Source organism: Gobio gobio, assembly GCF_949357685.1.
Source record: "Gobio gobio genome assembly, chromosome: 1".
NCBI lineage: Eukaryota > Metazoa > Chordata > Actinopteri > Cypriniformes > Gobionidae > Gobio > Gobio gobio.
The window spans coordinates 65,811,803-65,950,898 of record NC_137097.1 but is presented as its reverse complement, the minus strand read 5'-3'; the positions used below and the strand labels follow the sequence as shown (position 1 = coordinate 65,950,898).

The 139,096-nt window shown below is 36.7% G+C and overlaps 12 protein-coding genes across 16 annotated transcripts; 5 read left to right on the top strand and 7 right to left on the bottom strand.

The window, feature by feature from the left end:
- Nucleotides 1–573: 573 nt before the first annotated feature.
- pglyrp6 (peptidoglycan recognition protein 6) lies at nt 574–2,858 on the bottom strand (the record flags this gene model as incomplete). Its single annotated transcript, XM_079811075.1, is given in 3 exon segments — nt 574–614; nt 617–1,390; nt 2,795–2,858. Coding segments are annotated over 3 exon segments (879 nt in total).
- Nucleotides 2,859–8,570: 5,712 nt separating this feature from the next.
- On the bottom strand, nt 8,571–17,532 carry hspbp1 (HSPA (heat shock 70kDa) binding protein, cytoplasmic cochaperone 1). Its single transcript, XM_079818869.1, has 8 exons — nt 17,342–17,532; nt 15,426–15,545; nt 15,067–15,265; nt 14,469–14,693; nt 11,262–11,417; nt 11,083–11,179; nt 10,878–10,989; nt 8,571–9,055 (listed from the first exon to the last, which is right to left on the bottom strand). The coding sequence occupies exons 2-8, from the start codon at nt 15,543–15,545 to the stop codon at nt 8,975–8,977; spliced, it is 990 nt and encodes a 329-aa protein (XP_079674995.1). The 5' UTR covers nt 17,342–17,532; the 3' UTR covers nt 8,571–8,974.
- A 1,752-nt stretch (nt 17,533–19,284) lies between these two features.
- Nucleotides 19,285–29,285, top strand: tufm (Tu translation elongation factor, mitochondrial). The gene is made up of 10 exons (XM_079828538.1): nt 19,285–19,354; nt 19,866–19,912; nt 20,235–20,373; nt 20,454–20,620; nt 23,386–23,655; nt 23,990–24,122; nt 24,299–24,403; nt 27,602–27,753; nt 27,835–27,954; nt 28,043–29,285. Exons 1-10 carry the CDS (start codon nt 19,318–19,320, stop codon nt 28,211–28,213), a joined length of 1,341 nt encoding a protein of 446 aa, XP_079684664.1. The 5' UTR covers nt 19,285–19,317; the 3' UTR covers nt 28,214–29,285.
- A 439-nt stretch (nt 29,286–29,724) lies between these two features.
- On the bottom strand, nt 29,725–37,426 carry LOC307130954 (uncharacterized protein). The gene is made up of 11 exons (XM_079824294.1): nt 37,303–37,426; nt 36,196–36,282; nt 36,017–36,118; nt 35,317–35,374; nt 33,192–33,247; nt 33,013–33,096; nt 32,850–32,945; nt 30,882–30,971; nt 30,526–30,585; nt 30,374–30,451; nt 29,725–30,296 (listed from the first exon to the last, which is right to left on the bottom strand). Exons 1-11 carry the CDS (start codon nt 37,334–37,336, stop codon nt 30,223–30,225), a joined length of 819 nt encoding a protein of 272 aa, XP_079680420.1. The 5' UTR covers nt 37,337–37,426; the 3' UTR covers nt 29,725–30,222.
- Nucleotides 37,427–37,854: 428 nt separating this feature from the next.
- nog5 (noggin 5) lies at nt 37,855–38,489 on the bottom strand (the record flags this gene model as incomplete). The annotated part of the gene is made up of 1 exon (XM_079825800.1): nt 37,855–38,489. The coding sequence occupies one exon, from the start codon at nt 38,487–38,489 to the stop codon at nt 37,857–37,859; it is 633 nt and encodes a 210-aa protein (XP_079681926.1). The 3' UTR covers nt 37,855–37,856.
- A 10,147-nt stretch (nt 38,490–48,636) lies between these two features.
- Nucleotides 48,637–64,329, top strand: amdhd2 (amidohydrolase domain containing 2). Of its 2 annotated transcripts, none has more exons than XM_079825756.1 (12): nt 48,637–48,758; nt 49,548–49,665; nt 49,964–50,100; nt 53,303–53,442; nt 54,039–54,093; nt 59,272–59,484; nt 59,576–59,664; nt 61,024–61,168; nt 61,312–61,419; nt 63,179–63,247; nt 63,349–63,450; nt 63,797–64,329. In XM_079825756.1, the coding sequence occupies exons 2-12, from the start codon at nt 49,583–49,585 to the stop codon at nt 63,868–63,870; spliced, it is 1,215 nt and encodes a 404-aa protein (XP_079681882.1). In that variant the 5' UTR covers nt 48,637–48,758; nt 49,548–49,582; the 3' UTR covers nt 63,871–64,329. The 2 variants fall into 2 exon arrangements, with proteins under 2 accessions (XP_079681882.1, XP_079681883.1); XM_079825757.1 differs by having other exon boundaries at nt 48,667–48,743.
- On the bottom strand, nt 64,250–71,483 carry jmjd8 (jumonji domain containing 8). Of its 2 annotated transcripts, XM_079825778.1 has the most exons (9): nt 71,265–71,483; nt 71,092–71,181; nt 70,720–70,768; nt 70,539–70,635; nt 69,205–69,273; nt 68,994–69,113; nt 68,844–68,911; nt 68,594–68,728; nt 64,250–64,680 (listed from the first exon to the last, which is right to left on the bottom strand). In XM_079825778.1, the coding sequence occupies exons 1-9, from the start codon at nt 71,360–71,362 to the stop codon at nt 64,600–64,602; spliced, it is 807 nt and encodes a 268-aa protein (XP_079681904.1). In that variant the 5' UTR covers nt 71,363–71,483; the 3' UTR covers nt 64,250–64,599. The 2 variants fall into 2 exon arrangements, with proteins under 2 accessions (XP_079681904.1, XP_079681903.1); XM_079825777.1 differs by having other exon boundaries at nt 64,518–64,680; nt 70,539–70,768; nt 71,265–71,430.
- A 499-nt stretch (nt 71,484–71,982) lies between these two features.
- Nucleotides 71,983–82,554, top strand: slc25a19 (solute carrier family 25 member 19). Its single transcript, XM_079836129.1, has 7 exons — nt 71,983–72,145; nt 73,548–73,715; nt 74,178–74,333; nt 77,186–77,356; nt 78,679–78,853; nt 79,078–79,208; nt 81,716–82,554. Exons 2-7 carry the CDS (start codon nt 73,584–73,586, stop codon nt 81,890–81,892), a joined length of 942 nt encoding a protein of 313 aa, XP_079692255.1. The 5' UTR covers nt 71,983–72,145; nt 73,548–73,583; the 3' UTR covers nt 81,893–82,554.
- Nucleotides 82,555–82,774: 220 nt separating this feature from the next.
- LOC307122827 (uncharacterized protein) lies at nt 82,775–92,977 on the bottom strand (the record flags this gene model as incomplete). Its single annotated transcript, XM_079811067.1, has 2 exons — nt 82,775–85,840; nt 92,147–92,977. The coding sequence occupies 2 exons, from the start codon at nt 92,975–92,977 to the stop codon at nt 84,848–84,850; spliced, it is 1,824 nt and encodes a 607-aa protein (XP_079667193.1). The 3' UTR covers nt 82,775–84,847.
- Nucleotides 92,978–95,433: 2,456 nt separating this feature from the next.
- On the top strand, nt 95,434–107,627 carry fbxw9 (F-box and WD repeat domain containing 9). 2 transcript variants are annotated; one of them, XM_079831662.1, is made up of 8 exons: nt 95,434–95,720; nt 96,103–96,197; nt 98,451–98,598; nt 99,826–100,588; nt 104,098–104,246; nt 104,322–104,522; nt 104,605–104,670; nt 106,860–107,627. In XM_079831662.1, the coding sequence occupies exons 2-8, from the start codon at nt 96,103–96,105 to the stop codon at nt 106,932–106,934; spliced, it is 1,497 nt and encodes a 498-aa protein (XP_079687788.1). In that variant the 5' UTR covers nt 95,434–95,720; the 3' UTR covers nt 106,935–107,627. The 2 variants fall into 2 exon arrangements, with proteins under 2 accessions (XP_079687788.1, XP_079687787.1); XM_079831661.1 differs by having other exon boundaries at nt 95,444–95,720; nt 96,100–96,197.
- gng14 (G protein subunit gamma 14) lies at nt 106,964–110,004 on the bottom strand. Its single transcript, XM_079831682.1, has 2 exons — nt 109,895–110,004; nt 106,964–107,744 (listed from the first exon to the last, which is right to left on the bottom strand). The coding sequence occupies exons 1-2, from the start codon at nt 109,979–109,981 to the stop codon at nt 107,619–107,621; spliced, it is 213 nt and encodes a 70-aa protein (XP_079687808.1). The 5' UTR covers nt 109,982–110,004; the 3' UTR covers nt 106,964–107,618.
- Nucleotides 110,005–111,066: 1,062 nt separating this feature from the next.
- On the top strand, nt 111,067–119,124 carry dhps (deoxyhypusine synthase). Of its 2 annotated transcripts, none has more exons than XM_079820908.1 (10): nt 111,067–111,175; nt 111,416–111,620; nt 114,935–115,090; nt 115,178–115,299; nt 115,379–115,475; nt 116,629–116,715; nt 116,800–116,905; nt 117,007–117,110; nt 117,190–117,315; nt 117,420–119,124. In XM_079820908.1, the coding sequence occupies exons 2-10, from the start codon at nt 111,426–111,428 to the stop codon at nt 117,513–117,515; spliced, it is 1,089 nt and encodes a 362-aa protein (XP_079677034.1). In that variant the 5' UTR covers nt 111,067–111,175; nt 111,416–111,425; the 3' UTR covers nt 117,516–119,124. The 2 variants fall into 2 exon arrangements, with proteins under 2 accessions (XP_079677034.1, XP_079677035.1); XM_079820909.1 differs by having other exon boundaries at nt 111,080–111,114; nt 117,420–119,120.
- Nucleotides 119,125–139,096: the final 19,972 nt, after the last annotated feature.

Here is a 139,096-nt window from a genome sequence, read left to right as displayed (position 1 = left end):
AATGTGAGAACACAAAATTGCTATTGACAGATTGAAATTTTGTCAATTAAAGTGGTTTACTTTGTAGTACATAAATTATATTATTGAAAAAATATTTCTAATTTAACAGTATAAATAGCATAACAGTTAAAATAGTTAAATACTTAAGTTAGCTTTAAATTGACAATTTAAAAAAAGTATTACATTTAGTAGGAAAATATAATGATATAAATATATTTAAAATATTAAGTAAATAAAACAGTCTGTATGATAACATCAGTAATAAATCGATTTACTTGGTATTAAATTTAAATTAAAAATGTTCTACAGTTATAGCAAAAAAAGTAAAATGCCAGTTTACAATGTTAAATAAATAATTGAGTCTGCTTAAGTTACAATAAAAGAAAGTTATATTTATTAAAAACAATTTTTATAAATATATATTTAAAATATTTTAACAGTAAAAGAATGTAAAATACAGTAATCTTAAAAATGCCAGTAAAAATATTAATTAATAAATTATAAAATGTTTCTTTTTAAAACTAGTCAGTATAAAATGGTTAACATCAATGATAAAAAAAAAAAAAAATTGGTTTAATTACCTGCATACACATGGACAAATTCCTCAAACCCTTGTTCACGACATCATCCAGCCTCTTCCTCTCAGACTCATCTAAGTTACGACGAACTGTTAGAGCCTGAACCACTTGGCTTTTCAGCAAAGAGAAGCTGGCAAGCTTTTTAAAGTTCATCCTTCGATTTTGACTAATCAGACGGGGCGCTGCATCCAACCCTGCGGCGTCCAGCTGGTGGCTGTAGTAACTCTTCAGCAAGTCACTCAGTGAAAGCTCACGAAGGTCAGACGTGGCAACTTCCAATCCAAGAATGAACCCGTCCATACCTCCGGTTATTAGGGCGTCTGTTGCCAAGGAGGGCAAACCAGATAGAGTGTACACCTTTGGGGATTGAATACTATCCCAAAAACCTTTAGTGCCCAGAGGAGCACTTGTTTGCTCATTGTGGGCATGATGTACCAAAGAGGCAACCAGGTTCTCGGTCAAGGTTAAAGGGTACAGGCCTTGGATGGTCGACTGCAGCCCAGCCTCAAGTCCGAGGAGCATTGGGGCCAACGCCACATTTGAACCATCTAAAGTCAGAACTACACCTTCCTCCTCCCCCAACTGTGATACGCTGTGGATAATGACCTTGCTTAAGTATGAAACGACTGATGGATCTCTCCCAAGGTCGCGTGCATCACTGAGGTCCCCGAGGTGACGCTTGATGAGGTCGGTTTCAAAGCCAGCAGCCTTACGTAAACCTTTGACCACATCGAGCATCTGAAGCCCCGCATTCTCAGCTTCAATTCTCTCCACAGCACTGATGAAGTCGTCCATGCGCCTTGAGGTGGTGGCTAATGAAAAAATAAAGAAAACATGGGCATTTTAAATAGTAATATTTATTCAACCACCGCTATTAAAGGAGTCCTACACTAACTAACCCATGGACTAACCCAGCAATTGTGAAAAATATTTGCTTAAAACAACCCAATCGCTGGGTTAGTCCATTTTCAACCCAACTTGGGTTATTTTTAACCCAGCTTTTTTTTAGAGTGTATCATGAGGAATCAAAGATCTAGAATTCATGTGCGTTTCAGACCCCAAAACCCCTGAAAAAAAAAATACCATAAACATTTAGCAAAACACTTTTGTCAAGGGTGGTTGCAGGCAAACAGGACGAAGATGAAGAATAGAGTTCCAACACAAAGTTTTAATAACAATAATTCAAAGAAAAGGCAAACAGGCTGTGCAACACACAGTAAAACGTAGGCGTGACTGGACACTGAATGACTTCCGCAACACGGAAGTTGTGGGATTTCATGCTATTTGTACTCGTTGTGAATACGCAGGCCACAAGAAGTAATTAGGTGGGGTTTTTTTTTTTTGGGTCACTCTTACTCGGGACATGCTACCTGGCAACATAGGATTCCATTCATTATGCTAAGCTAAGCTAGCGGCGACCCTGCCAGACTAAAACAATGCATGCACTGAGACAAAACTGCATTTGCACACATATCTAAATGTAGGAAAGAAGTTGAATAAGCCCTATTTCTAAAAACGGTGGAGTGTTCCTTTAACATGTTAACTATACACTAGTAAACATGGATGAACAATGAACAAAACTTCTTAATGCTAATTTAACCATTTACTAACAATTTTTTTTAAATCTAAAGTTGTATGTTAAGCTAGTGCACTGTGAATGAACATTAACAACTAAGAATTGTATTTTTATCAACTAATATATATATATATATATATATAGTTAATTATCTCACGTTAACAAATGAGACCATATCGTAAAGTGTTACCATAAAATTTACTCTTTGACTTTTGATTTTGACATTGCAAAACTAGGTTCTTACGTTTTGTCACTGATGTGAAACATGGGATTATGCAGGGCAATATTTTAAGAAAATAGCAAATACCCTTCAGTCTGTTCCTCAAACAAAGTTATCGTACAGCTTCAGCAGACGTAAAAAAATAACTCAAGTCACATAAATTACTTTTACAGTACTTTTATGGTGCTTTTTAAAAATCATTTTTGGCTTACGAAAGAAAAGTGCACTCATCAAAGTGGAAACTCATGTCGTGTCGTTCATGACAAAAGGACGTCATCTGTGCTTGGAATGACAAGAAGGATAATACATTTTATTTTTGAGTGAACAAACCCTTTAAAAAACAGCCTGTACACACAGATGAAGAGTAAACGGGCAGTAATTATTCAGCATAGTGACCAGAAGATTGAATATATGACTTACCTTCAGTGAAGACGCTGGCAAACACCACAAGCAAAGAAACAAGCAACCCCAAGTGCCAAGCCATGAGGACAGATCTTACAGCGCCAAAGATTCTCTGTTCAGGCAGAATAAATGTGTGTCTACCTGCACCTCATACGCATTATAAATACATGCTAATGCTTATGTAAGCACATACTGATAAACTGGGTTCCATAACAAGGGTCGATTTAGGTCTGAGAAAGTGACAGCTGCTTTCAGTATGCCCCAGATAAACTGGCCAAAAACAAAACAAACAAAAAAACATGATAAAGAAAGAAATATGTCAAGAATCTTAATTTCTTAATGGATGCCACAAAAAAGGTGTATTATGCACTCTTAAAAAAAAATATTCCAAAAGGGTTTTAACAGTGATTCCATAGAAAAACCATTTATATCCCAGAAAGAATAGTTCAGTGAATAGTTCTTAAATGAGCCCTTTTTAGCTAAGTAACACAATTTTTTTTACATTTTGTAACCACTTAATTTGTGTGTTCAATCCACCTAATATTTTACTTTTATATTTATATTCTACTTAATTAATTAGTGTTAAAGAAATAAACAAATCACTTTTGTTGACAACTAACAGGGCAGTGGATCTCTAGATCCCAGCATGCTTTGCAAGGGAGTGCATTAGGAGAGTACATTTGGGCATAAAGTGTTATTTTATGCGTTACATTTTAGTTTTATGTTCAGTTATGATGGAGGAGTTTTTATAATATTTTTGAATCTTTATCATTGTGCTGAAGAGTGGCGCTTGTGCTCAGGCTGTGGTAACCCGGTCCTACCAGACTCTTGTACATTTCATTTGTACAGAGTCTGGCCACTCTCCATTGACAAGCGTTAACTTCCTTGAAGGCGGGTTCAAATTTGACCGGAGAAAACCAGAGAATATACCGCAATCCCAGACGAAGTACTGAAGGAAAATGAAAATTGAGCAAAAGTACGTAGGAGGGCGGAGACAGGCTAAGGCTGTGGGGCACTAATACCGTAAATACTAATTTACCTAATACACTAAAATATGATGACCCAACTAAATTCACTTAATTTGAATGAACGAAGTTAAATTGTGCGAGAAAAAAAAACTAAGTTAAGAAAGGGTAAGGAACTTGTTTTGAGTTCTTCATGGAACCGTCAATGGCAGTAAAAAAAACAAAAACCTTTATGTAGTGTAGTATGAGATAAAATTATACTTCATCTGAATTATGTTATTCAAAGAGACTTAAAAATGGAGAAATGCTAAAACACATTTCTACAGTATGTAAGCAATAATGTACGAGAGGCTGTGCTGTATTGTGAATAAGTCACAATACACCAAGGCTGAAGGGCGTTGTTAGGCATGACGTAAAGCAGATTCACAATACAGCATGGCCTCTCATACCCTTCTCATTTACCTTTTATAAAAAGGTTACCACACAATAGAAGTATTAAAACAAAAAATGTATTGTGGCGGACTACAATCGTCCCGACATCAGTTGCCATCTCGCATTCATCACTGGGGCCATATAAATAGAGCAGTTGAGCGCGATTTCCCCAAGCCCTGCAACAGTATATATTAATGTTACTTTTTTGAAGTAAATTTGTGGGATTTGGAATTTTATCTCTTAAGGACTGTTGGATAGGAAACCCTGGTGAGCCGGTCAGAACCCAGGAACTCAGCCAACCACAGTTATTTCCTTTGATGACTTCACTGAAGCATGGAATATGTGTGTGTGGTTTTATAGGATGCATGCACACACTTAACACTTCAACTTGGATTGGCTTGCATTTCTTCACACAACACTTTGCTGCATCATAATGAAAGGGCAACAAGTCTTAAAGTGCACGCAAGCAGTTTATACAGCCGCCCCCAAATTGTGCGTTCAATTTGACATTTGAGAAGGTTGTGTGCGAGTTAATGATGCTGCAACAGGGGTGTTGCGCTCCTCCCTATCATATTATGGGATGGGGAGTAGGGACACAAGTCGAGCTACAAGAGCAAACCTTGGACCTCCACTGATCTCACTTGTGAGTCTTGACACGGGTGCACTTGCACAGCTCTTCCAATAGGCCAATGTGCTCTGGGCTGTTGGGGATCATGCCTACCGTGCCTGTGGTAATATTGGGGAATGTACATTTCTGTCTGACCTGCAGGGTTTGGAAGGTAATGGCGGATAAAGGAGTATCAGAAGTGGTCAGCTTGCACCTGGGAGTGTCTCCGCTGACGACGACTCAGGCCTTCTTATTTAGAGTATATGACTGCAGGAAGGGAGTTATCTAGCTACCCCATGAGTAGTTTGTCCCGAATGGCAGAACGCGCCTTTCAAAGACATCAGGGGCCAGTTGCATAAACTAAGCCATTATGTTAAGACAGTGTCTTAAGATCTAGTATGAGCCACTAGCAGTTAGGCAAGTGGCATTCAGTCTTACTTTTCGTATCAAATTAGGCCAGTCTATGTTTTTATGTAACTGATTTTAAAAAGTTATGAACAGTCTTAAAGAAAAAAATTGTATGTCTAACTTGTAGGACTAGTCTTAAAGGTTTATGCAACTGGCCCCAGGGCGACCCTTCTCTTTGAGTCACGCCAAATAAACTGAAGTAGTGGTCTAGATTCTGTAAGAAGGTGGACATGATGAAATATGCCCCAGATTTCAGCACTGATTGCCACTGCATGCTCGTGGAATCTGAGTAAGACCCCAAGCAGTGATGAACCTAAGGTGGGGCCAGCGAGGAGTGAATCATTTAGACTGAGGCCATTTAAATGAAAGGAGCAATCAAGAACCACATGATTCTTTTCATTGTGGCGCACCATGTGGTGTGGAATGAACGAGGATTCACCATCTCATTCCCTTTCTTTTAGAATGAGCTTTCTGATAGCTCAGGACTGAACCAATTTCTGGATTTCTGAGGAATAAGTTTCAGCTTGTTGCGGGTCTCTGGCAAGTTTTCTCTCAGTACTTCGTAAAGTGGGGCATGACAGCTTTCATGATGCCAGAAGATAGGGCATGTCACACTTACGTGACAAGGGTGTTGCATAGTGGCATATAGCATCCACCTCTATCTCTCGTAATGGTGTTGGGACAGACTTGGGAAGGAGAAATAAGCCAAGAACAAAAGTATTGGGACACCCCTCCAGGCCTAGGTAATGCAGCATAAAACAATCATTTAACTGATTTGAATAATATAAATTGATAATGTTCTATGTGTATGTCATAGTAAAGAGATGTGTTTTTAGTCTAGATTTAAACTGACTGAGTGTGTCTGCTTCCTGAACAATGCTAGGTAGACTGTTCCAGAGTTTAGGTGCTAAATAGGAAAAGGATTCTCTGTATTATCAACTGGCCAGAATTTTGAGACCGCAACAGACGTGATGGACTATAATGTGTTAAGAGCTCGCTCAAGTACTGGGGAGCTAAACTATTTAGTGCTTTGTAGGTAGCAAGATTTTAAAATTTATAGTATGTTTAATAGGGAGCCGATGCAGTGTTGACAGAACTGGGTTAATATGGTCATAGTTCCTTGGAACCATTGATGTCAGTAAAAAAAACTTTATTTTTGAGAGTGTGGTATGAGATCAAATTTTACTTCATTATGTTCATTATATTAGTCAAAGAGACTGGTTTATTGCACGTTGCACCCAAAACACACCCATTACTCATTAAGAGAATAAGGACAACCCTTTTAGACCATGCGCCTGTCAGGCCGACTATTTTTCCCGTCGTTAAACTAGCAAAAGTGGATTTGTGCTAAGTGCACTTGCACCGTGCACTTTAGACCATGCGCTTAGACGTTAAAATAGGGTCCTGTATGTTAAAACATAAGAAAACGAATTAAACCTCAGTAAGTTGACAAGAAAAAATGTAGTTGGACCAACATAAGAAAACTTAGTTTGACAAATGTAATGAAGTTTCGTTAAACATAGTAAATTAATTTGACTTGACCCAACTAAACTGATTTAGTTTGAATGAAACAAATTAATTGTGTGTAAAAACTTTCTTCAATTAAGTTGTGAAAGGGTAAGGAACTCGTTTCGAGTTGGAACCATTGATGGCAGTAAAAAAAACTTTACTTTTAAGAGTGTGGTATGAGATAAAATTCTACTTCATCTGTTTTATGTTTACATGTATATTAGAGTCAAAGAGACTTAAAAATTGAGAAATGCACAATTTTTAACATTTCCTTATGTAGAAAAGTGTTTCTTTATTGCTAATAATATTTCATAGCCTGACGTCGTCATACTCAATTCTAGTTAGAATATGAGTCTGATCTGCTCCGTTGGGCTGTGATTATGGGGCGTGTTTCAACCGAACCAGGAAAGACCTCAATTGGATAGACCTACAACCAATCAGAGCAACGGAGCGACGCATAACGTTAGTTGTCAAATGTCAACAGAACTCAACTGCACTGTGTTGCCATGTCCGCGGGTTGAAGCGACCCCAATTATGTGATATACAGACCCAGGAATGCGATTTTTAGCTGCCAGCCCTGCCAAAATATCACATATTTTACCCCCCAATAAAAATGCCCTTTTTTCCCGGAGAACCCCCCTGGAAAGCTATTGGGTTTGTTTTTGGCTAGTTTTGAGGAACGTTAGGGTTGCCAAGTTTTTACAGCAAAACCCGCCCAATTGCTGTGTGTAAACGATCTTTCCCGGTGTTGTAAAAAAAGAATTTAAGGATACACAGAGTACTTACCAACACGATCATCATTTCTGAGAGAAATAGTAAAGGTGAATGCATATACTAACAAGTTCTCCGTTTAGGATTAGAACAAATTCAACCCAAGTGGCTTTTGATGACGTGGATGATTACGTTAATGTTTATCATCTGTCCATCATCGTCTAAAGCCCGCCCTGACAATTTCATTGGTCCGAACAGTTTCTGTTCGGGCATAATTACTTCTCTACAGATCAAGTCCAGACCGAACTGCCCGAGTAAAAATGTTGTGGGCGGGGCTAAGTTCGGCTGGCATCCAGGCTAAATATTTCAGATCATTCTAGCAAAAAAACTAAAACATACCTATTTTAGTTGTTTAATGGAATAAATGGAAACTGTAGATAGATAAAGCTTCCATTTTAGTCTTCCTCGGTATCAAAGCTTCCTTTGATACGGTTTGTCACAAGGTCCTTATTCACCGAATAGGAAACAGGGTTAGGTTTTCCAAGGACATTTATTAAAGTTTAAACCAGGGATGTTCAAACTCGGTCCTGCAGAGTGTGGCTCCAACTCTAGCCTCAACACGCCTGCCTTGAAGTTTCTAGCAAGCCTAGTAAGACCTTGATTATCTGGTTGAGGCGTGTTTAGCTGGGGTTGGAGCTGAACTCTGCAGGACAGTGGCCCTCCAGGAGCGGGACTGGACACCCCTGGTTAAATCATATTTGATATATAGACGTTTTTATCGCTTTTGAAATCAATCATTAAAGTGTCCTGTTTCTTGTCCTAAAACAGGGCTCGATTTAAAGACAACAATCCTTTTCATTCTAAGTTATAATGGGATTAAAAACTATGTCTCTATTTTATATTAACATAAATATCTTAATCAGCTGTGCTGTGTTTAACATTGCAATGGATTCCTCAAAAATTACAGATTGATTAATTAAGACAATGCTAATATAGCAGGTGCCAAACATTTCATTATTATTATTCAATAAATATTAAATTCAATGTACAGGATCATGGTTATTACCGATTATGTAATGGTGTAAATGCTGCAGATGATTTTAAGTTCACTACACTCACTACAATGTATTTTAAGGTCAGAATTAAACTTGAACAGAGGTTTGAATCAGAACACTCTTTATTTTACATCTACAAATTATTCGTTATATAGATATGTAGTTCTACATTATGGCTTTGTATGTGTGTAAAGAGGAAGAATGAACATTTAGAAAGTTGAGCCTAAACAACACATAATTTATAATAACAAACTGACATATACAAAAATGTACATATTCAAATTAACACAAGAGCGTTTGTGTACAGTTCAAGGTATATGAGTTTGCACATGCACAGATAGCTGGTCAAATTAAACTCTGAATAGTCAGAGTTAAAGTCTCTTTCAAGTTTATCTCTTGATCAATTCTGTTTCTAGTTTTTATTTCTCTCTTAAACAGAGAGGGAATACAAACTCTGCGTGCTTCTTTTGTGTTGGCCTATCACTGCGCAGCAGGAATCACCAGTAAGACCTCAGCGATCCATTCCACTGTCCTCCGGGGGTTGCCCTTGGAAACAAGCCACTCGTAAACGCTCACAAAATTCCAGCTCCTCCTACAGGAAAAGAAAATCCAGACATTTAAGTCATTATGAAGCATTGTTTGCAACTATATTTTCCTGAATATTTAATGGGGAAAGGGGGAAATGCTTAAATCCATCGGTAACTGATTGGCTCTAGTGTTACTTTAGTATTATTAATATTCTATTATATATTATTCATTAATATTTTGAATTTGCTTTACATTTTTCATATTTTGCAGTATAAATTGTAATAATTTTGTGATTTGTCTTTTTTTTTATTCTGTTTAGCTTTCATTTATTTTCATTAAGTTTTTAAAAAGACAAAGTTTTAATTTGTTATTTTAGTACTTCAACCTGTTTTATTTCATAGTTACCAAGTCAACATTTCTAATTTCCAATTAAGTTTTTAGTTATCTAAAATGTATATTTCATTTCATTTCAATTATTTTTGAATACCAAACACTGACTGGCTCATAATATTTGGCAAATGTAATATTATTTGTTATTATTATTATAAAAACATACTTTTTTTTCATTCATGCTTCAACAAATCTCACAAAAGACTGGGAAAAAGAAAATAGGGTCCATTTTTATTTAATGTTGACTTTAAAATATTTGACATGAAAGCAGGGTTCCCACTCTTTCATGAACACCAGATTCAAGGACTTTCAAGGACTTTTTAAAGCACCTTTTATTTTAAGCCATGCACCATAAAAACGATAAAGGTGGGTGTGTTACTGCCAATATTTCAAATACCTACAGTACCTGTGTCTACCATTAATGCAGTAACGCTAAGGCATATACTGACAACTAAATACAATTTCCAATGAGGAAAAATTTCCAATTTTACAAAATCCAATGAGGAAAGAGGCGGGTGTACAAGAGCGAGCGAGTTTTAACGAGAGATGCAGTTTGCAGCTCTTATTCCTGCTTTTAACATTTATTTCACACAAGTTTTAGTTTTCTTTTTTATAAATCATTACTTAATTAAAACATCAAAATATAGAGATAATATTGTTTTCCAATTAAATTAAAAGATATGGACAAGTTAATTGTTAGGCATTAAAAATATGCTAAATTATTTTTTTAATCACCTGTACATGTACCTTTTAATAACGGCCCATTTCATATGTTTACGTACTTTTCTTCTTTTTATTTTTTGAACGGTGATGAAATATATTACTCTTGTAAATACTTGCCAGCATTTCAGTAATGAAAGTCTAGATCTTTAAAGTGCATCCAAATTACAGCTCAAAAAGGGTCAAAAAGGATATCAACAGTGAATTTTGAAGTGATCTCATTTTGAAAACTCAGAGATGTGGACTTCGGATGGCAATTAAATTACCACACATCCTTGGTGTTTGTCTATAAACAGCAGGTAATTCGGCCGGGGATTTTAACGCGGGTGGTGGGAGAAAAACACTGACATTCTGGATTCGGGCGGCAATAAAATCACTGACTAGCCCGTCAATGAAAATACCTTACGACCCCACAAGAAACAACTATCCGTACGAATAGGGCTTTTGACAGTAGATGGCGCTTATGGAACAGCAGAAATATATTGAAATAGCTTCCTCCCGTAATGCAGTTTTGTTCTGGCTTTGGCAGCGCATGAAGGCCAATTTTTGTAATAGCACCATGCTACTCTAACAAAATATAGTTCACACTTAATTCAAGCACTTTCAAGGACCTATGTTTGTTTTCAAGTACTTTCCAGGCCTTGAATCCATGTGTCTGAAATTCAAGAAGTTTCAAGTACTTTCAAGAAGCGTGGGAACCTTGTGAAAGTGAAGGACAAAGTACTGGAGAGATAAACAGATCAAACAACAGTTAAGAGATGAGTGAATGAATTTACCAGGCTCTCCTCTCGCCCCTTCAGGTCCTGCACTCGCTGGTTGAGCATCTCCTCCAAGCCCAGCGATGGATCTCTGCAATCACTCACACCACGGGGAGAGTCTTCAACCAGACTACACACATACATGTTGCAAAAATCAGTCAGAAACCAAGCTTTTCATCAGCACACTGAAGTTTGGTTTTCATCATTCAATAAAGTTACCAACCAGCAGAGGGCACCAAGTACATGTTCATGTACAGAGGAATGAGGGGACCGAAGAACTGACACCAGCTGCTGAACCATCCCCATAGACAACACTGTATCTGAGAACGAATGGACACATAAAACACTCGTACAAACTGGAGTCCATATGTTCTAACAGTCTGCATTCAGATTCAGTGCTACCTTTGTTTTCTGGGTGACTGGTCAGAAGGTTGAGGAGAAGAAAGGCTGATTTAGTTCTCAGTTTCTCACTCTCTGACTGCATCCCCCTCATCAGCACTGAAAAACCATCATGTGACAGGAAGTCCCGCAGACCTACATCCTGTTCCCGGACTAAACCTGGGAAAGACAAGAATTGAAGATGCTTGATTCCAGAGACGGTAAAGAGGACACTTGCCACTGACTAATTGGGAGACTTTCAGTTATAAAGATGTTGGGGCAACAACATTATATTGACTAACTAGAATAAAATAAACAAGCTTATTAGGGCTGCACAATTTGGGAATAAAACGTAAATTTGCGATTTAAAAAAAAGCTCCAGGTTTGCAGTGCTCGTTTGCTAAATAACTAAATAAAAAAAGACCTAAATATATTACTATTATAAACGAAATAAGAAATAGTACTATTGTAATACTTTACTGTATATGGAAAAAAAGCAGTACTTAATAAAAATAAAATAAAAATAATCATTTTCTTTTGCAATGGTAAAATTGCAATACTTCGTAATGTCTTAATTTTCTTAAATTTAAACTATCAAGCATTTATTTTTAACGTTTTTTCTTGACAACAGTCGGTTCATAAGCCCTTCTCATCAAAACATTGGGAAGATGAGTTGCAAGTTTTTTTCCTTTAAATTAATTATTTAAACAACTCTTTTTTTATATTTCTATGCACAGGAGAACTTCTCAAGAAAGTGATTTTTTGCGTATGTGTGGTTTTAGTTGTTCCAACATTTTTCCGTAAATTTAGAATAAATTATAGTCGAAAGTTATTGGTGAATAATTTCACACACTGCGATATTGAAGAAAAATGCGATATGCAATACCTTGTTAAATAATGCTATAATCGATATGCGATACGATATTGCTTTAAGTGTGTAAAATCTATTTAAATTATATTTAAAAAAATATTTAAAAACTGAGAATGATACCATTTATGTGCTTCACATTCTTTCTGGGAAAAGAAAGCATCGCTACAACTTCTGAAAGTGACCAGCAGGGTTTTAGCAAAAATGAATGTCACAAATCTGACAATATAATTTTAACATCAATGTAAACAAACAAAAAATGTAATTCCAATATTTAAATACCAAAATCTCTTTGCTTGACTTGGTAACATATAGTTATATCAACCTAAAAATTTATATCAAGAACATCCAGGTAAACAAAGACTCCTGAACGAGGGGTGGACGATTTTTTGTGTTATTTTAAATTATCTTTGTTATTAAAAATAAGAACTAAAAATGGTAGTCTTCACATTAATTAAATATACACTGATACATAATAAAGCTACAAAGGTTATTCAGCCACTTAAAGTTCACTTAAAGCATAACCGACTGTGTTTACATGAATACTCATCAAGAAAGCCATTTTGACATAACTGTGTGTGTATTTGACAGTTTGAGTGTGTAACAAGACACGAAACAGAACTGAAGGGATCACACACTTTCAGAGAGGCTGGTGCGCACGTTTCGGTGTGTGTGTCAGACAGAGCAAGACTGAAAGGAGTTGTTTTTCGCAAGTTATTGCATTCAATAACTCTTTTTAGCATCAAGCAAGTCACATAAGTAACAGTCGTGTGCCCAGTCTATTCTCCACTATATGCGTTGTAGGGGTGTGCCATATCATACCGTCCACGATTATATGATAAAAAAAAGTGTTATATCGCGATATCAATGATATAGTGACGCGATGGCATATGGCGCATTTACGTTCCATAGCACGCACAACAACACCTGTCAGAGTATACACGAAGAGCAGCATGTCAGCCTCCGATAACGACTTAGTACCTAAAAAGGGAGCTGCTTGGTTACAAGAGGTCAGCCCTCTTGACAACTGACTAAACATTGACAACTTAAAGCTGCTATTGATGTTTGCAGCGCAATATTTGACCGGAAGGGTAACATTGACAGTTATTTTCGTCAGTTGTGGCTCATTAGATCTAGCATTCTGCCTTCTTTGAATCAGACACAGAGAAGTGCGTAAGATTACATTTATTTGAATGAATTTGAATTTGAATTAATTATCAAGAGAGAGAGAGAGAGAGAGAGAGAGAGATTCGTACCTGTGTGACTGCGTCTGTTCAGCGTCTCTCTTAAAGAAGATGTGGGTTTATTACTGAAAAATAGCAATGTAACCCCATCGTTGCTGAGAAATATAATGTAGTAATCCAGTAACTTAGCTATTTTATTGCTAAAAGTCACAGGGCGGCGTTAATAACAAGTTTCTGTGCTCATGAATGTGCAGCGCGATCTCTGCTCTCTGAATGCGAGTGACGCGTGTGTGTGTGTGCGCTTCAATAGCCCCGTTTACATGCACACTTTTATGTCATTCCGATTAAAATCATTCCGATTGAACGATTCTGTGGACAGTTTACACGAGACGTTATCTAAACCGATCTGGTGTTGCTGTAAGAAACTGTCAGGCGCAGTTGAATTAGAAAGTGCCTGGGACAAACGCTGTAGCCAGGCTATGTCTGTGTCATTATTCCAACATTTATCTTCATAACAAGTTACAAAATAAAAAGATTTACACTTCAGAAATATTTGTGTATCCTTATGAAAGCAGTGTTTATATGCAGCATTTTCAGTCGGACTTTCAGACTTTTAAACCGATTACAGTGCTCCGTCTAAACACACCTAAAAATGAAAACAGTGCATTAATATAAAACGAGGATTCATCTACCCGTGCATTAAATGGTTTTATTGCACACCTTCCAGTCAATCAGAATCAAATATTCAGACAGACCATGGCATAAATTACATTATTGTTAAACTAAAATGTTATGTTATGGTTTTGTTTGCACTAATAAATGCTGCTGCCTACCAGCTGCAATTACCAATAAAACTTTGTTCCATAATTTTTTTTCTATATCGTCATAAATATCGTTATCGCAAATATTCTGGAAATATCATGATATAGTTTTGAGGCTATATCGCCCACCCCTGATGCGTTGACCTAAAACATACACTTTTCACAATGTTGAAATAGCCTATTAAAATCATTCAGATATTGCATGCCATTGCGATATGTACATTTGCAATATATTGTGCAGCCCTACATAAATGTGTGAGTATGCACACTTAGTGAACGAGACCCAATATCCAATATAAAATCTTGGACAATATCAATAAAGAGCAGGACATTTACTTTTATGCTCATTTATACTCACAGGACACGGCGTACAGTGCTTTAACTCTAACTGTGCTGTTTGCGTCATGATCTGTGAGTTTCAGGAGTGTCTGTAGCGCCCCCTGGTTGAGCAGGTAGAACTGCACCTCAGGCATATTCTGGGCACAGGTGCCAACAAGCTGAGCCGCTCGCCAGCGAATGCCCGCCTTGGAGTGACAGAGACACCGTGACATACACAAATCCAGACCGCCCAGCTTCATCAGGTCTGCAAAACACACAGAGGAGTGATGCACATGTTAGGTGTTACAAGAAGACAACAAGGAAGTTCAAAGGGATAGTTCACCCAAAAATGAAAATTCTGTCATTTACTCACCCTCAAATTGTTCCAAACCTGTATGAGTTTCTTTGTTCTGCTGAACAATGAATAACTTATAGTGAAGATGGGGAACTAAGCAGTTAATACTTGCATAGCAGGGGAAAAAATACTATGGAAGTCAATGGAGCCCATCAACTGTTTGGTTAGCAACATTCTTCCAAATATCTTCTTTTGTGTTCAGCAGAAGAAAGAAATTCAGACAGGTTTGGAACAACATGAGGGTGAGTAAATGATGACAGAATTTGGGTGATAAAACACACACCTCTCGCATTGTCCAGGTTCTCACAGAGCTCCGAAAGCACCTCCATTGCTTCCTCTCGCTCATCCTCCTCTTCCTCCTCCTCGTCTCCCTCCCTGCATTCATCTCTACACAGCACTTCCAAACACCGTTTCATCTGCTCGACCTCATCCATCTGTCCTTTACACACTTCCGCTAGAGCTCCTCTGAGAAACTCCAACCTCTGGAAAAAGAGAAAGAAAGTGGCTTACTTAAAGTGGACTCTCTATATTGAATTTGGATTAGAGAAAGTATTTTAACATACAACAAAAGAATAAACATCAGCCTAACAGACCTCACATATTAATAACTGTCAGGACAGATTTCAGAGATTGCTTGCTCACCTCTTGTGTCATGGGTTCTGGTGGAGCCGGACCGTCCGAAGCAGAACCAGCCTCCACGGCCAACTGAAGCACCCCTCGCAAATTATGGGGGTGTTGCCTGTTACCCCTGCCTTCTGCCATCTAAAGATAAAGACACATCATATGATATTCTGTATTAAACGTTTTTCAGACAATCCATACAAGCTTTTTAATCAGACATAAGTAAATTCAACATTCAGGCAACATTACTAAAACTTGTCAAAAACTATATAGAAACAAATGAGACGCACATAAACCACATTTCTGCTATTTACAGTATAATTATTTCACTTAATATTTTAGATTTTTTATTTCACTTAGAGATATCTTCAGATAATATATTTTTGGTGACATTTTTATTCTTATATTTCACTTACTTATAACACAGATAATACGTTTTGTGAGACATATTATATTTCACTTAGAGATATATTATTACATAATATACTTATTGTGACATTCTTATATTTCACTTACTAATAACACAGATAATACGTTTTCTTGTGTGACATATTCTTATATTTCACTTACAGATATTATCATATAATATACTTAATTGTGACATATTCTTATATCTCACTTACAGATATTATTATATAATATACTTAATTGTGACATTCTTATATTTCACTTACAGATATATTGTCATATAATATACTTAATTGTGACATATTCTTATATTTCACTTACAGATATTATCATATAATATACTTAATTGTGACATATTCTTATATCTCACTTACAGATATTATTATATAATATACTTAATTGTGACATTCTTATATTTCACTTACAGATATATTATCATATAATATACTTAATTGTGACATATTCTTATATTTCACTTACAGATATTATTACATAATATACTTAATTGTGACATATTCTTATATTTCACTTACAGATATTATTACATAATATACTTAATTGTGACATATTCTTATATCTCACTTACAGATATTATTATATAATATACTTAATTGTGACATTCTTATATTTCACTTACAGATATATTGTCATATAATATACTTAATTGTGACATATTCTTATATTTCACTTACAGATATTATCATATAATATACTTAATTGTGACATATTCTTATATCTCACTTACAGATATTATTATATAATATACTTAATTGTGACATTCTTATATTTCACTTACAGATATATTGTCATATAATATACTTAATTGTGACATATTCTTATATTTCACTTACAGATATTATTACAGAATATACTTAATTGTGACATATTCTTATATTTCACTTACAGATATTGTCATATAATATACTTAATTTTGACATTCTTATATTTCACTTACAGATATTATCACCGATAATACATTTTTTGTTACATTTATTCAACTTGCATATATTTGATCATATAATATATTGTGTGATATTTGACATTTACTTCTTATATTTCACTTACTAATAACACAGATAATACGTTTTCTTGTGTGACATATTATATTTCACTTACAGATATATTGTCATATAATATACTTAATTGTGACATATTCTTATATTTCACTTACAGATATTGTCATATAATATACTTAATTGTGACATTTATTTCACTTGCATATTATCATATAATATATTGTGTGACATTTGACATTTATTTCTTATATTTCACTCACAGATAATACATTTTTGTGACATTTATTTCACTCACAGATATATTATCATATGACATTTTACCACAGATAATATTACATGAAATTTTTTTCTTTTATATTTCACTTACAGTTACAGATATGTTATCACAAATAATATATTTGGACATATTAAGCTATATATTGTCAGACTCAAAGACATAGAGCAGACCAATACAACGAAATCGAATAAGGTAACGTTACAAATTGTAAACACTGGTAACCCAAACGGCCTTACCTTTGGAAATGCTGTGTGCCAAAGTTTAGCGGTTGAAGTTGAAGATATATGGATGTGTGTCAATACGTTTCGCAGTAGTATTAATAATAACGTGCATGAGCTTAGCGACGCTACTATAAAGACACCATCGCGGATCCAGAAGCTTCCAGATGCTGCACCACGGCGTGCTGCTGAAACCGTCGACGCGCGATGACGTCATGACCTTTACTGTATATAATGCTTTTGATCATCCTTGTAAATACATTTTTTTTTTTTAATCATCCTTATAAATCAAATATAATACATAATAAGTTGCATAATGAAACCCTTGTAAACCCTAAAATTACATTAGCATCATATTAGCAATTCAAATTATATTATAATATTACTATGCATATAATTATTACATAGATATATAATAGCTAATAATAATTTGCTATGTATATTTTCCATCAAAATACCATGGTTACTACAGGTGTTACTAGCGTTAAGTCATACAACATGTGAACGATCCGTCAGACAGTGTAGTACAATTTGTCTGTTGTTTATCGTATGTTTAATAACTGTGGTTGGTAACCGTTTTATTGTAATATATTAATTGAGTAACTTTAGTTTTCTGACGAAACTATGGTTACCATGGCAATTTTAGTAAGAGAATATGCATAAAGAACAAAATCACATTAAAAAAAAAATGAATTGCCACAAAAACATAGTCAAGCACAGAGAAAAAAGAAACACGCTTTCAGCGCTTTTTGGTTTTTAGTTTATAGCATATTGTTTTACTTTTTGACATTGTTTCCAAATATACTTTAACATCAATTTTTAAAAAAAAATGGCATTTAAAAAAAAAATCCATTTGACTTTATATATAGTAACGGGAAATTATAATCATTAAATCAAATATAAACATAAGATTTGTATCACCATGAAATAAAAACATTTTAACATTACTTAAACTTCTACAACGTTAACAGAAATCATAGCTTTTCTAAGTACTTATAGAGTTCTTACATTTTTTGTTACATTTATTCCACTTGCATATATTTGATCATATAATATATTGTGTGATATTTGACATTTACTTCTTATATTTCACTTACTAATAACACAGATAATACGTTTTCTTGTGTGACATTATATTTCACTTACAGATATTATTATATAATATTCTTAATTGTGACATATTATTGTATTTCACAGACAGTGTAGCACAATTTGTCTGTTGTTTATCGTATAATAACCTGTGGTTGGTAACCGTTTTATTGTAATATAATAATTGAGTAACTTTAGTATTCTGACGAAACTATGGTTACCATGGCAATTTTAATAAGAGAATATGCATAAAGAACAAAATCACATAAAAAAATGAATTGCCACAAAAACATAGTCAAGCACACATAATTTACAATGTTAGTAGCCAGAGGAAAAAAACACACACTTTCAGCGCTTTTTGTTTTTAGTTTATAGCATATTGCTTTACTTTTTGACAGTTTCCAAATATATTTTAACATCAATTTTAAATTGTTAAAAAAAATGGCATTTAAAAAAAATTCATTTGACTTTATGAATGTAGTAACGGGAAATTATAATCATTAAATCAAATATAAACATAAGATTTGTATCACCATGAAATAAAAACATTTTAACATTACGTAAACTTCTACAACGTTAACAGAAATCATAGCTTTTCTTTGTAAGTACTTAATGAGTTATTTTCAAAACATATGTGTCCCAAAATAAATGAGAAATTTGACAAAAAAATCTTCCATGTTCACTTTAAAACGCTGTACCACAAGTGATTTAACTGGGTAGACACGATGGAAAATTGTATATGAAATCTCTTTCCATTTATTTGATGAAATTATGAGGCGTCATACAAATTTTACTCCAATCTAGATGTCCATTGTTTACAATTGTTACGGTACAGTACAAACGCGTCCAGTGTTGATGGCGTATCTGTACTTCTCCGCGCACGCGCATTTGTCAGTGTCCGCAAAATGGCTGCGCTCGTGAGCGTCCGCGCGTGCCTCTCCGGTAAGTTACGAAATCTTTTTATTTTTATTTTCTCGTGGCTTTGACATTGTGTTTATGCTACGAGTGTTTTGCGTGCGGGAACTACCATATACATGTGTATATATATGAGTGCGTAAATGACAGTGATTGTGAACCGAGGAAGGATGCTCGTGCGTTCCGTAAGCAAGGTCATGTTCCTCAGCCGGTGCCTTGTATATCACCGAGAGAGAGCAACATTAATGACATGAATGCATAAGATTGTTCATGCATATGTAATTGAAGATCTGTCCTGTGTAAAGATTAGATCACTGGTAAATGGATTAGGGCTTGTTTCAGTCTCGTGCTATTTTTGACAGCTATACATAGACTTTGATGCATTTCACTTTTTAAGTAGTTGCTCTGTTGAGTGTTTATTATGAGACATGCTTTTAATTTTTAAAGTAATGCAGACACATCTAAACCATGAGCCACTATAAAGCATGTATATGAATGAATGAATAACATTTTAAGCATTTCCTCTCCTGTCTTCCAGCTCTTCAGTTGACCTCCCCGAGTTTACTGCACAGCTCCTATAAACTGGTAAGTTTTTGTGTTCAAATATCTGTAACTTTATGCAATATCGGCCTGTTTTTACAGACAGGGCTTAGATTAAGCCAGGGTTACGCATTAGTCAAATACATTTAAGTAGTGTTTTATAAACATGCCTTTCAAAAAACATTACTAGTGTGCATCTTGAGACAAAACAATACCACTGACATTTTTAAAGATATATTTGTTCATGTTGCATTCAGTTAAAACAGCTCAAACATGCCTTTTAGTCTGAGACTTGTCTGTGAAAATGGGGGGTAATATTTTATTGAAGTGCATTAGAAACCAAAATAATAATTTTATGTTCTCTTAGCTTGCAGTTCCTCTAAGTCGGAGGAATTTCGCAGCAGACGCAAAGAAGGTTTTTTCTCGTGATAAACCCCATTTGAACATCGGGACTATCGGTCATGTAGACCACGGCAAAACCACGCTGACCGCAGCCATTACCAAAGGTATATTGACCACTTGGTTTTTTATTTCTTACTAATCAAAAAGCAGTGTGCTGACTGTTTTGTTCATGTGTTTGTTTCAGTCCTTGCCGAGGCCGGTGGTGCACGCTATAAGACGTACGAGGATATTGATAACGCTCCTGAGGAGAAGGCTAGAGGAATCACCATAAACGCCTCGCATGTGGAATACACCACCGCCAACAGACACTACGCTCACACAGACTGCCCCGGGCATGCCGACTACGTCAAGGTATTGCACACGGATAGCATAGCATCTATCTACTACTCAACCACCCTCAAATTGTTTTTTTTTTTTTCGGAAAATAATTAATACTCTTATTCAACAAGGAGGCATTAAAGCGATCAAAAGTAAAGACATTTATAATGTTACATAAGATTTATATTTGAAATAAATACTATTCTTTTGAACTTTTTATTCATAAAAAAATCCTGAGAAAAAAATGTGTCATGGGTTCCTCAAAAATAAGAAGCAGTTTTCATCATTGATGAGAAATGTTTCTTGAGCATCAAATCATCATATTAGTATGTTTTCTGAAGGATCATGTGACACTGAAGACTGGAGTAATGATGCTGAAAATTCAGCTTTACATCATAGAAATAAATAACATTTTACAATATATTACAATAGATTTCTGTTATTTTAAAATGTAGTAATATTTCACAAGATTACTGTATTTTTGGTCAAATAAATGCAGCCTTTGTGAACATTTATAAAACAAAACAAAAATCTGACTGACCCAACAATAGTGTATGAATGTTATTAGGGATGCACTGATATACCATTTTTTTTAAGGACTGAGTACGAGTACCGATATTTTTTTCCTGGTACTCGCCAATACCGATACCTATACGTTTATACTTTTTTTTTTCCCCAAGGACAACACCGTGAGACTAATAAATGTAGGACAGCTTTATTATTACTAGGGATGTGACGGTGAGGAAATTTCCCCACCGGTTAATTGATGTGTGACAACACCGGTAATACTGGTATCACCAGCGGAGGCTTTTAAATCACTAATTCTATCTAACCGAAAGTAACATGCACACGACCGCTCTGAACTGAAAACGCGCCAGTGCGCACACACCGTGAATGACAGCTCGTCTGTTAATGCGCGCTCTGTGAGGCAATGGGTGCGTCTCAATCAGTTCCCTAGTTCAGTAGTCAGGGCACTGATCAAGCATTGATCAGTCTATGATTGAGATGCACGCCATGAATGAATAACAGTTCGTCTGTAAAGCCTCGTTTATACTCGGTGCGCGCGGCAAAAATGAATGCGCGCAGTCAGCGTAGCGCGGAGGCTTGCACTGCGGAGCCAGGCGAAAGTAAACAATGCGCGCTCTGTGCGGCCGTGCACATTTTACTTTTGGTTTTGAATTAGCGCCAATTCGGCTGCGGGTTGCTTGAATTGTGGGTTCATTAGCCTATTATTTTTAATGAAAAACACAACAACAAAACAAATGACAAACTGACAAATGCCAAACTCCCTTAAATAGGCGCTTTGAAACCAAATCTTCCGCGATCATCTCAGTCAGCTCCTCACTCTTAAATATGATGAATGACTCCTGCCGCTGCCGAGACTCACGGTCGGATCCTGCTTTATTAAGCAGACACGTTCAGTTTTTATTTGTATTGTCTGTTCTCTAACTGAACTAAATTATTTTATTACTATAAAAAAAATCAAAAAGACGGTGGGCGGTGCCACGGTGGGCAAGTGATGTAACCGGTGTTGAGTCTGGACACCGGTAACACCGGCAACACCGACTATTGTAACAAGCCTAATTATTACGAATGAAAAAAGTATTATTTTTATTTGCTTATCACAAACTTAAAGCACCAATTTCAGTGTCCTATAACCTTCAAAGGGCATAATTACCAATATCATGATATTTTTTTTTTTAGGGCTGTCAAAAGATTAATCGCGATTAATCGCATCCAAAATAAAAGTTTGTGTTTACATAATATATGTGTGTGTACTCTGTTAATTATTATTTATATATAAATACACACACAAGCATCTATATATTTAAGAAAAAATATTATTTTTTATATATAAAACATTTATATTTATATATATTATAGATTATATAAATGTACATACAGTATATGCATGCAAATATTTCCTAAATATATACATGAATGTGTGTGTATTTATATATAAATAATAATTAACAGAGTACACACACATATATTATGTAAACACAAACTTTTATTTTGGATGCGATTAATCGCGATTAATCTTTTGACAGCCCTAATTTTTTTTTTAAAGTTCGCAATGTGTAGGTTGTTGTCATTAAAGGGATAGTTACCCAAAAATTTAAATTGTCATCATTTCCTCACCCTCAAGTTGTTCCAGACCTGTATGAGTTTCTTTGTTCTGCTGAACACAAAAGAAGATATTTTGAAGAATGTTTGTAACAAAGCAGAGAGAGCAACCATTGACTACCATAGTAGGGAAAAAAATACCCGCCCCATGCCCGCCCACGCACTTGCGTCCGACAGCCCATCATTAACACAGAGACGCAGAACATGCAGGAGTAATATTTAAATAGTATTTTGCAGTTTAATATTCACAGACAGTGTTATATATTCGGGAGTCTGTATTACCGGTACTACAGAAATGCTGGTATCGTCACATTTTTATAATATCAGTACCGACTTGGTACCGAAATACCCGTACTTGTGACATCCCTAGTATCAGGGGTATTTTTAAGAGTATGAGTACAAGTACATGAGCTTGATTCCGATACTGGTATGGGTATGGGTGCATCCCTATATGTTATCATTGCATCTGTATTATAAATGCATATCTCTCTCTCTCTCTCTCTCTCTCTCTCTCTCTCTCTCTCTCTCTCTCTCTCTCTCTCTCTCTCTCTCTCTCTCTCTCTCTCTCTCTCTCTCTCTCTCTCTCTCTCTCTCTCTCTCTCTCTCTCTCTCTCTCTCTCTCTCTCTCTCTCTCTCTCTCTCTCTCTCTCTCTCTCTCTCTCTGTCTGAAGAACATGATCACAGGCACATCTCAGATGGACGGCTGCATCTTAGTGGTGGCGGCGACTGACGGTCAGATGCCACAGACACGTGAGCACCTCCTGCTGGCGCGGCAGATCGGCGTGGAGCACGTGGTGGTGTTCGTGAACAAGGCCGATGCAGTGGAGGACAAAGAGATGCTGGACCTGGTGGAGCTGGAGATCAGAGAGCTGCTCACGGAGTTCGGCTACGATGGCGAAAATACACCGGTTGTTATTGGATCGGCACTCTGTGCTCTGGAGGTAAGGATGGAGGCATGGAGATGAACTGAAACAGCTTCTTGAGCAAGAAAAATTGCATGGCGGGACATGATTTTGTTCTTGTGTAATTGATGGCTTTGGTTTGCTACTGGTGGATGTTATGTGAGTGACAGTAAATGCACCAGTAATCAAATGCATGGAAAAATCATCTATGATAAATACTGTAATATTTCACGTTAAAAACCCAAGAATTGTGAATTTTGATTCCTGGGTGACTTTTGATATGAATGTGTGAAGAAACTGGAATGACGTTTTAAATTGTGTTGAATCACAAGTGCTTCACTGCTTTGCTTCTGTTATGATTGTGTGTGTTTAGAACAGACAGCCGGAGCTGGGTGTCGACTCCATTATGAAGCTTTTGGAGGTGGTAGATTCTTTTATTCCTTTGCCAAAGAGAGATCTGGATAAACCATTCCTGCTGCCCATAGAGGGAGTCTATTCTATACCAGGTGTGTGTTAAGTCTTATTATAGTGCTGCTGATGATATTGTATCTGTACTCTGTATGATTTGTTTGTGCTCTCCAAAATGAATAGTTGTTTTTCATATCCAGCATATCATTTGTCAGAATATTTCTGTTTGTGGTTCTCAGAAGTGTGGATCTATGTGTTTACTGTATGAATCCAGGTCGTGGTACTGTGGTCACTGGCACGCTAGAGCGAGGAGTGATCAAGAAAGGAGAAGAATGTGAATTTCTCGGACACAATCGTTCCTTTAAGTCCGTCATCACTGGTGAGAAATGACTTTTTTCCTGCTCATTGCACAAACATCACGTCATCTTGATAGGCAGTACTTCAATGTGCAAAATATTAGGGCTGGGTAAAAAATATCGATTTCTCGATTTTAATCGATTCTCACTTTAACAAAACCATATCGATTCTTAAATCCCAGGAATCGATTAGTAAATTTTTTTTACGAAATTCAAAAACAATGCCGCAGCTCAGCTCAAGAGAACCAGCAGCGCGGAGCAAACATGAACGGATCTTCTCTTCCGCCTTATACCAGTAACAGCGCAAAATAAACATGAATGAGCTTCTGAAAGTGTGTTAAAAGATACAGGACAACTTACCGAAATCCGTATCATGTCACATAGAATCGCTCAATCAGTGTTTCAACCGCAGAAAGATGTAAGTAAAATGGCTTACAAGTAAACAATGTGACGTAACGTCACAGTTACCTCAGAAAAACCATATCCAGTGTCCATAAACTCGTTAGTCAGCTAGAAAAAAAACTCTAGAGAGGGGCATTTTGCTAATTATATGCACCACATTACATAGGATATTCATTGTCAATGTTCTTCAATATTTAATAAATCTGGCAAGTTTTTATGACAGCCACCCTTTAAATGTTTATATATTTTTTTAAACTAATTGGAGTAGAATTATGATTATGTAATTGTATAGTTAATATTATAACTTTATTATTATATAAAATAAAACATAATTTAGTGTCATTTAAGTGTTTGTATACAAATCAGTTAATTTAACCTTCAATATTAGTAGGCTAATGTAGTATCAACTGACTCCCATAGTTTACAACATTAGTTTTCCTTGAGAAAATGTTCCATGTATTATACCTGATACATATCCAAAATAATCGAAAATCGAATCGAAAGCTTGTGAATCGAAATCGAATTGTGAAATATGTGTCAATACCCAGCCCTACAAAATATGGTTAGTACATTTAGTAGGGATCTCGCATCGGACATAATCAATGTCTCTGTGTTGTGGTGCTTAAGTCGGATTATTGGAAAAAATATAATCATGATAGTATCATATGATTAGGGTTGGGTACCGAAATCCGGTTCCAATATGGCACCGGTACTTATATAACCGGTATGTACCGGACCGAATCAGAACGCAGATTTCGGTTCCTCATTTCGGTGCCAAAATTCAAACGTGCTTTCGCGCTTTGGCTGAGCCAGAGACAGAGACAGATGCTCAGCATCACATCTCATGACAACTATTCAGTGTTTTCAACCACATCATGTTTATTTCAGGTTTCAGACATTTAAATGCTCATAAGTAGGCTACTAGCAAAAAACACACACTGATGTCTAAGGAAGCGGCAATGACAATCCTTTCAGACGGTTATAATTTGACTAACGTTACGTGTTTTATTCACATCAGATACATGCACATTATACAGTAACTATATTGTTTACTCTATTCTTCTTCCAGTTCACTGGTCACTTACTTTCATGTATTTCGTGAGATGAGAATGAACTCAAGTGTTGTAAATCCGACAGATCCGATTCTGAGGCGCAAACTAACATGGCGCCGCCCATTGCGCTTTATTGATCAACTAACACACATTCACTCACACATTTGAACATAAGATAGTTCGTGACACAGTTAAGAAGTTTGTGAATATTTTGAATAAAAAGAAAAAACGAAATAAACCCGATACAGCTGAGCTGTCAGCGCTATTGCGGCTGCTGTGTGTCATGTGAGAAACATGACGCGTCACCATGGAAACATTAAGGCGATGCGTTCTAAAATATTTAGCCAGAGAATATGATCATATATCAAAATAAAGCTGAAGCTCGAAGCTGGTTAGTAGCATACCAAGAATACAGACGACTGCTGTTATTACTGTAATTAAGAGTTATATTAGGCTTGTTGTAGTTGGGTTAGGTGGCTTAGGTTTTACTGTGAATTTGTAAATAAGTCAATTATAATTTGTAAATAAGTAAATTGTGTTTTGTATTTATTTATATTCATACATTTAAGTATACATTAAACTTTTAATAAATGGTTCAATTTAAATAAAAAATAAATAAATAAAAAGCGATTTAATGTCATCCACCTCGTTTTGTGGCCTTTTAAAAAAAAAAAAAAAAGTATCGGTTCAGGCACCGTTTAGGCACCGGAACCGTTTTAAAAGTATCGGTTTGGCACCGGAATCGAAAAAAACCCAAACGATACCCAACCCTACATATGATAGTATAATAGTATCATAATAGTATCTAAAACTGAAAGCGTGACATTGCATGTATTAACCACTATTATGGCACGCTAATAGAAACACAAAGAAAGTGATTTTTTTTCTGTATTAATCTGAAAGTGTCATTGAGCTTTGCAAAGTAGCAATATAAATGACTAAATAAACTAAAACTATTACAAATAATTGTCATTAATTTAAATAAAGCAAAAAAAATTGATATACAGTATTTGGCCAAAAGTGATGTATGATCTAAGAAAAAAAACAACATCTGCACAATTTATTAGAATATTATTAAAAATGTGTTAAAAGTATTTAGTAAGCATATTGCATAGTTGCTGCTTGGAGTCAATTGTTTTATTTGTGATTATAACACAATTAAAGTTGTGCAGACATATTTTATACATAGTCATACAAAGAAATTATGAACATGCAAAAACAAGAGAGATCCAACAAAATATTAATAACTGATTATGTTAATTATACTGATTATAGTCAATTTATGCTTTTTCTATTATTTTTTTCTGCATTGTAAAAGTGTGTGTGTGTGTGTCTCTGTGTCTGTGTGTGAGATAAAATTACTTAAACCTAAACTAAAATTATAAAGAGAACTGAAAATATAAAACTTAAAAGCTAACTCAAAATATTAATAAATGTTAAAACTGTATATAAATAATATTTAAAAAATAAAATAAATATTATATTAAATGTTTAATTAGTAGCTTCAGTTGAGGTGTGCTTTAAAATATAATTGTGAAATATAAATTTTAGATGGGGAAAAACTTAGAAATGTTTCCTTGGCAAGAAACTGAAATAAAGTAAGTTAAAATGACTAAAAATAAAACAATGATTTAAAGCTGAATATTTTCTGAATACTACAAGCTAATTCAAAATATTAATAAATAATATAATAGTAATAGTATTTTTTTTTTTAGGGTCCATGACTGGATACCATTTAGCTCTAGCTCTGCTTCTCTCTTCTCTCAGGTATCGAGATGTTCCATCAGTCCCTGGACCGGGCGGAGGCGGGCGATAACATGGGCGCTCTGGTTCGTGGTCTGAAGCGGGAGGATGTCAGGAGAGGCATGGTGATGAGCAAACCTGGATCCATCCAGCCACACCAGAAGGTCAAAGCTCAGGTGTGTGAATTTGAAAACCTTAAACATGAGTTCAGCACCTTCTGTCCTGCTTCACCAGCCAAGTAAACTGTGCGTGTTCAGGTCTACGTTCTGAGCAAGGAGGAGGGCGGCAGGCACAAACCGTTCTGCACAAACTTCATGCCCATCATGTTCTCGCACACCTGGGACATGGCCTGTCTAGTGGAGCTGCTTTCTGGGAAGGTGCGTTTCATACTGAATATCAGCACAAGCTCTTGTGGTGGAAGCGTTTGCTCTAAATTGGTTGTTTTCTCCGTCTCTCGTTTGGTAGGAGATGGTGATGCCAGGAGAGGACGCGTCTCTAATCCTGGCCCTCAGACAGCCCATGGCTCTCGACAAAGGCCAAAGGTTCACGCTCAGAGACGGCAATCAGACCATCGGCACGGGCCTGGTCACAGAAATCCTCACCATGACAGAGGAAGACAAATACAACTGGGGCTGAGAGACGATATGAAAGAGGAAACTCTTGGAGAATTTGGTGTCTGGAGCCTTTTTGGACTGAAGTTCTAGAAATTGCTCTAGAATTGAATTACGGCCCTGTTTATTGCAAAATGCAAAGGAGAATGACTATGTCCTTATTGATAATGTCTTCGCAAGCCCTTAAAATATGCGCCTAGCAATTTTCTACATGAAGAAAGTAAAGTATCGCTCCGATAAGAAATCAAACATTGTCATGGAATAATTTGTCTGTTTCACTGTCCTCTGTCCCATCCGAGCAGTTTCACAAGGAGAAAAACCGTACGTTTGTGAAAGTTTCCTCATTTAATCTGTACATGGCTTGTCATTGCATGCCGTTCATCTACAGATACACATTTGGGTCTTTTCCTGTCTGGTTTCCGGTCATCCGTCTGAAAAAATATGGCTAATGTAATAAAATCTATTCAATAGACCTGTAGACTCAGCTTTGTGTCTGTTTGGCATCTACTCACTTTTCAACAATATAAAAAGTGTAAAATGCCATGAAATGTACAGTGAAGTTGCAGTGTACTTTTATTTGCCTTTTATATTACATGCCTTTTACGGAGTGCAAATAGCACGCCTTGTTGGCAAGTGCTTTTTGCACTAACAATGCCTGGTTGGGCCAAACAAGATAAAAAAAAAGACGTGTTTTTTGACGTCTTCAGTGGCGTAGAGAGTAAAGTGCAAGGATCTTGGTTTTGATGCGATCGACCGGGGTTCGAATCCACCTTTTGCAGAGCTCGCTCTTCTCCCTTTTCCCATCACAAATCACATCAGAAAGGCATTTGCTTTCAATAAAAATGAAGAAAGTGATCTAAAAGTGGAAATAAAGTGCCTAATGAAATGTTTAATAATAATAATAGTATTTATTGGGTAGGGGTAGGTGTAGGGAGGGCTTTTATTGTCCCAATAATCTAGATTGATATTAGAATATCATATTAATAAAAACTGGATGACTTGTGTGGTTAAATGACATGCAATTAATTTAAAAATAAATTGTAAATTATCCAAAAAGTTGCTCACCTGTCTAATAAAACACATAATATATTAAAGCGTCTTTTGGGCTTCCATTCTACAAAATAAAAGCGAAAATCGAGGGTAGCGTGGATATAAGATAATTGACAGGCATGGATGACGGTCCATGACCTGGTTAAAAATCAGATTTCTCTGGATTTAAATATTGGAAATGTTTGGGATAATGTAAGTACACAAGTCAAAAAAATAATAGTGCTGGGTAATCCATTAATCGTGATTAATTGCATCAAAAATAAAAGTTTGTGTTTACATAATATATGTGTGTGTGCTGTGTATAATTATGTATATATAAATACACACACATGCATTTATATATTTAAGAAAACTTATATTTATATATAAAATATGTATTTATATATAAGATAAATGATGTAAATATAAATACAGTATATACATGCATGTGTGTGTATTTATATATACATAATAATTATACACAGCACACACACACACACATATATTGTGTAAAAACAAACTTTTATTTTGGATGCGATTAATCGCGATCAATCGATTGCCCAGCACTACAAAATATATAACATTGTTCCAGTGGTTTTTGGATATTTTAATCTAAAGATCTTACATATTGTGCCTTAACAATGTAATAATTGTGCCTTTAATATAATGGACCTGAGTTGACATGAACTAACAGTGAACTAACTTTAACAAAGATGAATACATACTGTAATAAATTTATTGCTCATAGTTAATGCATTAACCAATGTTAACAAAGTGTAAAGTCTTACCATTGTCTCTTTTTATTGATGAATTGTGCATTGACCAGGTACATGTACAAAGAAAGTAAACAGTCTAGGTTTGATTTCAAGTTGACTTTAAAGTTGTTTCGATGAGAATGTTTTTGATAAGAATAATCCTGTAGCTGCTCTCATGTCTTAATCTCGATCTCTCTCTTCAATTTCTCCTATTGTCAGACATTGCAGTTGTCCATCCTCTGCGTCTCTCTCATTTGCACTCTCTTCCTCCATCCATCTCTTTCTGGATCTGGACTGGGATTCCGTTCATCTGCTCATATGAATCTGAAACAAGCGTTTACACACAAACTCAATCACATGTAAAGAGACACGCATGTCTTTAACACACATAGGCTACTCACCGTCCTCTGTGTCATGGGATGCTGTGAAGTCTGTGTTGTTGTATACACAGTCTGGTCCGGCCATGATTTCATACGACTCTGAAAGGAAAGAACAAGATGTTTTTTTAAATGTCATATACCACATGGCTATACAAACACAATGAAACACTTACCAGTGTCTGTGTGGTCCAGAGTGAGATCTTGTTTTCCATCTTCATCAGGAATAATGTAGTCTATGCGGAGAAACATATTTAAGTGAGTTTATTGCACATTATACAATAATTTGCCACAATGCATTAAAGTTAATACAAAGGTTCTTTATGTGCATTGATGGTTCCATGAGGAACCTTTAACATCCATTCCATTGCACAAAAGAGTTTTCTTCACACTAAGAATAAATTGTTTCTTTTAGATGTTCACTGCAAAGCTTCTTCAATGACCTTTATTTAAAGGTGTAGGGAGTATCAGATCCATGGCACACATTTGTGTGTGTGTGTGTGTGTGTGTGTGTGTGTGTTTGATCCCTCACCATCGTCTTCAGTCGAATGCTGAAGTTTCTGTTTACATTTTCGGGGTTGAGCATACAAACATCCCTCCATGTTCTCATACGACTCTCCATCTGTAGAGAAGACAGACAGACAGACTCTGAAACCAACCTGTGTCACGTCCTTCCCCCACAGAACTCCAGTCATATCATCTATTGTGAAGCTTTAATAAGCAAGCAAAACTTTGGAATATACTATATTACATGCACATGAACTTTAATGACATCCCATTCTTAATCCGTATGGTTTAATATGGAGTTGGAGGAGGCTTTCCACAAGGTTTAGGAGTGTGTTTATGGGAAATTTTGACCATTCTTCTAGAAGCGCAGTCATGTTGGAACAGGAAGGGGCCGTCCCTAAACTGTTCCCACAAAGTTGGGAGCATGAAATTATCCAAAATGTCTTGATATGCTGAATCATTAAGAGTTACTTTCACTGGAACTAAGGGGCCAAGCCCAACCCCTGAAAAACAATGCATGCCTAGTGCTTGATTTTATACACCTGTGGCCAAAAGAAGTGATTGGAACACCTGAATTCAATGATTTGGAGGGGTGTCCCAATACTTTTGGCAATATAGTGTATTTTGATAATATTTATCGTAATATTAATTGGAGGAAAATTATTTCTGTGAGATAAATATAAATTATTTCAGACCTTTTTTTTTGTTGCCAGTATCCTCTTTGAAGCTGTTTGATGCTGATTTTAGTTATTTTCATTAACTAAAACCAAAGCTATATATTAAACACATATTTGTTAATTGAAATACAGCTGAAATCAAATAAAATATAAATATTAGATTACAAAAAAATTAAATAAACAAAAATAAGAAATGTTGCCTTTGCAACTATATGAACTCAAACTAAAATAAAAATAAATTAAAGGTGCTCTGTGTTAGCGCATCTAGTAGCGAGGTTGTGAATTGCAACCGTCCACCGCTCACCCCTCTCTTTTGAAGCACATAGAGAAGCTACGGTGGCCGACACAGGACAAATATTTCGTCGTCTGAGACAGCAGAGAGTAGCTAGCGCTCTGTAGAGCAGTTTGTCTCTTTAGGGCAACTGTAGAAACATGACAGCGCAAAATGGCGACTTCACTGTAAGGAGACCCGCGGTGTATGTAGATAGAAATGGCTCATTCTAAGGTAATAAAAACATAACGTTCATTATGTAAGGTCTTTATACTCCAGAAAACATAGTTATGTATATTATATTGCATTTCTGTCAATAGACACTGATATTACACACTGCACCTTTAAACCTAAATGACAAAAATGACAAAAGCACAAAATAAAAGAACTAAAATGAAGATAGAAAATATTAAGAATATTATTTAAAACTATAATAGTATATAAAACACTGGTTTGATATGAGGCTTATGCAATTTCCATAGCTTGCACTTGCAACCACATACCAAAATGGCAAAGTCCACCAATGTAATATTTTATTTTTATAACTTGAAACAGACGCACACCGAATTGCACTCTGGTCACATCACTGAATTGTTATTTTCCTGTTATCACTGTAAAGCTGAATTGAAACGATCTGTTATTGTATATAAAGCGCTTTATAAATAAAAGGTGACTTTACTTGACTTGGAACACAGTATTGAATCAGAAATATTTATTTTATAAACACTCTCTGTCTCTCGCTCTCGGTATATATAATGTCTTTATCATGCCTATATATTATATTGTAAGTGTGTGTGTGTGTGTGTGTGTGTGTGTGTGTGTGTGTGTGTGTGAGAGTGTGAGAGTGTGAGAGTGTGTGTGTGTGTGTGTGTGTGTGTGTGTGTGTGTGTGTGTGTGTGTGTGTGTGTGTGTGTGTGTGTGTGTGTGTGTGTGTGTGTGTGTGTGTGTGTGTGTGTGTGTGTGTGTGTGTGTGTGTGTGTGTGTGTGTGTGTGTGTGTGTGTGTGTGTGTGTGTGTGTGTGTAAAATCAAAAATCATGTCCTCACCAGTGTCTGTCAAATTGCTAGGCGGTTGTAGGGTGTTCTGATGTTCCTCTGGCCTCGCCCATTCCTCTTCCCCAATTGGATCAGGGTTAAGATAATCTAAAAGCAACAACCATTAAATGGAACAATAAAACCCCTCTCATAATTCCTGCTGCTCAGGATATACCTTCATCTGCAGTCACATAATATGTGATTTTGTCTTGATTGCTGTAAATAGCTGCATCTACATTCTCATAGGACTGAGTCTCATCTGTCGAAACAAACAACAAAATATTGACTGTATTTTTGGGGGATTTGAACCCTTTCTAAGCACTAAAAAATATGAAATTATTAGCAGTATTTTACCCTTTTTGTTGTTTTCAGCACTCTCCCTGCACCTCTGAGTGCCGCTCACAGAGCGCCTGTGACAACACACACATGAAACAGACTTCTTAGCACGTTTACTTCTTTACTGTGACATGTTTCCAGGGCAAAAGTGAAGGACATGGCTTGATTTTATTAGAAAGTAATTGAATGAATCATGAAAAGTCTCTATATGACAGGTGGAGAGAGGAGGAGGTGAAACATAACTTGGTCACTGGTACAGGAAAGTTGTTTCAGAGGTGGAGAAAGTTTTTGAAAAAAAATTTTTACAAACATTTTTTAAAAAGACCACAATAAGAATGCGTATTAAAATCCTCTGATGTTCTTCTGATATTTTTGCTTGTAAAAAGTTTTTTTTTAATTTAAAGCTGCTGTCCGTAACTTTTTTTTTGTGTTCAAGATTTACAAAAATTATATAATGAGAATGTATAACATGAATCCATTTTCCAAACCGTGTTTTTGTGTTACCCTGAATCATTGGTGCACTTACAATAAGTGTTTATATTGGGACTACTTCAGACCGGTCTGGTAGGAACTGCTGTGGAGGAGCACATAAACAGAGAGCAATGTTCTTATGCAAGATGCATGCAGCTCTGTTTATTAACTAGAGCTCTAAAAGTTACGGACTGCAGCTTTAATTATTATAATTATTTTTTTTTTTTTTAATGACCGCATTGGAAATAAATGGGAGACGAATTTCATCTAGTGGAAAAGGTTGGTATTGTGCACAAACAATCTTACTGAAAGCTCATTGTTTGAGATATCAACCTCAAATATGGAACACAAGCTGTATCGATTTATGGCTTTGATTTTCTTACAGCTTTAGAGTTAAACATGTTTTGGAGAATATATATTTTATATATACAAATTGAAGATAGTATTTTTGTGCATTTTTCATAACAATAAACTTAAACTTCTATAACTTTTTTCATTACATTTTTCAGCACTTCAGCAAAAATCTGCCAAGTGTCTTTTTTTAAAAGAGACCCAATTTAAGTCTGTGCTCCAAAGTATTCAAGATTTACGACAGTTTACATTTAAGTGGTCTATGCTCAAAAAGTGGTTAACTTAAGTGGTTAAGTGATAAATAGATTATAACTACTGCATAAATATAATTTAGTACCATAAAACACCTAAAAATACAAAATATTAAATAAAAAACATTATCGAACTAAAATATAATATATTAATTTCATTGAAATAAAAAAAATCTGGTTATTTTTGACCACCAAGCAAGGAGCAGCAAGGAGGATTAAAGGGTTAGTTCAGCAAAAAAATTGAAATTTTGTCATTAATTACTCACCCTCATGTCGTTCCAAACCTGTAAGACCTTCGTTCATCTTCAGAACACAAATGAAGATATTTTTGATTAAATCCGAGAGGTTTCTGAACCCTCCATACAGCACCGTCATTGCGACTTTCAAGGCCCAGAAAGGCAGTAAAGACATCATTAAAATGACTACAGTGGTTCTATCTTAATGTTATGAAGAGAATACTTTTGTGCACAAATACTTTTGTGTACTTTTTTTGCACAAAAACAAACAAAAATAGCGACTTTATTCAATAATCTCTTCTCTTCCGTGACATCATGGGATTATACGATCATGCTCGGCCAATAATGAGACAGCGTTTTGCCGCAAATAGCCCAACAACGTGAATCATGTAAGAGAGTGACAGGGATGAGAAGAGATTGTTGAATGAAGTCATTATTTTTGGTTTGTTTTTTTGCCAATGAAAAGTATTCTAGTGGCTTAATAACATTAAGGTTGAACCACTGTAGTCACATGGACGATTTTAACAATCTCTTTACTACCTTTCTGGACCTTGAAAGTGGTTGTTGTGTTGCTGTCAATGTGGGGTCAGAAACCTCTCAGATTTGATCAAAAATATCTTCATTTGTGTTCCGAAGATGAACGAAGGTCTCATAGGTTTGGAACGACATGAGGGCGAGTAATTAATGACAGAATTTTCATTTTTGGGTGAACTAACACTTTAAGAATTTTTAATAGAATAGAATTTTTAATTCCAGTTTGGGCACTACTATCCCATCAAGAGATAGAGAGTAAAAATAAAAGAGAATGAGTATTGGAAAAGGCAAATGCATCACCCAAAAGTAGTATAAGTGGCAATGTGTCCATTTGTGTGTGTCCTCTTCTCTATAGGTGCTGCATAGGGGAAAAAAAGGTTTGTTCAGATCATTGACCATCATAAATCAATAAGCTATAATGCAATATGTCAACATAAAGTGTATGTCTGTTTGGTTTAAGTATTATCCATAGTTTTTCAGTAATATTAGTATTTTTATTAATTTTCTTTTTACTAATAGGACTATTGAATTAGATTTTATTTGTATATTTTCAGTTTTCACTGTAAATCAGGAGAACTGTAAATGAACAGCACAGCTGGCAGTATCTTACTGTTATTTCACAGTGTGGGTAGGTCTATTTTAACGTAAACGTGGTTTCCTGTGTCCTCGTAAACCACATGGCTTCAAAAACATACTAAATGGTGTTTTTTGAAAATGTAAAAATGCTAAGTTTTCTGGGATGGTTGGGTTTAGGGATGGGGCTAGTGAAGGGGGATATATATTATACAGTTTGTACAGTATAAAAATCATAAAAATACCCAGCATGCATTAATTTCACTGTTAATTTCTGACTACAGTAATTTATTGTGAAATAATACTCCTTAATCCTATAAATTCCTGCCATTTTTTACTGTGTGTGTGTGTGTGTGTGTGTGTGTGTGTGTGTGTGTGTGTGTGTGTGTGTGTGTGTGTGTGTGTGTGTGTGTGTGTTCACACTTGCCATTCCTGCGTCGTTGTGATTTGCAGATGAAGGCGAACAGAAAAATCCCAATCACAAAGGCTGATGCAGGAACTGTGTAGAGCAGCCAGTCAGGTCGAGATGCTAAACACAACCCACACACACTCCTGATAACTGATTCCTCATCAGATTTATTATGAAATAATGCTGCACACACTTACCTGGGTTATATGAGGGGTTTTTGACTGGCCTGAGATCAGGTTTGCTGTGAGACGCACCGTCAAACACAGTTGCGTTAACTTCTGTGCCTGTGGACACGAGGAAAGTGTCTTTCTTTCGAGCTGAAAGTTCACTTCATCTGGTTTATTAAACTAACACATGATATAATCTGAAACCATGCACATTATATAGCTTAATATATTGCATTTTTAATATACTTACTATCTGATTCAAGATCATTCCCTTACATAAAATAATATGAGTGATATCAGAAGCAACTTGAAATGTTGAATGTCAGGAACACAATCAGGCCAAACTGTGTTATATTTAACATTTTAATCAGAATAATTGAATCCAAAACCAGATTCAAACTTTTCTTTAGATGTGTTTACAATCTCAAATTGTTCTGTATAATGAAATTATCAGGATGAGGCACTGAGAAGAATATATGACTTCTGTTCAATCGTGGATTTATTTTACATGGTTTGACCATTTTTTTAAAAAAAAAAAGGTGAATTTATGTGACACCTTCAGACTTTCATTCTCACTCTGTTTCCCTTAATACACTCTCACAGACAGATCCCACGGGAGGTATTTCTTGTATTTCTCACCAGCTTCACATGTCTCCTTTCTTTACCACACTACCCAGAAACAAATATTTGCAACAGTATTTTCTCTGAAGAGATGCTTATTGTGCTAAACTACCCAACATCCACCCAACTATCAAAGATTATGTTTCATTGACGGTTTGGGTGAAAAACTGCATTGCAGTTATCAGAGACCAAAAACACCAATAGATGCCCAAAAGTTTTCCATTACATTTGAAGTCCATCTGACATTTTTCTTCCAAATGAGCGTTTTTATGTTTTTAATTTTACTCTTATCAGTATTTTTGAAAATGAGGCAATGCAATAACTGACTAATAACCTTTTAATTGCCATTAAAGTGAAATGTCAGACTGACTCACCTATATATGCTGCATATGTTTTTATATGCATCTATATGAACCACTGTAAAAGATACCACTTGTTCTCTTTACAAACACTATATTAAATGTTTACCAGAAAAAAAATATTGGAACTTTATTAACTGTACTAACTTTTACTAACCTTCAGTAATGGTCTTGTCTGTTGCATTCATCATGAAACATCAGAAAGCAAAGTTTGATGGCGAACACACAGATGGGTGAGTGATAACTGACAGTAAAAGAGAGGAGGGGAAAACAGATGTGGCGGAAGAGATGGAAGGAGGAAGAAACAAATGTGAAAAAAGGAGAAGTGAGAGTAAAAATGTTGTAAACACACGTCACATAGGGCTGAATTCGGGTTGCTTTTAAATGTGTGTGTGTGTAGGCTATACTTAGCAATTTATAGGCTATATCTTAGTTATTAGCAATAACAATACAAATACACAACATTTGCACTTTTATTGTCTTTTTTCCTTTCCTCATCAAACATTTTCTTAACATGTTCACAGATAAATATCATTTAAAACATCGTAGTCAAAGAATGCGCAATCACACATGTGTCTTTCTATTAAAGTCCATCTTGTCAAAGTTATATGGCTGGGTGACAAGAACAAGACCGATTCATATTCAATAAAAAAAAAAAGAATATGCTAAACCATTTTAGGGTAATTTAAACTTGTCTAGCCACGGGAAGCTTCAGCACGCGCATCCGCACTGTGAAATCACCGGGTAGTGCGCGCGAATCCACGCGCAGCGCTTGAGCGCGCGAGAGCCCTGCTGGCAGTGCCACCGGAGGAGCGTGACGCTCACGGACTGCACCGGTTTACAAAACATCCCGTCCGGTAAAGAGCACGAGCGTTCGGTCGAGCACTGTCCTTCTTTGACGAATCGCGGCCAGAAACGCACGCCCAGATCTTTCCACATCGACAGCACCGGGCACTGGGTGTACGACCACAACCACCGGCGCACCCTGCGCTCCGTTTTCGGTGCTGCTTTAAGACCAGTGAAATCCAGATGCTGAAATTCACGGGGAATCGGTCCGGCGAGACTGATGTCGTCCTCTCGCGTAATTTCGGACCCGTTACCTCGCGTCGGTGGACCGATAGAAGAGAAGACGGGGTTAAAACTGCTGCCGAGTTTCCGCCGCAGCAACCGGGGGGCTAAATCCCTCTCTCCCGGTTCCAGCGCCGGGTCAGGGTCCTCGTGAAGGTCCGGTACCGGCAGGTGGTCGCTAGGGGACGGGCGCACGCGCAACTGAAGCTGAGATTGCGCGAGGTGAACGGTGACGGACAGACAGAGCACGAGCGCAGGAGACGCCTTCATTTTCATTCAAGTCCAGAAAAGTTAACTAAATGTCCGATTTGTTGAAATGAAGTTTAACAAACAAAATGTTTGATCATTTGTTTTGGATCGCGGTTACTGGTTACAAATAGCTTTTTCAAAACAATAGTAGCTACAGTACAATAGCTCTACAAATTACATTTCACTGCCAGGTTTACCTAAAGAACAGTTTCGAGACTTTTAATGGGAGACTATATAGGCTACTCATCTTTGAAAACTGGAGCCTGTCTCTGCTGAATGGAGCTTTAATTTGGAGACGCCAAGCGCGTCATGAGTGGCGCGCTGCGCGCTTGCGTCGCCCCGCGGGTGTTAGATCAATGTGTCATGAGACCCCTAAACGCCTAAATTAAACTGCACACACGTCATTATTTACTGTTATTTTTATTAGTTTATTATAGGCCCTACTTTTATTCATTTTTTTAAATTAATATTTAAAATTTGTTTTTATAGTATTTTCAGTTTTAATTTTAGTTTATTTGTAATATTTTAATGGGAATTTGATATTTTTATTATGTTACTTTTTGCTTTTTTTTAAAATTCCAGTTTAAATTTTATTTCAGTTTAAAGTCCCTGTAAAGGCAATTCTGAGATTTGTTTCTAAACACATTATAAATGTTAGAAATGTATTGCTGAAACACATTACAAAGACTGTGAACTATGAAGTACTGAATTCAGAAGTCAGACCGTTAAACAGTTTTTCACCGTTGCTGTGTTCAGGATTTTCTGGGCGGGGCTAAAACGGTGGCTCGATGATGCACTGGAGCCACCGAGTCTGGCTCCTCCCCTAACACGATCATAACTAGAGCACATTCGCATCAGTTCGATCGCGAGTTACTGTTAGTACTGTTAGTTACTATAGTCAACAACTTACATAACAGCTTACAAAACAAAAACGATGAAGAGGTGGATTAATTTTGTGAACAGCCATCTTGATGGAGAGCTGAGGATCATCACCGACACCTACCTCTGCAGTGACTTTACACCGGTTCGTTTTACAAACTTTCACCGGAGACAACTTAGCCTGACGTCGTCATACTCAATTCTACTCAGAATATGAGTCTGATCTGCTCCATTGGGCTGTGATTATGGGGCGTGTTTCAACCGAACCAGGAAAGACCTCAATTGGATAGACCTACAACCAATCAGAGCAACGGAGCGACGCATAACGTTAGTTATCAAATGTCAACTGAACTCAACTGCACTGTGTTGCCATGTCCGCGGGTTGAAGCGACCCCAATTATGTGATATACAGACCCAGGAATGCGATTTTTAGCTGCCAGCCCTGCCAAAATATCACATATTTTACCCCCCAATAAAAATGCCCTTTTTTTCCCGGAGAACACCCCTGGAAAGCTATTGGGTTTGTTTTTGGCTAGTTTTGAGGAACGTTAGCAATTGGGCGGTTTTGTTATAAAAACTTGGCAACCCTGTCTGCACGCACGCTGGAATAATGCTGCCTTCACATGCTATCGGAAATTTGATAATTCCGACTTCTGAAGTCGTGATTACGAGCTCATTGCATTCAAGTTTCAGAATGTGGGGGAGTTCATGTGCAATTTTTACCTCGGAAACTCGTATTTACGATAATTCCGATAGCACGTGAAGGCAGCATAAGTTACGTTAGAAGAAAAATGTGAGTGTAAACGATCTTTGCCGGTGTTGTAAAAAAATAATTTAAGGATACACAGAGTACTTACCAACACGATCATCATTTCTGAGAGAAATAGTAAAGGTGAATGCATATACGAACAAGTTCTCCGTTTAGGATTAGAACAAATTGAACCCAAGCGCTCTTTGGTGACGTGGATGATTACGTTACTGTTGATCATCTGTCCATCATCATCTAAAGCCCGCCCTGACAATTTCATTGGTCCGAACAGTTTCTGTTCGGGCATAATTACTTCTCTACGGATCAAGTCCAGACCGAACTGCCCGAGTAAAAATGTTGTGGGCGGGGCTAAATTCGGCTGGCATCCAGGCTAGAGACAACTGGGATTCACTGATAATCCGCTGCAGAACCGACTATCCCCCGCCAAGGCCTTCATCCTCCCGTCCCGCCGACATCTGGTGCGTCGTGATCATAGACGCTCGTGATCAGTGAGTGTTGTCTTGTGTTCTACGGCCGCTTTCCCGCGAGTGGGCGTGGTTTCGGCGCTGACAGCGGACACACCCCCAGCGTTTGAGAGCAGAAAATGCTGCTCATTTTTTCAGGTTTTTGATAAGCTATTTTATGTACTTCCCGGATTTTTTTATGATTCAAATTTGGCTGGGTGGTTAATAACACATTTATCTGTGGTGTGAGGAACTCAGAACACATGTTTAGTTTTGACTTTACAGGGACTTTAAGTTTTTATTTATTTCCAATTAGTGATACAACTTAACCATATCAGTTAAGTTTTTCATCTAATATTTATATTTTATTTAGATTATTTAGATTTTTATTTACATGGTCACACTTTACAATAAGGTTTTATTTCTTAACATTAGTTAATAACATTTTTTAATCTTAATGTTGATCTTAAAATTTACTACTACATTTTTTGTATTAAAAGTTGTAGGGTAGAGCGGGGGAAAACGCCCCTCTTAAGGAAAATGCGACATTACAGTGAAACAAAACATAAATGTGACTAGAATTGCCATCCCGGTTTTCAGAGCTGGACAGTAACGAAGTACATTTACTTGAGTACTGTACTTAAGTACACTTTTTGAGTATCTGTACTTTACTGAAGTATAATTTTTTTAGGGAAACTTTTACTTTAACTTCACTACATTTGAAAGACAAATATCATACTTTTTACTCCACTACATTTCTATCAAGGTCCTCGAAGTCGAAAGTCGTTTCTGTAGCAGCTTTGCAAGTCAGTGGATTAATTTTTTTTTTTTTTCTTTAAAAGTTTTTTTTTTTTTTTTTTGCAAAATGTAAATGTCTGGGAGAAAGAGAAGCATAGACATATGGGTGAATCTGAAAAAGCATGATGAAAGAGCTCAGTTCAGTCTGTTTTTTTGTGCCTCTGAGATGCCAGAGCATGAGTACTGAATAGAGCTTTCTTTTGAGTTTTTTTCGCACTTAAACAGACCAATACACACAAAATGTCCAAATTTTCATTTTGGAAAGTATTCACGTAAACAAAGTTGATTATGTCTTAAGTGAACGTAAACAGTTGGGGGAATATCGGATGTGTATCAGTGTGTAGGATTTGTGCATTCTGCCTTAAAGTGACAGCAGCTTTGTAAAAAGCTTTGTAACTTTTAAGTATTTAAATTAGTTCAAGGTGGTCGGATGGAGCATCAATGACTGGCTTAAACCACCATGGCATAGCGTGAATTTATACAACAATGCAACAATAATAAAATAATGCATCGACATAAAAAAGGAAATTTACTTTTGATACTTAAGTACTTTTAAAAGCAAGTACTTCTGTACTTTTACTTAAGTAAAAATTGTTTTTAACAACTTTCACTTGTAACAGAGTAATATTTGACCAGTAGTATTTTTACTTTCACTCGAGTAATGGCGTTGTGTACTTTGTCCACCTCTGCCGGTTTTGAGGGACTATGGCAGGAGTTATTCACCAAATATTAAAATAGCTCAGCCTTCATATTTAATTAGTATTTTGACTGAAAATATTTTTGTACAAACGGGGCGTTGCCCCGGCTTTGGGGTAAAACGCCTCCCAAGGTGGGGTAAAAGGCCCCCTTTCTGACCAACCAGTTTGCTTCACAGATCAACAGCAAAATGAACAGATTAATTTGTAATCTCTAAAAGTAAAAGGCAAGTAATGTATCAACATGTATAGGCCTATATATTTTAATATTTATTTGAAGAATGTCCAACATATCCACATTTTTAACATTTAAATGTATACATATACAGTAGGCTAACTAAGTCATGCAAACAAATATGTTGTAATAAATAAATACATAAATAAATATTAAACTTATAAATTTTTATATTTATGTAGTGAAATATATTCAATAAATGCATTAAAAGCCACTATGTTTTATCATTGGGTCACCTAACCACCTTCCATCAATGAGCTAACTGGGCTATCAAGCTAGCCTAATGCTCACTTGAGGTAATTTTTTTTTATTTTGTTCAAATATTTTGATTTTACCACCTAGTTATACTGCATTAAGTGTAAAACAAAGGATTTTATAGACAGAAATATGTTATCATAGTAATTATGATAAGAGAAACTATGCCCTCTGGGGGGCATTTTACCCCAGAGGGGCGTTTTCCCCCACTCTACCCTATCTGTTAACATTAATGCACTGTAAACTAACATAAACATTAACATTTTTATTACTAACAAATGTTAACAAATGCTGTAAGAATAATACTGCTCATGGTTAGTTTAGGTAATGTATCAACTAATGAGACCTTATTGTAAAGTTACCATTTGTTTATTAATGTTTAGTTTTATTTTAGTGAAACTCTTCAAAAGCTGTAGGTTGATGCTCAACAATGTGCACAGAATGACGTAAATGCAGGTTAATTAATTACACGGATAGATTTGTAGTTTGCTATTGATGTTAAACAGGCCTGACACACAAATACCTTAGATTCACTCTATGAGACACTCTAATAGGTTTGAATGTAGACCGTCTATGTGACAGCGATGATGCTCAGCCTTCAAGTTGACACTTTGTCACACATTGAATGACGCATTTTATCACTTTAAATTAATCAATTAGCTCACTGCTCAACCTCTGACCTATAACGAGCACTGAGTTTATGCCTTAAGGATCTACGTCAGTGACACCCCCTTAAAACATAGACACGCACGCACACAATAAACACATTCACAAACACACACCTCACCCACGCTTTATAATAAATCTAATCATCAGGTCAAGCATGCCAGCCCAGCCTTCAGTGAGGTGACGCTTGATCTCACACACGAAAAACAACACACACAGCCTACAAGAATACAAATACACTATCTTGGAAAGTCCATGAACAAATCGGATTAGAGACATCATAACATGCTGACTTCTAAGGATTTTAACATATTATAATAATCCATGTGCTCTCTAAACTGATGGTTGTTCCTGATTAAATTTCTCATGTCATTACAAAAATATATTTGTTTTTTATATGTTCTACAAGATATTGTCTTATAATTACGTCTTCTAAAACATACAGTATTGTCTTTGTAATATCGCTATGTTTTTCCTGTTTATTTATTAGTTTTATGGTCAGGTGGCCTTAACTACTATGCACTTGCATCAAAAAATAAGTAAAATGTACTTACTGTGTTCATATTGTATTGCACTTTTGCTGACATTGAGGTGGGATACGGGTAAAGTTAGGGACAGGTGTGGTGGTGTGGGTAAGTTTAAGGGTAAAGTTAGGGACAGGTGTGGTGGTATGGGTAAGTTTAAGGGTAAAGTTAGGGACAGGTGTGGTGGTATGGGTAAGTTTAAGAGTAAAGTTAGGGACAGGTGTGGTGGTGTGGGTAAGTTTAAGGGTAAAGTTAGGGACAGGTGTGGTGGTGTGGGTAAGTTTAAGGGTAAAGTTAGGGACAGGTGTGGTGGTGTGGGTAAGTTTAAGGGTAAAGTTAGGGACAGGTGTGGTGGTGTGGGTAGGTTTACGGGTAAAGTTAGGGACAGGTGTGGTGGGATGGGTAAGTTTAAGGGTAAAGTTAGGGACACGTGTGGTGGTGTGGGTAAGTTAAAGGGTAAAGTTAGGGACAGGTGTGGTGGGATGGGTAAGTTTAAGGGTAAAGTTAGGGACAGGTGTGGTGGTACGGGTAAGTTTAAGGGTAAAGTTAGGGACAGGTGTGGTGGTGTGGGTAAGTTAAAGGGTAAAGTTAGGGACACGTGTGGTGGGATGGGTAAGTTTAAGGGTAAAGTTAGGGACAGGTGTGGTGGTACGGGTAAGTTTAAGGGTAAAGTTAGGGACACGTGTGGTGGTGTGAGTAAGTTAAAGGGTAAAGTTAGGGACAGGTGTGGTGGGATGGGTAAGTTTAAGGGTAAAGTTAGGGACAGGTGTGGTGGGATGGGTAAGTTTAAGGGTAAAGTTAGGGACAGGTGTGGTGGTACGGGTAAGTTTAAGGGTAAAGTTAGGGACAGGTGTGGTGGTGTGGGTAAGTTTAAGGGTAAAGTTAGGGACAGGTGTGGTGGTGTGGGTAAGTTTAAGGGTAGGGTTAGGGACAGGTGTGGTGGTATGGGTAGGTTTAAGGGTAAAGTTAGGGACAGGTGTGGTGGTGTGGGTAAGTTTAAGGGTAAAGTTAGGGACAGGTGTGGTGGTATGGGTAGGTTTAAGGGTAAAGTTAGGGACAGGTGTGGTGGTGTGGGTAAATTTAAGGGTAAAGTTAGGGACAGGTGTGGTGGTATGGGTAAGTTTAAGGGTAAAGTTAGGGACAGGTGTGGTGGGATGGGTAAGTTTAAGGGTAAAGTTAGGGACAGGTGTGGTATGGGTAAGTCTAAGGGTAAAGTTAGGGACAGGTGTGGTGGTGTGGGTAGGTTAAAGGGTAAAGTTAGGGACAGGTGTGGTGGTGTGGGTAAGTTTAAGGGTAAAGTTAAGGACAGGTGTGGGGGTGTGGGTAAGTTTAAGGGTAAAGTTAGGGACAGGTGTGGTGGTGTGGGTAAGTTTAAGGGTAAAGTTAGGGACAGGTGTGTTGGGATGGGTAAGTTTAAGGGTAAAGTTAGGGACAGGTGTGGTGGTGTGGGTAAGTTTAAGGGTAAAGTTAGGGACAGGTGTGGTGGTATGGGTAAGTTTAAGGGTAAAGTTAGGGACAGATGTGGTGGTGTGGGTAAGTTTAAGGGTAAAGTTAGGGACAGGTGTGGTGGTGTGGGTAAGTTCAAGGGTAAAGTTAGGGACAGGTGTGGTGGTATGGGTAAGTTTAAGGGTAAAGTTAGGGACAGGTGTGGTGGTATGGGTAAGTTTAAGGGTAAAGTTAGGGACAGGTGTGGTGGGATGGGTAAGTTTAAGGGTAAAGTTAGGGACAGGTGTGGTGGTGTGGGTAAGTTCAAGGGTAAAGTTAGGGACAGGTGTGGTGGTATGGGTAAGTTTAAGGGTAAAGTTAGGGACAGGTGTGGTGGTATGGGTAAGTTTAAGGGTAAAGTTAGGGACAGGTGTGGTGGGATGGGCAAGTTTAAGGGTAAAGTTAGGGACAGGTGTGGTGGGATGGGTAAGTTTAAGGGTAAAGTTAGAAACAGGTGTGGTGGTATGGGTAGGTTTAAGGGTAAAGTTAGGGACAGGTGTGGTGGGATGGGTAAGTTTAAGGGTAAAGTTAGAAACAGGTGTGGTGGTATGGGTAGGTTTAAGGGTAAAGTTAGGGACAGGTGTGGTGGGATGGGCAAGTTTAAGGGTAAAGTTAGGGACAGGTGTGGTGGGATGGGTAAGTTTAAGGGTAAAGTTAGAAACAGGTGTGGTGGGATGGGTAAGTTTAAGGGTAAAGTTAGAAACAGGTGTGGTGGGATGGGTAAGTTTAAGGGTAAAGTTAGGGACAGGTGTGGTGGGATGGGCAAGTTTAAGGGTAAAGTTAGGGACAGGTGTGGTGGGATGGGTAAGTTTAAGGGTAAAGTTAGAAACAGGTGTGGTGGTATGGGTAGGTTTAAGGGTAAAGTTAGGGACAGGTGTGGTGGGATGGGCAAGTTTAAGGGTAAAGTTAGGGACAGGTGTGGTGGGATGGGCAAGTTTAAGGGTAAAGTTAGGGACAATTGTGGTGGTGTGGGTAAGTTTAAGGGTAAAGTCAGGGACAGGTGTGGTGGGATGGGTAAGTTTAAGGGTAAAGTTAGGGACAATTGTGGTGGTGTGGGTAAGTTTAAGGGTAAAGTTAGGGACAGGTGTGGTGGGATGGGCAAGTTTAAGGGTAAAGTTAGGGACAATTGTGGTGGTGTGGGTAAGTTTAAGGGTAAAGTTAGGGACAGGTGTGGTGGGATGGGCAAGTTTAAGGGTAAAGTTAGGGACAATTGTGGTGGTGTGGGTAAGTTTAAGGGTATAGTTAGGGACAATTGTGGTGGTGTGGGTAAGTTTAAGGGTAAAGTTAGGGACAGGTGTGGTGATGTGCGTAAGTTTAAGGGTAAAGTTAGGGACAGGTGTGGTGGTGTGGGTAAGTTTAAGGTTAAAGTTAGGGACAGGTGTGGAGGTGTGGGTAAGTTTAAGGGTAAAGTTAGGGACAGGTGTGGTGGTGTGGGTAAGTTTAAGGGTAAAGTTAGGGACAGGTGTGATGGTGTGGGTAAGTTTAAGGGTGAAGTTAGGGACAGGTGTGGTGGTGTGGGTAAGTTTAAGGGTAAAGTTAGGGACAGGTGTGGTGGTGTGGGTAAGTTTAAGGGTAAAGTTAGGGACAGGTGTGATGGTGTGGGTAAGTTTAAGGGTGAAGTTAGGGACAGGTGTGGTGGTGTGGGTAAGTTTAAGGGTAAAGTTAGGGACAGGTGTGATGGTGTGGGTAAGTTTAAGGGTAAAGTTAGGGACAGGTGTGATGGTGTGCGTAAGTTTAAGGGTAAAGTTAGGGACAGGTGTGGTGGTGTGGGTAAGTTTAAGGTTAAAGTTAGGGACAGGTGTGGGGGTGTGGGTAAGTTTAAGGGTAAAGTTAGGGACAGGTGTGGTGGTGTGGGTAAGTTTAAGGGTAAAGTTAGGGACAGGTGTGGTGGGATGGGTAAGTTTAAGGGTAAAGTTAGGGACAGGTGTGATGGTGTGGGTAAGTTTAAGGGTAAAGTTAGGGACAGGTGTGGTGGTGTGGGTAAGTTTAAGGGTAAAGTTAGGGACAGGTGTGGTGGGATGGGTAAGTTTAAGGGTAAAGTTAGGGACAGGTGTGATGGTGTGGGTAAGTTTAAGGGTAAAGTTAGGGACAGGTGTGGTGCGATGTTTTTCTTTTTTGCTCAGTTTAACCCTTGGTTAATTTTTACCCTCTTTAAAAATAAAAATGTCCTCCCAATTTAACCCCTTGGTTAATTTTTACCCTCTTTTTTATTTAATTTTTCCTCCTAATTTTAACCCTTGGTTAATTTTTACCCTCTTTTATTAAAATCCTCCTAATTTTAACCCTTGTTTAATTTTTACCCTCTTTTTAAATTTGTTCCTCCTAATTTTAACCCTTGGTTAATTTTTACCCTCTTTTTTCCTCTTTAATTTTAACCCGTTGATTATTATTACATAAAGAAATGCTCAAAATATTGTTGCAATATTTACCAACAATGCTCATACATTAGCTTGTTACAGCACTTGCATATTGTTGCCCTTGACTGCTCTAGTTGCTTCTATTGCCCTCATTTGTAAGTCGCTTTGGATAAAAGCGTCTGCTAAATGACTAAATGTAAAATGTAAATGTGTTTCATTAAGCATCTGTCTAGGACTCCAGTGTGCATAAACATATATCACTCTAAAATGGAAAATAGATTTTATCTAATAATCGCCTGTTCAAGGCACTTTTAACAAACTTCAAGACAACAACAGCATAACCTCAATAACCTCAAATACTCTGATATGTTGTTTTAGTAATGAAGAGAGTTTGTTTGCTCTGTTTTTCTTAATGAGTGGTGTTGTGAATGTGAGAACCATGCTGTCTGACATAGGTTAGAGGTCCAAGGGAAATGAAAACGTGTGTTTCGCCCTACAGGGCTGTTCCCAACAGTAATGACGCAGGTGTGAGCGGCTTGTGTCTGAGGGTAAAGCCAGCAACTCAAATCTGTCCTTTGATATTAATAACCCAACACACACACAAAAATACAACGAGTAGCCTCACTGCACACAGAGTGGGTGCGATACAGTAACCTGTGCTTGATATTATTAGTGTCAGTGGCTTACAAACCCACACAAGTGAATGAAAGGCTCTCTGTTGTCATTTTGGATAAGTTTGGCACATACTACAGTTGGCCTTTATTTGATTTGGCTTATTATTAGATATTGAGCTATTGTTTAATAGCTCTCTCTTTACATTTGTAGACAAATCGAGTTGGTTACAAAACATTTTCACCTTTATTTTCCAAAAATAGGCTGTCAAAGAAAACCAGCTGTTATTGACACGGTTTTGAAAAGAATAGCCTACAGTAAACGTGCCATTATACCACATCTATTAATTGATTTGCACTAAATTTAAATAAATCGATTATGAAACAATATGTGTCATATATGAAACAAATACACGACAACTAACTAAATATTATTTGTGTATATTTGCGGTTCTAGGCGCGTGCACTTTCGCCACGCCTCCTCATCAGCTGACAGCGCGCGTGACACACTGGGCTCACGGACTTCCTACTGAACACAAGCGCGCGGACGAAATCATAGTAAAAGTATGTGAATTAACGGTAAGTGTTTATGAAACTACAGCCGATGGTCATATGCGTGTCATCATGTCCCTGTATCCGTAAGATGATGAATGAAGAGCTCGGTCGGTTCTTCCGGTGTGTGTTTGTTTACCGTCTGCTGAAACAGTATCAAAAGCACCGCTTGATGCTTTAACATCGGTGCCATTTATGTATAATAATCAGAAATAATAATAATAATCACAATGCAACTGTTGACAGATCTGGTAGTCCATATAAACATGGTAGAAAAACACAGGAAAAACTGTTAGACCGTTCAAAGTTAAATATTGTGTCATAAAAACAGATAAAATGCGTTCAAAAGGGCAATGATTGTTGGTTCATTGTGTTTTATGGAGTTCAACTCTTTTAATAATACATCACAGTTATTATAAACATACATAATTCTATAGGTTCTTAGGTCATTATATATATATATATATATATATATATATATATATATATATATATATATATATATATATATATATATATATATATATATACGCACATGAAAAAATACTATAGTATATTATTATAGTATATTATAGTAAAATTACTCTAGTAAATACTATAGTGTTTTTGAACCATACTATAGTAAAGATACTACAGTAAATTGTAGTATATTATAGTATTTACTACACTTTGTTAATTTACTGTTGTATATTTACTATAGTACTGTTCAAAAACACTATAGTATTTACTAGAGTAATTTTACTATAATATACTATAGTATTTTTTCATGTGGGTATATACACTTTAAAGACCTTACATTTCTGATTCTCTTCATAGGGTGTTTCAAGTGTAGGGGTGGGATTTCGGGAGAGATGCCGTCCAATAAGAGTGTTTCGGATGCCCCGATCACACAGTTTGTGAACTGTAGGATCCTGAAGGACCACAGACTGCAATGGTACGTAACATATTTAAAATATTGTCTACAAACCCCTAATTTGCTTACAATTATAACTATAATTTTGACAATTATAATTGTCTTTGCTTATAATTGTCTTCTCACATATTTGAGCCTAAAAGGGGCATTTATAATCTCTGTAAACACTGTTATATTTTGGATAGTGTAAATGTATCATTATATTATACTCGATGTAATCATTTGTTTCAAAAGCTGATTATAACATCACGAGCATAGACTTCTAGATGGAATCTGTGGACGTTTTGCAGTGATTTTGAGGGGAAATCTGTGTTTGCAGGGAAGACCTGTGGGTTCGCGAGGGCAAGATTCTGAACCCCGAGAAGCTGTTCTTCGAAGAGGAGGGTTTTGCGGATCACAAAGTTGACTGCGAGAGTAAAATCATTGCACCTGGATTCATAGATGTACAGATTAATGGTAAACGACACATATACATGCATACAGTACACATGCAGAAGATTTTCCAACCAGCATAAAGCCTTGTTTATACCTCCGCTGACTGCGCGCGCTCCTTCCCCGTTGTGCTAATCTTTGAAACGACAGAGGGCGACTCGGAGTAATTGTTTTATAAACCATCAGGAAAGAGCATAGAGAAGAAGTGGGCTAATGTACTCAGGTGATATTTATTTTGGTACACTTCACCAAAAACCACACTACAAAAGAATCATGTAAAACTCAGTAAACCTTGATATTACTTGTGACATGAGAACAAAATATATGCACACATGTATACAACTAAATAAAAAATCTCTTAAATATTTCCTAATTTCACTAAGCATTTTCATTTAGTTTCGTGAATTTTTTTTTATTAAACATGGATCGTTATTTAAAAGGGCTTATTTCTGCTTTTGTAGACTCATTTTGTAAATATTAGCACCTCATTTGTATGTGCTGTTGTGAACTTTTATCTTCTTAAGTGTAGGAAACTCAGAAGATGAAGACCAGGAGACTTCGGGATCAAACAGAAGTTATTCTTTTAATGAGAACTCTCTGTGCTGCAGGTCGTCCGAAAACAGTCTAACTTAACTGTACAAAACAATGCAAGTTATCTACCAGGGCTCCAGAGTGCGACTAAATGGTCGCATTTTGCGACTAAAATTTGAGAGTGTGCGACTGAATTTTACATCCAGTCGCACGTGTGCGACCAGTAAATTTGCCTGTCGGTACTGGAGAAATTAAGAAAATACACTTACTAATTATAATTGATAGACGTTATATTTGGCAAATTCTATCTTTGCCAGCCGTTTCTTTATGAGATAATATTAAACCATTTGCCCGTGATGCATTTTTGCCATTCGCAATCCAGAAGAGAGAGAGAGAGCGAGCTCTGTCACGTGGAGCTCCAGCGAACACAACACCACCGTCAGCTAATGAGTGAGGATGGCCAAGAGAACTACACAAAAGTTTAGTCTTCTTAAACTTTAGGGATGTGCTGTGATATTAATCTAATTTTATTTTCGATTTTGGCTTTCAAGAATTATAAAAAGATGATATGAGGTAAAACTATTCCTATAGCCGTGTTCCGTCGAGCTCATCCTTCCCTTCTCAGCTGCGCTGTCATTTCTCCTTAAACCTAAACTAAACGTCAGATTCAGTGATTGTTGTAAACTGCAGTCTCTACTATTGCTAAACTGCGGGATGTGTTTGATCATAAAGAGCTATTAAATGCACAATAATCCGCGCAAGAGACGCTGTTTCCAACTTCAAGGCGGCTTATGTGTGTGTGCTGCGAAATTGACCGATTTGCACTTTATATTTTAGGCTTCGTGTGCGCGTCTAAACCATCAAATAAACAACAAATAGCCGGTGTCAAAATGACCGGATTGGAGAGTAGTTATTTTAACAGTTTATATCTTAAATGGGCGTAAATAGTTTGGAGAAATAGGAGAATATGATATTATTCGTTCTACATTCGATCGGTCTTAAAGGGGCAGCGTCTAATAAACCTGCTGACGATTGAGCCATTAATTCGAATCGAACAAAAGGCAAATAGAAAATATTCACATCTCTTGAATTAATAACTTTAGCTTTTATAAGCATTAATCTATCAATTTATACAGTGAAAACTATGCAGTGTTATTTTACATTTCATTGCTTTATTAGATTTCTTTGTAGGTTTGATCTTTCTAAGTAATATTAATGTTAGCAGACCTTCCGAATGCCTGCACACTGGTCCATTTACAAATAGATGTTTTATATTTTTGTTCAAACTTTGCGGTTTCTTTTGCTATAGATATTTTACTTTTCAGATTATAAAGCCATGTTAATTATGTTCTTAATTATGTTTTTTTTATTTTTATAAAAAAAATATATAAAGTATAATAAAAAGAACCGGTAAGAATACTGTTAAAGTACCGGATCGATAAGCAGTATCGGTAAGAGTAGTAATACCATTAAAACCTTAACGATACCGATCCCTAATACAGTGGACATTAGTAGATTTGGTTAGCATGTTGATTTACGGTGTGCGCCCCTAAAATTTCTGGTTGTGCCCCTAAAATTTTCAGTTGGGGGCCACTGTGCTCCTAGTGAAAAAAGTTAGTCTGGAGCCCTGTCTACATTTCAGGGGGAGAGATTATACAGCAGGGGAGGAGACATAGGAAAATAGGGACACACCCCAAACATTCCTGTCTCATCAGCCGTAATTCAATCAGCATAACAGTGTCATTCAAATGCATAGATGCTAATCCAATCACTCAAGCAGTGTTGCTCTAAGCTTGTCATGATAAATAGTCAGGAAGTGCATAAAGACAAAAGACTTAATGTCTCAACCACTTACACAGCCTGACGTAATCTCCTTAGAATTTCCTCAAGTTTACTTCAAAATGTAAAACACAAATATAGATAATGTTTTCAGTTATATTCTATTACAACGGAACCTAGATATAACATGTATAAATTTGTAATCTTACAGTGCAAACTGGGTGCCGGTGTGCTGAGACGTCATGCTCGGCTAGATTCGCCTAGAACTCGTTCATCTTCGGATCCGGAGTAGCGCGCGCTTTTACAAAAAATGTGCTGCACACCGCCAGGCGAAATGGGGTCTTGCGCACCCAACGCACACGAACGCGCACGACCGTCCACTCCGCGTTGACGTCTTTTTTTTTTGCCGCGCGCACCCTCGCGCTCTTGCGGACGCGTCGAGTATAAACAAGGCTTAAGACTAATGTAGAAGTACACAACATGTGTACGTTCACCAGTTTGAGTAAAAATCGCTGTGTTGTAACCAAAAATCCTCCCAAAAATCCCCCAAAAAGTCTGTTAGTGCCTCAGTGACAACTTCACTCAGAGAAGCCGTCAATCTCAGCTGTCAATCATGACGTCACACCCCCCGTTTTTATAGCATCAAATAACTCACTAAAACTAAACTTATTTAAAAAATGAACACTTGAAATGACATCGTGATAAAAACTGCCTAAAATGACAGAAACCATCTTTAGCAATTATTTGAAGTGTAATTTAATTGTTTAGTGTATCTCGCGTCCATTCTAATACATGGAGGGGTGGGGTTTAGGAGCTGTACTGGGACCGGCCACCGGGGGGCGATCGAGGCGCGGAGGCTTCAGTTTCTGAGAGGATATCTTATAATGCTAAGCTCCTCCCCTCTTCACACTCATAGGTGGATATGGCATCGACTTCTCCCAGGCCAGTAGTGACATCAGAGGGGGCGCGGCTGTGGTGGCCAAAAAGATTCTAGAGCAGGGCGTCACTTCCTTTTGCCCCACTCTCGTCACATCTCCACCGGACATATACCATAAGGTACAACCTATGCACCAATCACTGCTCTTCATTAGTCTCTCAGATGCTCAATCGCACCCACAAATGCATCGCTGTTCATTTTCCTTCAGGGTTTATTCAAGTCTCTTGTGCTCAGCAAGGCTTCATTTATTTTAACAAATACACAGTAATATTATGAAATATTATTACAATTAAAAATAACCGTTTTCTATTGTGATATATTGTAAAATGTAATTTATTCCTGTGATCAAAGCTGAATTGTCAGCATAATTACTTCAGTGTCACATGATCCTTCAGAAATCATTCTGATATGATGATTTGATGCTCAAAAAACATGTCTGATTATTATCAATTTTAATATCAATCTTTTATAACATTATAAATGTCTTTACTGTCATTTTTGATCAATTGAATAAATCCAAAAACAACAAAAAAATCTTGCTGACCCCAAACTTTTGAACGGTAGTGTTTGTTGTTTTTATGAAGTGACTAGTATGAAAATGCATCGTGTGATTTGATTTGAGTTCAATGCTCATCACACATCGCACTTAAAGAGGAACAGTGGCGGGGTTTGCATATATTTAGCATTAGTAACGTCGATGTCTTTCTCTCCACAGGTCATTCCTGAGCTCAGGGTACAAGATGGAGGGCCTGAAGGGGCAGGAGTTTTAGGTAAGGTGCACACAGACCTAGTAAAATTTCTAAATCTTTAAAGGTGCTGTATGCATTTATTTTTTTTACTGTTGGGTAAGGTAAGGTAAGGTAAGGTAACAGGACTAAAGGCTCCTTTGATTTTTTTTTCCCCCTCTAAACCACTAGATGGCACAAAAACTTGCAGCAGCACTTTCAAAAACATCCACTTTTCATGGAAATTTGGCTATTCCGTGACACGATCGCGGGCAACAAAGTTGATTCTGCGCTAATTTGATCTAATATTTGATGTTTTTTCAAATCTTGTAGATTTAAGTAGCAAATGAGAATTGTTCAAATTATTGAATATATTTTGAGACAAAGGTCTTGATAATGATTTTCAGTTTTGTTCAAGCTAATTTTTTTCTTAAGGTGTGCCTTAAGATAAAGCATAATAAAGCATAAAAATACTATAATATGTTTGCAGATATTTAGGAAACACGCTATTCACCTTTCGCAGAAAAATAAAACTACAGTCAATTATTCTGCTTTGAAATGTGCGTTCAAAAAAGTTTTTTTTTGTTTTGGTCTGTGTGATTCCACCCACTGCCAATTTACCCAATAGCATGCCAGTTGGTGAAAAACACAGCATATTTCAGCCATGGAAGCCAGCAAATGAACCGGGTCAGAGATCACAGATTCTACCCGACCAATACAAAATTGCCAAACGTATACATTAGCTGATCAGCTTACAGGTTAAAGGGTTAGTTTACCCAAAAATGAAAATTACCCCATGATTTACTCACCCTCAAGTTATCCTAGGTGTATATGACATCGTTCTTTCATAAAAAATAAAGTCAAAGGTATATTAAAAATGTCCTGGCTTCTCCAAGCTTTATAATGACAGTGAATTGTTTCTCCGTTTTTGAAGTCCATAAAAGTGCATCTATCCATCATAAAAGTGCATCTATCCATTATAAAAGTGCATCTATCCATTATAAAAGTGCATCTATCATTATAAAAGTGCATCTATCCATTATAAAAGTGCATCTATCCATCATAAAAGTGCATCTATCCATTATAAAAGTGCATCTATCCATTATAAAAGTGCATCTATCATTATAAAAGTGCATCTATCCATTATAAAAGTGCATCTATCCATCATAAAAGTGCATCTATCCATTATAAAAGTGCATCTATCCATTATAAAAGTGCATCTATCCATCATAAAAGTGCATCTATCCATTATAAAAGTGCATCTATCCATTATAAAAGTGCATCTATCATTATAAAAGTGCATCTATCCATTATAAAAGTGCATCTATCCATTATAAAAGTGCATCTATCCATTATAAAAGTGCATCTATCCATTATAAAAGTGCATCTATCATTATAAAAGTGCATCTATCCATTATAAAAGTGCATCTATCCATTATAAAAGTGCATCTATCCATCATAAAACTGCATCTATCCATTATAAAAGAGCATCTATCATTATAAAAGTGCATCTATCCATTATAAAAGTGCATCTATCATTATAAAAGTGCATCTATCCATTATAAAAGTGCATCTATCATTATAAAAGTGCATCTATCCATCATAAAAGTGCATCTATCCATTATAAAAGTGCATCTATCATTATAAAAGTGCATCTATCCATTATAAAAGTGCATCTATCATTATAAAAGTGCATCTATCCATCATAAAAGTGCATCTATCCATTATAAAACTGCATCTATCATTATAAAAGTGCATCTATCATTATAAAAGTGCATCTATCCATTATAAAAGTGCATCTATCATTATAAAAGTGCATCTATCCATCATAAAAGTGCATCTATCCATTATAAAACTGCATCTATCATTATAAAAGTGCATCTATCATTATAAAAGTGCATCTATCATTATAAAAGTGCATCTATCATTATAAAAGTGCATCTATCCTTCATAAAAGTACATCTATCCATCATAAAACTGCATCTATCCATTATAAAAGTGCATCTATCATTATAAAAGTGCATCTATCCATTATAAAAGTGCATCTATCTATATAAAAGTGCATCTATCCATCATAAAAGTGCATCTATCATTATAAAAGTGCATCTATCCATTATAAAAGGGCATCTATCATTATAAAAGTGCATCTATCATTATAAAAGTGCATCAATCATTATAAAAGTGCATCTATCCATTATAAAAGGGCATCTATCATTATAAAAGTGCATCTATCATTATAAAAGTGCATCAATCATTATAAAAGTGCATCTATCCATTATAAAAGTGCATCTATCCATCATAAAAGTGCATCTATCCATTATAAAAGTGCATCTATCATTATAAAAGTGCATCTATCATTATAAAAGTGCATCTATCATTATAAAAGTGCATCTATCATTATAAAAGTGCATCTATCATTATAAAAGTGCATCTATCATTATAAAAGTGCATCTATCATTATAAAAGTGCATCTATCCATTATAAAAGTGCATCTATCCATCATAAAAGTGCATCTATCCATTATAAAAGTGCATCTATCATTATAAAAGTGCATCTATCATTATAAAAGTGCATCTATCATTATAAAAGTGCATCTATCCTTCATAAAAGTACATCTATCCATCATAAAACTGCATCTATCCATTGTAAAAGTGCATCTATCATTATAAAAGTGCATCTATCCATTATAAAAGTGCATCTATCTATATAAAAGTGCATCTATCCATCATAAAAGTGCATCTATCCATTATAAAAGGGCATCTATCATTATAAAAGTGCATCTATCATTATAAAAGTGCATCAATCATTATAAAAGTGCATCTATCCATTATAAAAGTGCATCTATCCATCATAAAAGTGCATCTATCCATTATAAAAGTGCATCTATCCTTCATAAAAGTACATCTATCCATCATAAAACTGCATCTATCCATTATAAAAGTGCATCTATCATTATAAAAGTGCATCTATCTATATAAAAGTGCATCTATCCATCATAAAAGTGCATCTATCCATTATAAAACTGCATCTATCATTATAAAAGTGCATCTATCCATTATAAAAGTGCATCTTATCATTATAAAAGTGCATCTATCCATCATAAAAGTGCATCTATCCATTATAAAACTGCATCTATCATTATAAAAGTGCATCTATCCATTATAAAAGTGCATCTATCATTATAAAAGTGCATCTATCATTATAAAAGTGCATCTATCCATTATAAAAGTGCATCTATCCTTCATAAAAGTACATCTATCCATCATAAAACTGCATCTATCCATTATAAAAGTGCATCTATCATTATAAAAGTGCATCTATCCATTATAAAAGTGCATCTATCTATATAAAAGTGCATCTATCCATCATAAAAGTGCATCTATCCATTATAAAAGGGCATCTATCATTATAAAAGTGCACTATCCATTATAAAAGTGCATCTATCATTATAAAAGTGCATCTATCCATCATAAAAGTGCATCTATCCATTATAAAAGTGCATCTATCCATTATAAAAGTGCATCTATCATTATAAAAGTGCATCTATCCATCATAAAAGTGCATCTATCCATTATAAAAGTGCATCTATCCATCATAAAAGTGCATCTATCCATTATAAAAGTGCATCTATCCTTCATAAAAGTACATCTATCCATCATAAAACTGCATCTATCCATTATAAAAGTGCATCTATCCATCATAAAAGTGCATCTATCCATTATAAAAGTGCATCTATCCTTCATAAAAGTACATCTATCCATCATAAAACTGCATCTATCCATTATAAAAGTGCATCTATCATTATAAAAGTGCATCTATCATTATAAAAGTGCATCTATCCATTATAAAAGTGCATCTATCTATATAAAAGTGCATCTATCCATCATAAAAGTGCATCTATCCATTATAAAAGGGCATCTATCATTATAAAAGTGCATCTATCCATCATAAAAGTGCATCTATCCATTATAAAAGTGCATCAATCATTATAAAAGTGCATCTATCCATTATAAAAGTGCATCTATCCATCATAAAAGTGCATCTATCCATTATAAAAGTGCATCTATCCATCATAAAAGTGCATCTATCCATTATAAAAGTGCATCTATCATTATAAAAGTGCATCCATCCATTATAAAAGTGCATCTATCCATTATAAATGTGCATCCATCCATTATAAAAGTGCATCTATCCGTTATAAAAGTGCATCTATCCATTATAAAAGTGCATCCATCCATTATAAAAGTGCATCTATCCATCATAAAAGTGCATCTATCCGTTATAAAAGTGCATCTATCCATTATAAAAGTGCATCCATCCATTATAAAAGTGCATCCATCCATTATAAAAGTGCATCTATCCATCATAAAAGTGCATCTATCCATCATAAAACTGCATCTATCCATTATAAAAGTGCATCTATCATTATAAAAGTGCATCTATCCATCATAAAAGTGCATCTATCCATCATAAAAGTGCATCTATCCATTATAAAAGTGCATCCATCCATCATATAACTGCTCAACACGGCTCCGGGGGGGGGGGGGGGTGTAATAAAGGCATAAGCTAGATATTTTACTTTATTAAGTTTTAAATATGGATATTCTTCTTACACAAACGCATCGCTTCGCTTCCTTTATTAACCCCGGAGCCGTGTGGAGCAGTTAATTGATGGATAGATGTACTTTTATGGACTTCATAAACGAGACATTCATTCACTGCCATTATAAAGCTTGGAAGAGCCAGGACATTTTTAATATAACTCCGATTGTATTCGTCTGAAAGAAGAATGTCATACACACCTAGGATGGCTTGAGGGTGAGTAGATCATGGGCTAATTTTCATTTTTGAGTGAACTATCCCTTTAAGGCTTGTCGTTTTCTATTGTCAATTGTGTTGGTTCCTGTTACGTGTCCTCAATCAAGCAACCCCGCGTGAGCGAGTCTGAGGAGGAGGGGGCGGGAGAAACACTCTTCAATATTTAGAATTTGGACTGCATTAGCCCTTTTAACCACTAGCTGTCTATATTACATACTGCAGCTTTAACTAAAATTAAAACAGAATTTAAAAAAAATTAAAACTAATTCAAAATAGTAATAAAAACTATAAAATAATGTTAATTATGCTAAAACAAAGAATAGCATCAGAACGTTTCTTTTATTTAGATTTTTTTTTACTGCAAAATTAGTTTATGTTTTCCATTTTTCCTCCTGTTTGTATCAGGTATTCACCTGGAGGGGCCGTTCATCAGTGAAGAGAAGAGAGGCGCCCACCCCCCGAAGTTCCTCCGCACTTTTAAAGCCGGGGGTGTGACCGACTTGATGGAAACCTATGGCCACCTGGACAATGTCGCAATGGTAACACTTGCACCAGAACTGGCCAATAGCGCGGCTGCAATCCGTGAACTGTCAGGAAGGGGCATAACGGTGTCATTGGGTGCGTACGTATGTAACAGGTTTTCTCAGGCTTTATTTTTACTAAAAAATTTCCTACAGGTTGAGCATTTCCAAACTGCTTCTCTGTCCAGGTCATTCTATGGCTGATCTCTCTCAGGCCGAAGAGGCTGTGCAGAATGGAGCCACGTTCATTACACACTTATTCAATGCCATGTTGCCTGTTAGTATCACACACAATGCACATACATAAGCACATTCTGTTATTTGCATTAGGGGTGTAACGGTACACGTTTTCGTACCGAACCGTTTCGGTACAGGGCTTTTGGTTCGGTGCACGTGTGTACCGAACGGTTTCCGAATACAGTCTTTAACAGTTAACAGTCGGCTTGTTTTAAGCGCGGAACACACTTCAATCCGAGTTCCCACACGAACATCTTAAGTATTCAGTCCATTTTATCACGGAATTCAAACGATAAATGCCGTTTTGACGCTCTTTAATGTGCCGTGACTGATCTCTGTCACTGATCACAGTTCAAGCGGCCACGTGCGTGTGAACGAGATCATCTGTGTGAACGAGATCATCTGTGTGAACGCGATCATCTGTGTGAACGCGATCATCTGTGTGAACGCGATCAATCATCTCTTCCTAAAGAATAAACATGAATGAACATCTGAAGGTATGTTGAGGATACATTAACGTTACAACTTACTGTCATGTATATATGTGGCGTAATCGCTCAATCAGTGTTTCAACGGCGGAAAGACGTCAATATAACTGCTTGTAAACTAAACAATGTCATGTAACGTTAGCATCACATTTACCTCAGGCAGTCATTCAGTGTCCACAGAATTGTATTCACTAGAGAAATCAACTCTTTCCCTAAATATATGCACTATATTAGCCTATATATTCATTATATTAGCCTATATATTCATTATATTCTACTTAACCTGTTAGTGATGTCTTAATTATTTCATGTATGTTTAAATAAACCTGTCATGAAAATGAAAGACACTGTATAAATGATTATATTTCAACAAAGAATTGGAGAGAAAACTATTTTATAATTAGTTTTAGAAGTTATTGCAAAAACTGCCTAATGAGAAGTTTACATGTTTGCGTACTATGTTATTTGAGTGTTGATTATTATACTTAAAAAAATAGCAACAACTGAATTTAGGCTAATAGTTTGGGCTCTGTTGTTAACCTTTAATATTAATGTGCAAGTAAGGGCTCCCTATATAGTTTACAGCATTATCTTCAATACATTTTTAGTTATAATTTAATTAATTTGAGGACAGACACTTTTTTTTTCTTTCTGTAAACCACTGTTTAATTAAAATAAATAAAAAGCAATTTTGTAAAACTGCTGTACCGAACCGTGACTTCAAAACCGAGGTACATACCGAACCGTCAGTTTTGTGTACCGTTACACCCCTAATTTGCATACACACATATACGATGAAAAACTATATTCCTAATACAAAATGTTACCATGCAAACAAATCGATTTAATAATCTATAAACACAAACATGCATACCAACACACCAGGTATTTAACATTTTGTTTTGTTATAGTTTCATCACCGGGACCCAGGCATTGTGGGATTGCTTACAAGTGATCGTATTCCACCAGGTCGGACGGTTTACTACGGTATGATCGCAGATGGGATACACACACACCCTGCAGCGCTGCGCATTGCCCACAGAGCTCATCCCACAGGTATTAATACACAAACAACACACAACCACAAATCGGTGCAGAATACTGAACATATAATACATTGCGTGCATACATTTGAATGAAATGCATCTCTCTCAGGTTAATTTGTGTGTAAGAATTGAGCTTGTGTTTGTGTGTGGCAGGGTTGGTGTTGGTCACTGACGCCGTGACGGCGATGGGTCTCCCTCCTGGCCGACACACACTCGGGCAGCAGCAGATCGACATCCAGGGGCTTCACGCATATGTCGCAGGTCTGCATCATATTCTCCCTGCCTTCATTCTATGTGTCATTTGTGTGTATCGTTTGGGCATATTGTAGGTTGACTGTTAGTTTGACTGTTAAAATGGATTTTCTGTTCACTATTTTTTTTTAATAAATTCGATTCGGCAGGTGAAGGCATTTCAAACACTAAACAAAAAGTTTCCAAAGAGTAAAATACGGCTGTTGATCTGGGTATTTTTCATAAGGGTGTAATTATTTGCTGGGATTGTTTATATATTTACTTATACATCATTTAAAATACTGAATGACAAGGTGCAGATGTAATATATATACACTAATGTTGTAAAGATTGTTGTCTGTAAGATTTTTTTTGTCTCTTATTCTCATGAAAGCACCATTTATTGAATAAAAAAAAACAGTAATATTGTGAAATGTTATTACAATTTAAAATAGCTGTTTTCCATTTTAATATATGTTAAAATGTAAGTTGTTCCTGTGATGGCAAAACTGAATGTTCAGCATCATTACTCCAGTCTTCAGTGTCACACGATCCTTCAGAAATCATTCTGATATGATTCTTTAATTTTTGTGTAAACTGTGATAAATTTTTTTTGATGAATAGAAAATTCAACAGACTTTATTTATAATAGAAATCTTTTGCAACATTATAAGTGTCTTTACTGTCACTTTTGATCAGTTTAATGCATCCTTTCTGAATAAGAGTATTAAAGGGTTAGTTCACCCAAAAATGAAAATTCTGTCATTAATTACTTACCCTCATGTCGTTCGACACCCGTCAGACCTCTGTTCATCTTCGGAACAGAAATGAAGATATTTTAGTTGAAATCTGATGGCTCTGAAAGGTCTCCATTGGCTCAATGGTACGGTTCACTCTCAAGACCCTTAAAAGGTACTAAAGACGTCGTTACAAAGTCCATCTCACTACAGTGGTTCTACAATAACTTTATGAATCGGCGACAATAGTTTTTGTGCGCAAAAAAACCCTAAATAACGACTTGCATAGTGATGACGATTTCAAAACACGGCCTCATGAAGCTTCGAAGCGTTATGAATCAGTGAGTCGAATCAGTGGTTTGAATCGCTAAATTTAAGCAGTTTGGGGGTTTGACACGCGATCCGAATCATGATTCGGCTCACTGATTCATAACGCTTCGAAGCTTCATGATGCCGTGTTTTGAAATCGTCATCACTATATAAGTCGTTATTTAGGGTTTTTTTGCGCACAAAAACTATTGTCGCCGATTCATAAAGTTATTGTAGAACCACTGTAGTGAGATGGACTTTGTAACGACGTCTTTAGTACCTTTTAAGGGTCTTGAGAGTGAACCGTGCCATTGAGCCAATGGAGGCCTTTCAGAGCCATCAGATTTTAACTAAAATATCTTCATTTGTGTTCCGAAGATGAACGGAGGTCTGACGGGTGTCGAACGACATGAGGGTAAGTAATTAATGACAGAATTTTCATTTTTGGGTGAACTAACCCTTTAATTTATTTAGAAATAAACACTTGCATAGTATTTTGGAAGATATATGTATTTGCTGTAGGGTTATATATTTAATGTGTCTGTATTATGTTGTATAATGCTTTATACAGAATAATTTTCTGATGTTTTCTTATTTTCTTTTTATGGAATATGATTTTTATTGAGAAATGCTTTACAAGGTATTAATATTTACCTGTCTTATTCATATAATGATTGTAGTTCAAGACAAATGTCCCTTTGGAGATATTAAAGTGTATTTTACTCATTCATTCATGATTTCAGGCACTACAACATTGAGTGGCAGCATTGCGACCATGGACATGTGTGTGAGACACTTCAGAGAGGTCTCAGGTCAGTGTGTATCAAGTGTGGCGTGTTCATCACTCGTAGTGTGTGTGTGTGTGTGTGTGTGTGTGTGTGTCATATAGGGTTTTTGTTTCTGATGTGTGTAGGTTGTACTGTCGAAGCCGCATTAGAGGCGGCATCGCTGCATCCTGCTCAGCTGCTGGGTGTCAGTCACAGGAAGGGAACGCTGGAGTATGACACAGATGCAGGTATGAACTTTCAGGATTGATTTTCAGTCATTCGTTTAACTTTTGTAGACCTTATGCAAAGCTGTAGTGTGGCATTCAGTGTGACCTATGTCATCAGATGTGATCGTCTTTGGTAGAGAAACAGATTCTAGAATGTATAAAGATCTAGTTGCTTTACTGGTGATTAGAGGTAAATGCATTACAGTGGCCACTGGATAGATGATGTGTTCTCAATAGTGTTTTTATTAAAGTCGACAGGAAATGGAAGAAATAAAGAAAATCCCAATTGTGATGTATATCCGAGTGAAACGGATTTCATGCTGACTTTAATATGAAATGCCCGTAGTTTATGTTGGTTGTTTTGTAGATTTTATAGTACTTGATGACACACTGACAGTCAGGGAAACCTACATTGCTGGACAGCAGGTCTGGAGGAAGTGACATCATCTGGAGGACTGTCTTCTGCCTGAGTTTTTTTTTTCCTTCACTCTTTGGACTTGGATAACCAAAAAGACTTGTGAATTGATTAATCTCTGAATATTAAAAACTATCGGATTTATACAAGCACTGTTATATGATGACACTCGCGCTCATGTACTGTAGCTGAATGAAATATGGGGGCATTTCTAAATGAGACAAAATCCTTTTTCTGTGTGTAAAGTGCAGGATCTCAGACACAAATCTAACTAATAATCTCAAGGGTATTTCAGTAATAACCTACACATTTCAATGCTTCCAATCAAACTTGATTCCAATGTTCTGTTCCAATGTTTGCATTTGAAAGGTTTTATCATGTTTTTTCATTATAATGTTTCTTTTTCAGATAAAATGTTTTATTTTTTGTGAATGTGAAAGATGCATCTATGATAGATGTAATAAAGATATCCAACTTACTACCGCAATCAATCTTCTGTTTCAATGCTTGTTTCAACTTTCAATGCTGTTTCAACTTTAAAACCCAAATGTCGCTAAAACACAACTTTATTTCAAACGCATTTACAAAAATTTGTTCAATAATCTCACATTTATAAATATTTTTTTCATAAAATCAACAGACGGATAGCTTGACTTTGTCAAACTGCTGGTCCTCTGAGCAACTGAATCCTTTGATTGGTCCTTCAAGTCAAACAGAAATCGTGTGTGTGTGTGTGTGTCTTTTCACATGAGTCTTTAACCCAGAAAAGTTGAGATGAAGACACTGGTGTCCAGATTTAGAGTTGCATGCCACCAGCGATCTGGAAAATACAGCACCTGCACAAAAACACTCGGTTTAATGTCTGGAATAGGTGATTTTGATTACTTCAGCTCTTACTTAGTGCCTAGTAGTCAAGTGTGTAAAGTCCCCGATGTATAAGCAGCAGAGTTCTTTTACATTCTTCACTTAGGGAAAAAAGAATAAAATAAAAACTTAAATACCAAAAAAGCGAGAGGCTGCTCACTGCAGAGCAAATGGGTGGAGCGTATATGTAGCTCCTCCCCTCTAGAACTCCAGAGAGGAGGGGGCGAATGTAATTTGTGCCTAATGGGTGGAGCTAGAATATCCAACCACACCCTGACCCTACCCACAACTCTATCCCTCCTCCCCATTGGAGCTCTAAAGAGGAAGAGCTGAATGTTATTTGACTCTGCAGTGAGTACCACTATCAAAAAGCAGCAATACACCATTAATGAACATCCCGACGCCATCCGCACTGCTGAGAGCGGCGTTTAGATTTGTAAATATGTGCTATGCTTTTCCCTCTCCATAACAAAATTAACAAGAAGTAACCGTGAGAAAACAGCAGTTAAGAAAGCATCCGATCATAGCATTGTGGATGTTTGCGTGAGCTCTGCAATTCGGCACTCCAGTTAAGTCATGTTTATTTAAATAGTACTTTATACAACAGATTGCTTTATGGCAAACAGCTTTACAGTATTAAAACATGAAAAAGTCTCTCATTTAGACTTACAACTTCAATTTTTCCTCTAAAGCGGCTTGCGGACTAAATGGGAGAAATGAACCAGAGAAGATTTCAACGTCAAAGAAGGCGGAGCCTCAGAGCCACTGTGACGACTCCTGTGTTATGTGGGGTTTTCCCCAGGCTGAGGTGGATGGTTGGCTGGCTCCGCCCTCTCAAGTGGCTGTTTTCGGGTGGTTTCATTCAGCACACCTGTTGCTAACTTCCTGTCTGGCCTTGTTAAAAGGAGCATGTTGAAAAGGCCAGGAGGGCTGCCGATTGGACTTGATTTCGTTTGCGTTTGGTTTCCTTTAAACTTGTTTCTTTGGTACATCCAACACTACTACAGCACATTACCCTTACATGCATTCACTACACTTTACACCACTCACTGACTCCTAACTGTTACATTATATACTGTATACGCTTGAATGGCAGCATTGGTTTTCAGTGTGAATGTTGCGAAAAACACATCTAAAACGTGAAAGAGCTTTGAGATCGACTGTACAAACCGATTTGAGAAGAAATCTGAGGTATATTTTTATAGACTGCAGAAAAGCTACAGAAAAGAGAAGCAAATGGATCACTGCTATTCAAAGAAACGGGACTCCAGGCAGTGAAACGTGGATTTGCAGAAATGTTTGGGGTAAAATCATACCCTATATATTGTATATTGTATTTTTATATTGTATTGACAACTCAAATATTTACCATCTTATATGCTGCCTAATTTGAAGTTTTCAAATAAACACTGACAAAAACTAAGTTTTAGGGCTGGACGATATATATGACATACAAGTGATCACCCGGATTTATAGTCTTGCATTTATTAAGTGAATTCAGGTCTAAGGGGACTGAATTAAAGTATTCTAAAATGATCAACGTGGAGCACGGGCGTCTAAAATCTCAGTTAATCGCCTCGGTCTAGTGACCAAGACTGATGAGTTTGAGAGATTGTGAACCCGGCCGGTGCGAGACTCAAAAGTGTTATCGGAATCTAAATGAACGGGTATAATTTTTTTAACAAAGGGTTAAACATATAATAACATAATAATCAAATGTGTAGTTAAACTATTATACAAATGACCAAATAACCAATCGGCATTCTAACCTAAATTCGAGGTCATGATAAAATGGAGTCAAATAAAAGTAAATTGGAATTAAATTACTTTGCCCCGCTGAAAAGACCGAACGCGCAGAAACCTGCTAATCGTAAGCCGTCATTGGGACGACTGGGCGTAAAATAACTGGCTTTAGCTCTGTTTTTCAGAAAAAACATAGACTGTAAAAAAAATATGGGCGTAGTGTCCGTTACGTCACCCATAGGATTCTGAAGAGCAGTTTTGAAGAGTAAAGTAGGGTCGAGCTGGCCGTTGCCATCTTGGCAGTGCATCATTCCCGGATAACAGAAAATGGGCAAAGAGGCGGGACGTGGGCGGAGCTGAAGTGACGCGATGACTGACAGTCAGCAGATAAATGGCTATCCATCTGTCACTCAATGTGGCCACGCCCTTAATTATGCAGAACTTTAATGCTTTATATAATGTAAATTAATGGGTTATAAAAAAATTCACCCCCCTCACAGTTGTCATGAAGGGCAAAATTAGCCGTATAGACCAAAACCACAATTTGTACCAGACTGTAAACATGTTTTAATCTGCTGTAAAGTTGGGCATTTTAACATGGGGCTCAATGAGATTCTGCTCCCTTCTGGAGCCCTAGTGGCCAGACGACGAATTGCAGTTTAAGTCACTTCCGTATTGGCTTTAAGAGAAACTGCGGGAGGTTGCCGCTTGAGAAAAACAACTATGTGAACTTAGCATGTTTCCTAAATATCAGTAAACATATTATTTGTGTTTTTGTGCTTTAGTACAGTCAAAAAAATGACATGCATCGTTTTGAATGTTCGGTAAAAGCTCTGTCGTGAAATATACGTCATAAAAGCCGACCAATCAGGTTGTAACCATATCCCTATGCCTTTGGTTCGGTAACTTTAGGTTCGCTGTTAAAAATGCCAGTGTGAACGCTAAGCGGACCAGGGGCCCGTTCTTCGTACCTCGCTTAATACATCTAAGATGATTTGACAGATCCCAGATCTTTTAATCGTGATAACTGATCTCTGGCTAATTTGGTTCTTCAAACGAATTTGCGGATTGGATTAAAATATCTGGATTAAATGATCTAAGATTACTGAGCGTTCTTTTTTTCCCTGAAGAGGGCAGATGCATCGATACTCCGATCAGCAATGCAGCGATTGGCTGGCGTCAAGAGAGCAACGTAATGACATCATATAATTAAAAAGCCACCTGGCAAAAAACTTGACAAATAAAAAATAAAAAATAAAAACTTGACAAATTACACAAAAAAACCCCACAAATTTCTTAACCTTTATAAGGAAACGACCAACATAAGTTATAATAGATAAATGATAAATGTTTTTTTTTTTTTTTACATGATTACCAATTATTTATATTCACGATTTTATACAGTATTTGTACACCCTTTACATTTTTATTTCAATGTTGTAATTTAATTTTTAATTAAATTTGAAGCAGATTTGTAACGTGACAGTATTTAAGTTTCTTATGGGTCAAGATCAAATTATCCTCTCTTGCGCTGCATCAAGCCACTCCCTTAATATCTGTCATCGCTTAATGCACGGCTCAGAGTAACTGTACAACATGTGTGTAAACCAATAAAAACAAAATTATATAAAGTAATTATTCCATCACAAATAAATTGCTCAATCAAGTGGCTGTGTCTATAGTATTATACACAACATTATACATTCTCATATACATATACAATATAACATTTTTATATTATTATTTAAAATTATTATTATTGCCCCTGGTTCAGTAATGCACTCTTATAATAAAGTAGCAGTGGCTGGGACAGATTTTAAGTATCACCTCAAGATGCAATCTAATCCTGTTTACATGAAATAAGCCTGCTCATGAGCAGGTTTAAGCTAACGGACCTGTTACTATGACAGCAAGTCCAGGATGAGCTTCGAAGAACCAAACAATCCAAGATCATGCCAAATCGTCAATAATCAAATCCAGCTAACTGAGTTAGCGAGGTACGAAGAACGGGCCCCAGGTCTATATATATGTTTTGTTTTTGTTTTATGGTCTGGACCAAACGAACCGAACGACAAGTGTGAACGGGTTCAAAATGCACAGTGTGCAAAAAGTAAAACGGACTATAAAGTTTGTTAACCTCACCTCTCCGGGCCGTATGGTGCACTCCAGGGGCCTCTGGTGGAGCTCCAGGTTTGGGTAGGACAGAGAGACCCAGGACAGAGTGGTGTAGTTGGGGTGGAACTCGGGGGCCTCGTCAGGGGGGTACAGGAACCAACGCTGCAGAACACAAAGATAGATTATCTGTATACAGAAGCACAGCAACGTATGGCTAGTGAAGATTATATCTGCGCTTTCACTGTAAATAACGCATTTGTACGAGAGCTCCACAGACCTTCCTGCCGTAGATAACTTCAGAGTAGCCGGGGCCGTGCCAGTGAAACGGGACACCAGTACCAGGTCCTGCAGGAGAGGTGAAAATGAGTGTTTGTGCACTCCAAAACCCAAATTGGCTGGATTGGAGAGTATGTATGCATGTCTATACCAGCAATCCCGAAGCTATATGCAGGATGCATGAGTGGAAGAGAAAAGGGTGGCGCTTTATACTCTTCAAACAGAGAATGCCACTCCGTGAAGTTATTGTCCCCAAAGAAGTACAGCGTATCTGAAATAAACATGCACACACAGAATTAAATAATCATGTACAGTGGGGAAAACCTTTAGAGTTTGTAAGTAGAGAATGAGAGAGAACTGACCACTGCCCAGGGTGTCTTCAGACTGAGGGGTCAAGAGGAACTGCACAAACTCTTCAAAACGCACGTCCACTGTTAAGAGACAAAGAAATACGCCTGAAAACACTTGCACGATCATTTAAAAGTTGAAAAAGAAAATAAATTAGGACATTTTATTCTAAATAGATGCATTAAAGTGATCAAAAACTAAAGTAAATGCATTTATAAATGAACACAATATTTCCATTTCAGTTTCCACAATAAATTAAATGTTTCTTGAGCATCAAGCCAGCATATTAGAGCAATTTCTGAAGGATCATGTGACACTGAAGACTGGAGTAATGATGCTGAACATTCAGCTTTGATCACAGGAATAAATTAAGAAAGAAAACAGTTCTTTTAAAAAGTAATGATATTCCCAATAATATGGTTTTCCTGTCATTTTGATCAAATAAATGCAGCCTTGGTCATCAACATAACACTTTTTTTTTTTAAAGTCTCCAAACTTTAGCATTACTATTGTTTTTATTACTATTGTTATTATTATTATATTATTATTGATATTAGTATTGCACTTGTACTGTCAATACAAAATATTATCATCATAACCATATTTAGTATTACTATTATTACTGTTATTACTGTTGCTATTATTATTGATATAAATGTTATTATTATTGATTTTATTGTTTTCTGTCACAAAACACAAATAGTCACCATTTTTTATTTTTTATTATTATAAAAAGTGTATCTCATTTTTATTTATTTATTTTTTGTATGAGTACCACTACTGTTATCATCATTATTATCAATGTTATCTATTATTATTGATATTACTGTTGCCGTCAACACAACTTATCACCATCTTTAATATCATTGTTGTATTATTACTGTCATTATTATTACTGATATTACTGTTGTCGTCATCACAAAATATTATTATCATTATTATTATACATGCTATTACTATTTAAATACTTCTATTACTATTTTATTTGTCATTGCTGCATATTTTTCATTGCTGTTATTAATACTGCTGTTTTATTGTTGTTTTTGTGTTTTGTTGTTATGTTCTGTGTTCACCCTATGTTGTAAGTTTTGCACTCCTAATAAAAAATATAAAAAATAAAAATAATAAGTCTCCAAACTTTTGAATGGTAGTGCATATGCACCATATAATATGAACACTAAACACATTTCTGGATAGATGGATTTTTCCCCAAATTCTCTTCTTCAAAATGTAGCTCATGAGACTTTTACAAATGTTTGTCAAATCTTAAATCATAATCAAGTGTCACTGAAACTTATGAAAATACACATGAAAAGACACAAGTTTGTGAAAGTGTGCATGTGTCTACCTTTCCTGTACGAGTGTGTATTGGCTGTGCTGAGTCGGACCTTTTTCTCTCCGTACTCTCTCACCAGATTAGATTTCGAACACAGGGAGCGAAACTTCTGAAACAACCAAACACAACACCGTAAAGAATTGATCAATAAGAGGAATAAACACCTGATATACAGTATAACTACATTTCTTACGGTGTTATCTGTTAGTCCTCGGAGTATAACTGGTTTTGCATAAGCATACCTGCCAAAAAAAACAAAACAAACAAATTATTTTATGCAATATCTTTTAATGGTATAATGATCGATCCATCCATCCATGTTTAATCAAGCCAACATTACAATTTGTAACATCAAGTTATATTAATGTTTATACATATTTGATCTTACAATGATATTATTCTTGTTCTTCTTACTATTATATCTTACAATTATCATTATAAGAACTGTTTTCCAGGATACAATGCAATGAAATCATGTTTTACACGTGACTTGACTATTACACTGTGACTTATACTACGGTATACTAACTAACTGTAAATGTGTATGTGTGTTATTTATTCTTACTCTTTAATAAACTCTCTGTGTGTTATGGACTTCACATCTCTGATCTCAATGTTGCATTCGCCTTCGTCCTCCATACTGGAATCCAGTGCCCTGAAAGACAAAACAATCCTAGATAAGTATTGAGAGACACGTCCTCTTGTTTCATAGGAAATGTTTGTCCATGTATCTCTCACCATCCTCCATCATCTAGACTGGGGGCATCTGTGCAATGAAATGAAGCCGGTAACTGCACTAAGAGAAGCAGTAACAGAGCCCCGAGGATCTGATCCATGTTTTTTTATTCCCTGTCATGAGAACACACACACATGATGATGATAGCACCTGTTTAAACACCGCCAGATTCACCACTTTCAAAATCACACTAGTTTCTGTTCCTGCTTCAACGCGTCAGTGACCAATCAGCGCAGGCCACACTGGGATGTGGGCGGGGTCTCAAAATAACTGATTTTTATTTTATTTTATGATTAATATTTGTTAACTATTCTATTTATATGTTTTTGTATTATGTACTCAATAATAATAATAATAATAATAATAATAAAGTTTGATTTTGGGGGAATAATATTTTAATCTCATCTTTACGAGTTTTGATGAACTGAACGCGAAACAAAAAAAAATATTGTAATACGTTTTTTTATAATTACTTCCCATCCCTAATTGATTGGGGGGAAAATCATAGCATACCATTATATTGTTTCTTGTGTTTAAAGGATAAACAATATTTTATTTAATTTTAGATTACATTTTATTTTATTAATCGGAGGTTGGATGTGTATAAAAAAAATATATAATATTAATATCAATACAAAGTATCAAATTCAATATGAATAAATTAAAATGAAAGAAATGAAGGTAGGAACCAATGTGCTCGGTGTGAACTCAAACACGGTCAGTAAATAGAGTCGCGCGGCTCTGTCATTGGTCTGCTGTCCAGTAGCCACTAAAGTATGAAGGGAACATGAGGTGTCCTCTAACATCACACTATTGTTATTCACTCATAAGAGAACATCAGAAAAAACAGATTGTACCGAGGAACTCGGTGCACACAAGAAAGGTCGGTTTACGTTTTTACCAGCTTATATTTTTAGGCGTGTGCGCAGTGTGTTTATTTTTCATTGCAATATTAAGAAACAAAAGGCGATTCATACAAGAAGTATAAGCTATCTTTCAAAACAAAAAGGAAATTATGGTTCAATACTTTTACAGAGGAAATGTAAAATAAACTTAATTAAATCTATTGAACGATAATCCTAAAAAAGAGAGAAGAAGAAAAAGAAAAGAAGAGGGCACAAAACATATTAAGGAAGAATATTAAACACGGCACAAATTCTGGATGTTTTCATTGCTTTTTTGTTAACAGAAGTTGAAATTGTATTGTTTGAAAACGTTAAAGTGGGGTTTACTTTTCATATATTTGCATTTATTGATATAACACTTTCCAATAAATAAAAGAAGGCTTATACAAAAACTTGCATTGATTAGATTCTTGTCTTTGACTGTTTGACATAAAACCCAAAAACAATGTGTCTGTATGATAAAGAAAAGTTGCAAAAAACAATCAGAGAGCATCAATATTATTCCAGAAAGACCCAGCAAAAGGACATTCCCAAAACAAATGATCAACATTTTCAGAAGAGGCTTCACAAAAAGAGCTGGAAGTATCAATATCACTTCTAAAAGTACTTAACTGGATACAGTCTTTGAATAATTTTATAGGATATTTCTTTAACTTTATTTGTTAGAGAGAATTTCTGAGGAAGTGACCCAACATACGACCATTTAATGTCATCAAAAAAAAGGTTATTCCAATAAGAAATGGAGGAAGGGATTGAAGTAACAAGGTCCAGTTTTCGATTTTGTAGTTGGATTTATGCGCTGAAAAACAAATAGAACCAACCACAGAGGATTCAGGGTTAGGATAACAAACAGAAGTCGCTGTAGCACTATTATTGTTTCTAAACAGCATACAGATTTCCAAAGAGATGGTCTTGAAAACGATATAAAATTCTTTACTAGATACTGGGAATTGATATCTTGAAATAAAATCACTATCAAACAGCTGGTTTACTAATATTACTTCCATTATTGAACCAGTTTTCAAGAAATACAGATTTCCTCTGCGCAGTATGTTTAGTGCTACGGCAATACTGGCTGTGTCTCAAACCATAACGGGCTGTTTACCAAGACAAGGCACGTCCCAGACAAAAGTATCTAAAGTTGCCCATCTAAACACTGTCCAGATAGGCAGCTCAGTAGGTTTTGAAACGCAGCCATTGTGTTAGCGCTGTCATGTATTCTTTTTGTTGCATTCTTTTATTGTTTGTAGTATTTAATTGTTGTCATATTGATTTTATATTGCATTTCTTATTGTATAAGTTTTATTACTTGTTTTATTCCACTGAAGTTGTCATCCATGCACATCAATGTAAATGCATGAAATGCTTTCCTCTCCAAAGCATCAGCTGTGTTTCTGACACATGATCTGAGCAGGAATGGTGGGATATGATCCAAACGTCCCCGGTTCCGCTCTTTCCCCGGAGGAAGCTGCCCTGGCCGGGTCAGCGGCCGGCATGGTCACCCGAGCCCTCATCAGCCCTCTGGATGTCATCAAAATCAGGTTTCAGGTAAGGCCTTTCCGGCTGTCTTAACTTTCCTTTCACTGAGTCAAAGGGCTGTTGTGTTTCCCAATTGTTATCATGTACATAGTAATGAAGTGAAAACATAAATATTAACACCTTCAACTTAAGCTGGCACAGTAGTGTCTTTCCCTAGGACATCTGATTTGTATAAGCAGCAGCTTCATGCCTAGAACATGAGTCACTTTTTTTCCGGTGGAATTTTAGAACCACTCCCAAATCCACAGATACACTGAGCATGCTCCGTAGGAAAGAAGCTCATTCATCTGCTTTAAACTGGTTATGAATGCACACCAGAAGATGCAGTCCATGGGCTTGAATTAATTTATGTAGTTAGCAACTGACGGACAGGCCTTAAGGTGGCAGTGTGTCACACTTTAAGGCTTTTTAAATCTTCACATTCAATTCTGATTCTGATCATTTTGAGTTTTTTGTGCATTGCTCCCACAGTTGCAGATCGAGCAGGTGTCCTGGAGGAATCGCCAGGGGAAGTACTGGGGTTTATGGCAGGCCACGCGCTGCATTCTGAGCGAAGAAGGACTTCCTGCTTTCTGGAAAGGACACATTCCTGCCCAGCTGCTGTCTGTGTGTTATGGGGCAGTTCAGGTACTTGGAGAGGCATAAAATACAAGCGGATATATCGGCACTTCTGATGTGGCCAGAATCATCTTCCTGTTTAATAGTTAAGCCAAATAAAAAAGTTTTGACCTTAAGTTGTACTTTTTATTTGAAGGGTAATTTTTATTTTTAGGGTAGAAATAAAGATAATCTCTATTCTGCCATGAGCAAAAATATTCTATTCTATTCTGATATGGTTTTGTTTCGCAGAAATAAATATACATTTTGTCCTTAGTGTTATTTTAGTATTATTTAGTTACTATTTTAATATTTATTAATTTACTTTTGTTAATATTTTCTTTCATTAGTTATATTTAGGGCTGTCAAAAGATTAATCGCGATTAATCGCATCCAAAATAAAAGTTTGTGTTTACATAATATATGTGTGTGTACTCTGTTAATTATTATTTATATATAAATACACACACATTCATGTATATATTTAAGAAATATTTGCATGTATATACTGTATATACATTTATATAATCTATAATATATATAAATATAAATATTTTATATATAAAAATAATATTTTTTTCTTAAATATATACATGCTTGTGTGTGTATTTATATATAAATAATAATTAACAGAGTACACACACATATATTATGTAAACACAAACTTTTATTTTGGATGCGATTAATCGCGATTAATCTTTTGACAGCCCTAGTTATATTATATATATTTTATATATATATATATATATATATATATATATATATATATATATATATATATATATATATATATATATATATATATATATATATATATATATATATATATATATATATATATATATATATATATATATATATATATATATATATATATATATATATATATATACATATATATATACATATATATATATTATATATATTTTATATATATATATATATATATATATATATTATATATATATATATATATACATATATATATATTATATATATTTTATATATATATATATATATATATATATATATATATATATATATATATATATATATATATATATATATATATATATATATATAATATATATATATATATAATATATATAATTTTAGTACTTATTTTTCATTTAGTGCCAAGGTAACATTTCTAATTTTCGTTTCAACATTTTAAGTTTTTCATCTAATATTTTATTTCAATTACCTATAGTTACCAATTACTTTTAGTTAACAATAGCAATGCTAATTCTAATAAACGTTATATTCTATTCTGTTCTGCCTTTTTAGGGATAGTTCACCCAAAAATGAAAATTCTGTCATTATTTACTCAACTTCAAGTTGTTCCAAACCTGTATGAATTTCTTTTTTCTGCTGAACACAAAAGAAGATATTTTGAAGAATGTCGGTAACCAAAAAGTTGATGGACCTCATTGACTTTCATAGCATGAAGAAAAAAAAATGTAATGGAAGTCAAAGGGGACCATCAACTATTTGGATACTGACATTCTTCAAAATATCGTTTTTTTTGTGTTCAGCAGTTCATCTTGGGTTGAAAATCCAAAAGCAGCTTTAATAGGGGTAATCCACAATCATAATCCAAATAACAGGCATAGGGTCAAAACCACAAGATCAGTGATCCAGATGATTACAGAGTCAAAACCATGTCACAGAAAGCCAGAAATAACGTTCAGAAAGAACGCAGTGAAAAGCCCTATTCGGACGGTAATTGTTTCTCATGGGGCCGTAAGGTATTTTCATCATTGACAGGGATCAGTCAGTGATTGTATTGCCGTCTGACTCCAGAATGTCAGTGTTTTTCTCCCACCACCCATGTAAAAATCCCCAGCCGAATTACCTACTGTTTTTTTGACAAAGGTCGTGTGGTGATTTAATTGCCGTCCGAATCCACATCTCTGAGTTTTCAAGAATATATCGCTTCAAAATTCATTTTTGACCCCTGCAGAGCACTGTACGGTTGCGCTTCGCTGTAATTTGGATGCATTTAAAGATCTAACCTTTTATTACTGAAATGCTGGCAAGTATTTACAAGAGCAAGATATTTCATCACCGCTCCAAAAATAAAAAGAAGAAAAGCACGTAAACATTTGAAATGGGCCGTTATTACGGCAGCAATTATATATGTTAAAATAACCACAGCATTATGTTCACCTCATGACAATAAGAGGCTGTATTCTGCTCATTTCTATGTGGAATAAAATGACATCCTTTATTTTGAGATAAAATACAAGACAAAAAAACATTTTAACTATAATATGACATTTTATTTACAGCATACGATCATGTTAATGAGCACGTGAGCAGGGCGTTCGCAGGTGCGCAGGATCACAAATCTCGTTCCTCCACTGTGAATAAATCACCATCCGAATGCACAAGTTTTATCTGCAAATGTAATTTTACAGACATCCACGCGAGAAACAATTACCGTCCGAATAGGGCTTAATGCATACAAGACTTTGCAAAGAGTGAGAGAAAACACAGGGCTTATATACACCGACAGTAACAAGCGAATGAAACACGGGTGGATGCAATCACATGACAATGAGTCCAGACAAAGGTTTACAGGAAATGTAGTTCATGATGGAGAGGCAAAGGACTTGGACGGAGTGCCCTCTGAAGGCTAAAATAGGCCCTCTGGGTGGCAGAAAGAAATTCATACAGGTTTGGAACAACTTGAGGGTGAGAAAATTGAATTGAAAAAATAATTGTTCCCTTTAAATTGTAGCAGTAAACCGATTAATATTCAGTTCTGTTCTATCCTATTTGGTGTTTTGGATTGATAGATCAATCATTTGTGGTCACCCTTCACAAAATTGTAGACATCTTGAAACTCACTGTTCCTGTTCGTCTGGTTTCTGTCCTAGTTTGCAACTTTCGAGGCCTTGACAAAGCTGGTCCACAAGAAAACCCCCTTTAACAGCCAGACACCAGGAGTCCATTTCATCTGCGGCGGTTTGTCCGCCTGCTCCGCCACCGTCGCCTGCCAGCCGCTGGATACCCTCCGCACACGCTTCGCTGCCCAGGGCGAACCCAAGGTCAGGGGTCAAACCTCAGGAGCGTGATGTTATGTGCTGCTAAATGCTACTAAATCATGTCACAGTGCATCTTTGCGGAGTTCATTTTTAAAAGGTCATATTATTCCACCCCCTCATGAAGAGAATACATTATAAGTCAGCGCAAAGTGCCTACATTTGACTTTTTGATGAGCTTTAAAGGGTTAGTTCACCCAAAAAGAAAATTCTGTCATTACTTACCCTCATGTCGTTGGACACCCGTAAGACCTCTGTTCATCTTCAGAACACAAATGAAGATATTTTAGTTGAAATCTGATGGCTCTGAAAGGCCTCCATTGGCACAATGCACGGTTCACTCTCAAGACCCTTAAAAGGTACTAAAGACGTCGTTACAAAGTCCATCTCACTACAGTGAGATAATAACGACTTATATAGTGATGACGATTTCAAAACACGGCATTATGAAGCTTCGAAGCGTTATGAATCAGTGAGTCGATTCAGTGGTTTGAATCGCCAAATTTCAGCAGTTTGGCGGTTTGACACGAGATCTGAATCATGATTTGACTCAATGATTCATAACGCTTCGAAGCTTCATGATGCCGTGTTTTGAAATCGTCATCACTATATAAGTCGTTATTGTCTCACTGTAGTGAGATGGACTTTGTAACGACGTCTTTAGTACCTTTTAAGGGTCTTGAGAGTGAACCGTGCCATTGTGCCAATGGAGACCTTTCAGAGCCATCAGATTTCAACTAAAATATCTTCATTTGTGTTCTGAACGGAGGTCTTACGGGTGTCGAACGACATGAGGGTAAGTAATTAATGACAGAATTTTCATTTTTGGTGAACTAACCCTTTAAAGCTACACTGTGTAACTTTTTTAGTTTATTCTTAGCTAAAAACACTTAGTTCTTTCAAAAATATATGTGCTCATTAATGTATATTTACTTCTTTCAAGTAATAAAGTATTCTCGTAAGTTTATAATATGCCATTGAAAATACATACGGGTGAGGGGTTCGAATGCGGGTCGCCATGTTGCCCCTCCATCTTGAAAGTACATCAGCCAAAGAGGGACATACCCGTAAATTCAAGCTTCGCCTTTCGCGTTTTAACACTCGATGGCACCGTCTCGAATGTGGACGAGGTCGAACTGGACGCCATGTTAATCTTGGACTAAATCGGCCACCGTAGGAGTTAAAACGAAATCGGAATTGAGAGGAACAGAAACTAATATTCACTGGATGGTCATATACCTTTTCACCGCTAGATGGGGGGAAAATATCTCACAGTGTAGCTTTAATGAAACACTTCCCATGACTGAAAGGTTTTCTCCTATGTACAGATATATCGCAACCTCAGACATGCCGTCGGCACAATGTTCCGCTCAGAGGGGCCCTTCAGTTTCTACAGGGGCCTCACACCCACGCTTGTGGCTGTGTTTCCATACGCAGGCCTGCAGTTTTTCTTTTATAATATCCTGAAGAAACTTCTAGCGCACCAGGACACCATTTCTAAAGGTCAGATCATTCTTCTTTAACATTTTAGTATTATTTAAATACTATTATGGTAATTATTCATATTTTGAATGAGCTTTTATTTTTATATAGTATTTTTAGTTTGTTTGTTTTTTTTCCGGCTGTGTTTCAAGTACAAGTTAGCAATAACAACAATGATATCTATATAAACCTTGTGCTTTTCTGTCCCGGTTGAAATGTTGCTGTGGCGTTCTGTCTGTTTTAAGGAGGTTTACAAAGTCTCATCAGTGGCAGTTGCGCTGGAGTCGTCAGTAAAACTCTCACATATCCTTTCGACCTGATTAAAAAGAGACTTCAAGTGGGTGGATTTGAAGAGGCCAGGATGCAGTTTGGACAGGTTGGTGGAATGGACTAGTAGTTAAAGATCTGAGCTGCTAATCAAAAGACTGTATGTTTAACAGGGGTTGATCACTGTAGTTCTGCTTGCTAGCATCACTATTACAGTTGATACTATCTAAACCTTAAAGGGATAGTTCACCCAAAAAATGAAAATTAGCCCATGATTTACTCACCCTCAAGTCATCCGAGGTGTATATGACATTCTTCTTTCAGACGAATAAAATCCGAGTTATATTAAAAATGTTCTGGCTAATCCAAGCATTATAATATCAGTAATAGTTGCTCTGTTTTTGAAGTCCATAAAAAATGCATCTGTCCGTCAAATAACGTTCTCCACGCGGCTCTGGGGTGTTAATAAAGGCCTTCTGGCCTTGGCGAATAAGGTCAAGATACCGGTGCGATCATAGATATATACATAGATTCCTCAGGATCGGTCGAATGAGGCATCTACGTATATATATCTTTGATCGCGCTAGTATTTTGACCTTATTCGCTGGAAGTTATGGCGCTGGGAATACTAGATGACATTCGTCTGATAAGAGGTAAAAAAAATAACACAAATACTGTTCGGTTTCTTGAAGACACAGATGGTTTCGTGTCTTAAGACATCAATGTGTAGCCACGAGCCGCATGGTTTAATAAGGGTTTGTCTGTCTATGTGTTTTTACTCTCATTGCTCTCATACTCTAAAATATCCCCATTGACATGCTTTATACGACTATCACACTGCAACGGTTGGAGTTAAAAATCTTCATTTGTGTTCTACTGAAGAAACAAAGACACCTACACCTTGGATGCCCTGGGGGTGAGCAGATAAACATAAACATTTCCTTTTTGGGTGAACTATCCCTTTAAAGGTGCACAGTGTAAATTTTTGCGGCATCTAGTGGTGAGTTTGCAAATTGCAACCACTCACCTCTCTCTTGAAGCACATAGAGAAGCTACGGTGGCCGACACAGGACAAATATGTCGCCGTCTGAGACAGCAGAGAGTAGCTAGCGCTCTGTAGAGCAGTTTGTCTCTTTAGGGCTACTGTAGAAACATGGCAGCGCAAAGTGGCGACTTCACTATAAGGAGAAGGTGTATGTAGATAGAAATGGCTCATTCTAAGGTGATAAAAACATAACGGTTCATTATGCAAGGTCTGAAAACATAGTTATGTATATTTTATTGCATTTCTGTCAATAGATCCTCCTAAATACTACACACTGCACCTTTAAGTATTAAACATGTGTTGTTTTATGTAGATTTTAGACCTTTCTGAGCTGAATACTGTTCAATAATATCAATAAAAAGTTTGGGGTCAGTAAGTAAACATTTTTGTTTTATTTAGCATATATGCATCAAACTGATCAAAAGTGACAGTAAAGACATTTGTTAGAACAGATTTCTATTTCAAATAAATGCTGTTCTTTTGAACTTTCTGTTTATCAACCTCTTAACTGTCAGCGTCCTGCTGGCGGGACACCTGGCACTATTTTTTTGATCGCCTTTTTTTTCGTATCATATATTTTAGTAATTATCATAAATTAGGTATCATTCGAAAGCTTACGAACTCAAAATTCATCCCGTGAAAACCGTTTTGAAATTGGATGTTGCATTACCATGGAAATGGTTCTTTAAATTCCTTTAGCAGGCTCCTCCCCTAGTGGGCGGTGTCATGTATCATATTACAATATTTATTTTAACTACTTTATAATCAAAATCTTTTCTAATCTTGACAAAACACATATCGTCGGAAAGGTCTGAGTCTCAAGGTTCCATATTTGGTGACCGTTTTGTGATGGAAGTTACATTTGGACAGAAAATTACAGGAAAATGCATCAAAAAAACAATTAATGGAATTTAAATGACACCCGGTGGCTATTTTTGGTATTGCGCCTAAATAAAATCTCATGGGAACTTCGATTTTTGTGATATCAACTTCGAATTTAGAACACACTTTGGTTAGACATATGGCTTTGATTTTATAGTAATTTTAGATTAAAACATTTTTGTAAAATATATATTTTATATAAAATACAAAATATTTAGTACAGTATTTTTTATTTACAGTAAATTTAAAGGTATATATCCCAAAGCATTCTTGAATAACAGCCCTTTAAGTTTGGATAGTGCATTTTCATGTGTAATCTCAAAAAGGGGGGTGACAGTTAAAAGAATCCTTTAAAAAAATGTCCCGTTTCCACAAAAATATTAAGTGTTTTCAACATTTAATAATAATCAGACATGTTTCTTGAGCATTAAATCATCATATGAGAATGATTTCTGAAGGATCATGTGACACTGAAGACTGGAGTAATGGTGCTGAAAATTCAGCTTTGATCACAGGAATAAAATACATTTTACAACATATTCACACAGAAAACAGTTCTTTTGAATTGTAATAATATTTCACAATATGACAGTTTTTGTTGTTTTTTTTGGTCAAATAAATACAGACTTCTTTCTAAATTAAAAATCTATTTTAAAAATGAATAATTATTTCTTGTATTTTCTGTGAAGGTGCGGACATATCATGGGTTTGTAGACTGTCTGGTGAGGATCGGCAGAGACGAAGGGCCCCGGGGTTACTTTAAGGGACTCTCCCCTAGTCTCGTGAAGGCCGCTGTATCCACAGGCTTCACCTTCTTCTGGTACGAGTTCTTCATCAATGCTATTGTGAGCCTCAAAAGCAGTTAGTGAGTACGCGTACAGTCCTCCTTGACAGACACTTTAGATCATCAGATCTGATGGATGTGAAGAGGGACAAGGAGCTGTTTTATCACACCAGAAAGATATTTTTGCTCTACTAAAAACTGAAATGTTCTCCATTTAACGGTGCGCTCTTGTCCATCTCGACTAGAGACTTGAAAACCATTGTTACATATTAAGATTTTAAGTTTTGTCATTATGTCTGTGTGTTTTGTTTGCACTCTGCATGCGGGTCTATTTTATTGTTTTCATACATAACACTGGAAATCTAAATGTTCAACTTTAGTCTTTTTTCTGTTTTGCATTTCGAAACATTTAAACCATTTACCCAGTATGGTGCATCAAATATTCAATCATCTGGTTTATACAAATAGTTTCTTTTCATTTGTTTTATGTCACTGTTAAGGTTTTTTTAAATGGTGAATGGTCAAAATGTTTTATGGATGAAGGTTGTTTGGAACCGTTTGAGCCGCCATGTTTCCTCTGGCTTAAGCCCATATTTATATATTTTTATTGTTGGCCTTCCTTTCTGACACTGTAGTTATACTTTACATCTGTCTATGCATGTATAAAAGCACATATTTATCAACATTTGGGGAAAACAAATGGGTAAAGCAACTATTTTTTTAATAAAAAGTATTTCATTCTGATTCTTTTTGTATGCTGTACTACTTTTATTGAGTTATTTTTGGAGAAAAAATTATTGCAAAGAATGTTTTCTCATTATTTGATAATCTTTAGTTATATATTCAGATTTTTGGTAATGGATAATAGTAAACTGCCCAAAAAACATGCGTGTGCATTAGCAAAGCATTACATCAACTTAAATTACATTATTACATGAACAAATAAAGCACTCACATACACTGTAAAACTATACATTTTGATTTGAATTATGTATCTTTCAGATTAAATCAGCAGGGTAAACCATAACCATTTCTTCATATTTTAATGACACTGCTGTGACTTGATCCAAACTGAAAACACAGCAACGAAATCTCATAAACATCTCTGACTATTTCTCACATCATACAACCCTTTTGGCTTTCTGTGAGAATCTGCAACAATAGATTTAAAAACCTGGTTACAAAAATAAAAAAAACTCTACTAAGTTATATAGCCTGGAGTGATATCATTTGGAGGCTTGGCTATATAATAATTAACCCATGAAACATATTTCACTATGAAGAAATAGCCATGTTGTATGGCTGTCTGGGAATTAATAACTCATCTATACTAAACTTCTGGACTGTGGGAATTACTTATTAAGGGTGCGGCCACATTTACACTTGTATGGGGAAATTGCGTGGGAGAAATGCAGTCATCTCGTTTCGCGTGATTTGGGATTTAGTATTAAGTAAAACATTAGACATGTATATGATTCAAGTTTTTTCAACTTTGAACATGCAAATTGACACGTTGACCAATATAAAACCGCTCAGTTTGGAAGTGGCGTATGAATAATCTGTGTTTGATCAAAGTCCCTTTCAACGAAAGTCTGTTCCCTTGCAACGCCTCCGGATAGCTATAAGGCATCCAAGACAAGTCCTCTCTATTTGAATGAGGGAATCCTGAAATCTCAAAAACTGCGCACCGAACTCACAAGTCAATTACATATTTCAAATCAGCAACAAAATCTGACATGAACTGTCCCATAAATGTTGTTTCTTATACTCGAATAGCGTTAAAAAGCTTATTTTTCCGGCTAGACCAGCCAATGCACATGTGCAGTCCTAAGCGCAAGTCTCTGGCTGAATCCGAAATCGCCCCCTAAACCCTCAATCACTATTCCCTACTTTAGTCCACTGATACAGTTCACTTGAAGGAGTGAATGAAAACAAGTGAGCGAATTCGGACAGGCGCTGTGTGTCCATCGGCTGTACATTCGTTATTGCGGTGCAAAGTGGGATAGAATGAGTGCACTCGATAACGTCCACTATGGTTTCAGACACCACTACAAATGGCTGTTCCCTCAAATAGTGCCCTATTTAAGGCATAGGGGGCGATTTCGGATTCAGACCCGTTTTTTTTTTTTTTTTTGAATGGCTGCTGCAGTGACGTAATGACGTTAACCAATCCGAAATTGGCTCTTTTATTTAGAAGGCGGGACATATTCCGCCATATTGCTTGCTGAAGTTTCTTTCATTCATTAAAATAGGAGTGAAACATATCTAGTCTTTGGCTTCCCAGCAAATATTTGGCATTTAATGGCCTTTGAAAAGGCGTCCCTCCAACATGTCCCGTCATGGTTGAAAGAAAGTTCCCAAATGAAAGTTGAACGTAATGCATTTTAATGTTCTGTCATATTTTTACAGATTCATGACGCCCTACCGCGGGCTAGTTTTGGCCAGGGACACGGCGGACCAATGTTTGCTGTGTTAATGCATCGGTACACTATTGAAAATGGACAATGGACATCCCTCACCCGTGAAATTTCGCCTAAGTTTGGCTAATATGTGACCACTCCTTTGTTATACAGTGAATTCAGGATAATTGGGACATTAGTCATCCAGAGGCTCCACGCCCATTAAAACCTCAGATTTAGCCAAATGGATTTGAATGCAGCTTCCAAAAGACAAAAAAACATATAACTTTTACATTTGATAATTAACGATTAAGCTTATGATCACACCAGTGTGATTAGAGATTGTTTAGTGCGTCACGTTATCAAGTGCTAAATTCAAATCTGCGTTTGCGGATTTGGGGCTGAGGCAGCCAAAAATTACTTTTACCGATCAACCGATCAGGGTACACGAGGTACTGGAGGACACTAGATATGAAGAACAGCCTTTGATTCACAAAATGTGCTTTCAAATGCAGAGTACATGACGTCCATGCAGTCATCTCAATGGCAAAAAAGTGTCCCAATTTATAGTACATATAATCGCAATGCACATTGGTGGGTTTTTTTTTCATGTGAAACCAAAGCTGAAGCAAAAAGGGTTAACCCTGTTCTTGATGGGTAAAGAACACTATTTTAACCGAGTAGGCCATGTCTCCAATGTATACCAAGAGGTTGATGACGGTCATGAAGGTCACCACCACCAGATCATCCCATGAACAGTGGTTACAGTTGTCAGGACGTGGATTGTCAAATGCATACAGCGGCCAGATAACAACAGCGGTTGTGTACATAGCCACGGCCAGGATGTTGAAGGTGATGACCGCCTTGTCGAAAGAAAATGGAAAGACATGCAACAGCCTGGCTATGGTGAGAACAATAATCAGCAATGAAAAAACGAAGCATATGGAGTAGACGGCCACGCACCACTGTGTTCCCGGAAACTTCCTATATTCGCCAGGACTCAAAGACATGAATATGATGCAGGAAATAAAGGTCTCCAGGATCTTGAAGAGACCAGGGACGGTGGTGAGAAAGCCGCTGATTTCACCAGGTTTCTTGTGGACCAACCAGACCTCGGAGGCGTACAGTCCGAAACACAACCAGGACATCGCAGACGCCCCGATCGCCCTGGGCCTGTCGGGCCTGGCGAAGAACGTGGGATAGACGATTGAAATGGTGACCATCATAAGTGTGGCCAGCATAGCAAAGGCCATGGTGAAGTCCTCCCAGGAAATGGGCACTTTGGTGTTCAGGTTGGTGAACTCCAGGACGAGGATGAGGAGCGTCGTGAAACAGCAGAAGCACCAGCAGAACATGCACCAGGCCCAATGGGACAGACTGGAGCTCCTGTCTACGGTGGACGCCGCCAAAGCGAAGCAGATGCATGTCAGAACCACCTCCAGCATCCGCACAATGCCAATGGGCTGAATCAGTGATCGGAAATCCACGTGCAACATGACGAAATCGGGTTTCACAAATCCCAAAGTCTTGACGTTTTGTTCTTTTAGGTTGTCCTTTTCCCAACGCTCGTTACATTCTTCTGAGCTTCTTTGACCAGTTTCATTGTGCCATGAATGTCTAAATCCTTCGTCCTCGTATAGTAAACCTTCAGTTTATTCTGATGTGGCAGCAAACATGCTTCAAGTTGACACTAGACCAGAAACCCTTGATCGAGCTGTTTTGAGCTTATCTCTTTTATGACCCCTTCTCCAGGTTCTCATTGGTCGCTGGTCTGCTGTTGTCCTATGAGCTGATTCCGAACCCTGGACTCTGGTCTAGAGCCGGACCCTTTCTAATCTTTTCCTACGGGTTTCAGTCCCTCCTCAACATATCCTCTGATTTACATATCTTCAACTTACATGACGGTTTCATTTGGGTTATTGTCTTACTTGTCCCGATAACAGTATGATGTAGTGGGTTATATTTAGAGCAAGAATGTTTTACAGATAAAGCAAACAATTGGGCAGGACTCTTTCTTTGTCTACGCCTAGTAAATTAATTTAGTGAGCTTTCTCTTCATTACTTAAGATCTTCATTGATAATGAATCTCCACAACGTAAGAACAATAAATCATGCTTTGGTAAAAATGTGAAATTCTGAAAAAATCATAATTAAGACAACAATTTTAACATATGAGATGCAAATCATAATTAGGAGATATAAAAAGGCACGAAAAGTCAAAATTATTAGATGAAAAGTCAAACATTTCCCTCTTTTTAAAGTCATAACTATGAATTTTATCTCATAAATTCAACTTCTCTCACTGTAAAAAAAAATTCAGGTCTCCAATTGAAAATGTTCTAGTGACCGATCACATCTAAATTTTTCAGTTGGCCAAATTGAATTTCTGTGAATTAAATTGCATCAATTCACAGAAATTAAATTTGGCCAACTGAAAAATTTGGATGTGATCGGTCACTTAGAAAATTTTCAATTGGAGACCTGAATTTTTTTTACAGTGCTTATGATTTACCAAAGCATGATTTTTATGTTACTTGGCAGAAATGGGCTTGATACTCAGAAACATAAGTCTTATCACAGTTGTAGATCATAAAAATATGTTCCACTTACAACCGCAAGGTGTCACACTTCTTAATTTCATTGTGAATATTATTTATCATTTAAACCTCTAAAGAAATCTCTTTTTTGTCAACTGTCTCTATGCGTGTTGCGTTTCAAATGCCAGTTTTTATCGCTATTTTCGTGCTGAAATCCAGGTTGAAATATAATAGTAGATAGATAAAACACCTAAATAAACTCTAAAACTGATTTTGGACTAAGTGTCTGCACAGACAGCAGTCAGCTGGTCATAATGATAATGATGTGACAGTGCTTTTTTTTTTTTTTTTTTTATACATTTTTATGCATTTGGCAGACGCTTTTATCCAAAGCGACTTACATTGCATTCAAGGTACACAATTATAATTACATTATAATACATACATTATAATACAACATATAATACATTATAAATACATTATAATTTCCCTGTTAGCATATTTAAAGCATTAATCTGTAACCTTAACTGTATGCTTAAACTGAAGTGTTTTTGGAGTTTGAAATATAATTATAGGTAAAATGTCATTCATAGATACGGTTATTATTTATTGGTATTTTTTTTAAAAGCTTTTCTTAGCAAGTCTCTCTTGTTCAACTCAACAATACCAGTCAGTCTGGCTATACACATTAACCTTTCTGCTCGATTTCATATGCATTAGTTTGTCAGCTATAGTGCAAAAAAAAATGTCTGTGAAATTCTGTAAAACCATGACATCAAAATTTTGTAAAAAAAACTATAAAAAAAACAATGAAATGGTGCTTTAATAGTAATAAATTCTTCAAAATACTAGTTTTTATTGGGCTTTTAATTTGTTAATGTTTACAGTGACTGTAATTTTTACAAAATTATTCTGGTAACCCAGCTGCCAAATTCTTTTTAATCCTTAATAAAAACGACGGAATTATTTTTACAGTGATATACTCTAAAAAATCCTGGGTTAAAAACAACCCAAGTTGGGTTGAAAATGGACTAACCCACCAATTGGGTTGTTTTAAGCAAACATTTAACCCAATCGCTGGGTTAAACCGACCCATTCACTGTGTTAAAACAACCCAATTCCTTGGTTAAAACAACCCATTCACTGGGTTAACACAACCCAATTGCTGGGTTAGTCCATTTTCAACCCAACTTGGGTTGTTTTTAACCCAGCATTTTTTAGAGTGTAAGGTTTATGCATTGTAGGCCTAATTAGGAAAGGTGTTTATGTCTCGTTCACAGTCACTTTTTTTTGGATTTTCCGCAGCCAGTGTTTATACGCGTGAATCCTAAATAGTTTTGTTCATTCAGGAGATTAAAGTAGCTGCTTGAATGTTCATTCAGCTGAGCTGTATCAAATACCTGAAGTCACAACCGCATTCTAGCATAACGGTAACAATAGCGACAGTGTCAAACATAGCAGTGTCCATAAAACCGTGAAGTTTTATCACGATTGACAGCACGTAAAGAACACCTGACGCGTTATCCAACAGCTGCACTAATTAAACTTCACACACACACATTCTGCAACCGAGACTTGTATATCTAGTAAAATATGGCATAATAGGTCCCATTTAATGAAACATTCACGTGAAACATAAACAGCAAAACAGTAGGCTAGCATATATTTTAGGTGTAGAGAAGGGCTTGATTTATCTGTCGAGAATTGATTGGATGACGTAAACTCATTACATCAATGTTTTTTTTTTCAGTGGATTTTGTTGGTTAATCCAGTCCTGAAACACCACCATGAGGTTTTTTTCACCTCGAGAAGGCCGAAGGTTAAATTCACCCTCCTTAACATCTAAACATCTCTCAATTGTATGCTTTTACCTTTAGTACACTTATCCCGTGTGTTAGCACAAGTTACAGTCAATGTCAATGTTAGGATCAAAGTTTACAATATTATTACAATGATATTGAGCTTTACAACTATGATGCCATAATGATGGAGAGACCAACCGATATGTTTTCTCTCTTTCTTTCACTTTCTTTGGTTTAACTGGCCAGTGTATTTGCAAACACTTATAGCAAAGGAGAATAAGTCTGTGAATCTCATCTGACCACATACAAAACCTTGTGAATTAACATGGGGCAAAGGGGGGATTTGGGAGTTATTTCAAATCTTAGGCCTAATCTTAATCAAATTTAGTGTCATGAAAACTCCCACTGTACACTACCACTTTACTCAAAATGAAGGGGGAAAAAAATCCAGATGTCTTTTTATTATTCCAAAAAGTATGTAGCACATATTAGTATATATTAATTAGGCAAACAGAAAAAAATTTGTGATTATTAGTTACATTTTTTAATCGATTGACAGCTCTAAGTATATATATATATATATATATATATATATATATATATATATATATATATATATATATATATATATATATATATATATATATATATATATATATATATATATATATATATATATATATATATATATATATATATATATATATATACTGTATATATACTTATTTCATTCCTTAGTTGTCAGTTATAATCATCAAAATTAAAAGAAATAAACATTTGAAATATATTATTACAATATGTGTGTAATAAATGAATATAATATACAAGTTTGACTTTTGAATGGAATTAGTGAAATAAATCAACTTTTTGATGATATTCTAATTATATGACCAGCACCGGTATATATATATATATATATATATATATATATATATATATATATATATATATATATATATATATATATATATATATATATATATATATATATATATATATATATATATATATATATATATATATATATATATATATATATATATATATATATATATATATATATATACTCACCTAAAGGATTATTAGGAACACCTGTTCAATTTCTCATTAATGCAATTATCTAATCAACCAATCACATGGCAGTTGCTTCAATGCATTTAGGGCTGTGGTCCTGGTCAAGACAATCTCCTGAACTCCAAACTGAATGTCAGAATGGGAAAGAAAGGTGATTTAAGCAATTTTGAGCGTGGCATGGTTGTTGGTGCCAGACGGGCCGGTCTGAGTATTTCACAATCTGCTCAGTTACTGGGATTTTCACGCACAACCATTTCTAGGGTTTACAAAGAATGGTGTGAAAAGGGAAAAACATCCAGTATGCGGCAGTCCTGTGGGCAAAAATGCCTTGTTGATGCTAGAGGTCAGAGGAGAATGGGCCGACTGATTCAAGCTGATAGAAGAGCAACTTTGTCTGAAATAACCACTCGTTACAACCGAGGTATGCAGCAAAGCATTTGTGAAGCCACAACACGCACAACCTTGAGGCGGATGGGCTACAACAGCAGAAGACCCCACCGGGTACCACTCATCTCCACTACAAATAGGAAAAAGAGGCTACAATTTGCACAAGCTCACCAAAATTGGACAGTTGAAGACTGGAAAAATGTTGCCTGGTCTGATGAGTCTCGATTTCTGTTGAGACATTCAGATGGTAGAGTCAGAATTTGGCGTAAACAGAATGAGAACATGGATCCATCATGCCTTGTTACCACTGTGCAGGCTGGTGGTGGTGGTGTAATGGTGTGGGGGATGTTTTCTTGGCACACTTTAGGCCTCTTAGTGCCAATTGGGCATTGTTTAAATGCCACGGCCTACCTGAGCATTGTTTCTGACCATGTCCATCCCTTTATGACCACCATGTCCCCATCCTCTGATGGCCACTTCCAGCAGGATAATGCACCATGTCACAAAGCTCGAATCATTTCAAATTGGTTTCTTGAACATGACAATGAGTTCACTGAACTAAAATGGCCCCCACAGTCACCAGATCTCAACCCAATAGAGCATCTTTGGGATATGGTGGAACGGGAGCTTCGAGCCCTGGATGTGCATCCCACAAATCTCCATCAACTGCAAGATGCTATCCTATCAATATGGGCCAACATTTCTAAAGAATGCTTTCAGCACCTTGTTGAATCAATGCCACATAGAATTAAGGCAGTTCTGAAGGCGAAAGGGGGTCAAACACAGTATTAGTATGGTGTTCCTAATAATCCTTTAGTTGAGTGTATATAATTCATGTGTAAATGCATTATATAAAAATGTAACATGTTGTTAGTTACTGATAGCAGTGTATACATTCAGAGGTGGACAAAGTACACAACTCTATTACTTGAGTAAAAGTAAAAGTACTACTGGTCAAATATTACTCCGTTACAAGTGAAAGTTCTAAAAACTGATTTTTACTTAAGTAAAAGTACAGAAGTATTTGTTTTTAAAAGTACTTAAGTATTAAAAGTAAATTTCATTTTTTATGTCAATGCATTATTTTATTATTGTTGCATTGTTGTATAAATGCACATTATGCCATCATGTTGGTTTAAGCCAGTCAGTGATGCTCCATCCGACATGCTAGCATACGACTACCTTAAACTCATTTCTTTACATTTAGAGTGTCCGTATAGAGTGTTGTAACTTTAAGTATTGAAATTTTCAATTTCTTGTATAAAAGTTACAAAGCTCTTTACAAAGCTGCTGTCACTTTACGGCTGAATGCATGGACCCTATACTCTGATACGCATCCGATATTCTCCCAACTGTTTACTCTTCTCTTTCTCCCAGACATCTACATTTTTGAAAATTTTATGAGACATGCATCAAAGTGTATGCCAACTAAACTAATCTTTTGAGAAAACTGAAACATACATTTTAAGTATAGCCATGGGTGCACACACTGTGCCGAGGAACCGTCGTCTTCCATTTTGCCATAAACTGATCAGTGTTTAAAAAATGTTGGCAAACTTCACATGACCCTACAAGAGTGATTACTGATAGGCTGTCTGCAAAAAAAAAAAAAAAAAAACACTTTTAAAGAAGACAAAATTCATCCACTGACTTTTAAAGCTGCTACAGAAACGACTTTCGACTTTGAGGACCTTGATAGAAATGTAGTGGAGTAAAAAGTAGGATATTTGTCTTTCAAATGTAGTGAAGTTAAAGTAAAAGTATCCCTAAAAAATAATACTCCAGTAAAGTACAGATACTCAAAAAGTGTACTTAAGTACAGTACTCAAGTAAATGTACTTAGTTACTGTCCACCTCTGTATACATTAATCAGATTAGGCCTACTAACAAAAGGCACTGTTACAAATCAGGTTTTTCAAATAGTCTCAATTATTTAATTTAAAAAATGCATTAGTATCATTAAACTGTCAGTCAGTTTGCTGTATAATCTAATAATATGATAACACAAATCACTGCTTAAAACTGCCTGTATAACAGCTGTACTTCTCATCCAAGCTGATGCCACAATCTGGTTACATTTACATGAATAGATTTTACAATAACAATGTGTCTTACAACCGTTGTGGTTTCCCTAGGCAGGTGAAACGAAGAACACCAGACGCACTGAGTAAACCGTATCCACAATGTAGACGATCAAATTGATGCAAGTCATACAGGTTACAACGATCAGGTTGTCCTTGAATAATGGTGGTGGTGGATTTTTCTCAAAACTGTAGACTGGCCATATCACCACAGCTGTGATGTACATCAAAACCGCCAGTACATTGTACCCCGTCAGAAATTTGTCGAATGGGAAGGGGCATCGAGCCAGCAAGCGTCCGATGGTCAGGATGATGATGAGGAGAGCGATGATGAAGCAGATTGAGTAGACGGCCACGCACCACTGCAGCCCAGCACGACCGCTGTAGGTGGCCGAATCCAGAGAGATGAAGATGATGCAGGCCACGAACACCTCCAGAACCTTCAGTAAGCCTGGCACCGTGGACAGGAACCCGCTGATCTCCCCAGGTTTGGCTCGGGTCAGACTCACCTCCGCCGTGTACAGGCCGAAGCACACCCAGGAAATGACTGTGGCTGCAATCCTGACTGATTTTGCGGAGGGTATGTAGAACTTGGGGTAGATGACTGATGCGGCCAACAGCATAAGCGTGGACAGCATCGCAAAAGCAGTAGTGAAGTCGTCCCAAGAAATGGGCACCTTGGTGTTTAGGCTGGTGAGCTCCAGGATGATGATGAGGAGGGTCATGAAACAGCAGAAGCACCAGGTGAACATGCACCAGGCCCAGAATGAAGAGTTGTCGTGGCCCTCAGAAGCCACCAGGCTGAAGGTGATGAGCATCAGCACAAATTCAAATAGCCTGATTATTCCGACTGGGACGGTCAGAGATTGAGTGTTCAGGGTTACCATGATGATCCTTAAAAGTCAGTTATGTCTTGATTTAGAAATGCGTCAGCCTTCACAATGTTGTCGACAGCTCTCTCATATCTCCATTGAGAATATAATTGATCCTGCTCACCTGCTTAATTCTGCTCTTTTCTCAGCCTAACCGTTGTCCGTGTCAACTCCAGGTTAGTCTTCACATACTAACCTCACCCAGAAGGGAAGCGGTCCAGGGAGGGGCCACATGTTTTTGGCCACATCCTCTGATTACTCATTGCCTTATCAGTAGCACCTCAGCAGACTGGCCCTTGTTTGTAAGTGTCCAGTCAGTGAGACGTTCAAATGAGAAGGATGTGAAGATAAGGAACTGGGTGGACCCTGAAATATCCTCAGGCAATACGATGATAAGCATCTGAATACTAAAGGTGGAGAGAGATTGTGGATAATATAATTACTATACTTCTCACTTGGGAAACAGGGCTAAAGAAGATGGAGAAAAACACTGAAGGTGCAAAGTGAAGGACTTCTGATGCTTCTGTAATCCTTTGTTTGAATTCATTTGTGCTGTCAAATCGATTAATCGCAATTAATCGCATGTAACATAAAAGTTTGAAAACATATTACACCGATCAGGACCACCTTCCTAATATTGTGTTGGTCCCCCTTTTGCTGCCAAAACAGCCCTGACCCGTCGAGGCATGGACTGCAGCCCAATACACAACAAACTGAGATGCTCTGTGTGTTCTGACACCTTTCTATCAGAACCAGCATTAACTTCTTGAGCAATTTGAGCTCCAGTAGCTCGTCTGTTTGATCGGACCACACGGGCCAGCCTTCGCTCACCACGTGCATCAATGAGCCTTGGCCGCCCTTGACCCTGTCGCCGGTTCTCCACTGTTCCTTCCTTGGAGCACTTTTGATAGAGACTGACCCCTGCAGACCGGGAACATCCCACAAGAGCTGTAGTTTTGGAGATGCTCTGACCCAGTCGTCTAGCCATCACAATTTGGCCCTTGTCAAACTCGCTCAAATCCTTACGCTTGCCCATTTCTCCTGCTTCTAACACTTCAACTTTGAGGACAAAATGTTCACTTGCTGCCTAATATATCCCACCCACTAACAGGTGCCGTGATGAAGAGATAACCAGTGTTATTCAGTCAGTGGTCATAATGTTATGCCTGCTCAGTATATACATACATGGCTTGACAATAACACCCGCCAACCTGCCAAAAGCAGGTGTATTTCAGCAGTAGCGTGTAACGCAGTCACTACTAGCCACTTTGGCAGGTGTACATTATTTAAATTGCAATCTTTTAAAAAGGCATCTGAAATAATAAACGAATGTAGTGTTGTCAAAAATATAGATTTTTCGGTATTGATACTGAAACGCTTCCAATAACCCCATTCCCAATTACTACCAAGTACTTTAAAAGTATGTTGTATGCTAGTATATTATCCTTTATTTAACATCACACAAAGTCATATTTGTGGTCCAAATATACATCTAATTATTCATTATCAGCTGCTAAAAGTTTATAACCATTAATAATAGTATGTTTGGGTCATGACATCATAGTTTTGTACCATCAATTTTTCATTTGCAAAGTACATGCTTTCACCACAGTAATAGTTAGTTATTGGAGAATATGGAGAAGTGAATTTGACTATTGCAGTAGAAAAGCAAACAAATAATGTTCTGAAATGAGAAGCTTGTGACTCTACAGGGGTGTGTGTGTGTGTGTGTGTGTGTGTGTGTGTGTGTGTGTGTGTGTGTGTGTGTGTGTGTGTGTGTGTGTGTGTGTGTGTGTGTGTGTGTGTGTGTGTGTGTGTGTGTGTTAGAGAGACTGAGAAAATGTGCTGGACTTTGACCTTAACTGTCATTGTGTACAGAGTCAGCTCACGCCTATTACGCACACATGCTTAAATTTTCTCCTTTTATTCTATTTTATTTTTTTGTTAAGCAGTATATTTTCACTTTCAACATGTTAAATATTTTTGAGTATAATCTAGCTATATTTCTATTTATGTCAATGTATCTGAATTCACCCTAAACATTGCACTTGCAGAAGCATATTGCATCTCATATATTTATTGTATTTAAGTATACAGTTTTTCCCCTTCTCACTACAATATGAATTCTGGACGTTTCATGGCAAGTTCACATTTGAATCCCTTTGCTTTGCATGATACACAGCAGTTAGATATATTTACTTTACTTTACAGACATGCAGGCGAATGGATCTCTTTAATGACTATAATGACTATTTGTATAAACTTACTAGTTTTGCGATAGGGGATAATCAGTAGCCTAATCCTAATTTTTGTAGAATATTACAAAATTATTCAATACAATTAAATATAAATAAAATAAAAACTTCAAACTTCAAATAAATAAATACAAATTAAATACTATTAAAAGTGTAATCATTTATTCTATTTAGTTTTGAGTTCCCCGTCGGTGCAGAAACAACGATGACGCAAATGATGTGCGCCAGAGAAGTGCAGTGTTGACATGCGTCAGTTGGTGCCAGTTACACTATGGTCATTCATATATTCTCTGATGATAATCCGTTTTACTCTTGTATGTATTCCCCACTCTTTTTTCTAACATAAATCGCCATTAACGCAAATTAAATATCGTCGTAAAGGAAAATAAAACAGGCGGAGCACCGATGATTGTGCAGCGTCATATCAACAACATCAATAGGAAATGGGGATTGTTTACCTTTTCAATCGGTTTTTGATTACGAGGATTTTTGATTAAAATAAGGTATGTGTCCACCATCATGTTTAAGTAAATACTTTTTATAGTTTATATTAATTACGGTCTTTTATATGGTTTTATTTGATTAGATATAGGTAATTTAGGCATTTAATAATTACACAACTGCCATAGTGTTCTATACTTCAACTTCTATAGGAGTGTATCTTCAGCGAATATTTTGTTGTTGTTGATTGTATGTTAATAGCTTAAAACATAATGTTGCCATGATGTTGATTGCCATACCATGTGCTAGATGCAATTTAATTTTAAGCTTAGAGGTAACCAGATTAAGTAAGTTAGCATTAATGGACGTAAAGTAGGTTTCAGATCATTATAATGTGAATAACAGATAGTGACGCCAGCTTGCAATGCTCTTGTGATTCAGTAGATGTCAAAGCTAAATGTCGCCCTGGAGGACGAGGAGAAGGAGAAAGAGGAGAGATGTCCTGCTGCTGCCAATGACACCCCACACTGCTTACAGAGGTCTGTATTAAATACCATTTCAACTTTAGATAAAAAAATATATTTTAATTTACTGTAGTTTGCATGTATAATTGTGAAAGAATTATCATGTCTTTTCTTGAGCTTTATATGTTTGCAAATTCAATGTATTTATTTTCAAAGCACTTTATTACAAACAAAAAAAAATACAACTAATTTGCTGTACAAATTAAGGCTGGAATACACTGCACGACTTCTGAATCTGAGCCGATTTTAAATCACTAGGCATCACACACTTGCCGACTTTGTAAATAGAGGGAAAACTGGGCATCATACACTAAATGACTGAGGATCACACACTACCAAGGTCAAGTCAAATCACCTTTATTTATATAGCGCTTTTTACAATGCAGGTTGTTTAAAAGCAGCTTCACAGTGTTAAACAGGAAAATAATGCAACAGAATTTGATTTGACTGTGCAGCCACTCTGGAGAAAACGGTGATGTTATCAGCTCATTTCAATTATCATACAGTGACAATGTGGGCAGATCAGTAATTTAGTTGAAAATGTATTTGAATATTTAGTTGAATATTTAGTGTCCCCGACTGAAGATGCCAAGCTAAAGGTGACAGTGGCAAGGAACCAAAACCCCATCAGGTGACATAATGGAGAAAAATAGACCTAGGGAGAAACCAGGCTCAGTAAGGGAGCCAGTTCTCCTCTGGCCAAAGAACAAACAGCGTATGATTATTATTCTGGCAACCTAACAGGTCAGAAGTCAGATTGGATCGTAATATTCAAAGATCGGAGTCATCACGGCGGAGACGGGTTTAGTGAGGATGCCGTGTCGATGAGGCAATTTTAGCGGTAGTCTAATTGACTCGGTCTCTGCAGACACTTCAGGGTCATGTGTTGGTCTTCTCTGGGCGCAGGTGCACCATCTGATCTGGATACGGCCTGGATCCGGCTGACTGCAGTAAACCTTGTGATAAAACAGAGAGACCATCATTAGCGTAGATGCCATTCTGCCGATGATGTAACGAGTACATCAGGTGTTATGGGAAGTGTTCCCGGTTCCGGCTCACCTAGTTAATGCAGCCTAACAATCATTTAACTGATTTGAATAATATAAATTGATAATGTTGTGTATGCCATAGTAAAGAGATGTGTTTTTAGGGGACCAAAGTTTTTTTTTTGAAGGGGAGCGGGGTGGGTCTTTTTATTTTAAGGCAAGGCAAGTTTATTTGTATAGCACATTTCATACACAGTGGCAATTCAGACTGCTTTACAGAAATGAAATTAAAATATTCGTAAGTGAATAAAATAAAAAATATATATAGTATAAACCCCTATCTGGAGTGGAAGAAAATGGAGAGTCAGGTTTACTTTAAAAATATTTGTCAGGTATATAACAGTACCCAGTACCCGAATTATTTAAAGACATTAAATAATTAAAGGATTAAAATGGATTTAAGCTAATAAAGAAGAAATAAGAGTATGATAAAAGTTGTTGCCAACATAGTTGTTATCCATTTAAACTCTTTGTAAATAATATTTTATTTAAAAATATGCTCACATTCACTCGTTTGTATGTCTAATATGTCCACAAAAAAAAAGAATTATAAATATTGATAGCATTATCAAATGATAGCATATTTAAATGATAGAATTAAATGATAGTATATTTTCAATTCAAAATGGCTGAATTACATTAAAAGGAGTAGTTTGCAACACTGTATGTGACTGTGGGTCGAAAAAAATCCATGATAAAACAGCTAAATGATTAGCTAGTTATATCTCATCACACACGCACGCACACGCTCTTTCACCGTCAAAACTAAAAGCGTTGCATTGGAATTCACATTCATCTTCATCGAACATTAAGCTCCGCCTTCATTGATCTGATTGGCCTTCATTTTGACACTAGCGCTGAAGGCAAGCCTAAAAATTTTACTCTTTAATTGTCTGTCATCCTAACAACAAACAGAGCGGTGCGTAATCGAGAGCAGCATTAAGAAATATCATACATTGACAATTTGGCCAGTTCCAATTAATGGGGAGACTTGTCCTCCTCAATGCCTATGGTGTGCGGCCCTGCATCGGCTCAAAATATCAAACATGTTTGATATCCTCCAACTTGATGGAATCAAACTTTGAAGCTTTGAGTCTGCGACTATCATACTCTACACGGCTCTGACTTTCGGCTTGTCCAGTCTGTAAATCGGGGCAAAAGTTGTGTAGTGTATTCCAGCCTTCATGTATAAACTCTTGCATTGTGACATTTTGCCCCACAGATTGAATTTGGAACCATCCGTCATCGCTTTGGAGACAAGCCCCTCCCCTTCTAGCAATGGAGCAAACCTCCTGTCGTTGCCATGGGAGATAGTTACCCAGATAGCCTCACATCTCCCAGCACAGTGTGTCATTAATGTGCTGCCACAGGTAATCATTTCCAAATAAAAATCAAAAGTATAAATCTTTTGTAACATTATGATTGCCTTTACTGTCACTTTTGATAACATTAACCCTCTGGGGTACTTTGGGTCAAAAATGACCCGAAGCGTTTTTATAGCCGTAGCTTCATCGGAATGGTCCGAAACTTGGTGACTTTATTGGTACTTGGTATATGAACACCCAAAAAAATTGGGGACAGGATTTGAAAAGTCTAAGTGGTCGTAAAAAAAATAGTCACACTCAGGACCTTCGGGCCAAAAATTACCCCCATTGGAAATGAATGGGAAATTGGCAAAAATACGAAAATACAGAGTTTTTTGTGCATACAATCTACAAATCAGCCAGGATGCAGAAAAAAAGGACTCAGCAGTGAAGGGGTGAATCTCTAAAACATCAAGAGATCAAAACAGACAAAAAAACTCACACACAAAAACTTTTTTTGTCTGTTTTGCACTCTTGATGTTTTAGAGATTCACCCCTTCACTGCTGAGTCCTTAAATACTCTGTATTTTCATATTCTTGCCAATTTCCTATGGTGGTCATTTTTGACCCGAAGGTCTTGAGTGTGACTATTTTTTTTTACGACCACTTAGACTTTTCAAATCCTGTCCCCAATTTCTTTGGGTGTTCATATACCAAGTACCAATAAAGTCACCAAGTTTCGGACCATTCCGATTATTTAATTTTTTTTTATAAAACGCAAGATCCACTATAGTGGTAAAAATGTGCTATTGCGTGATAAAAATGCTCAATGTGTCCACTGGATGGCACCGACCTCATTAAAAAAATTGCTTTCATGAAGCCTAGGCTTGACTCTAAAATGAAATACAGCTTTAATAAATAAAAAAAAAAATTATATATATATATATATATATAATTTTTTTTTATTATATTCAATGGGAAAAAATGGGCCATAATTATTGCATAAATATTAATTATAAATCATAAAATTATCTCAAAACACCAAAAAAGAAAAGAAAAAATATTATTGAACAAAAATATATTTCATTGATTTTTCTCAAATCTTTTTTATTTTAATCCCGCCCTCCGGGTAATTTTTGACCCAAAGGTCCTGAGTGTGACCCATAAATGAAGTACCCCAAAGGGTTAATGCATCCTTGCTGAATAAAAGTATTAATTTATTAATTTTTTTAACAAGCTCTTGAATGATAGTGTACATCTCATTATCATGTATGCCTCTTTCTCTATGGTTAGGTATGTCAGACGTTGGGAAAGATTGGCGAGGATCGCGTGATGTGGCAGCTGAGGGCTCAAAAACTCTCAGGTCCCAAAACACTATTCCCAGTCGGGCCAAAGGAGGATTTTGATTGGCCCAAGGCCTGCTTGGAAATGGAGCAGCTGATTGGCTGCTGGACGGGGCAGGAGAATCGGGGAGAGGGAGAGAGACATGTAGAGGCGGTTGGCGGGGTGAACGGTGAAGTGCCGTTAGCCGAGGGGAACTTGGAAGAGATGCAGCTGGACGTTGCTGTAAATGTTGCAGCGGAAGCAGGAGATGAAAATGTGCAATCCCAGAATGCCCCTGATAGTCCCCATCTTAGTGAGCCCTCCGACACTTCTTCACCCTTGGAGCACATCATCCTTCCATCTGGCCACATTGCAGATGTGAATTGCGTCCTCCTGCTGGGTGGAGCAGGGGCGTTATGCGCCTCCGGCTCTAGGGACAGAAACGTGAACCTCTGGGACCTTCGAGAGGGCTCCAGAGGGACCTTAATGCATACTCTAGCGGGACGTGGCACCATTAGTACCCACCGGGGCTGGGTGTGGTGCCTGGCAGCGAGCGGACCCCTGCTGGCCTCAGGCTCGTTCGACAGCACCGTGAGGCTCTGGGATCTTGACGCAGGAGGAGCAGAACGGGGACTCATCCAGTGTAAAGCTGCTGTGCTGTGTCTGTCCTGCGAGAGAGACATGGTGCTGGCCGGATCACATGATCAGAAATTAAGCATCTTTGACACCCGAGGTGAGTTACCGCTGCTGTTTCGAAATACAGCGTCTACGGGAGTGATATTTCTCTCTTTTCACTGCCGTTATCAATCTCACTCCATTTTTTCCCTCTTTTTGAAAGTGTTGAAATCTCTATTGTGGCATTTTTCTTTTGCTATTTGATAGGGGTGGGAGAAAAGATCGATGCATCGCGATTCGTTATCTAACGATTCAGAATCGATTCTCAAAAATTCAGAATCGATTCTGTGTTCAATTCAAACAGCCACTTCACCACTGTGCGCGCGCAGAACAACCCGTTGATAGGCGAACGTTCGTATGCTGGTGAATTGGCTTCGTTTTAAGATAAAATGGACAAACTACGACCTGCTCAGGGGCGTCGCACTCGTGGGGACACTTTTCCCGGTGAGAGGGTTCAACACCCGCAGTTTTGCACAGACGTCTTACAGCAGTCGCTCCTCCGTTTCTCTGGCCGCTGTGTCTGCGCTCGCCTCCCCATTTCAAAAATGTATTTTGCTTATTAAATGCAAAGTTTTTAATTTCAAAAGCATTTCTAAATTATGTTCATATTTCCAACAAACGAAATTCGGAGCCAAAATAGCGAAGTGGTGCTCAAGTGGGCTATATATGGCGCTTTCCTTGCCTTTAATGCTTAATAACACTCCTATGTCTCCGATGCGTGGCCGGGACATAAACCTACAAACATTCGTGGCATCATTTTTGGAATGACTTATTGAATATTGCTGAACTACTGCACAATGTTTCAAATGAATGGGAAATTCTGAACAAAGACTTCGTTTTGGCGAGTGATTCGTTAAATGTCTCTAACATGACTGTTGCAACTCGGCAAGTTTTTCCCCATGTGAGATGTTATGCGCGCACACTGAAATTTGGCTTCTCAGCGAGCGCTAAAGTTGTTTTTCTTCTGCTTTAACCTATGTTTTAAAGATTTTTTTGTGGCTCTAACCAAAGTAAACTTTTTATTCTTAATGATTGTTCTTTGCAATTGTATGTCTTACTATGTTTCATTAGAGCTTGTTAATCTTGAATATAACTTTGTTAATAAAATAAAAGTATTGAAAGAAATCTTCATAATCATTCTTAATATGGCAATACTGTCAAACAGATATTCTAACTTAAAACAAAACGCATATTAGCTCCAATTTTGGTTAAAATGTAAAGTTCATGTTTTTGCACAGCAGGATAATTAGTTACCAAAAATGTGTGTTAAGAATCGTTTTGGGAATCGGATCGAATCATTAAGTGCCTTAAGATTCCCACCCCTACTATTTGAGCAAATGGGTTCGGTTCGTTTCTAGTGTGAAAGCATTTTCTGTATGGTTCGTACTTTCAGACCATTTACAGGAAGTTCCTGTTTATGTTTAAATGTTATAATGTTATTTTTAAATTCAATCTAGGCTACATTGATTATGAAAAGTGAAAAGATGCGCAATATGTCAGAAGGTCAGAAAAGATTTTTGTACAGAATTGAAATTTTGTATGATTTTGCTTAGAAAGCCTTTCTTTAATGTAAATTTTGTTTCGTATAAATTGTATCTTAATTTTAATCAACGTTTAATCAGAGAATTGCCTGGATTTAATAAATAAGAAGCGTCTCAAATACACCGAAACTCAGCAGGCTACTTGTCTCACAAACATGAGAAATATGTGTATATAAAGCTTGAAATGTCCACTTTTAAAAGTAACGAAAAGAAAATAGTCAAGCAATGCGCACTGTTCAATAGTGGCAACGGTATGCGTCCGTTCATTCATTCTTGTCAAAGACGCTGACGTCAGACGCACGTCCGTTTACAAACCAATCAATGTCCAGATGCCGCCCACATAGATGATGGCGAGTGGACGCATTCTTTAGTGCGCTCGCATAATTGCAATGTGAAACCAAACCAAAACTAACCAAATGTATCAAAACATGAACTTCGGTTCGGACCTTGGTGCGGACTTTCAGGAGTGAAAACGCCCTTAGTTTCTTATTTAGACTATAATTTCATAAAAACAAACATTTACCATATTAATAAAAACCCATTAAAATTATAGTTCACCAAAAAAAAATTAATTCTGTCATAATATACTCGTTATAATGTAATAAATTCTATGTTTTATCAAATAAAATATTTATATACTTATAGTATATAGCTGTATTTTTTGTAACGTCTATTTGATATTTTCCCATTTAACACAATAATGACTTTAAATTATCTTTTGGTTGTAATTTCTCAGCCAAAGTTAACGACTGATTCATTTGCGATTAGATTAATTAATCGCCACAACGTGCAATTAATTAGATTAAACATTTGAATCATTTGACAGCCCTAATGTATTTGCATTTTTTTTTTATTTTTTTTTTACATCAAAGCTTGTGCACTTTACACTCAAAAATGACAGAATAAAAACTCCTGTTCACCACATAGGCCACAAGTCCACTTCCTGTAAAATTAAACCACCAATCGAAGGCGTCAGTTAGATCAGGGGTTTTCAAACAGGGGTCCTCCAGAAAGTTATAAGGGGTCCCCAGAAAATTTCAGAGACTAAAAAGACAAAAGTCTACTGAATATTCTAACTGTTTCATTTCTGTTTCATGTTTCTCTCCTTTCTTGCAGTATATATTGCAGAATTGTATATGTTTGCTTTGTATCTTAAGTGTGTTTTTCTCTCTATAGTCCCCTTTATCTCGCTCACTGGGGTTGTAAGGCAGTACGTAAGCTGCTTACATACATTTATTGTGAAAGTTGCTTATACAAATAATTTTTAATTGAAAATGTTCTTTTTCAGGTTTATACATCCAACATCAATAGTCAATTTAAGTTGGGAAACAATATGTTGTATTTATAATGTCAAACTTACTATTTATCTGACAGTTTAAATGTTTTTTCGTGCATAAAAATAGATGGATTTTAGGAAGGGGGTCCCTCATAAAGGTTCAGCATTTTTGGGGGTCCTTGGCATCAAAAAGTTTGATTCGAAAGTTAGATCATCTTTTTTTAAAGTAATACTATTATTCAGCAAAGATGCATCAAATTGACAGTAAAACATTTATAATGTTACAAAATATTTCTATTTCAATTAAATGCAGATTTTTCAAAACTTTCTCTATCAAAGAAACAAATATTTTAAGCGGCACATCTGTTTTCAACATTGATAACAATAAGAAATGTTTCAGTTGAAACTTCATTCAAACTGTGAAGTCCAGTCGGACACTATAAGATGATTGGCACGTGTCAATTCAATTCAATTAAAATTGATTTGTATAGCGCTATTCACGATACATATTGTTTCACAGCAGCTTCACAGAAAATGCATCTACATTACAATTTAAATTAATTTGTACATGTTATGCATTTCAAAAATGCACATATACAAAGCACACAGATTAGCTAACTATCTATTATTAATCAATATAATAACTATGGCACAGAAATAAGAATACATGTTGTTAATGATTAGGGTGTATGATGATAACGTGTCCATTGGTGCTGTAATTGTTTGCCTACTGTCATTTATGTGATACAGCTGCAGATCCATTGGTCAAGAGTCTTCGTCTCCACGGTGATGCTGTGTTGTGCCTGGCGTCAGATGACCAGTACATCTTATCAGGCAGTAAAGACAAAACGGTCGCTCTGTACGACCGCAGGGCGGGGAAGCTCCTGCAGAGAGTTCAGGTGTGCACACACGAGCTAAAAATGGCAGAATAAAGGGCAGCTGTTACACTCTTGTTCCTCTTTGCCTGTCTACAGCTGAGCACCTACCTGTTGTCGATGTGCTACAGCGGTCTCCAGGTGTGGGCCGGGGACAACCGTGGACTCGTGCACAGCTTCTCCATGCACAACAGCTGCCTGATGCCCATATCCAACTTTAACATCCACCGGTCCCTGGTCACAGGCGTACACTCTTCTCCGGGTACTCTCTACACCTGCTCCTCTGACCGCACTATCAAGGTAAGGCATCCGACAGCTCAAAATATGTTTTATTGACGTTTATCCAAGGTTATCGGCAGCCCACGTCTCTTATTCCACGCAGATCCACCTCCCATGTGCTCCACCACAGACGCTGTGCACCCTTCACCATCAGGCAGGAGTTAATGGGGTATGAAGACATATTTAACCGTGATTTTTCTCTGTATTGATTCCTAAAACAATCCAAAATCTTATATTTTATACACTACTGTTCAAACGTTTGGGCACAGTAGGCATTTAAAAAAAGAAAAAAGAAATAATCATTATATTTAGTGAGGATGCATTAAATTGATCAAAAGTGACAGTAAAGACATTTATAATGTTACAAAGTTTCTATTAAATGCTGTTCTTTTGAACTTTCTATTCATCAAATAATGAAAACATGTTTCTTAATCATCATATCAGAATGATTTCTGAAGGATCATGTGACACTGAAGACTGGAGTAATGATGCTGAAAATTCAGCTTTGATCACAGGAATAAATTATGTTTTAAAATATATTCATATACAAAACAGTTCTTTTAAATTGTAATAATATTTCACAATATTACAGATTTTCCTGTATTTTTGGTCAAACAAATGCAGTCTTGGTGAGCAGAAAAACATAAAAATAACATCGTAATGCTATTTTATCACTGTATATTATTGTATATACTTGCTGTTATCTTTGATGGATAGTCAATTCACACCTTTATTTCATAAAAGAGAACATAAATAAGGGGGCCATTTACACAACACCGTTTTCAACTAAAAACTTTTGATGTGTTTTGGCCATTCATTTACACAACAACAGCGTTTTTGGGGTCTGAAAAAACAAACAAAGTGCAAGTTTTTGAATATGATATGTTATCGTCTTTGTGTAATCTACAAAAATGGCCATAGACTGTAAAAAAATATGGACGTTGTGTCCGTGGCGTCACCCATAGGATTCTGAAGAGCAGTTTTGAAGCGTAAAGTAGGGTCGAGCTGGCCGTTGCCATCTTGGCTCCCGGATAACAGAAAACGGGCAAAGAGGCGGGACGTGGGCGGAGCTGAGGTGACGTGTCCACCTGTCACTCAAAGTGGCCACGTCCTTAATTATGCAGGACTTTAAGGCTTTATATAATATAAACGAATGAGTTATAAAAAAATTCACCCCTTTCACAGTTGCCATGAAGAGCAAAATTAGCCGTATAGACCAAAACCATAATGTGTACCAGACTGTAAACATGTTTTTTTCTGCTGTAAAGTTGCGCATTTTACCATGAGCTCAATGAGATTCTGCTCCTCCTGGAGCCTGTCGATGAATTGCAGTTTTAAGTCACTTCCGTATTGGCTTTAAAGGGATACTCCACATTTTTTCATATTAAACTATGTTATTCCCTTAACTAAGATGAGTTGATACATACCTCTCTCGTTACACGAATAGTTGAACGACCAAGTATGGCGCAGTAAAAAGTCTCGCCTGAAAAATCTCCCTGAGGGTGAGGGGGAGAGGATTTTTCAGGCGTGACTTTTTACTGCGCCATACTTGGTCGTTATAACTATTCGTGTAACTGTATTTAAATAGGGAAAACGTGGAGGTGTTTGGTCGCTTCTAACTTGATCTCTGTTTGGTACCTAATGAATGAACTGGGCTTAGTGGGCTAAGCAAAGTGCTATCAAAATGTCACCGCGCGTCAGAGCGATTAAGTGCATGCACTGAGACGAGAGAGGTATGTATCAACTCGTCTTAGTTAAGGGAATAACATAGTTTAATATGAAAAAACGGCGGAGTATCCTTTAAAGAGAAACTGCGGGAGGTTGACTGGAGGTACAGCGTTTGAATCGTTTTCATGGGTCTGTGTGAGCGGGGATCGTTTTGACAACGTTGTCGTTGGTACGTGAAAAAAACTAAGGAATAACTTTTTTTTTAGTACATCGTTGTCGTGTAAACCTACCCTAAGTGTATTATTCTGAGTTGAGACTTGTGACTTTTTCTCAAATGATATCCTAAAATATATAATGTTGTTAGTACTGGTAATTTGCACCTCGATATTCAGATTTCCGTCATTATTTATTACATCACGCTAGATATGATCGTGCCTATTTTTAATAATCCAGCGAATAAATTTTTTTTTTTTTTTACTCAAATGAATAAATCAATACAAAATAAGCTTCACAATATGTAAGACTTGAATTAAAAAAAGACTCAAAACACATATAAATCTGATTGGATGAGCCAAGTGTCAAAGCCATTATAAAATAGATATGCCGTGGTATGGTTGCACATACACATTTCTATATTCTGTGTCTGTACTGCCATGCATAAATAAAGTCTCGTCATTTTTCTCTCCCCAGTTAAGTGTTGAAGGAGGAACGCTGGCCATCGCTTCTGGTGACATGAACGTGGAGGTTTGGAGGCTCCGCGTGTGAGAGTTTAAAAAGCCTTTCTATGCAGGGAACAACATTCATGTGCTGCTTTTATTGGGGAAAAGATCCAAACCAATGTTTTAGGTGTCCGATACATGTTTCAAGAAACAAAAACTTGACATTCCCAGACGAGTTGTCTATGAAGAGGTCGCACTATGATAGCACACTAAACATTTCAGTGCCTCGTAACACAGGAACACCGTCACTGTTTTCCTTACAACTTACATTATATTTGTTTCCAGTTCGCTTGTGTGATCATTACATATAAAATTGATGTTAACAACATACATGGACATCTACAGTATAATACAGTAGAGTTATCATTATAAATCAGTGTTTAGCTCCCTAGATGTGTATTACACAAATAAGGAAATCGGTTTTAATCGGTGTACAGTAAAAAAGAGGCACCGTGCTTTAAATTAAATGCACTTAGTGAACACTTTTAAGACCAAAACAAACTATATAGTCTAGTTTAAAAATGTCCATATTTATGAATTATTTATAATCTCTGCAGACAGTGCTGTGGCGCTGCTCTGTGACTGACTGACTGAATGTCCTGTGATCAAAATCTCTGTTTTTTTTTTTTTTGCTGATTGTTTTTTTTCAAAAGCTTTATAAGTGTACAATTTGATTATTGAGTTGGAATTGTCAAGGTGTCATTTCAAGACTGCAAATAAAAAGCACTGTTCACAGCAGAACGCACGTCTTCTTGTCTTTGAACGGGTTGGAGGACGCGGCGATCCCGGTGAGCAGCGGATCGGCTCTCCTGTGCTCCTGACAGTACTGAACAATCTGCTCTGCTGCGGCCGAAATCTGACAGATACACATGCCAACATATGCATTACATTACAGACATTTACATCATCTTATATTCTGTGGAAAAAGGAAAGTAAGGGACTACTCATGTTCTGTCATTTAATTACAGTTCTGATGTAATTGCATTGAATACTGTATAGACTATAGCAGGGGTTTTCAAACTTTATGATGCCAAGGACCCCCAAATATGATGAACCTTAAAGGATTAGTTCACTTTTTAGATAAACTTTTGCTGATAATTTACTCACCCCCATGTCATCCAAGATGTCCATGTCTTTCTTTCTGCAGTCGAAAAGAAATTAAGGTTTTGGATGAAAACAGTCCAGGGTTTTTCTCCATATAATGGACTTCAGTGGGCTCCAAACGGTTCAAGGTCCAAATGACAGTTTCAGTGCAGCTTCAAAGGGCTTTAAACGATATCAGATGATGAATAAGGGTCTTATCTAGAGAAACGATCAGTTTCTGTGAGAAACCGAGCAGTATTTATGCTATTTTGACCTCACTTATAGCGGAAGTTATGGCGAAGCTCAGAGATGATCACGTTCGTCTGAAAAGAGGTAAATAATAGCATAAATACTGCTCGGTTTCTCGCAGAAACTGATCGTATCGCTAGATAAGACCCTTATTCATCATCTGGTATCGTTTAAAGCCCTTTGAAGCTGCACTGAAACTGTCATTTGGACCTTGAACCGTTTGGAGCCCATTGAAGTCCATTATATGGAGAAAAATTCATTTTCAATTCAGGTTTTCATCCAAAACCTTAATTTCTTTTCGACTGCTGAAAGAAAGACATGGACATTTTGGATGACATGGGGGTGAGTAAATTATCAGCAAAGTTTATATAAAAAGTGAACTAATCCTTTAATGAGGGACCCCCTTCCTAAAATCCATCAATTTTTTTATGTAAGAAAAAACATTTAAATTGTTAGTAAGTGTGACATAAATACAACATATTACTTATAACATCATAAACATAACATTACTTAAATTGGCTATACTTAACGTTGGGTGAATAAACCTGAAGAACATCATTTTCAATTAAAAACTATTTGTATAAGAAACTTTCACAAATGTATGCAAGCACGTACTGCGTTAAGAATAGTGCCTTACAACCCCAGTGAGCGAGATAAAGGGGACTATAGTGAGAAAAACTCACTCATACAAAGCAAACGTACACAATTCTGGAAAGTACGTATAAGGCAAGTAAGGAGAGAAACATTTAGAGTAGACTTTTTGCGTTGTCTTGTTATTCTCTGACATGGGGAACCCTTAGAACCTTCTGGAGGACCCCAGTTTGAAAACCCCTGGACTTATAAAGTAAGTTTACATAATAAAGTAAAATAGCACGGACAAAAACGCAACTGATGTGCATTGTCAGAAGTAGCATAAGCATTTTGAACTGCGATCTTCGTGGAAGCTAGATCATTTACTTTATAAAGTTTTAATAATGCATCAGTAAATAGTGAAATTAACATTAACAAAGATTAATAAACACTTTATAAGTGCAGTTCGTTATTAGTTAATGTTAACTAATGTAGTTAACTGTTAACTAATGACCATTATTCTAAAGTGTTACCAACTAATTTAAATGATTTAGTCAATGTCAAATATTTTGTGTGATTGATTACTTCAAATTTTTTTGAAGATGATCCAAGGTTTTTATTTTTTCAGTGTTTAATGTTAATAACATTTTTAGAATCTGAAGAACCTTATTCCACTTTAAAGAACCTTTGGTGCAATGGAAAAGTTCCACAGAAGCCATGAGATGCCAATAAAGAACATTTATTTTTAAGTGTGTTTTATATATTTTATATTATATTTATTACACTCTAAAAAAATGATGTGTTGAAAATAACCCAAGTTGGGTTTAAAATGGACTAACCCAGCATTTGGGTTGTTTTAACCCAGCATTTGGGTTGTTTTAACCCAGCGGTTGGGTTAAATATTTGCTTAAAACAACCCAATTGCTGGGTTAAAACAACCCAATTGCTGGGTTAGTCCATTTTCAACCCAACTTGGGTTATTTTTAACACAGCATTTTAGAGTGTATGTTATTGTGCTTGGAAGTTGAGGCTATTGTCATTTCAGCCATATACCAAATATACTAGAATGTAAGAAGTGTTGTGGTTTATATGAATGCATCTCACCTTGATTCTCTGAAGTTCTGTCTCCAGTCTCAGCTGCTCCACGGTTCTCCTGGCCTGAAGAACGTTATTACTGCAGTAAACGTCCATCACTCCTGCGCAACCTAGACACTTGCACCCTGGAAAGCATGTGTATCTTACCCTGAGCAGCGAAATATATATTATTATTAGAACTATGAATGCCTGATATAGCAGAAGCTGTAATATTACCTCAAGAGTCCATTTGGTTTGCTGACTAGAGCTCAAATGTTCTTGTTTCAGTGAGGAAGAGCTGGTGTTTTTGGAGGCATTTATATCTCAATGGGATGATGAACCCCTCCGTCCTCCAACACACACACGCGCACACACACACACACACACACACACACGCGCGCGCACACACACACACACACACACACACACACACACACACACACACACACACACACACACACACACACACACACACACACACACACACACACACACACACACACACACACACACACACACACACACACACACACACACACACACACACACACACACACACACACTCTCTCTGCTGGAAGCTTCAAAGGTCCTGTGATGTGGTTGAGTTCTGAGGTCACATCAACAGTGGCAGAAATGTCATGAAAGTTCAGTAGTATTTGATTTCACTCTGGGGGTCATGAAACCTCTCTTGGATGTGTTTAACAGAAGCTTTATCATCCTGAAATACGAGAATATGATATCATGTGGACAGAGTTTGCAGAAAAGTGTGCTCTTATGTAGAGCAATCAATTGCATTGAATCAACTATTCTGTAATTTGTCTCAATTTATAGAATAATGTTATATTACCAAATGCCTATAATAATACATAAAAAGCCAATATAATTGATAGAGCTTGTAAAAAGGAGCCAAAAACGGATTACTTTGCAGGTGCCACTCCTTGCCATATTTTATTAATTCGATAAAAAAACATAAATAATACATGTTTAAGGGTCACTGTATACAAACTATATGACTAAAGCTAGTAAAACGACATACATTTTAATATATACATATTATTATTAATAATAATACACGTTTATTTGTTTGTATTTATTTTATTTGGTTTATTTTTATAGCCAACTGTTCATTGACAATTAACCCTGATCTAACAGAAAATGACTGTGCATACCCTTCGCGTTTTGTAATAGGTTTGTACCGCCACGCTTGCCGTAGTTGTTTGGAACATGTGGATGATCAAGTGAGCGGGGCTGTGAGTGAGATCAGCGATAAACTATATTAACAAACCGGCTATTACATATTTAACAGCTGGGGTGAGTGTAATATTGCTTTAGAGATATAAATAAATAAATAGAAAACGAACAGAATATGTATTTATATTTGCGTTACATAAAACTTGGTCTAGTATGTCTCAAACTACTTTTAGTTGTCTACATGATTTGTTGAAATGATCCGTGGTAGAATATAAATTGTACCATGGTGTTCTTTTCAAGCGCCATATAAATACCATAGTGTGTATCAGTAATATAAGCATGTTTGTGGTGTTCGGTCAGGCTGCTCATCATGGCTCACCAGGCTCCCTCCGTGGCGATGGATGCAGTGTTAATGGAGAGCAGCCCAATGCCCCAGGACATGCCCCAGATTAAAGGCTATGACTTCAACCAGGGGGTGGAATATAAAGCCCTGCTGCAGTCCTACCTCACCACGGGCTTCCAGGCCAGCAGCTTCGGCCAGGCCGTGCTGGAGATCAATAAGATGGTGAGTGAGAGTTGCTCTCTCCACTCACACACTTTATTAAAAACAAAAAAAACGACGAGATCTAAAATGATGATTTGGTGCTTTTTCTTGTTATCAATTTTGGAAACTGTTATTGCTGCTTAGTATTTTTGTGGAAACTGTGATACACTATAATACAAAAGTTTGGGGGACATTTTTAAACGAAGTTATATTTTTTATTCAGAAAGGAGTCATTAAATTGATCAAAAGTGACTGTGCAAAAGATTTCAATATCAAATAAATGCTGTTCTTTTGAACCTTCTATTCATCAAGGAATCCTGATCAAATGTGTCATGGTTTCCACAAAAATATGAAGCAGCACAACTGTTTTCCACATTGATAATGAGAAATTATCATCATATCATAGAATGATTTCTGAAGGATCATGTGACACTGAAGACTGGAGTAATGATGCTGAAAATAGATGCAGATTTGATCACAGGAATAAAATAAATTAGATAGATAGATAGATAGATAGATAGATAAAGACAGACAGATAAAGATAGATAGATAGATAGATAGATAGACAGACAGACAGACAGACAGTTATTTTAAATTGCAATAATATTTCCCAATATTACTGCATTTTTTTTATTTAATGTGTCATGAACTGGCTTTTTTAAATTTTTTATACTGTTGTCTGAGGTCAACTTATGACGTTTGCCTGGTTTTTACATTCAGAAACATCATAATGAATAAGTAATAGGCTATTTTCTGCCTTGGTTTTGAGGCTCTCTGAAAAACGCTCGGTTTTGATGGGCGTGCCGAACTGAAGACTTGGAAGTAAACGCCCACAGCTAGGATTGGATAAGATTTGCATATTATGATGAGCTTCCGCTCCCCTGTCAGTACACATGAGGAATTGTTTTGAAAGCGTCTGGAGAAATATTCACAGGGCTCGCAAAATGTCTTTATCAAACAAACACAATGATTCATCTCTCATCCACCCGCGATTGATTGGAATGATATTTTTTTATCATTTCGCCTGATCATCAGTGAATATAACCGTGAACCGTACACACACACACACACACACATGCGCGCGCAAGAAAGGAATGTTATTTCACTACAGCCCGTCACCAGGTCGGTGATAGCCTGTCTGAAAAGCACATAGCCCCGGGGCTTTGCGAGCTGGCGTTACAAGTCTGAGTCTGATCACGAATGAACCAATAACACCTTCTCCAGCCTGTGACCGCGTGCTAACTTATGTAATCAATAGATCTCAAACGATCTGTGACAATGCAATACTAACACATAAAAAAACATGTTTTACTCACACAAGTGTGTTGCACCGTTCCTGTCGGATCCAATATAGAAGGCACAGCATTGTGTTTTAATCTCAATATGTCTGCAAATCCAGTCTCGACCTGTATCTTGTTTACAATCGATTCTGCGGTGAAATGAAGCGAACAAACGCACGTGAGTTGGAACCGGCATCGTTTCGCTCCACGAGTCGGTGGATGGGCTTGAGGCGGTGCTTCTGCGTTCTATTATGTCAATGTTCGACATTTTGTGAGATCTCTCGTTTTCTGGGCCTGGTGTCTATAAAAGCTTTTCTTTGACTAACAAGGACGTTTTCAGCTCCGAAACTTACAGGATATTCTTATGTCACGATGAAAGTTGATTTCTCAATTCATCACCCCTAAATAAATGCAGCCTTGGTGAGCAGAAGAGACTTCTGCATTGAGAGAATATACTGTATATGGGTCAATGACAAATAAGGTTTTTAAGATACATTTTTTTTTATTATTTTAAAGCAAAAGTTTTAAAATGAATTTTTATGTCCCAAAAATGTATGATGTTGATTGATATTGGTTTTACAGCTTTTAAGACAGCATTAATTCATTATTAAACAAGATTTCTGATTTTACCACCCAGAAAACGTCAGGTGGTGCGACCATATATTAATTTAAAATAATATGCATTTAATTGTACTTAGCACTACTGAAAACTTGTAGATATGAATCATTGTAGTGTCTAAAATGCATATCACATGGTAAATTTCATTTCCTTTTCTTTATGTATTGCCCTTTTAAGTCAAAATCATATAGACGGACACTTTTCTATGTGTTCAAACACCCAATTTTCCATAAGGAGTTTTTATGTTTTGTTTTTAACTGTAAAAATTATTTGTATACATTATATAACGGTTTACCGTTATATTTCTTACTTCATTGTGCAATTACAGTGGGAATTTATACTTTTACTTGTACATTTGCTGGTCGCACCACCTGACATTTCAAACTCAATTCAAATCTAACAGGCTTTAACTTAGACACCTATACATATGTTTGACCATACGCTCAAGGTTATACATACATTATTATTATTATTTTTTTTAAATCAAATGCACATTTTTATAATAACAACACATTTTCAAAGTTTTCCAGGGGTCATAAGTTGAATCAACCTCATCATTACTCAAAAATGTCAAATTATCTAATATTTATGGGAGGGTCACTAACATTGCTACTGCATTAAAGGGGTCTTCTGTGTGATGTCATGCTGTCACATGGTTTTTTTTAAAGTAACATTGCATAAAATGGCATTTTTATGTCGGTCGCTAAATTTTTCATACAACATTTTTTAAAGTCCTAGAATAGTTTTGAAATAGGACTGATACACTGTTTCCCCTAATTTATAAGCAATTTAACGTAAAATCATGCTAAACTATTTGATTAAGAATTTTACTGAGAAAATGAACCTTTTTTTGCAGTTTTGTTTTCTGCTTGTACGTTCGGACGGTCGCACCACCTGACATTTTTTGGTCTTTCAAACACCACAACTCAAAAAGTCAAATTAATTAAAAAAAAAAAATAAATGAAAAGGGTTTTTTTTTTTAAATAAAGGAAATATTGTAGATCAATTTGATATATGACTGTATTTATACACAAAAAAATACATGAATAATGTCATGTCATTGACCCATATATTTTAATAATATATATTAACCTGAATTGATGGTTGACATTGAGAAATAAACTGTCGTCCGAGTGTTTTTTGGGGGCCACTGTATATTCATATTTGAAGGTACATCAAATACCGATAGCTTCTCAATATGATATATTAAGAACATAATTTAATAACGTAAAAAGTATGACTTAACAATAAAGGTATAAGTATTACAGAAACATGCAATTTGTTTGTGGGCTTATTTTATCAATTACAAAGTGCTTTTGTGTAATGTCATATACCATCTCATAATCTCAGTGAGTCTTGTAGCTCTTAAAACCATACACTATATGCCATGAGCTCCAGCATTGATTCTTTATCACGTGTGTCTGTGGTTGGAGCAGATCGAGAAGAGACTAGAGCCGCTGCAGGAGGAGCTGGAGGGCTGTGATGATTCACATCAGTCGGGTTCAGGATGCACCATTTTCTTGGGTTACACATCAAACCTGATCAGCTCCGGTGTGCGAGAGAGTATTCGCTACCTCGCACAGCACAGAATGGTACAAACACCCCAATCCACTATCTATTCTGTTGCTATAAAATGAAAAGAACGTATTTTATGTGTGAATTGTTTGTTGTTTTTGTAGGTAGATGTGATAGTGACCACGGCAGGAGGGATTGAGGAAGACTTTATCAAATGTTTAGCACCCACTTACCTTGGAGAGTTCAGTCTAAAAGGCAAAGAGCTACGACAGCAAGGCATTAATAGGTAAGAATATGGTTCCCGGTTAGATCATTGTGGTGTTTATATGTAATTATTAATCATTTAATTACACTTTATGTCATAGAATAGGTAATCTCCTGGTACCAAATGATAATTACTGTAAGTTTGAAGACTGGCTGATGCCTATTCTGGACCAAATGGTGCTGGAACAAAAAACAGAGGTGAGAAGTTCAATTTTTTATTTTACTTTTATTTTATTAAATTGGGTGGTTAAATATTTGTCTGGTTATTATATATATATATATATATATATATATATATATATATATATATATATATATATATATATATATATAAATATATAAATAAATAAATAAATAAATAAATATTTGGTGGTTAAACTCCTATTTTGGACCAAATGGTGCCAGAACAAAAGGAACATTTAATTGAATATAATTTTATTTTACATTACTTTACTTTATTTTATTAAATTGGGTGGTTAAATATTTATTAAAATGCATATTTTGGACCAAAAGGTGAATATAATTTTAATTTAATTTAATTTTGTTTTTAAATGTTGCTGGAACAAAAGGTGAATTTAATTGAATATAAGATACATTTAATTTTTTAATTTAATTTAAATTTTAATTTACTTTATTTTATTAAATTGGGTGGTTAAATATTTATAAAAATGCATATTTTGGACCAAATGGTGCCGGAACAAAAGGTGAATTTAATTTTAATGTAATTTAATTTAATTTTTGTTTTTAAATGTCGCTGGAACAAAAGGTGAATTTAATTGTATATAAGATGTATGTAATACAAAATATAAAATTGTATGTAAAAATGCATATTTTGGACCAAATGGTGCTGGAACAAAAGTTGAATTTAATAAAAAAATATATATATATTTTAGTTTATTTAATATATATAATTTATTTCATTGGGCTGGTTAAATATATATATATATATTTTTAAAACATATTTTTGACTAAATAGTGCTGGAATATAAACAGGGGTGATAAAAAATATGAATACAATTATTTTATTTTATTTGCTCTGTGGCGCAGCATTTGGCTTGCATATTACTGTTTGTTTGTGTGTGAGTGAGTGAGTGAGTGTATTATTGTTAAATGTTTTTGCATTTTATTTTTTTATTAAATTAGGGTGGTAAAATATTAGTAAATTCATTTCATTTTGGTGGCTAAATATTTGTGTTAATGCCTATTTTTGACCAAATGACGCTGGAACAAAAACAGAGGTGCTAAAATACATTTATTTTATTTGCTGTGGCCCAGAATTTGGCTTGCTTATTAAAGTTGTTTTTTTTTGTAAGTGAGAATATGCAATATTGTTAAATATTTTTTACATTAGGGCACACACTGGACCCCCTCCAAAATGATCCACAGACTTGGCAAAGAAATCAACAACCCAGAATCTGTGTACTACTGGGCCTATAAGGTAATGTTTGAAATGCAGACATAAGTCACCTTTATCAGTCCTTCCTCAAATTGAAATCTTAATGATCGGATGATTGTTTTTCAGAATGACATCCCAGTGTTTAGTCCCGCCCTCACCGACGGCTCACTGGGTGATATGATCTACTTCCACTCGTATAAGAACCCTGGACTAGTGCTTGACATTGTGGAGGGTGAGTCGCCACACACACACACACACACACACACACACAATCTGGAGATTATTTCACAAGTCGCATTTGTCATTTCATTATGATAATTTTGTGTTCTTCAGATATTCGGAGGTTGAACAGCAAGGCCGTGTTTGCCAAGAGCACAGGGATGATCATTCTCGGAGGAGGCCTCGTCAAACATCATATCTCCAACGCTAATCTCATGGTAATCCCAAAAAAAAACACAATCATGTTGACTTTTTCAAAATGAATAAAACATCTCATCTGTTTTTGGTGTGTCTCAGAGGAATGGAGCAGATTTTGCGGTGTTTGTCAACACTGGGCAGGAGTTTGACGGCTCTGACTCCGGCGCCCGGCCAGATGAAGCCGTCTCCTGGGGAAAGATCCGCATGGATGCCTCTCCTGTAAAAGTAAGATTCAGATGTTAGCATGCTCCTCAATCACACCAGCAATATTCTTCTTATCTTATGTTGCATGTTATTAATATGGTCACATCTGTTGTGTTTCTGTGCAGGTTTATTCAGATGCTTCTTTAGTCTTTCCACTTTTAGTGGCAGAAACTTTTGCTCACAACGCCAACAGGTTGATTAAGGAAAAGAAGAGCGATTGACGGTGCTTTTCTCTCGCAAATCCGATTTCAGCGCTTCACCCCTCGTCACTGTGTTTCTGTACAGATAGTTTGAATGCTTATGGGTAATTATGCATTTAAACAAGCATGATTGTTTCTTTTATGTTCTGTCAAGTCTTTGTCTGGTCAAATATGTTCAAAAACAAACTTGCAATGTTTTTTTTTAGTTCACTAGTTATTATATTTAATGTTCGTTTTATCGTATTTCATCCCTCATTTTTGTGCGCAACATCTTTGAGTACAACTTTTATCTGGATGTTTATGCTCTTGTCCATTTTTAGATGGATAAAAATACGGTAAACATCACCATAGAGAGTACATTTATTCCATAACCTGCATTACCTTATTATTATATGGTTGTTACAATGCATGGACATGAATGAAGAGAGTTGAAGGATTAAATAATTTAAGACAAATTCTGTGTGTGTATTCATCTCTTTAAAAACAAAACAAAAAGTATGCGTCTTTATTGTTCTGTCACTTTAAAGCCACCAGAGGGCAGTTGTGATTCTCCACCTGCAATCCACTACTGTACATTTTTGTTATTCACAAGAGGCTCTTTTGGTTTACTTCACTTGGCCGGGGGTGTATAAACAGTTTATTTAATTACAGTGAGAAACTGTAGAGATTTATACTGTTTTTAGCCGCTCTGTGGAAACCGGTAGTCGAGATGTAATTGAGATAACATTTGCTCAGCTGTAGTAAGTGTGCAAATCAAGTGTTTTGACCTAAATGTCAGCGACCTAATGAATGTCTTGGTTTTGTTAGCACAGTTTCAAATTCCTTTTTGCACATTTGAGCTTTCAGTGATAAGTAATCCGTGTCTTGGCCTAAATAGTAGTGCCTATCTGAAACTTGCATGCAAAGCCTGTTATTTAGGACAGGTTGCTGTTTTTCTTTTTTTGGAAGTCAATTTTATAGGTGTACCTAGTTTCGACATGAAACTGAAACTAGTTTCAATATGTGTATTGTTTGACCGAATGGTTTTCATTTTCACATGTATGCATTTAGCAGAAGCTTTATTCCAAAGCGACAAATTTCAAGACAGGATCCAATACTTGAACCAACTTGAGTTCAGTTTGGAGTGAGATTTATTACTGCGGGGGAAATAATGATTCATACACTTGCTATTCAGTATGATTCATTTGGATATAGTATACGTGAATATATAGTAGGCGACATGTTAATTTTTCTGGAAGGGAAAAAAACTCTACTAATGTTGTAAACTAAGCAGGAAACCCGGTTATTAAAGGTTAAAAATAAAAACTGATTTGTCTACAACTGCATATAAGACGTTTTTTATAATTATATATGAGTAAAAATATAATGAATATGCAATATAGTGTTTTTATGCATCTTTTTTTGTATCTTGCTTACTATAGTTAATGGAAACAATGACTTTTCTGAGGTAAATGCAACGTTACGTGACATATAGTCTATTTTATTGACGTTTTTCAACATGATACATTTCAGTAAGTTGTAGTGTGCAACACACTTTAAGAAAAATGTGCTTTTTATTACTCCCATTTGTTTGTATTGAACAATGATGGAGCAACAGATTTTGTGTGGCAATAAATCATAAAATTGGTTTATTTTGTTTAAAAATCTTATATAAATGTATGAGGTGGCAAGGAGGCCCTTTCACCAGCATGAGGCAAAAGGCACACAGTATTGATACAAATACTTTAGCTTAAATTATATTTTTAATAATGTATAAATTAAAAAGTATGAGCTATTTGCTGTTTATTTTGATAAATAAAATAATATTTTTTGTTCAATAAATACTGACATTAAAATATGTTAAAGGGGCTATATGCAACTTTTTCCCCAAAATAAACGTAACAATAGCCTTTTTATTTTGCCATTTATGACTCAAACATCTCCTGATGAGCATACTGACACCTTGTCGGCTCACAGTGGGTGCACCTATAAGCCTGTATCCTATTTTTCCTATTTTCTGGCGGGTCGTCTTTTCCCGCGCTGTCTGCGGATGTGACGTCACCAACGCTGCGAGAGCGAGCAGAAAATGAGAGCAGTTCTGTTTTTTGGCCACAGGTGTCAGTCGCGAGTTTAAATTTCAGAAAAACGCATATAGCCCCTTTAATACAAAAATATATTTTAAAAATACAGAAAAAAAATGATTTTACAAAGTAAAGATTCTGAAAGCATTGAAGGAGATCCCCTAATAATTAAATATATATTTACAGTAGCAACAATAAATTATATTTACTATGTGATTAATATCATATTAAATATGATTGTTTCATTGTAAATTAAGTGATTATCTGTAAGGTGGACAGTACATCCAATTTGATATATGATGTTTACCATCTGAATCTTACCATGTCATGTCAACAAATGGAAAAGTCAGCCGGCTGTTCATGATCATGGTAATTATTGTGCCTTTCGCCCCAAATACCATCTTCCGTTATTGAAAAACTTGCTTTAATAGAGTGGTGCAGGTATGACATCACTTTGTAGGCCAAAATGCGTTAGCATTTTAGCACTTCCATTGTCCCGAAGTCAATGGGATTTTTGAAATGGGTTTTGGTTAAATGGCTGAAATAAGGTCTGTGGTGAACACGAGCTCAAGACACTTTCACGTTTTATTCTACGACATAAAAAATGTCAGTATTACCCCACTCGTGATTTTTTAAAGCTGTTACGCATCTTGAAAAAGGCGGTTGCTAACAAGTGGCTAAATGGGACTACAAAGGCAGTCGGGAACGTCATTACGCCAAGCTCAGGCCGCTTTTACAGCCTCATTATGCTCATAATTGTGCTCTTATAAACTACTCTAACTCAAACTTTCTGGGAAAATGTTTTTAGATAAAAACTGAAAGAGCTAGTGATGGTGACGTTGAATTCGTGGGACCGTGGTGTAGTTTGTTTATAGCCTACCTTTAGCCTTTTACTTCTTTACTTTGGGCTTCAAAGTTCATAAAAGTTGTGTTCATCTGTGATAATTATCTTGATGGACAAAACCATAGACTGTAAGAAAATATGGACGTAGTGTCCGTGACGTCCCCCATAGGATTCTGAAGAGCAGCGGGACGTGGGCGGAGCTGAGGTGACGTGATGACTAACAGACAGCAGATAAATGGCTATCCACCTGTCACTCAAAGTGGCCACGCCCTTAATTATGCAGAACTTTACGCCTTTATATAATGTAAACGAATGAGTTATACAAAAATTCACCCCCCTCACAGTCATCATGAAGAGCAAAATTAGCTGTATAGACCAAAACCATAATTTGTACCAGACTGTAAACATGTTTTTTTCTGCTGTAAAGTTGGACATTTTAACATGGGGCTCAATGAGATTCTGCTCACTTCTGGAGCCTGTCCCTAGCGGCCAGTCGATGAATTACAGTTTAAGTCACTTCCGTATTGGCTTCAAGAGATACTGAGGGAGGTTGCCGCTTGGACAAAACATGTAAGTATCGTAAACTTTTGTTGATCACAGAGCTTGTTTTTAGCAATAATCCAAAAGCCTATGGGCAAATCCTATTGGGTTTTTATTGAACGAACCAGCGTGATGCGCACTACAAAGTGCATTCAATTAGCTTGAACAAAACTGAAAATCATCAAGACCTTTGTCTCAAAATGTGTTCAATAATTTTAGCGATTCTCATTTGGTACTTAAATATACAACATTTTTAAAAACATCAAGTATTAGAGCAAATGAGCACAGAATCAACTTTGTTGCTGTTTGTTCCTAGTTTGTTACTTTGTTGGCGATCAAGTCAATGATCAGCCAAATTTCCACATGCATCTTGAAAAGCATACGGCAAGTTTTTGTGCCATCAAGTGGCTTAGAGGGAAAAAAGATTGATAGAAAGGTGCGATCGATTGTGCAATCGATTTTCGGATGTAAAGCGACAGCCCTAATGTACCCTATACTGTTTCTTTCAACATACCACCGGCTGTTTATGTTTATTTCGTGCTATAACTAGTAGTAAAGAGGAGGTGATGATCGCTTGAACTGAGCCCCTACATCGATCTGTCACGTCACATAAAAGAATTTCATAACAAAACTCACAGAATTTGAGTCTTTTTTCATTTCAAAAGTAACCTGCACTGTCTTGTCTGTTATGGTGATGATACACAGGGCAACTTTTTGAGCAATTGTCCTAACTAGGCAATGTTGCCGTCAACAGGCAACCAGGTAAGACACCGGGCCCATGACCGATCTAAAGTATCCAGATAGAAATTTGTTGCCCATTCCCAATGAGAAAGTGGCCAAGCAACAGTTCTTTGTAACATTGCTCAAAAAAGTTGTCCCATGTATCCTCACCTTTAGTATTCGCTATTTCTCTTTGCTCAAAATGGCATGAGAACAGCGTCAATTCGCTGAATGCGTGAGAGTTGGCAGCCCTGATTCAATGTATTCATCCTATATTTAATTTGTTGCAGTTTGTTTCAGTATGCTAGGGCCTTTTTTTTAAAATTTTATCTGATCTTACCCAGCAGCACATTAGGCTACATTCCAGTAAAACGTTCCTCCATGTTATGGATTTCCATTTTTCTCCATTATTGTCCCATTTGGAAAACCTCTCCTGCTCTAAGTGTTTGCTTTACTGGGATGAATGTTTATTAAAGTCCTGCAGAAGATGAGTTGTGTGTTGCACTAGAGACATGGCTTTTTCCTAACCCTATACAATTTATAATGTGTGTGTGGAAGGATTTATCAGGAGGAAATTTACACAAAGTCTGTGAATGGAAAAGTATGTGCACCAGCTGTCTTACCTAAAGTCCACCGTAGTCCTTTTGCCTTTTTGTAGTTATTTCTAAGAAGAAAGGCCTGGAAGATTGAATAAATACTTGCATTTTATCATTATTAATAATTAAATTAATAGATGTAAGTTACACATGTAAAAGTTAATGACTTAAGCCAAATTGAATGTCATTCAGTCAGAACAAATATTGATTTCTTCCAAACAATCAACATCCGTATTTCTGCACTTCCAGCTAATGCTATCTGAACTCTGGGTGTGTAGATAAACAGGAGGAAGGTGTAAAGTGCAGGGTTATCCATATGTGGGTGGGTTTATGTGCAGAGTCTTGTAGTGTGAGTGAGAATATGCCGGTTTGCTCAAAGAGCACCTCATCCTCTTATCTGACGCTCTGTTTACCTGTTATGTTCCCATGGCGACCCGCCCCGCACTACTCCGTGTCTATCATCATCACAAACTTGCAAAGGTGTCATTTACGAGAGCATATGAGAGCAAAAAGGCGCCGTTGAAAGGGGAAAGCGTGGCGAAGAGCCCGCGAGGTGACTTAGGTTAATTACAAATAATAAAAGAGAAGTTCCCATGGTTGTCCTCTTAGAAACAGGAAGTCCGATGATGTCAGTGCGAACACTGACGCATCTGCTCGCGCTGACGGACGGGTTTCTTCGTAGCCATGGAGACCGCTTTAGTGTGAGCAAACATCCGGCGCTCTTGTTCTCCACATGAGCAGATTTACATCAGTCCACACCTGGACTACAGACCCTCATGAATGGATGTGTGGCATAAATTCAGCTATATTTAATCACTAAACAACGCCTAATGGAATATCCCTTTCCTAATTTTCCGGCTTTAATTTATTACCACCTGCAAAAAAAAAAAAAAAAAAAAAAAAAAAAAAAATTATATATATATATACAAGGTAGGTATTGTTAAAACTATATGAATTTCCATTTATATAAAAATTAAACATTTTATTTTTAATAAAAAGAGTCAATTTCACATTCATAAATGCAAGTTTACAAAAGGCAAACCTCTTTTTATAGTCCTTGAAAAGAGATTAAAATGTATATAGATGTGATGTCAAAATCTAAAAATAGTAAAGCAGTTAAAACGATTAATATATGCTCCTTCTTAAACATTTTCACATAACATTAAATTATATAATGGTGCTTACTTACATGCAAAGTATATTTTCTGTTTTAACATTACATTGTAATACAAATGTAAATATGTGTATAATGTTTATTTGTATGTAAACTTATGCTTATGTATTTATTATTGTTATTTTTAAATTCGTGTTCCTTGTTCCTTCATGTTGAGAAATGTGTTTTGTTATCCAATGAGATAGGGCTTTGTACATGCTTTTTGTTGAACATAAACCATTTAAAAAGAAAAAAGAAAAGAAAAGAAAAAAGGGCCTCCTCGAAAATTTTGATAAGATAACCCATATCACAGAATTAAAACAACGCAAAAAAGAAAACATTTAAAAATTGTATAAATCACTCGTTTTAATACAATAACAACAGCGAAAATGCAGATAAAGGGACAGCGGGAAGTCACGTGAGAGAAGGCAATGCCTCCATCGCGCTATGATTGGACATGATCGGTTTTGATTGGATGTGATTGGTTTGTACGATAAATCCCGCCTCCTGTTTTCGTACGTGTTGTTCGCGAATGCGGCGTGAATGAACAACAAAATGGCGTTAATGAGAAGACTACTTAAAAAGTAAGTAAACTACTCAGTCACTTATATATCACCGCCTTATGTCACATCAAAATCAAACTTGAAATGGCCTGAAAACATGATGACTGTGAGGGGTTTTAGTGAGCAATCAGCTTGGTAAAATTAAAGATACATCTTCGTGCTGTGACCAGTGTTTACCTGACTGATGATCCGACAGTTGGCTTATTCACAGCAGCGCCATCTTAGATTTTTAACGGGAATGAAAGCGAGGTTGTGAGAGGGACTTACATCTCTTCAGTGGGTTGTTCTGTTATTTAATGTGTTTTTGGAATGTTCTGCTGACGAAGCACTGCAAAAAATATCCTTCCCAAAAAATTCAGTAGACAAAAAACTGGCAATATAATTAAGCACTGTAAGTTTATCCCTCACAACCTCGCTTTCATACATGTCATGGCGCCGCTCTGAATAAGGTCTATTAAAAAGAGCAGCTGCTGAACATCATTGCACAATTTTTTTTAAAATTGTTACTGCATTTAGTTATTATTTTGGAATAGATGTAAAATAAATTAAATAAATAAAAAACTAAACATTAATTACATAGTTAATGTAAAAATACAACATAGAATTGTATTTGGTTTCTCTTTTTTATTAAATGTTTATTCATTTAACCAGGAAGATGTGACTCCATTACATTAATATATATATATATATATATATATATATATATATATATATATATATATATATATATATATATATATATATATATATATATATAACATTAAAATAAATGCCTCCCCTATTTCAGAACACTACTGCACATTGATGTAAAAGAAAAATTATAGGCCTATGTATTTACTATTTATTGTTTTTTATATTAAATATTTGTTCATGTTTTTGTTTTAATTTTTACAAGCAAATGAAAACAGCAAAAACATTTAGATAAAAAAAAAGATATATTCACATGTTATGTATGGATTTTTTATTAGATAAAAAAAAAAATACATTTTAAGTAAAATTTTAGTGGAACATGACACATCCTGCAGGTATTGTTTGTTAACGCTTACAGCACCACGTCATCGCTGTATCGGCTGCGCTCTATAAGGATTATACTTAGAATTGATTTTTAAACCAACTCAGACCAAAGTTCCTCTTGTGGTTTGGCGATCAAACATTGAAAAATCTGTATTTGTATGCATTGTATGTGTATGTATTTTGGTTTCCATGGTCACTTGCTGTATTTTCCAATTGTTTGGCCCTCAGTTGCAGCCGGAAAAAAAAAAAGAAGAGAAAGCCTTTGACACATTTCAGTGTTTACCGTTTGGGGAATTTCACAGAGAATCGAACGTGACACAGGAGCAGAAGACAAATGATGAACAAACGAAAGGGACAGGTGCTGAGAAGTATCTGAAAAATAACACTTACGACAGTCTTTTCTAAGTATAGACTGGAAAGAAACTCTGCAATGCAAATAGCCCAGCGAAAACTAGTTTCACAAACAGGCCTCTGAAAAGAAATGGATTTAGCTTTTCCATGAGGAATACATGGGATGCTGCCTTTTGACTTTACAAGACATATGTTGATTTCTGGAACTATATTCATGTCTGGAGTGCACCTATGATGCCTTAAAACACCACCTCCAGGCCATAGGCGGCTCACTTGATGTTGGGACAGAGCTACAGTTGTTATACATCCATAGAGCAGTTTTGGGATATGCTGGATGTGTCCCTGAGAATGGGCTCATTTAGCTGATATATTTGTCCAAGATCACTCCTAGCACCCTTAATACATGCAGGGACTGCCCCCCTGGAGCAACAAAGGTGTTATTCTTATCTTTATGGTATTAATTCAAATGTATATTTGCATATTTATTTAACTCATACCCTTTGGTTAACTACATCAGATTAAATACAAATATATATTTAAATTAAATCATTTAAAAAGATATTAACTTAGTACAATTTCTTATTTCAGCAAGAAAAAGTGGACACATACTAGTAAGACAGATTTTGGCAAAGTATTTTATTTAGTGTTAAAATAGACAAAACAGTACATGAATGAATGAATGAACTATTATTATACCTGCGTGGGCAAAATGTTGGTATTAAATGTTTTTATCATGTGAACAGTGTATTTGTGGATATGTATTTTGCATTGTCGTACCTGTAGCTTGGATAACAGTCCCTTCTCTCTGTGTGTGTGTTATCAGTGTGTGTTCGGAGCAGAAGGCCACAGAGGGAAGACCAGGCTCCTGTTCCTGCTGAACTGAGCCAGCTGCAGCGATCCACTGATTATCAGCACAGCAGGCACAGGAGACCAGCCCGCTGACGGACAGCAGAGAGAGAGAGAGAGAGAGAGAGAGAGAGAGAGACACCAGCACACTGAGGTAGAACAGAGAGAGAGAGAGAGAGAGAGAGAGAGAGAGAGAGAGAGAGAGACCAGCACAAAAGAAACATGCACCAAAATCATACGAAACTGAGACATAGACATGTAGAATGAAACCGTCACAATAACCTCAAGTATTTGTGACTCTTGCAAGATGAATGTCGTGACAACACGTCACATTACCGCAAAATAAAAAAATAAAATTATATTTTGCACCAAGACTTATACATGCATAAAATATTTTAATGACAATTAAGCTAATTTTACCCCCAACTTCTCATTACCATAATATATCAATCATTCTAGTTGAGTCCCATTAGATTCTCAGTACTGTAATTTTTTAAATAAATGCAAGATAAATGCTGTACACAAATATTTCCATCATGTACATTTATGTTTGATATAATCATTTTACACATAAAATAATATTAAATATAATTAAACAAAATAAAAATGTATTGAGCATTATAAAAGACACCTGATGATATATATATATATATATATATACACAATATACAATTATTATAGATATTTTTTTAATATATATATATATTCACACACAATAAGATTTTCTTTTTCATAGTAATTATGGTATTTTAATTGGTAGTGAGATAATTTAGCTTTTATCAAAAGCTGCTTATAAATGAGGGAAAACAATATAAAAAGCAAAAACATTTTAGCATAAAAGTGCCAACAATATCAGTTTACCATGGAGAAAAACAAGCAGACAGACGGAAACCAGTCTCACTGATCTGCTTCAGCATTAGGTTGGTAAAATAATGGAAATATCTAAAACATATAATTTAAAATATGATATTAAGGATGGAGGCCACACTTTGCTTTCATAGTATCTTCAGCACACTGTCCTTCATGAGGAAAAGCCTCCGGTTCTTTGAGAGTGAAAGGAGACGGGAATCTATGTTCTTCAGAACTTTCTGTACTGGTTCAATTATGTTTTGGTTTGGCAGTGGGATTTGATTCTGCCCTTCATTAAATCACTCTTGAATTCAAGCTGGAACATTATGATAGGATGGCCTTCATGATACATGAGAGACGGCTGCCTGCCCGTCCGATTACAGATCGCCCACCATGTTTCACAGCTGGCGTTGCGGCTGCAGGCATCCTTTGGCTTTTCCCGTAAGATAAACCTGCCTGGATGCAGGAAATACGGTAAAAGATGACTCACTGGACCATTTTTTCCCCCATTGTTTTGCATTTAATGCATCGTTTGGGCCTTGGATACAAACAGTTTCCAAATGGCTGCTCTGCCACATTTGAAGAGTTTTTATTGAAACTGGTCCTCCGAAGTTCAGATTCAGTTCGGACATGTGTGGCCACTTAGCAAATGTCCTAAACATCCCTGTTGGTAAACTTTGACATTAAGTTTGTCTTTGCTGTTTATTCCTATTTGCATGAATACATCATGCTTTTGTTATTCAAATTCTGGTACCAATAAGATGGCTTTTTTTCAACAAGTTGGCCGATTTGCTTTGAAAACTCACATACTGAAGAGATGATTTTAGATTTATTTTATTCAATGCACACATATTTCAGCTCTGCTAACAGGATTAACAGTTGCAAACTTACAAAAGACATATGCAACATCTTATTCCAACATCTAAAAAGATCAATTTGCCATTTCATTTTATTAAAGATGTGTTCCTGGGTCAAAATCTTTTATTGGTCATGGAAATTTTTTTAATTTCAGCCAGTCATTTCACTCTTATAGTTAATGTTTAAGGTTAGGACAGTGGTTCACCACTGGTGGTCCACAAGTTGATTGTTTAAAAAAAGGACCTAAATAATTAACAAGTATAACTGTCGAAAAGCACCAACATTACTTTTATTTTATCATTATCATATTTAAAAACCTATTTATTTAATAAATACATGTATTTATTTACTTTCTTTATTATATATTACATTTAAATAAATTAATACATAAATAAAGGTCAAACATTTTCACAGGTCAGAATGTAAAATAAATAAACAAAGTTAATTTCAATGAAATACGAACAGAAAAGAACTTTGGAAAAACATGGGTTGGTAAAAGTGTCTTTTCAAAATATGGGATATAATGTGAAACATTCAGTTGCATTGCCGTTGTTTGATGGTCCGACACATAAAAAACGCCACTTGGTTTGATGGGAATTTGTTTCAAGACCAACAAAGATGTTTATCCAAGGAATTTTTATTTTCAGGCTATTGTATATTGTGCTAAACATCTGAGATTAAGATTACACCGACCGACAAGACAAAAACGTCCCCGATGTTATGCCGAATTTCAACCCCCTGCCAAATGATTACCCCCCTCGTTGATTGCCTAACCCCACACCTACTCCTAAACCTACCTAATAATCTGGCAGGGGGTCAGAATTCGGCACAACACCGGATTGATTTATGTATCATCACATACATAATATGTGCAGTGCCGAAATTCTTCTGCGTGTAGTGGTGTAGTGCCGAAATTCTGTGACCCTAGTGGGCGCTGTAGTGATGGTAGGGTTAGTAATCGGATTAGGGTTGGGAGTAGGTCATATTAGCTCAATACAGCGCCTACTAGGGTCACAGAATTCGGCAAAACACTGGTTAGAGGTAATTCTGAGATGACCCTCATAGAGTCAAGTCTCTATGCATCTTTAATGCAGTTCTTACGTTATACATGCAGTGAGATGGCACAATACTCAGTGTGCATACATTTAGTTTGATGACACTGGTGGCTATTAACACTCAAGGTCTCGCTCTTTGCTGATTTCGGGTCCAGGATGGCAGAACTTAACCACTGTGAACAGAAGTTCAATGCAGTGTTCACAAGTGGGTTAAGTCCTGGCACCACACAACCCGCATAGAAATGCACATGAATTTGCACTTCTGTCACCACTAACCCGTGTGTGTGTGTGTGTGTGTGTGTGTGTGTGTGTGTGTGCGAGACGGTCCGCATTCCTTTAAGATTAGCTTAATAGTGTCTCATGTGTTCAGGTGTGTGTGTGTGTGTGTGTTTGCCCTGCATATATATCTGGCGTGTCTGCAGTCTCCCAGTCGAGTCCCTCACACGAGCCATTGGAAATCCCTGGCAATGTGATTCAGTCATTATGTTTAAAAAATCACTCTGCCAGGAATTCCCCTGGCCGGCAGAAGAGAAGGGTCCGGGCTTATGTCGTTTAGTCTGAGGCTGGGTCCTACACTTCTATATCTGTCCTAACACATCATGCACAAGGGCTCTGTGAGAACAGCAAACAACACAGCAGACAGATAGCAAACAGCCGGGACAGAAAAAGGGGAGAGTTCTGCCAAAAATGACAAAAAAGATTTGTCATCATCATCTTACTTACTCACCCTCGAATTGTTCACTCCAAACCTGTAGGACTTTCTTTTTTTCATCTGTGGAACATGTTTAGGAGAATTTCGGCGTTGTACAGTGAACGCATACATGATGCTAAACTCTTAAAAAGGACAGAAAAGCCCCAAATAAGTACTTGTGCGCTAAGAGTCCAAGCGTTCTGAAGCCAAAAACATGCATGTGGCGACATTTCTGCGCATATTACATTTGCTTCTTGTGTGTTCTGAGGCTTTAAAAGTGAATTGCCCAGTGAGTGGCGCGTTCAGTTTATCCGAAACAGATGTTCGGAGAAAGGTCTGTCTGTATCCCGCAATACTACAAACCACGTCCCGACAAGTTACACCTACTACTACAAGTTACACCTCCAGCAAAGAAACAAGCGTGAAGGTCTTTGACTGAAACAATGTTTTCAAGTACATACATTTTATTTTATTACAGACCTATGGTAATTATAGCTAGAAAATCTACCCTACCCTAATCCTAATCCTTCAATGAAAGTTTCATAATTAAATAAAATCAGTTGATCAATGTAATACAATCTGTATGCGTATCACAAGGTGGTGATAGTGAAGCTTAAAAAGAAAAGAAAGTGAAGTAGAAGAAGAGTGGTACTCGTGGCGACATCAGTGGCTGAATCCGAAATCGCCCCCTATATAATCAAACAGGGCATCATTTGAGGGGACAGCCATTTGTCCGAAACCATAGTTGACGTTATTGAGTGCACTCATTCAATCCCACATTGCACTGCAACAACGAGTGTACAGCCGATGTACACACAACAGCTGTCCGAATTCACTCACTCGCTTTTTTATTCACTCCTTCAAGTACTAGTGGACAAACATGGGGAATAGTGATTGAGGGTTTAGGGGCCGATTTCAGATTCAGCTGTTGATTCTAGAGAGGTGCTAGTTGGCTGTTTTATTTTAGGGTGCGTAACTTGTAGTAGGTTGCTTAATATGTAGGGGCGTGGTTTGTAGTATTGTGGGATGCAGTTGGACACACTTGGAGACAATTGTATCTTGCAATGTTTTACATGTAGAAATGTCCAGTGACTGTCGTTAAAAGCAAGTTAAGAATAATCGGAAAGAGATTTTATTACGTTGGTTGTTGTACGTATCGCATCAGTTCATAAATCAAATGTCTGGTGAGTGGCGCTAAATGCTCATCTAGACTAACCCATACCCTTAAAGGAACACGCTGACTTTTCTGGGACTTTAGCTTATTTCCCATATCCCCCAGAGTAATGCTGCGTTCCAAGCAGGTTTTTGAGCCCGTAAGTTACAACTTCAAACCACGACTTGCGACTTTGTAGCGTTCCAGGCAAAGTCACGCCAAACTGCCTGAGCGCAAGGAATTGTGTGGTAGTTTGATGTAAACAAAGCATGGCGGATCGTCCAGGGTGTATGCTCATTTACAATCATTTCTATCGCCAAAGGTGCTTACTCCTTGCTTATTTGAGAGAAACGGAGGAGAAAAACAGCGCATACGGCAAGAAAAGCTGGTATACCTTTTATTTTACGTTATTTGCATATTTGTTTCATAAACACTGCATCCGTAGGGGGCTGCCATTGTTGCTTCGCGGGCTATGTGACGTCAAAACTCGTAACTGGGAGTACATCGATCTAGTACGAGTTCACGGGTGGGAAGTCACGGGTTTGGCTGCCGTTCCAGTCCACTTTCACGGGTAGAAGGTTGGAAAAACACGGGTTACGGGTTGCCTGGAACGCGGCATTAGATAAGTCCATACATACCATTCTCATCTCTGTGCGTGCCATAACTCTGTCTGACGCACCCACCGCTAGCCTAGCTTAGCACAAAGACTGGAGGTAAACGGCTCCAGCTAGCCTACTGCTCAATAAGTGACAAAATAACGCCAACATTTTCCTATTTACATGTTGTGATTTTCTAGTCCGATATGGCTAGGAACTATTCTATCATTCCTGCGTAATAATCAAGGAATTTTGAGCCGTACCGTGAGTGCACCAACGCAATGATATTACGCAACTTTTCATTTTCCGTCGGTCTTAGATGTAACTATACACATCACAACATGTAAATAGTAAAATGTTGCCGTTATTTTGTCCCTTATTGAGCAGTAGGCTAGCTGGATCCATTTACCTCCAGTCTTTGTGCTAAGCTAGGCTAGCGGTGGGTGCGTCAGGCAGAGTTAAGGCGCGCACAGAGATGAGAATAGTATGTATGGACTTATCTAACTCTGGGGGATACGGTGAATAAGTTAAAGTCCCAAAAAGTCGGCGTGTTCCTTTAATCCAGGGGACTCCAAACTCGGTCCTGGAGGGCCACTGTCCTGCAGAGTTTAGTTCAAGCTCCAAATAAACACACCTGAACCATCTAATCAGTGTCTTACTAGGCCCAATTAAGACACTGATTAGCTGGCTCAGGTGTTTTAATTGGGGTTGGAGCTAAACTCTGCAGGACAGTGGCCCTCCAGGACCGAGTTTGGAGACCCCTGCTTTAATCTAACCGGAAGTGTTAACAAAAGCAAGTATGTGATATTAAAAAAAACACATTTGCTGAAGCAACCGTGCCATTTTAGGCTTGTGCTACAAGTCTTTGGGCTAGCGCAAGTGAAATGCTGTATCAGGTATCAGAAAAGCCATATGGATCTAGTTATGTGATTCAAATGTCAAAACGCAGTAGTTCAAATCATCTACTAGTGTTTTGTCATATTGTGCAAGGAACTGTGTGAAAGTAAGTCTTTATGAATCGATAATCTTCCCCTGTAATCATAAAGGAATAGTTGTTGGTGTTTTACTGTCACTAGTGGTCATTTCAGATGGAAACTGCAGTGAATAGTATGTGAAATATAGGTACTTTTATGGTACTTTTTTGTTCTTTTTGAAACTTGACAGACAGCGTTGAAATCGTATAACGTTAATCCTTGGCGTTCCATGGACAAAAGAAAGTGAAACAGGTTTAAAAGTGAGTGAATGATGACATTTTAAGTTTTGCATGTTACATGCGTGTGTGTGTGTGTCTCTCTTCCAAGGGCACCTAATATTTTGTCATTCAGTCCGTGGTCATTGCGGCGGGCCCCTCCTTCTGCAAGCGTCTGGGTGACTGGGCTTCCTGTGGACTTATAAAAATAGCTTTTCAATGACAGCTTGAAATGAAGTCAGAAAGACACAGTCCCTTCCGAGTGCCCATAAAAAAAAGCCAAGTATGCTTCTCTGTTCAAAATCCTGCGTCTCATCTGGAGTAAAACTTTAAGAGTGACAAAAAACAGGCAGAACCTGTGGAGATCTTGCAGGACCACTCATTCGCTCAGATAAAGCCTCAGCGGACCAGACACTAGTTGGGAATTCTTACTGTTTTAGGGGTTTACTTTATTTTTAGAGAAAAACTGTATTGCTCAGAGGAGTTTCAATATCAGCTTCATCTCCGATGTTTTCCCTAAAATACCCACAAGTGAGACGCTTATTGAAACCTTCAGCATTTAGTTTGGATAATTTGGTCTTGGGATCTGTTCTAGTGGAGAGACATCTATGTCTCTCTAGAAAACCAGTATTGCTCTTCGTTTCACCTCATCGCAGTCTATTACTGCGATCTTTCCTACAGCTAATTCATCAGTTCGGAGTTTTTAAAAGCAGAAACATATTTTCCAGTTGTAACATGTCACTTTGCGTTCTCTTCAAACTGTTTTCCCTCTAAACAGTTATGAAGGAACATTTACAGCGTCGTAACCAGTCAACAGAATCGTTCCAGTTCCTTACAGTTGTCAATGCAAATGTCAGTCTTGGAAAAGAAAAAAAAAAGGACTTGAATATGTCCAGACGGAGGGGAACTCCTAGCTTACGTAAACCTGGAGCATTATGTTTATGTCTTTTACATAAAATATCCTGGATAATGCTGTGAGTAAACCCACCAGCTCTAAACAAAGACCTAGAGTACTTACAGAGCTCTGACTGTTTGTGGTGCAGTTTTGTTTTTTTCTTCAGGTTTTCCCCCCAGTAACTTTGCAAGACGAGACTTTGCAGTCGTGTGTGACAGACAGTCATTTAGATGCTGATCAGAGGATGTGGCCCGTCGGTCTTACACGCACAGTCCCAAAAAAGAGTTTGGACAGTTATTAATGTCAGATTATCATTTGATAACAAAATATCAAAGCAAGTGTCTGTAAACTGCGTCTTAAATGCTGCAGAATCTTTTCTCTAAGTTCGCGTATCGGTTTTGCGCACCCAACTAGTGTTTTGGGAATTTTTAGTGGTGTATGAAGTTCGAGTAACCATAGATGTAGTTCATCACATTAACAATGGATGTGTTTAACATTTCACACCACAAAAGATTTATTTTGTTATCCGGAGATCTATCGTTTTACCATTTAAAACCTCAAAAAACGTCCTTTTTGTGAAATGTTTTGATTGAAAAGCGTGCTTTTCTTTTAATAAATGGCACTTGGTTTGATGTTTTTTTTAATGTATTTATGTATTTATTTTATAAAATGCAATGATATTCAGATATTTTTTATTTCACTTCTACACCCAAGTCGGGATTGAACTCAAATGGCCAGTTCCAAAAAGCTGCGAAAGAGCTTAAAGCATGATATTTTCCCCCTAGAAACATAATTATGTATTTTCCACACACACAAACGTGTCTTTCCAAGTGAAACTGCAAGCGAAATTATGCATTACGACTGAATATTGCTTTTGAATGGCATCTGAACTATCTGTGATGCATTTTCCCGATTCTCGAATGCTTGAAATCGTCCACCCAGCTCAATCTAGACTTGATGAAGTGATGCCTTGCAAACGGGAAGATCTCCGGCCATTAATATTTTCCATCAGATCTTTCCTTTCAGCTTTCCCCCACTAAATTGAAGGCGCAGTTGTTCTTTTTGCCAGTGATCTCAGTCTTTCCTCTCACTAATGACGGCGTCTGGCGTGATGCAGTCGATGCGGTTACACCTCACGGAGGAAAAGAGCAGGAACGACTTTTTACGGCTGTCACACTTTCATCCTGCAGTGTTGAAGCTAATTTTAGGATTGAAGGAAAAATACCCATAATCTCCCGCTTGCTCTGCTGCACACCAGATCCGTATAGTTACCAGCAAATTAGATTTTTCATTTGGCCACAGTAGGTAATCTGATACTGGGCCTTCTTGAAAAGTGGACTTAGGATTGGATGCACCACATGCAATTGCTCACACAGTATATTGTATACATAAACACGCACACACACTCTGGTTTTCATGGGGACTTTCCATAGACGTAAGATTTTTTTATACTGCACAAACTGTATATGTCTGTAAATGTCCCCACAAGGAGGGGACAAAGAGGGCCATCTTTGTGGGGACATTTTGTCTTCATAACCTAGGGAATACCTGAACCACACACACACACACACACACACACACACACACACACACACACACACACACACGCGCGCGCGCGCGCACGCACCTTTACATTTATCCATTTAGCAGATGCTTTTATCCAAAGTGACTTAAAAATGAAAATTCAAAACATTTTTAAAATAACACCAGTAAAATATAAAAAAAGGCAATTGTATATTATTAATAAATAATATATTAGTATAATTAATTATTTTAATTATATTTTATTTAATTAATGATTATATTTTCACACATATACACAGCATGACTTTTGCAATAGGCCTCAAGCTTGTATAACAAAATATATAATATTGTATTAATATCTAAATATCTATGCAGGTAATGAGAACCAAATTTATACATTTTGAACTAATAAAATATATGTATTTGATAAATTTGACATGTATAATCTTGTTGCATATTATGAGATAAACAACCAGCGCATTTTAGTGGAATTGAAATCGTTTTAAAAGTGAAATGAAACATTTTTGTGAATTTCAAACTGTCGAACAGTAGATGATTAAATGTAAATAATGGCTCGGGAAAAGTCCTGACAGATGGCTTCTGATGACATTCGCCTCTAAGCGTACAGTGCTCCACCCTGCCCGTGGGAATATGTGCGTCTCATTTGCTGTAAGCCTCATTCTTTTAACTCAAATCCGAAGTGAATGACACCAAACACAACTTCTGCGTGAGCACAAAGCTGCTCGTTCCCTTTTTTAAAAGAGCACGAATTCACAGCTCATCGTTCTCTCGCTAATGCGTCTGTAACTTTACTCCAGATACTATTACACCCAATCCTCAGCAGTAGCCATTAACTTCAGAAAGAGGCCCTGAAGAAAAACAACCAGCAGCAAATACAGGAATCCATCACACTTGTTCCACTTGCACACAGTTTCCTAATCTCTGTACCAGTCCTGAGAACTTCCCGAAATAAGTGGGACGGGCCTGTTTACAGAATCTTGAGCCTTCCCTACGTCTCATTTTTTTAGGCTTAATGAGCACATTATGAGAGAATAACTTTTGTGGCTTTCTTTACTGTATTGCACACTGTGTAATATCGCCCATCTTTTTATACAAAGTTGGATATACAAGTATGCCCAATATACATATTTGCAAAGGGCGATTGATACAGTATATCATAACGCCTTGATTGTATCATTACGGCCCAGCTCTAATCTGCTAAATGTGACAATAAGGCATGAAGAATATATTAAAATATTATAAACATCAGGATTTTCTGTAAAGCTGCTTAGAAAAAATGTGAGTTGTGCACTATACGAACGCATTTAACTCGACTGTATATGACGTAACACTATACACTTACACAATTTATATTATATACCACAGGAAACACTTCACATGTCTTTTATACTATAATATACCGTACTACACACTATCATACTGTGCAGATTACACTAAAAATACATATATTTCACTTAGCTTTTCTGCTATGTAATCTAGAAGGCATGAAGAATATATTAAAATATTATAAACATCAGGATTTTCTGCTTAGAAACAATGTGAGTTATGCACTATACGAACACATTTAACTCGACTGTATATGACGTAACACTATACACTTACACAATTTCACACTTCACATGTCTTTTTACTACAGTATACCGTACTACACACTATCATACTGTGCAGATTACACAAAAAATACACTTATTTCACTTAGTTTTTCTGCTATGTTATATAACTATGTACAATTTAGTCACATGGCTATAATGTTAAGTAGGAATATTTTTCTCTCTTACTCTCAATGAGCACACCAGGTTGCTTTCGCTCTGCTGATCTACCGTTCCAGTTCGGACACCTCGTCTAACACTCCCGGCTTCTGACTTCGTCACACTTTCTTTTTCTTTTTTCTTTTCGTCCTCCTTCCTCTGAAAGTTGTTTTGGCTGTGCTGCGTCTGGCACGGTCGTTCGAGGCTTGAGAACAATGAGAAGAATGTTTGAGCTTTTCTCCACGGCCTCATCATTGCGCTCCTTGTTTTGAGAGCGTTTTTTTTTTATGACCTCCGCTCCACGCCGCCCCGAACTCATGTCTGGCTGACAGATGTCGCGCAGTCGCTCAGACGGCCCATTCAATGAAACTATTTACGGATGACCTTTCCTCTGGACGCTCAAGTGGATCACTTGTCTGGCTAAACTCAAAAAAGTCTGTCCTACCATCACCGACTACCCCACGAAACCTCCAGCAATGCTTAACAAGAGTTGTTTTAGAGAGGAAAACGGCTTGAAAACGTATTGCGGATAATGTAGAAACCACATGCAGATGTTATTTACAGTTGAGAAGTGTGACGCCGGCCTCTTACCTGGATGATCTTGACTGCTTTCTCTCTCTCTCTCTGTATCTCCTCCGTTCAGAGCGTGAGAGGAACCTTATAGCAGTTGTGTCTCAGAGGGAGTGTCCAACTCCAGTATAGACGCTATGAGTGTTTATATAGGATAGAGCGAGAGGGAAAAAGTGCGAGAGAGAGAGAGAGAGAGAGTTCGTCTGGGGGCCAGACAGGGTGAAAGTAAATGAGAGTGCAGTGAGCGAGACCAGCGAAGGGAATTCCTATTTGTATAACGTCAGAAGTTGAGCCCTCCCCTCTTATCAGCGTGGAACACAGGAAGAGGCAGGGAGCAATTATAGTGCAGAAGAGCTCATAAAAGAGAGAGAGACACCGTTTCCCTCCACACACACACACACACACACACACACACACACACACACCCTTTATTCAGGTTTCATCTGACGAGTCTCACCTGCATCTTTTACCTTCTCTACTGTACTTCTACATCATTAAACACACCCCTAACATTTGACTTTACTACACAATAAACAATATTATAACCGCACACTGTAAACCAAAACATTTAACTATAAAATAAACTCTACTTACTTTTTAGTGTAGGCCGTATTACATCAAGACATTTTTACTACACTACGAAATATTTCGCTACACTGCATATGCCATCTTAGTACACTACACTTAAAAAATACCATCTTGTAGTGCACTATATTCTTCATTTATACATAATATAAACATTTTACATCATACTTTGACTAAACACTTTACTGTACTATAGAATACAACGCAATACTGTGTAGTAGAACTGTACTGTATACTGTACTGTACAATATTTTTCAGTACACTATATATTTGCATGATATAATATTTTCCACTACTCCGTATCACTCAAGTACCTTTTTAAATGAAAATCAAAACGCTATATACAGTAATATTTAAATGTTACGTAAAAATTATACTGCAATACAGTTTTATACAGTATAATATGATATACAATATTATATATTGTGGTTATAATTATTGTAATAATATATTGTAATATTTTACAATACTCCATTTAGCTGTAGTACATTATACCTTAAATTATATGCTATATATATGCATTACATGCTATAAATTTATAGTCACACACCGATCAGGCATAACTTTATGACCACTGACAGGTGAAGTGAATAACATTGATTATCTCTTCATCACCTGTTAGTGGGTGGGGTATATTAGGCAGCAAGTGAACATTTTGTCCTCAAAGTTGATGTGTTAGAAGCAGGAGAAATGGGCAAGTGTAAGGATTTGAGCGAGTTTGACAAGGGCCAAATTGTGATGGCTAGACGACTGGGTCAGAGCATTTCCAAAACTGCAGCTCTTGTGGGATGTTCCCGGTCTGCAGTGGTCAGTCTCTATCAAAAGTGCTCCAAGGGAGGAACAGTGTTGAACCGGCGACAGGGTCATGGGCGGCCAAGGCTCATTGATGCACGTGGGGAGCGAAGGCTGGCCCGTGTGGTCCGATCAAACAGACGAGCTGCTGTCGCTCAAATTGCTCAAGAAGTTAATGCTGGTTCTGATAGAAAGGTGTCAGAATACACAGAGCATCTCAGTTTGTTGTGTATGGGGCAGCATAGCCTCAGGGTGCCCATGCTGACCCCTGTCCACCGCCGAAAGCGCCAACAGTGGACCATGGACTGGTCGAGTTTGAGGTGTTGACTTGGCCTCCAAATTCCCCAGATCTCAATCCAATCGAGCATCTGTGGGATGCGCTGAACAAA

What these genes read in the sequence shown, in the direction of transcription:
- hspbp1 (XM_079818869.1), bottom strand. Translation starts at nt 15,545, where the DNA reads ATGGCAGAAGGCAGGGGTAACAGGCAACACCCCCATAATTTGCGAGGG. An exon ending in GAACCTGGACAATGCGAGAG is followed by an intron (nt 14,694 to 15,066) that starts GTGTGTGTTTTA and finishes TGTGTTTTGCAG; the next exon opens with ACCTGATGAAGCTGGGCGGT. An exon ending in GTACTTGGTGCCCTCTGCTG is followed by an intron (nt 10,990 to 11,082) that starts GTTGGTAACTTT and finishes GTATGTGTGTAG; the next exon opens with TCTGGTTGAAGACTCTCCCC.
- tufm (XM_079828538.1), top strand. Translation starts at nt 19,318, where the DNA reads ATGGCTGCGCTCGTGAGCGTCCGCGCGTGCCTCTCCG. An exon ending in CGGCACTCTGTGCTCTGGAG is followed by an intron (nt 23,656 to 23,989) that starts GTAAGGATGGAG and finishes GTGTGTGTTTAG; the next exon opens with AACAGACAGCCGGAGCTGGG. An exon ending in GGGAGTCTATTCTATACCAG is followed by an intron (nt 24,123 to 24,298) that starts GTGTGTGTTAAG and finishes GTATGAATCCAG; the next exon opens with GTCGTGGTACTGTGGTCACT.
- LOC307130954 (XM_079824294.1), bottom strand. Translation starts at nt 37,336, where the DNA reads ATGATGAATGCAACAGACAAGACCATTACTGAAG. An exon ending in AAACCCCTCATATAACCCAG is followed by an intron (nt 36,119 to 36,195) that starts GTAAGTGTGTGC and finishes GGTTGTGTTTAG; the next exon opens with CATCTCGACCTGACTGGCTG. An exon ending in TCTGGACCACACAGACACTG is followed by an intron (nt 30,452 to 30,525) that starts GTAAGTGTTTCA and finishes CTTTCCTTTCAG; the next exon opens with AGTCGTATGAAATCATGGCC.
- amdhd2 (XM_079825756.1), top strand. Translation starts at nt 49,583, where the DNA reads ATGCCGTCCAATAAGAGTGTTTCGGATGCCCCGATCACACAGTTTGTG. An exon ending in AAGGACCACAGACTGCAATG is followed by an intron (nt 49,666 to 49,963) that starts GTACGTAACATA and finishes CTGTGTTTGCAG; the next exon opens with GGAAGACCTGTGGGTTCGCG. An exon ending in CACCGGACATATACCATAAG is followed by an intron (nt 53,443 to 54,038) that starts GTACAACCTATG and finishes TTCTCTCCACAG; the next exon opens with GTCATTCCTGAGCTCAGGGT.
- jmjd8 (XM_079825777.1), bottom strand. Translation starts at nt 71,362, where the DNA reads ATGGATCAGATCCTCGGGGCTCTGTTACTGCTTCTCTTAGTGCAGTTA. An exon ending in AGTCTAGATGATGGAGGATG is followed by an intron (nt 71,182 to 71,264) that starts GTGAGAGATACA and finishes TTTGTCTTTCAG; the next exon opens with GGCACTGGATTCCAGTATGG. An exon ending in CACAGAGAGTTTATTAAAGA is followed by an intron (nt 70,769 to 71,091) that starts GTAAGAATAAAT and finishes TTTTTTTGGCAG; the next exon opens with GTATGCTTATGCAAAACCAG.
- slc25a19 (XM_079836129.1), top strand. Translation starts at nt 73,584, where the DNA reads ATGGTGGGATATGATCCAAACGTCCCCGGTTCCGCTCTTTCCCCGGAG. An exon ending in TGTGTTATGGGGCAGTTCAG is followed by an intron (nt 74,334 to 77,185) that starts GTACTTGGAGAG and finishes TTTCTGTCCTAG; the next exon opens with TTTGCAACTTTCGAGGCCTT. An exon ending in CTGCCCAGGGCGAACCCAAG is followed by an intron (nt 77,357 to 78,678) that starts GTCAGGGGTCAA and finishes TCCTATGTACAG; the next exon opens with ATATATCGCAACCTCAGACA.
- fbxw9 (XM_079831662.1), top strand. Translation starts at nt 96,103, where the DNA reads ATGTCAAAGCTAAATGTCGCCCTGGAGGACGAGGAGAAGGAGAAAGAG. An exon ending in ACCCCACACTGCTTACAGAG is followed by an intron (nt 96,198 to 98,450) that starts GTCTGTATTAAA and finishes TTTGCCCCACAG; the next exon opens with ATTGAATTTGGAACCATCCG. An exon ending in ATCAGGCAGGAGTTAATGGG is followed by an intron (nt 104,671 to 106,859) that starts GTATGAAGACAT and finishes TTCTCTCCCCAG; the next exon opens with TTAAGTGTTGAAGGAGGAAC.
- gng14 (XM_079831682.1), bottom strand. Translation starts at nt 109,981, where the DNA reads ATGGACGTTTACTGCAGTAATAACGTTCTTCAGGCCAGGAGAACCGTG. An exon ending in CAGAACTTCAGAGAATCAAG is followed by an intron (nt 107,745 to 109,894) that starts GTGAGATGCATT and finishes TGTATCTGTCAG; the next exon opens with ATTTCGGCCGCAGCAGAGCA.
- dhps (XM_079820908.1), top strand. Translation starts at nt 111,426, where the DNA reads ATGGCTCACCAGGCTCCCTCCGTGGCGATGGATGCAGTGTTAATGGAG. An exon ending in ACCTCGCACAGCACAGAATG is followed by an intron (nt 115,091 to 115,177) that starts GTACAAACACCC and finishes TTGTTTTTGTAG; the next exon opens with GTAGATGTGATAGTGACCAC. An exon ending in TCTCCAACGCTAATCTCATG is followed by an intron (nt 117,111 to 117,189) that starts GTAATCCCAAAA and finishes GGTGTGTCTCAG; the next exon opens with AGGAATGGAGCAGATTTTGC.